Raw genomic sequence first — 139,656 nt, 5'->3', positions numbered from 1 at the left:
TCCAGAACATTATGACTACTATTGATATAATCCCGTCCAGGTAGTAGCAGCATCACTTGGTGAGGAATGACTCCTAGTCAGACACTCGCATGGTGCATGTGATATCAGTGTGTGTGCTGTCCATGAGTAGAATGGGGAAGGCACACAATTTGAATTTGACAGGGCAGAAATGTGATGGCCAGGTTGGCTCAGTACGAGCATTTAAGAAACTTTAGAACATCTTGGATTTTTGTGGCGTGCTGTGGTGAGTGTCTTCAACATGTGATGAAACCATCTCCAGAAATCGTAGGACTGGGCGGTCACCCCTCATTACAGATGTCAGATGTCATTGGCTGGGCAGACTGGTGAAACAGAACGTGCAGTGAACTGTGGTGGAACTAACATCAGACTTTAATGCTGGGCAGAGTACAAGTGTTTCTGAACACACAGTGAACCGAACACTCCTAACGATTGGTCTCCGCAGCCGATATCCCATTCATATCCAATGTTAACACTATGACATCAGCAACAACGGCTGAAATGGGCAAGTGACCATCAGCACTGGACAGTGGTGCTGTGGCAGTGTGTTGCATGGTCTGATAAATTCCGAAAATTTCTTTATCGTACTGATAGGAGGGAGCAAATCTGACGTCCTCCAGGGTAACAGCTCATTGACACCTGTACTGAGGAAAACGGTGGTGAGTTTCAACTGATGTGCTGCCCCTCTCCAACTCGCTAAATCTGAACCCAATTGAACACATCTGGGATGTGATATAATGAGGCATCAAGAGCTCATCGCACCCCTCCCGCAAATTTGTGGGGATTAGGTGACTTGTGTGTGCAGATGAGGCGCCAACTCCCACCAGCGACCTTCCAAGGCGTCATTGCTTCCATGCCATGGTGCATCACCACTATTATCCATGCCAAAGGTGGATGGCTGTTAGGAAGGTCGGCATAATGTTCTGGTTGATCAGTGTACTTTTCTGAATGTATTATTTTACTTCCATATAATATATGAAGGCTAATGGAACCAATGCACTTTGACTTCTGTTTATGAATAATATGCAGAAGAGCAAAAGCTTATGAGCACTACTCACTGTAAGATTGGGGATACCTGTTGGCATCACAGACACGTGACACAGAAAGGGAAGCATTCATTGAGGTGGAAAAAGTCATGGGACATCTTCTAATATCGTGTTCGACCTCCTTTCGCTCGGCATGGTGCAGCAATTCAACATGGCATCGACTCAACCAGTCGTCGGAATTCCCCTGCATAAATATTGAGCCATGTTGCCTCTGTAGCCGTCCACAATTGCAAAAGTGTTGTCGGTGCAGGATTTTGTGCACGAACTGATCTCTCGATTATGTCCCATGAATGTTTGATGGGATTTATGTTGGGCGATTTGTATGGCCAAATCATTTGCTCAGATTGTCCAGAATGTTCTTCAAACCATTCGTGAGCAGTTGTGGCCCCTTGATATTACACCGTTGTTCAGGAAAATGAAGTCGATGAATGGCTGCATATTGCCTGCAAGTAGCCGGACATAACCATTTCCAGTCAATGGCCAGTTGAGCTGGACCAGAGAACCCAGTCCGATCCATGAAAATAGAGTCAACACCACTATGGAGCCATCAACACCACTATGGAGCCACCATCAGCTTGCACAGTGCCTTGTTGACAACTTGGATCAATGATTTCGTGAAGTCCCGCACTCGAACTCTGCCATCAGTTCTTATCAACTGAAATCGAGACTCACCTGACCAGGCCACAGTTTCCCAGTCGTGTAGGCTCCAACCGATAGGGTCACGAGTGCAAGAGAGGTGCTTCAATCGATGCTGTGCTGTTAGAAAAGGCATTCGCGTCGGTCGTCTGCTGCCATAGTCCATTAACCTCAAATTTCGCCGCGCTGTCCTGGTGAATATGTTCACTGTACGCCCCATTTCTGTGTTTATTACACACAGTGTTGTTTGTTTATTACCACTGATAACTGTACGCAAATGCCACTGCTCTTGGTCACTGAATGAAGACCATAGGCCACTGCGTTGTCGTGTGGTGAGAGTTACTACCCAAAATTTGGTATTCTCTGCTCACGATTGCCATCGTGGATCTCGGAAAACTGCGCTCCTCAATTCCGAAATGGATTGTTGCATGTGTCTCGATCCAACTACCATTCTGCTTTCAAAGCCTGTTAATTCGCGTCTTAAGGTTATAATCACGTTGGAAATCTTTTCACACAAATCACCTGGGCACAAATGAATGCTCTGCTTTCTTTTTCTTTATTGTGATTTCATTCCCCTGCCCCATATGGGCAGGGGAGGGCTGTCAGTGGCACAATCCGCCGCTCTTCAGCCGAGTGACACGACAATTAAAACATGAATAAAATGATACATACATAAGGAGATAAAAAAGGGGAACATAAAACAATGTAAGGGAAGAAAATGGAAGTAAAAATACACTGACATGTAAACGTTCATGGGGCACAGTTAAAAAAGTCACCAGAAAGTTAAAAAACACAGTTGGCGATTCTTAAAACACAGAGAAGACACTGAATGCGCATGCACAGGTTAAAAGTTGGCCACAGTATTAAAAACACTCCGAAACAACACACTTAAAACCCCCTTGGAGCACACACGACGAAGAATAAAACTGCCAGGTGGGACCTGCCAAGGGAAAGGTCAGAGAGGATGGAAGAGAAGGGGAGAGCATGGGGCAGCTGGGGAAGCGGCGGGATGAAGAGAGGAGGGGCGACCGTGGGTTCACGAAGAGGCAGGAGACACATGGGGTGAGAGAGGAAAAGGGAAGACGGGGCAGGAGGGAGCGCAGAGACACTGAAAGGAGGCACAAGAGGTGGAGGGGGAGCAGGAGGGGAAAGCCGCTCAGAAGGAGGGAGGGGGAGGAGAGGGAGCCCTGAGGAGGAGGCAGGAAGAGGGGGTTAGAGTTGGTAGGAAGGGTAGATGTCAGGGCGAAGCTCATCATCCGGGAGAAATAGGCGGTGGAAGTTGTATTGGGAAAGGAGATGGAGGGTGTGGAGATGGAGAGAGGGAGGGACACAACGGTAAAGGCGCGGCAACTGGTTGGGGGTGGAGAGGAAGGGAGACACCAGGGGGGTGAGGGGGATCAAGGTGGCAGACAATATATACTGTGCGGATGTGTTCAAGGAAAAGGAGAAGGTGGGGGAAGGGGATGAGGTCATAGAGGATGCGCGTGGGGGACGGAAGGCGGATGCGGAAGACGAGGCAGAGTGCATGGCGTTCGAGGATTTGGAGGGTTTTATAGAACCAGGGAGGTGCGGAAATCCAAGTGACGCTGGCATAACAAAGGATGGGGCGGATCATGGATTTGTAGGTGTGAAGGATGTTGGAAGAATACAGACCCCACGTCCGGCCGGACAGGAGTTTCAGGAGGCGGAGGCGGAGGCGGTTGTGAGCTTTGTTTTGGATGGTAAGGAGATGGGGAGTCCAGGTGAGGTGGCGGTCGAGTGTGAGGCCAAGGTATTTGAGGGTAGGAGTGAGGTGGATAGGACAGCCATAAATGGTGAGATAGAAATCATGCAGGCGGAAGGAGCGGGTGGTGCAGCCTATGATGATCGTCTGGGTCTTGGAGGGATTAACACGGAGGAACCACTGGTTGCACCAAGCGGTGAATTGGTCAAGGTGGATTTGGAGGGTACGTTGGGACCGTTGAAGGGTAGGATAAAGGGCTAGGAAGACGGTGTCATCAGCGAACTGGAGAAGATGAACAGGAGGGGGAGGTTTGGGCATATCAGCAGTTTACAGAAGATAGAGGAGAGGGGAAAGAACAGAACCTTGGGGCACGCCGGCAGAGGGGTAGAAAGTACGGGAGCTGGAATTGTGGATAGTGACATAGGAGGGACGATGGGAGAGGAAGGAAGCAACGAGATGGACGAAGTTGATGGGGAGAGCATAGGTCTGGAGTTTGAAGAGGAGCCCGGGATGCCAGACATGATCATAGGCATTCTGGAGATCGAAGGAAACAAAGATAGCTGAGCGACGGGAGTTAAGTTGGAGGGAAAGAAGATTGGTAAGGTTAAGGAGTTGGTCATCAGCAGAGAAGGAAGGCCAGAAGCCACATTGGGTAAGAGGAAGGAGGCAGTGCTGGTTAAGGTGGCAGTGAATACAGCGAGAGTGGATGGCCTCAAAGACATTACTGAACACGGAGGTGAGGCAGATTGGACGATATGAAGAGGTAGCAAAGGGGGGTTTGTTAAGTTTAGGGAACAGCAGGATGCGGGAAGTCTTCCACAGGTCAGGGTAAAATCCAGTGGAGAGGAGGACATTGTACTGGGTAGCAAGGACAGACAGGAAGGATGGAGGGGATTCCTTGAGGTGATGGTAGGTGACGCCATCATGACCAAGGACGGTGTTGCGTTTGGAGCGGAGGACGAGTGTGATGTCTTGTGTGGTGATGGGAGTGTTGATGCCTGAGGGGGGTAACCGATCCAAGCACTGGAAGCTAGGGGGGACAGAAGTGTCAGCGCGGTCAAGGACGGTAGGGAAGAGGGAGTAATCAAAATGGGGATCGTCAGGAATGGAGAAGACCTCGGATAGGTGGGAAGCAAAATGGTTAGCCTTACTGAGGTTGTCAGGAAAGGGTCGATCGTCATGGAGGATGGGGTAATGCGGGGTGGGATGGCTACCAGTAAGGCGGTGGAAGGCTGACCAGTACTTGGAGGAGTTGACAGGGAGTGTGGAGTTGAGGTGTGTGCATGTCTGGCGCCAGTCCCGGCGTTTCTTTGCTGAATGCTCTGCCAGTGCACTGACCTTTTATACCGTGTGTATGCGATACTAGCGCCATCTGTGTGTGTGCATATCGCTATCCCATGACTTTGACACCTCAGTGCAGTTAACTCTTGTACTGTCAATTAGTTCCTTTACTGTTGCGAAGAGCATAAAGAAGCAATTTCTGGTCTATTCCGGGAACTACCAGTCATTCTGAAAACGCATTTTAATAAGCTATATATATATATATATATATATATAATGCAAAGAACAAAGAACGTAGTTGGCGGACTCTGTGAGAAAAATGTTCATAAATTCGTTTGACAAGGCATAACCTCTGGCACACTGTGTCCCACATTAACGCTAGTATTTTGAAATAAATTGTAATTATTGCTAACTAGTATTACAGTGTTATGAAAGAGTGATAATAGTAATGGTCTTACTTAGCTTCGCGACCAGAACGTAATTGCACCATTATGTTATTACTCTTCAGAAAATTTCATTTCATCCCTTGGGGTAATTACCCCCAATGTTGGGAACCACTGTCTTAGAGGCATCAAACTGCGGGAATGTTAATTGTTAAGTTTCATCCGCTGTTTCAAACACTCCCAGACATTTCCTATGGGATAGAAGAAATGTATTCATAACTGGGGATACTATTAGACTTCAACTGCACAATTTATTAGTGACACATGAAAATTGGTTCCAAACCGGAGGTCGAACCTAGATTTTCCATTTTACACGAGTGAGGACCTCAACAATTTCGGGTACCTGAGCGCTCCTCTCGGATCGATCCAAACATACATATGACACCGTGTGACCACGTCCTGCACTCAACACAGTTGCTGTGATTGACGCACGAGGAGAGACTTATTTATTATTGCCGTGTCATCTCTAGATATTTTATACTATACAATTCAAAAAAAAGTTTTGCGTCACCCCAGTTCCCAGAACTCCTGAAGACAGACGTTTACTGTGGATATTGTATCACAGACACTGTCCCTTTGACTGCTCGGAGATGTCACTAAACCCGCCCACAGATGTAAACAACCATGCATGAGCAGCGTCTATTAGGCGGAGGGGATCCGACAGCCGATTGGTTCCAGTCATTCCACCAGGAAGGAGGTAGATGGCTCGTGTTGTCTGTAGTTCAACCATGCCTAGCCATTCAATACCGCGTTTCGATCGCGTCCGCATTATTACTTTGTGCCAAACAGGGCTCTCTACAAGGGAAGTGTCCAGGCGTCTCGCAGTGAACTAAGATTGCTGGCAGCGGTGGTGACAATAACGTACGGTCGCAAGAAGACAAGGCTCCAGAGAGATAAGACCATAATGTCTGGCATGTGGCTGTGGGGCATCGTACTGCATCTGTAGCAGTAATTTGAGCATCAGTTGGCACACAGTGACACAACGAACTGTTACTAATCGGTTACTTCAAGCATAGTTTCGAGCCAGACGCCATGTAGCGTGAATTCTGCTGACCCCAAACCACCGCCGTTTGCGGCCTCAGTGGTGTCTTATGAGAGCTTATTGGAGAGTGGAGTGGAGGTCTGTAGTGTTCTCCGATGGCACCCGGTTCTGCCTCGGTACCAGTGATGGCCCTATGTTGGTTAGAAGGAGACTAAATGAGCGCAACCAACCATCCTGTCGGCATACTCGACTCACTGGGATGCGATTTGGTATGACAGCAGGAGCAATCTCGTGATTACCCCATCCACCTTAACTGCAAAATTGTGCGTCAATCTGGCGATTCGAGCTGTTGTGCTGCCATTCATGAACAGCATTTCATGCGGTGTTTTCCAACTGGATAAGCTCGCCCACATACTGCTGTTGTAATCCAGCATGCTCTACAGAGCATTGACATATTACCTTGACCTGCTCAATCACCAGATGTGTCTCCAATGGAGTACTTACGGGACATCATTAGATGACAACTCCAGCGTCATCCACAGCCATCATTAACGGTTTATATGTTGACCAACCAAATGCAACAGGTATGGAACTCCATCTCACAAACTAACATCCGGCACCTGTACAACACAATGCACGCATGTTTGCATGCTTGCATTCAACATTCTAGCGATTACACCAGTTATTACCAGGATTTCGCATTTGCAGGTGCTTAATGGTGCTTACATTAACCTGTGATCCTACAATATTAATCACTTAAATGTATTACCTAGAAAAATGTATTCCCGAAAATTCATTATTCTACATTATTATTCTTCTGTGTTTATTTTTTTTGCCGTCAGTGTGAGTTTGTATAGTCACCCCACTTACGATACCTACGACAGTTAGCCTTTGTTATTCCAGTGATTTATAGCCGTTATAGGCGCTGACGGTACAGACTGCTTTGATATTGGTTATAAATTATTAAAACTCATGTTGAAAAGTCAAATGCCTCGGGTTATTGACACATTTCGTATGACTGCGCTAACAGTAAAACGTCGTGAGATACAGCCTCGGAAAGCATGATCTGTATTGTGGCTTTCGGAGGAAAACCTGACGTTACAACATTGGTGCATTTGAATGGGTTAAACATCAAAGAACGTATGAAAATTTTCCAGAAATATGTTGAACTAGGTAGAGATGCTCATTGTGAAGTCGCATAGTAGTACAACTTAAAAGAGAGGAAGGGACGTAAAAGACGATTGTATAATACTCGCAATTAGAAGGGCGTGCTGAGAAGTAATGCTTCCGAATTTTTTTTTAATGAGAAATCTCTTAAAGGTCTGTAAGTAAGCGAAACGTTATTAACATTCTTCATCTTTAATCTTCATGTCCACATATTTATTTCTCAACACAGTCACCTTGCGACAAACACATTTCTCTCAACGAGAGACCAGTTTGTCAATATCGTCATTGTGGAATGATTGACTTTGTTGACGACGCCACAATATCACCTCTGCTTACACTGCTTTATCAATGTGAAGTACTTGTTCTTTACGTTTTGGAAACAGATGAATCTAGCATGGGTCAAGTTGGAACTGTATGGAGGACGATCGGTGACAACGAACCCAAGGCGTCGGATTGTTGCAGATGTCACAACGCTCGTGTATGGTATGGCTTTGTCACCCTGAAGGAGAAGGTTCTCACGCTGTTTCTCACGTACCGGTACAGGTACGTTACATATCGCCATGTTACAAACTACCATTAGGGACCATCTAGCGGCAGAGGACTGCAAATACGTCGAGATGAAGAATAACGATGTAGGATATTAATGGCGATTGTTGTATTTAAAATGCTTCAAGAATTTTCACATAAAAATTCGGAGGCATTACTTTTCAGCACGCTCTTGTGTCTGTTACTTACTGTGCTTATACAGTATCATTGTTTTCAATTCAAAAGCGTTAACAGTAAACGGTGCAGCGCTGCTGACAACGCGAGGCCCGTAGCATGTGCTATAGGAATAAACAGGGCCGGTTGGATAACATTTTCTACACAAGCGACATATTATTTGGGTCCCATCCCCCCTTTTCCTCAGACATTGTTTGCTTCTCCCAGGACTTTTACTCGTGCCATAAGTACAGGGTGTTTCAAAAAGGACTTAACAACTTTGAAAATTCATATGAATTAATTCACAGTACATACAGAGGTGACTGTAGTGTCAATTTGTAGGGAAATACATCAAGTTTTGTCTCGCGTAGTTCGCTAGCGCCGAAGTTGGCGACAATAGTTCAGCGTAACTTCCGTACCAAGTACGGTAAAGAACCCCCTAGTAGGTCTAGGATTTATGTATGGCATAAATGTTTTGTAGAAACAGGGTGCTCGGTAAGACATTGGAAATCATCAGGTCGTCGAAGCACATGTGGCGACGTCGCTGAGCGAGTGAGACAGCGTTTTGTCAACAGCCCTACGAAATCGACCCGTTGTGCATGTCGTGAACTGCAAATCCTGCAAACGACTGTCTGGCGTGTGTTGAGAAATCGATTGCATTTGAATCCGCATATACTGACGATCGTACACGCAATAAAAGAACTGATAAAATTCCTCGCAAGAGCTTCTGAGCGGATATATTATTAAATCGATTACATGAGGATGAACATTTCTTGGACAAAATCATCTTTCCTGACGAGTCGACTTTTCACTTAAATGACAAGGTTAACACACATAACTGTAGGATCTGGGGAAGTGAAAATGCACATCAAACATTGCAACATGTTCGTAATAGCCCTGAACTGAAAGTTTTTTGTGCACTGAGCAAGAATAAAGTGTACGGCCCATTTTTTTCCGTGAGAAAACCATCAACCGGACTGTGTACCTGAATAGGTTACAACAATTTTTGATATCACAGATCGACGAGGATGACCAAGAACGAAATGTTTGTTTCATGTAAGATGGTGCACCACCCCACCACCTGGCTGACGTCCGGGATTTTCCCAGTGACCGCTTTCCAAGTCAAGGGATTGGCCGTGATGCACCAATTTCATATCCCCCCCCCCCCCCCCCCCCACGTTCTCCAGACCTGACAGCACTCGATTTTTTTTATGGGGATTCATCAAGGATATCGTGTTTGTACCTCCTTTGCCGGATTATGTAGCAGAATTTAGAGCAAGAATTTACGCTGCCACTGAGCAAGTTACACTTGCAATGTTAGTGAATTTGGGAAGAAAATGACTTCCGATGGGATGTGCGCAGGATAACCAACTTAAACCAAATGCAACATCTTTAGTTTAAGGTAAAAAAGAACTTGATGTCTTTCCCTACAAAATAACACAAAACCCAGCTCTATATCTTCTTTCTATAAATTTATACGAATTTTTGAAGTTGTAAAGTCCTTTATGAAACAACCTGTATAGTAAACCCCTGCTTGGTTGAATGGTATACCGTTCACGCTTTTCACGCGGTGGACCTGGATGCGATTACTGATAGCACCAACTTAAACTGAGACGTGCGTCACTGACATGACGTCAGATGAAAGTACTTGCACTGACCTGTGGCTCTTACGAGATTTCTTACTTCTTAATCTATAATTGTTATTACAAAATAATGTTGTTATAAATAGTGCGTGAATCACAATTAATTGTGGAAAGTGACACCTATGAAAGCATAAGAAAGAGATACGTTCCAGAAAAGAGGGAAGACGAGCTGTTAGCAAGGTCATTGCGAATGTGTGGTCACCACCCGCCATTGACTTGAGTATGAAATATTGTACTATTTGTACAAGTGTGTTCGAAATGTAAGCTCTTTGATTAATTCCCTATCTAACTGAGCTCAAATTTAACTCACAGCCCACCTTACGTTGTCCAACGCTGGGAAATGTGGTATTTGCGTGACGTGGCACAGACGTGTTTTGCTGCTCCTGCTATCAGACGACAGCTGACGGTTCGGAAATGTCCAAGATGCATAGGTCGAAAACAGTCTGTGCCTTGGCCTCCAGGATCACCTGACCTCAATGCTCTGGATTATTCGTCTGTGGTCATCTCGAAAGTGTAGTCTGCAGTACTCCCGTTAATAGAGTTGAAGAATTGGAACAGCGAATCTTGTCAAGATTTACGAGACGATCCAGGGTCTTCTATTCCCTGGCCTTGTCCCGTGTCTTCATGAGGTCAGCGTGTTAATCTAGACTTGGTAGTGTTAGTGGTAGAGAACGCCCAGATGCCCTTCTTGTCCCCCCCACACTCTCGAGAGGAAAGGAATTTGTGTACACCGTCTGTCTATGCGTAGTGTCATCATGTGTGGGGGTATACATACGCTTTCTACTTGCGAACCGTGTAACTGAGGCGGGACGTGGGTACCAGTACCAGCCCGGTATTCACCTAGTCTGACGTGGAAAGCCCCATAAAAAGCACATCCAGGCTGGGCGGCACACTGGCCTTTGCTGTGAATTCGACTCAGGGCTGGCACGCCTCCACGAATCCCGGAAGCGGCGTAATAACGTGCGCTGCTATCCGTTCACATCATGAGATGATCTGGGAAAGTTTGAAAGAATTCGTAACCCACTGCAGAGTTGAATGCAGTATTGCATCCAAATGCGAGGACGACACGTGGACCACCTCGTTTAACAGGTATGAGTGTGCAATAAATTGTGATGTGATGCTGCAGTAATTTTATGTTTCTGATATTTTATTTCTTGTTAAAGTAGTCTTTGGGTGAATTTGATCCAGATTAAAGGGGGAAGGTGATCGAAAACTACACTTCAAATACATTTATATTGACTAAGACAGTATTTGATGCTGCAGTCAGTATTGGCTTGTAAGTACACACATTCCAATTATCTCACAGACGGTTCATTTGCAGACCCACATGTACTAGGTTTTTACTTCTACACTGACGGAAAAAAGTCGCAACACCAAAAAATAATTTATGTAGAGTAAAGAAAATTCGGGAAATGTGAAATGTTGGTACATTAACAACTGGTGTAACCGCCAGAATGTTGAATGCAACACAGGGATGGTTAATGTTCTCTGATGTCTCTAGAGTTATCATCCGATGATGTCCCATATGTGCTCGATTGAAGATGGAGTAGACCAAAGCAACGTTTCGACACTGTAGAGCATGTTGAGCTACAACAGCGGAATATGGGTGAGCGTTACCCTGTTGGAAAACACACCCTGGAATGCTGTTCATGAATGGTAGAACAACAGGTCGAATCGCCAGATTGATGTACAAATTTGCAGCCAGAGTGCGTGGGATAACCACGCGAGTGCTCCTGCTGTCATACGAAATCGTACCCCAGGCCGACTCCAGGTGTGGGTCCAGTGTGTCTAGCATGTAGGCAGCTTGGTTGCAAGCCCTCGACTGGTCTCCTTCTGGCCAACAAGCGGCCGTCAGTCGTACCGAGACAAAACCAGCTTTCATCAGAAAACGTGACAGACGTCCACCCTGCTCTCTAATGAGCTCTCACTTGCCGCCGCTGAAGTTGCTAATGGTGGTGGTTTTGGGTCAGTGGAATGCACGCTTGGAGCTGTCCTTGAAATAACCGATTTGGAACAGTTCGTTGTGTCACTGCGGTGCCAACTGCTGATCAAAGTGCTCCTGTGAATGCAGCACGGTGCATCAGAACCATATGCCGAACACGATGGTCTTCCATCTCGGGAGCACCCCATGGCCATCCAGTTAGTCTTGCGACAAGACATTCTCGTGACCACCACTGTCAGAAATGATGTATAATGGCTACATTTCTGCCAAATCTTTGTGCAATATCGCAGAAGGTACACCCAGATTCTCATATGCTATTAAGTGATCACATTCAAAGTCAGTGAGATGTTGATAGTAGCGTATTCGTCGCCATAAAGGCATTCTTGACTAATATCAGCTCTCCATGTCAGATGTCAAAGGTAACTAAATCTCACGACTGTTACAGTGTGTACTTAAGGAAAACCTGATCTCCATCCACATATTGGCGCTACTAGCGCCATTCTTATGCAACAGGCGCGAAAATTGAATAGACGCGACCTCTCAGACATAGAAACAGTCCTACCAACTTTCGTTTATATTGGACAATTCCTTCTTGGCGCTGGAATTGTTTTTCGGTCAGTGTTTTATGGTACACTTAGACCATGTCAGTTTTCGCTGCTAATTATGGTACACTCCATGTATAACCTTTGCTTTTGGCCCCCTGTGAAGCCCTTATCAGCATGGCGTCACATCCCCCTGTGGGCCTGGGGGTTAGAATAGGCCTGAGGTATCCTTGCCTGTCGTAAAAGGCGACTAAAAGGAGTCTCACACCTTTCGGCCGTTGTGTAGGGTTTGACGGCCATTTTTCAAAATTTTCCCGAAGAGCAAGCCACTTGGGGAAGGGCGCCTTACATGGTGCATCGTGTCCATTGTGCATTGAGATCTTTATACCACTTTCTCATCGTGACATTGCAGTACCGCTCATCCTCCATCTCTTGAGCGAGGACACCTTCCTGGGTGGGTTTTCCTCCACCCACTCTGCAATGTCGTTTTCTGCGCCGACGATGACCATGGAATTCTTTGCACCTCATATCCAGCATGGTAACCAGTCTATTGTGGTGGATCCATCAGTATCCTGTTGGTTGTAGCCCCCTACCTATACAGGGATCGCTCTGCTGATGCCTGCGCCGTTAACTCCCCAAATATGCCTGTCACCCTGGGCCATTGGGACTCCCAGCAATGACCATCCTGCCAGGTAGCCTTTGCTGCAGCTTGGTGGCGCCCATGAGAAGGGCCCCTGATCAGAGTAGGTGGCATCAGGGAGGTTGACACACGATGAAGCGTACCACGCCATCACTTACTGGTGATCAAATGAACGTTCCAAGTCTCAGAACAATGCAAGAAAGTATGATGTTAAATCGTTCCCCTCCCTGCTCACGCCATGGGAGGAATGCCAGGCTAAGGATGGCAGCAAACCTTATTTGTTGTGGTACATTGTATGAACGAGAGCTGATGTGGACTCCTCTGTCTCGATGAAGCCTCATTTTTTTGTAGAGCATTTAGAGGACAAGTTAGGGAGGTAGAGGTCTTGTGGTCAGGGTCAGTCTTGATAAAAACGGCATCCTCTGCCCAGTCACAGGAATTATTCGCTTGTGACGAGCTGGGGGATATTTCCGTTACCATCATACCTCATAAGAGCTTAAATATGGTACAGGGTATTATATTCCACAGGGACCTTCTTTTGCAGTCTGGTGACGAGCTGCACGCCAACTTAGAGCGACAAGGAGCTTATTTCGTCCAGTCCATTGGGGTCTGAGGAATAATCAGATTGCCACTGGTGCTTTCATCAGGCCTTCGAGGGTGACACATTACCCTGAAGATCAAGGTGATGGTCTACTGCTGTGATGTCAAGCCATATATCCCTCCCCCAATGTGGTGCTGGAAGTGCTCGAAGTTCGGCAATATGCCTTCCTGCTGTACTTCCAACATCACATGTCGAGTTTGTCGATGTCCTTCCCATCCCAATACTCCAGGTACCTCGCCCCCATTTGTGTCAGCTGTGGAGAGCATCATTCTCCATGCTCACCAGACTGCAGGATTTTACAGTGAGAAAGAAAAATCATACAAGACCCTGGACCAACTGACCTACACTAATTCGCTATGATCCTCTCTTATGCCACCACTATGGAAACAGTTGTAGCCCAATCAGTTCCACAAGTTCCAGTCAGCTCTCAGAGCTGGAAGACTACACCTGCCCCCTTGACCCCTTGATGGTGGGGAGGGCCACTTTCTTCCCCATTGCTCCCACACCACCAACTCAGGAGCAAAGTCCCCCTCTCCCCCCCCCCCCCATCCAGGAGTCCATCTCTGCCCTGGAATGGTCCAGTCGTTCAGTGATGTTTGTGTGGGTCTGAGGACACGTTGGAATCCCAGGCAATGAACTTGCTGACAGGCTGGCCAAACAGGCTATGCGGAAATCGCTCCTGGAGATGGGCATCCATGAAACTGACCTGCGTTCTGTCTTACGTCGCAAGGTTTTTCGGCTTTAGTTTGGGAGACAGAGTGGCGTAACAGTATGCACAACAAACTGCATGTCATTAAGGAGACTGCGAATGTGTGGAAGTCTTCCCTGTGGGCTTCTCACAGGGAATCAGTTGTCCTTTATTGGCTCCGCATTGGCCTCCGTCGCGAGGCCCACCTCCGTGTCGCTGTGGTTCCCAAATGACAGTCGTCCACTTCTTGCCAGTTTTAGCCTCTATGCGGCAGACTTTTAACTTTCCCAGCACCCTACCATCGGTGTTGGGCGACAATGCCTAAAAGCAGCTTCAGTTTTACGTTTTATTCTGAGGGTGGGTTTTATCATTTGATCTGAGTTTTAGTGCACGTCCTTTGTCCCTCTGTGTCCTCCACCCTAGGGCTTTTAGGGTGGGGGTTTTAATGTGTTGCAGAGTGGCTGGCTTCTTTTTTATTCTCATGGTCAGCTAGTCATGGTAATCTGCTTTCTTGATTTTAATCTCTTCTCCCTGTTTCTTGCGTCTCTCTGTGGTTTTCTTGTCCTATTTTGTCCATTGTAGTGTTTGTTGTCCTTCTGTCGTTCTTCTACTTCTTCCTTTCTCCTTTTATTGTGTCATACGTCTTCTTTGTTTTCTTCTTTCCTGTGGGTAATTGTTTTACTGGGAAAAGGGGACCGATGACAGTCATGGTAATCTGCTTTCTTGATTTTAATCTCTTCTCCCTGTTTCTTGCGTCTCTCTGTGGTTTTCTTGTCCTATTTTGTCCATTGTAGTGTTTGTTGTCCTTCTGTCATTCTTCTGGTTCTTCCTTTCTCCTTTTATTGTGTCGTACGTCTTCTTTGTTTTCCTGTGGGTTAACCGAGCGAAGTGGCGCAGTGGTTAGCACACTGGACTTGCATTCGGGAGGACGACGGTTCAATCCCGTCTCCGGCCATCCTGATTTAGGTTTTCCGTGATTTCCCTAAATCGCTTCAGGCAAATGCCGAGATGGTTCCTTTGAAAGGGCACGGCCGATTTCATTCCCCATCCTTCCCTCACCCGAGCTTGCGCTCCGTCTCTAATGACCTTGTTGTCGACGGGACGTTAAACAGTAATCTCCTCCTCCTCCTCCTGTGGGTAATTGTTTTACTGGGAACAAGGGACCGATGACCTCGCAGTTTGGTCCCTTCCCCCCCCCCCCCCCCCTTTTAAACCAACCAAGCAACCAACCATGGCGTCACAAGTGACCGCTTGCGTCTTTTGGCCCTTAAAACAAGGACCGAGCATAAACTGCCTCTGTCCTTGCTGCTTCCATTTGTCCCTTTCACAGAAGCTTACAGTGTGGAACGTAGCGGATTTGCACGTTTCGGATTTTGTCCTGCGCTGGTGCCTGTCATTCTTTTGGTGGTTTCTATACCTGCAGCGTCTCGACAACTCTCTGTAGGCCCTCTTCACTTATCTTTGCACCACACACACTCTCAATGTTCTTCCTGCAACACAAAAATTTAAGCATTTCTCTCCATCTCGTTTCACACACTTCAGTATGTACTGAGGTGACAAAAGCCATTGGATAGCTATATGCACATATAAAGACGGTGGCAGTATCGCATACAAAAGGTATAAAAGGGCAGTGCACTGGCGGGGCAGGGCTGTCATTTCCACTCTGGTGATTCACGTCAAAAGAATTTTGACGTAATTATGGTCACACGCCGGGAATTAACAGGCTTTGAACGCAGAATGGTAGCTGGACCTACTAGACGCACGGAAGTCGCTAGAGAATTCACTATTCCGGGATCTACAATGTCAAGAGTGAGCCGTGGCGCTCGTTACTGGCGCGCCAGTCTCTTGGATGTCCATTATCGATCCTTCGATGTTTCTTATCTTTGCTTGCCAAGTTGTTTTCGGCATTCGCAGAGCGAGTGGCAGTTGACGTTTGCTCGGGCTACCTGCTGAGACGCCGCGAGGTACGAGGTGGAAGCAACCACGTATATGTGGAGTTGGTTGCACGCGGTCTGCCGGTTCAGCATGGAGGATATGTGTTGGCTGCCTGCCTGTCTGCTCTCCTGATTTTGCTCGCCGTGCCTTGCGACCGCTTAGTGTGGGTTGCTGCCTGGTGTATCCTACACGAGTCATACCGGAAGTCCAGCAGAAGCCAGCAAAAGTTAAGCAGGCTTGTGTTTCTTTAAAGAAAAGGAGCAAATGTATAAGACCTTTTGTAACCAATTTTGGTGGCCTCTTAAGTGTGGCCTTCGCGTTTACACTGCCTTTGGGGAGAGCTAATTCTTTTAAATTTAAATAGTTGGGGTTCCCTGCCCTTTATAATCTGTTGGGGGTTTTATTTCAATTTTCTCTTTGGGGTTCCTTCCTTGTGCTTGGTTAAATGTTTACTTGTATAGCGGGAAGTGACTCCTGGTTCAAACTCGGAGATGGTGTTTGATGTTACTGCCGCTTCCGGCATTTGTCTTTTCAATTAAGCGTTGTCATCCCTTGAGTGACCTGGTGTCACTCCTCGTTAATTAATGCTGGTTTATGTGTACTTAATTTTGAATTGGTCATTTGAATTAATATTTCGGAGCGCAGTATAGCACTAAGGCAACCTCATTGTATGCCACCTTGTGCCCCGGTCTAGTACCTTAGTTTTCAGTGGCACGAGTTAGCTCCACTACCGGTTTTACTGATGTGCTCCCTTCAAAATCTTGTCTTGTGTAAAATTGCCCTATGTGTGTCTGGGAACACAGAGATGAGCTTTAGTGTGACTTAAGTGCTAGTCAGTTAATGGAATCTTCATTTTGGCTTGGCATCCACTGAAGAGTTTGAGTGGAGCGTAGTGTGTTTGATTTGTTATTCATTTAATTACTGTAAGTTTGTTTGTTTAATGGGGAGCAAGGCATTTGAAGACTGTTGGTATTAACTCCCCTAGTTGCGGGGTGTTGCTAATTCGTTCCAAATGGCCTACTACTTATTCAATGGCAAGGCTGTTGATTAGTTGTTTACTGTGAGTACAAATTCACGCTGTTTATTTCTTACCGAAATTGTTGAAGTATCTGTGTCGTGATTCAATCACTAGCTTCGTGTTTGAGCTAAATTAATATAAACCTTACATTGCCTCCTTAAAATTTGTTGCCAGCAGAAACCCTTAAGACAACTAAGTTTTGTCACTGCTTATGTTAACCTTTAGTGGGAGCAATATTTCATGTAGTTAAATTTTGTCTTAAAATGTGTATTTCTCCGATGTAATAAACGAGTGATAAAAGAAAAAAGCAAAGGGGCCTGGTCCTTCCCATTGTGTCCGGTTTGTAACACGTATCAAAGAGTGTACCGAAAATACCACATTTCAGTTATTACCTCTCACCACGGACAACGCAGTGGCCAATGGTCTTCACTTAATGACCGAGAGCAGCGGCATTTGCTTGTTGTCAGCGCGAAATAACTGCAGAAATCAGTGTGGGGCATACGACGAACGCATCCGTTAGGGCAGTGCGATGAAATTTGGCGTTAATGGACTATGGCAGCAGAGGACAGACGCAAGTGCCTTTCCAAACAGCACGACATCGCCTGCAGTGCTTCTCCTGGGCTCGTGACCATATCGGTTGGACCCTAGACGATTGGAAAACCGTGAGCTGATCAGATGAGCCCGGATTTCAGTTGGTAAGAGAAGATAGTAGGTTTAGAGTGTGGCGCAGACCCCACGAAGCCATGTACCCAAGTTGTCAACAAGGCACTATGCAAGCTGGTGATGGCTCCAGTAATGGTATGAAATGTGTTTACGTGGAATGGACTGGGCCCTCTGGTCCAACTGAACCGATCATTGACATGAAATGGTCATGTTTGGCTACTTGGAGACCATTTGCACCCATTTATGGACTTAATGTTCCTAAAAACGCTGTAATTTTTGTGGGTGACAATGCGCCATGTCACCAGGCTGCAATTGTTCGAGATTGATGTGAAGAACATTCTGAAGAAGTGGAGCAATAGGATTTCCCACCCATCGAACACTTATGGAACGTAATCGAGAGGTCAATTTGTGTACAAATTCAGCACCGGCAGCACTATCGCGATTATGGACGGCTGTAGAGACAGCGTTGATCAGTATTTCTGCAGGGGACTTCAAACGAGTAGTCGAGTTCATGCCACGTCGAACTGCTCTGCTACTCCGGGCACAAGGAGATTCGACACGGTATTAGGTGGTATCCCACAACTTCTCTCACCTCAATGAAAGTACCAGCAATTCCCTATTAAGAGTTTATGTAATACAGTATGCCCGCATCTCGTGGTCGTGCGGTAGCGTTCTCGCTTCCCACGCCCGGGTTCCCGGGTTCGATTCCCGGCGGGGTCAGGGATCTTCTCTGCCTCGTGATGGCTGGGTGTTGTGTGCTGTCCTTAGGTTAGTTAGGTTTAAGTCGTTCTAAGTTCTAGGGGACTGATGACCGTAGCAGTTAAGTCCCATAGTGCTCAGAGCCGTTAATACAGTATACTGTACAAAATACGAGATCAATGAAGAAACATACACTTTATTTTCAGATAAATAAATACAACAAATCACACAAATAACAATTGTTTCTATATACAAAATATTTGGCATACAAATGTTGGAAAACGTACACTATGATTTATGATTGCACGTCACTATTTATTAACAAATGTTTAAATGCGTAACTGTAAACGCGCGTATTATATCATGATCAGAAACGCCTAGTGTAAGACACCTCAGTTACGCGAAGTAATAATGAAAAAGTGTTAATATCAAGATTATCACAGAAGGGTCATGGATGGCGGGTTTGTAAAAAACGCGAGAAAGGTATATCTCGAGGTATGTTCTGTGTGTCGGATAACTATGATGCTTTATCAGCCTACAACTCTGGCAAGATTTTAGTCATTCTCCACTTTACATCCTCTACCTTTCCAGGAGGTTTTGTACCTTTATATTTACTTAGTTGCTTAAAGAGAACCTAGTCTTAAGTACTTTCTTTAAAACGCAGTCATTAATTTCAAGTTATCCTCTGACTCTGGGATGATGGAATAAATATGTACAAAATAGTCGTTAGTCTGTAACTTAGTACATTGAGACACTACCAAATAAAAAAGTATTATATTCTACCTACAGGCGCAAACTCGACGATACGAGGTGTACGCCTGGCTGTCTTTGCTGTCGACAAAAATGTATGAGGACGATTTTTATAAAATGGAGCAAGTAAAGCTTGCTGAACTGTCTTTTAAATGAAATACTTTGTCAATTGATGACCGCTGAAACCGCCCAAGACATTATATCAGCAATAACTAATGTCAATTGGTATCAACGATTGTTCACACACACGGCATTGTATAGATTTTCGGCAGAAATAAGAAGGAAACAATTCAACAGATGCTCTGTACTTCGGTATTGTGGGCATAGCACGCAGGTCCTCGACCGAACCGGATTTCCACGACGGGAGCAGAGGGGGTAAAACAGAGAGTGCAGTTATAGCGGTAAAGACTTTACGTGTCAGATAAGTAAGTTCCTGCTTAAGTTCAGCTGTGGACTATGTTAAAAGGCATTCGTCAGTGGGTCAAAAAATGTAGATTTGACTTTGAACATGTAGAGAGTCCCTATCTCTGGAGAAAATTGAGATAACTGTAGTAGTATCTTTGGTTATTTTAGTTGTATAGACATTACGCCTGTTTTTGTTTCTACCGGAGGCATTCTCAGAGGCTATAAAGAATTTATTAGTTGATTTTCACACTCAAACAACCCCGGTAAGCCGAACTGTTTATGCGTAGCCACGTAGTGATTGGACCTTGATGTCATCTGGCTTTGCCACAAATTGCGGAGTCTAGCGGATGTGTTTTAAGGAGCTTGTGCTGCGAAAAAGTTGGTGCAGTTTGCTGTATTTAGCACTCACGATCACAACTTGTGTAATTTAAGTCCTTGAGTTGTAGAATCAACTCTCAAAATCTTCATAGCCTCTGAGGATGTCTCCAGCATTAGGAGAGGAAAAATTAGGCACAGAAAAGTGTCTTAGACCACGGCCTAATGTTCATTCACCTATAATAAACAAGGATGTAAACACCGACCTACATTAAACTGTAGTAGTGTAACTGTTGCTGTCTTTAAGTGCACACAGGCCTCAGCGTCGACTGAACGCTTCGAGAGTAGTGGAAATTTCCGAGGAAATGACAAGTTAGTCATCCTCAGAAGCCAATTCAGGTTCAATTTTTTCGGAGCCAGAATTGTTTGATCAGATCCGCGCCTTTCTCGGCCACCATGATGACTGGTGCGTTGGTATTTCCATTGACCATGGACGGCATGATGGAAGCGTCAATGACCCGCAAGCCCTGAATGCCGTAGACTCGCAACTGGGGGTCCACGACAGCCCCGGGGTCCCACGCGGGGCCCATCTTGCAAGTGCCGATCGGGTGGTAGATGGTCACCGAGTAGTGGCGTATCAGGCACTCCCAGTAGGCGTCGGTGAATCGTGGCACGGACTCGCAGCCGGGCGTCGGGATCTCGTGCAGGCGGCTGTTGAAGCGGCGGAAGGCACGCGTCCTGGACAGCGCGACTCCGATCTTGACCCCCTCGACGAGCACCTTGATGTCTTGCGGGTCGGTGAAGTAGTTGGGGTAGATAAGCGGGTAGTCGAACGGGTTGCGGCTGCGCAGTTTGATGACGCCTCGGCTGCGTGGCCGCAGCAGCACGGGGATCACGCTCCACGCGTCCTTGTTGTCGATCGGCCGGAAGACGCGCTCGTAGAAGCGGTCCGTGATCCCGTGCGCCCGCCAGATCTGCCGGCCACCGTCCGAGTTGGTCGACCCCGACACGAAGTGGAACTCGATGTCGGGCCAGTCGATGGACGCGTTGGCGTACTTGCTGTTGACGAAGGCGAGGCCCTCGACGCCGCCCAGCACGGTGAGCGGGCCGTCACCGAAGATGGCGTACTGCAGCACCGACGGCAGGTTCTCGTAGCGGCTCTGCACCATCGAGACTGGCTTGTCTATGAGAAACGTCAGTCCGCCCAGGCCGATGTGGTCCTGCATGTTCTCGCCCACCTGTACAGAGAAACATCGTGAGTGTGTTAGGATAACTCCTATTGTATCTACATCTACACTATCTAATCAAAAGTGCCCGGACACCCAAATCTGATGTTGAATTGATCTCTAGATGTCACGAGAGGAGGACCCGCCAGATTAAAGAAGGCGGGGAATATTATGTTGTCAGTAGCGAAGCAATAACAGCTGAGTTGGTGGGTCAGGAGAGCTCAATAGCTTCGAATGTAAATTCTAGGAACTAGTCATTGGATGCCACCTGGGTAAGACACACCTCAAGGACAATTCAGTTCTTCTAAAGTTGGCCATGTCGCTACTGGTCATATGACTGTGAAGTGGAAATGCGAAGGAACAGCTACAGCTAAATCATGCTATCAGGCTTCATGCACTGATAGCCAGGGACCTTAGAGCATTGCAGAGGGTAGTAAAAAGTCACTTGAAATTGGCTGGAGGAGTCACTCGTGAGTTCCAAAGTGATAACAGCAGCCCAGCTAGCACAATAACTGTGAGTAGCAAGTTAAAAAGATTGGGATACAATGTTCAAGCAGCTCCTCATACAATTGGCGGTTGTGGTCTCGGTGTAAAGAGCGAGGCAGGTGCGTAGTGGAGAACTTGGAAGCGAGAGATCTGGAGTGATTAACCACGCTACATCCTATGGAAATCCCATTGAAGAGTTTTAATTTGGCGAATGCCTGGTGAACGTTACCTGCCGTAATGTGTAGAGCTGACAGTAAAGTACAGAGGAGGTGGTGTTACAGAACGTGGGTGTTTTTCGGTATTTTTTAGGGTGCGATCCACTTATTGCACTCAAGAAAACGCTAAATGCGGAAGGATATGAACACATTTTACATAACTGAGTACTGTGAACAGTTGAGTAACTGAATGGAGTCGGTGATGATGACGATGTTTGGATTATGGGGCGCTCAACTGCGCGGTTATCAGCGCTCGTACGAAGTCCCAATTTTTTTCACACCAATATTTTACACAGTCCAATCGAGCCACTGTCACAAAGGATGAATTTGATGATGAAATGATGAGGACAACACAAACACTCAGTCCCTAGGCAGAGAAAATCCCCAACCCGTCCGGGAATCGAACCCGGGACCATATGGAGTCGATGACAGTATCAGCACCACAATGCACCCTCTCATGAATCAGTTTCTGTGGGCGATGGTCTGTGGACAATAAGACTCCTGAAATGGACTGACCTGCCAAGAGTTGCGAACTGAACTCAGTGGAGCACCTTTGCGATGAGCATTAGATGTCCGGATACTTCTGAGCAGACGATGGATGGATGGATGGATGGATTTAAAATTTTAGAGCGCTAAACAGCCTGCTCATCAGCGTCCTTTCAGAAGATCCTGGCAATGGTGAAGGATGAATACTCATTTGAAAACGGATAACGAAGGAGTTTTACGATAGCAACAACAATAGAAAAATCATACACAAGTTCCGGTAGATGTAATCATATCGTTGTCAAATGTTAAAATAAGTGTGAAACGCAGTAAAAGGGCTGGTTGATCGCGGAACTATAAAGATGACAAGACCACTAGAAAACACGTTATAACCCCCGTCAAGTTAAACAATTGTGAGGCCATCATCTTGTCATCGCCTAGAATGGAGGGTAAATTCTGCTTAGAATACAAGGCACTGAACGTTAAAACACGGTGCATGGCTGCAAACGCTACATTCCAGTGGGTTGCTAATAATCCATTGCATTCAGTTCTCTTCGGAATGTTCGCTGAGATGAGATGCACCAGCATTCGCTGACAACAGCAATCCCTGACTAGTCATTGACAAGGCGTGACAATGGTCTCTGATCCCCCATAGGATCTTTTTACCGTCACCGTTCTTACGAAATGTTGCATGTCTTCCATCTTCCGCTGACTTGTGCTTTTTTTTTATCCTCGTAACCGTTCCACCTACTGTTGTTGTTGTTGTTGTTGTGGTCTTCAGTCCTGAGACTGGTTTGATGCAGCTCTCCATGCTACTCTATCCGGTGCAAGCTTCTTCATCTCCCAGTACGTACTGCAGCCTACATCCTTCTGAATCTGCGTAGTGTACTCATCATCTCTTGGTATCCCTCTACGATTTTTACCCTCCATGCTGCCCTCCAATACTAAATTGGTGATCCCTTGATGCCTCAGAACATGTCCTACCAGAAGGGAAAGCAGAAAGGTGGAAGGAGAATATAGAGGATCTATACAAGGGCGATGTAACTGAGAGCAATGTTATAGAAATGGAAGAGGATGTAGGTGAAGATGACATGGGAGATATGATACTGAGTGAAGAGTTTGATAGAGCACTGAAAGACCTAAGCCGAAACAAGGCCCCGGGAGTAGACAACATTCCATTAGAACTACTGACAGCCTTGGGATAGCCAGTCCTGACAAAACTCTACCATATGGTGAGCAAAATGTATGAGACAGGCGAAATACCCTCAGACTTCAAGAAGAATATAATAATTCAAATCCCAAAGAAAGCATGCGTTGACAGATGTGAAAATTACCGAACTATCAGTTTAATATGTCACGGCTGCAAAATACTAACGCGAATTCTTTACAGACGAATGGAACATTTCGAAAGCTAGAAACTATTTATCGTCCACGTTTCACTTCCATACATGGCTACACTCCATACAAATACTTTCAGAAACGACTTCCTGACACTTAAATCTATACTCGATGTTAACAAATTTCTCTTCTTGAGAAACGCTTTCCTTGCCATTGCCAGTCTACATTTTATATCCTCTCTACTTTGACCATCATCAGTTATTTTGCTCCCCAAATAGCAAAACTCATCTACTACTTTAAGTGTCTCATTTCCTACTGTAATCCCCTCAGCATCACCTTACTTCATTTGATTACATTCCATTATCCTCATTTCAAGACAACGTCCATTCCGTTCAACTGCTCTTCCAAGTCCTTTGCTGTCTCTGACAGAATTACAGTGTCAACGGCGAACCTCAAAGTTTTTATTTCTTCTCCATGGATTTTAATACCTACTCCGAATTTTTCTTTTGTTTCCTTTACTGCTTGCTCAATATACAGATTGAACAACATCGGGAATAGGCTACAACCCTGTTTCACCCCCTTCCCAACCACTTCTTCCCTTTCATGTCCCTCGACTCTTATAACTGCCATCTGGTTTCTGTACAAATTGTAAATAGCCTTTCGCTCCCTGTATTTTACCCCTGCCACCTTTACAATTTGAAAGAGAGTATTCCAGTCAACATTGTCAAAAGCTTTCTCTAAGTCTACAAATGCTAGAAACGTAGGTTTGCCTTTTCTTAATCTAGCTTCTAAAATAAGTCGTAGGATCAGTATTGCCTTACGTGTTCCCATATTTCTACGGAATCCGAACTGATCTTCCCCGAGGTCGGCTTCTACCAGTTTTTCCATATCTTGCATAATTTCAGTATACTATTCTTTGTCTTGGATATCGTGCCAGACGTTCCATTAACCAGGCCGTTCTTCTGATAAGGGTCTTCCATAGACCTATATTCTCTGCAGTACGTCATCTATCCATTTAATTTTTTTCTTCCGTAGAGCCGCGTTTCGCCGGCCGGTGTGGCCGAGCGGTTCTAGGCGCTTCAGTCTGGAACCGCGCGACCGCAAAGGTTTCCAGTTTCTTCTCCTCCGGAATTCCAGTGGGCCACGCCTCACTTCGATGCAGTGCTGTGCTCCAAATGTACACTTTCAGGAATTTGTTCCTCAGTTCCATATCAGTATCCGAAATCAGCAGAGCCCTTTTACTGAAAAATGCTTCCTTCGCCTTTTATTTATTCTTCATAACTACAGCCTACAATCTGAATATCTAAAATAGGCCATATAAATCAAATTTCCTTGGATAATAATAAATTTATATATTAACCATTTATTTCTGATTCTTAATTTTTTAAATGCTACAACTACTTCTATTGCTTCAAAACTACAATAAAACCCCGAAAAAGCTACCCAGCTACTAATACTCTTCTGTGATTGTTCATTTATTTTAGTGTATTTAACCTGTGAATGGTTTTCCTGCTACTGGATCCACCCTCATACTACCCCGGTCAACAATGATTGTCTGCTGGCTTCCTTGGGCGTCCGGCAGCCCGTCAGCAGTATTTCCACCATAACAAGCTATTCCAGCAATCACTGTCAAGTCTTAAAGCGCACACTTCCGTGACCACTTGCACTAACGCAATGTAGATTCTTGAGAGACTATTTCATTCGGTGGTCGCCGACCTCAGCGGTCTTTTTTACATCTGCAGAGTATGTTGTCTAGCCGGAATGGCAACATGCTGACGTGTCTTCCTGTATGCTGTGGCTGCAATATCGTCCAAGACGTGTCAGGTCGACTCGCTGTTTTGGGGTCCAGCATCCTTAATGCCTGACGGCCACAAACCGCTGCATCTTCGTAGATTCGTAGACCACGCAGTCCCACAAAGTGTGTTCTGGTGTGGCCACACTGCCGCAGGCGCATTTATCATTAACTGTCTTTTGATTTTGTATAGATACGTAGTATGTGGGCCATGGTCAGTTAGGTAACGTATCAATTCACTCGACGGGTTAAGAAATCTCATTTTTAGTCCCTCCTTGATTTTAGGGAGAAATTCGTATGCTTTCTACCTTTGCCTGAGGTGTCACATTCATTTTGCCACAGTTTTAATGTACATAACCTTCATTAACTTTTTCGAACTGGCCCCTTTTCCAAGCATCCTTTGCGCTTTCATCTGACTGCCTTTCTTTAACCAGTAAAATGTCCGCCCCGAAGCCGAATGGACAGCGTGACGGACTGCCGTCCTAAGGGGCCCGGGTTCGATTCCCGGCTGGGTCGGGGACTTTCTCCGCTCAGGAACTGGGTGTTGTGTTGTCCTCATCATCATTTCATCCCCATCCGGCGCGCTGGTCGCTCTGCGGCGTCGAATGTTATAAGACTTGCACCAAGGCGGCCGGACCTGCCCCGAAGGGGCTTCCCGGCCAATGACGCCAAACGCTCATTTCCATTTTACCAGTAAAATGCTTCCCTTTCCGTAATTTCCAAGTGCAGTGGGCATATTTGTAGAGTTACTAATAAATTCTCATTCGGGGTAGTGCAGTGGGCGCCCGTTAATCTTCTACATCTACAGAAGAACGACTGTCTGAAAGCCTCCGTGCGCGCTCTAATCTCTCTGATTTTACATTCGTGATCTCCTCGGGAGGTATAAGTAGGGGGAAGCAATATATTCGATACCTCATCCAGAAACGCACCCTCTCGAAACCTGGCGAGCAAGCTACACCGCGATGCAGAGCGCCTCTCTTGCAGAGTCTGCCACTTGAGTTTGTTAAACATCTCCGTAACGCTATCACGGTTACCAAATAATCCTGTGACGAAACGCGCCGCTCTTCTTTGGATCTTCTCTATCTCCTCCGTCAACCCGATCTGATACGGATCCCACACTGATGAGCAATACTCAAATATAGGTCGAACGAGTGTTTTATTTATTTATTTATTTATTGTTCCGTGGGACCACATTTAGGAGAAGTCTCCATGGTCATGGAACGAGTCAATACATGAAATTATAACACGATTGTAGAAACAGATAAAATGAAATATAAGAAACATATTCAGGCGACAAGTCGTTAGTTTAAATAAAGAAAATCAAGAATGTAACACTGGAATTTGCTTAATTTTTTAGCTCTTCCAGGAGCTCCTCGACAGAATAGAAGGAGTGAGCCATGAGGAAACTCTTCAGTTTAGATTTAAAAGTGTTTGGGCTACTGCTAAGATTTTTGAGTTCTTGTGGTAGCTTATTGAAAATGGATGCAGCAGAATACTGCACTCCTTTCTGCACAAGAGTCAAGGAAGTGCATTCCACATGCAGATTTGATTTCTGCCTAGTATTAACTGAGTGAAAGCTGCTAACTCTTGGGAATAAGCTAATATTGCTAACAAACGACATTAAAGAAAATACATACTGTGAGGGCAATGTTAAAATTCCCAGACTATTGAATAGGGGTCGACAAGAGGTTTTCGAACTTACACCATACATAGCTCGAACAGCCCGTTTTTGAGCCAAAAATACCCTTTTTGAATCAGAAGAATTACCCCAAAAAATAATACCATATGACATAAGCGTATGAAAATATGCGAAGTATACTACTTTTCGTGTTGAAATGTCAATTATTTCAGATACTGTTCTAATGGTAAATAAAGCGGCATTTAGTTTCTGAACAAGATCCTGAACATGAGCTTTCCACATCAGCTTACTATCTATCCATACGCCTAGGAACTTGAATTGTTCCGTCTCGCTTATAACATGCCCATTCTGTCTGATTAAAATGTCAGTTCTTGTTGAATTGTGGGTTAGAAACTGTAAAAACTGAGTCTTACTGTGATTTAGCATCAAATTATTTTCCACAAGCCACGAACTTATATCATGAACTACATTATTTGATAATGTTTCAATATTACACACAAGATCCTTCACTACCAAGGTGGTGTCATCAGCAAACAGAAATATTTTTGAATCACCTGTAATACTAGAAGGCATATCATTTACATAAATAAGAAACAGCAGTGGCCCCAGCACCGACCCTTGGGGAACGCCCCATTTAACAGTGCCCCATTGGGACTGAACATCATTACCACTCTCAATATTGCGGAGGATTACCTTCTGCTTTCTGTTCTTAAAGTAGGAGGCGAAGCAATTGTAAGCTACTCCCCTTACTCCATAATGTTCCAACTTCTGCAGTAATATTTTGTGGTCAACACAGTCAAAAGCCTTCGTTAAATCAAAGAAAACACCTAACGTTCGCAACCTTTTATTTAATCCGTCCAAAACCTCACAGAGAAAAGAGACTATAGCATTTTCAGTTGTTAAGCCATTTCTAAAACCAAACTGTACATTTGACAGCAAATTATGTGAATTTAAATGCTGCAGTAATCTTGTATATACAACCCTCTCGATAACTTTAGCAAACACCGATGGCATAGAAATAGGTCTATAATTGTCAACATTATCCCTGTCTCCCTTTTTATAAAGTGGCTTCACTACCGAGTACTTTAATCGGTCAGGAAACCGACCACTCCTAAAGGAAAAGTTACAGATATGGCTAAGTACTGAGCTAACATAAGTGGAACAATACTTCAGTATTCTGCTAGATACCCCGTCATATCCATGAGAGTTCTTGGTCTTTAGAGATTTAATTATTAACTCAATCTCCCTCTTGTCAGTATCATGGAGGAGCATTTCAGGTAACAGTCTCGGAACACTTTTTTCTAAGAGCGCTATATGATTTCCTGTTGGGACTAGGTTTCTATTTAGTTCACCTGCTATATTCAGAAAGTGATTATTAAGTACTGTACATATATGCGACTTATCAGTAACACGGACATCCCCACTACGCACTGATTCTATATTCTCGATCTGTCTCTGCAGACCAGCCACTTCCTTTACGACTGACCATATGGTTTTAATTTTATCCTGAGACTTAGCTATTCTATCTGCATACCACATACTTTTTGCCTTCCTAATAACTTTTTTAAGCACCTTACAATACTGTTTGCAATGGGCTGCTGCATTTAGATTTTGACTGTTTCTAACGTTTTGATATAATTGCCACTTTGTTCTACAAGATATTCTTATCCCTTTAGTCAGCCACCCAGGCTGCCTGTTCGTGCTAGTACCCTGTTTTGAACGTTCTAACGGAAAGCAACTTTCAAAGAGCACGAGAAAAGTCTTGAGGAAAGCATTATATTTATCGTCTACTGTATCAGCACTATAAACATCTTGCCACTCTTGTTCCTTGATAAGGTTTACAAAAGTCTGTACAGCAACTGGATCAGCTTTCCTAAAAAGTTGGTAACTATATTTAACATGTGTTGCAGCACAAAAATCTTTTAGACTTAAAATTTGTGCATCATGATCTGAAAGGCCATTCACCTTTTTGCTAACAGAATGCCCTTCTAATAATGACGAATGAACAAAAATATTGTCTATGGTTGTTCTACTGTTCCCTTGCACTCTCGTTGGAAAGAATACGGTTTGCATAAGATTATATGAATTAAGGAGGTCTACCAGCATCCTTTTCCTTGCACAATCACTTATACAATTAATATTGAAGTCACCACATATAACTAACTTTTTGTATTTCCTATAAAGCGAACCAAGAACCTCCTCTAGCTTTAGCAAAAATGTTGTGAAATCGGAGTCTGGGGATCTATAAATAACAACAGTAAGAAGTTTAGCTCCACTAAATTTAACCACACCTGCACAACATTCAAACACCTTTTCAGTGCAGTACTTTGTAAGCCACCTCCTTTGTTGATGGACTACATTTTCTAAGGACTCTCCCAATGAATCTCAACCTGGTACCCGCCTTACCAACAATTAATTTTATATGATCATTCCACTTCAAATCGTTCCGCACGCATACTCCCAGATATTTTACAGAAGTAACTGCTACCAGTGTTTGTTTCGCTATCATATAATCATACAATAAAGGATCCTTCTTTCTATGTATTCGCAATACATTACATTTGTCTATGTTAAGGGTCAGTTGCCACTCCCTGCACCAAGTGCCTATCCGCTGCAGATCTTCCTGCATTTCGCTACAATTTTCTGATGTTGCAACTTCTCTGTATACTACACCATCATCCGCGAAAAGCCGCATGGGACTTCCGACACTATCTGATAGGTCATTTATATATATTGTGAAAAGCAATGGTCCCATAACACTCCCCTGTGGCACACCAGAGGTTACTTTAACGTCTGTAGACGTCTCTCCATTGATAACAACATGCTGTGTTCTGTTTGCTAAAAACTCTTCAATCCAGCCACACAGCTGGTCTGATATTCCGTAGGCTCTTACTTTGTTTATCAGGCGACAGTGCGGAACTGTATCGAACGCCTTCCGGAAGTCAAGAAAAATAGCATCTACCTGTGAGCCTGTATCTAATATTTTCTGGGTCTCATGAACAAATAAAGCGAGTTGGGTCTCACACGATCGCTGTTTCCGGAATCCATGTTGATTCCTACATAGTAGATTCTGGGTTTCCAAAAACGACATGATACTCGAGCAAAAAAGATGTTCTAAAATTCTACAACAGATCGACGTCAGAGATATAGGTCTATAGTTTTGCGCATCTGCTCGACGACCCTTCTTGAAGACTGGGACTACATGTGCTCTTTTCCAAACATTTGGAACCTTCCGTTCCTCTAGAGACTTGCGGTACACGGCTGTTAGAAGGGGGGCAAGTTCTTTCGCGTACTCTGTGTAGAATCGATTTGGTATCCCGTCAGGTCCAGTGGACTTTCCTCTGTTGAGTGATTCCAGTTGCTTTTCTATTCCTTGGACACTTTTCTCACGCTAGTGTCATTATTTTATTGCCAGTTAGTTATATGTTCCACAGATCATTTGAACGGTTATTTTATCCAAATGATGTGGAATGAATCAGTTAACAGAATATGTATATGTATGGTAAGAGTTAATAGCACTCCTCGTTAAACTCTTTTCACTAATGAGGCTCGCTTCACCAGCTGTAATCTATGAACTCAAACATTCGCACCGTATGCTACGACTGATGCTAAAATGGACTGGTAGTATGATCTGATTCTTTTCAAGTGGTGCGTCCTTCGCCTGTACCAACCAACTTCTATCCAGCAATCCTGTATAATTTTCCTTCAGCAACGAATGGCAGAACTTGATAGAGCAAGGTGAGATTGTGCATGAACATCAGCTTGTTGTAAGAAGCAATGCCCCCTTGAACGTAAGTTTTTAGATTACGAAATCCACAACTACCATTGGAATACTCATCTTTTTGATGTCGTCGTTACTGTCCGGAGGTAAAACATTTACAATCACAACTCCCTCTACCTTTTGCACCCTTTTTCGATTAATAAAATTAATATCCCGCTTTTAACAATATTATCGACTTAAGTAATCATTCGACATCAAAAGGTAGCTGCCTCTCCATTTTTGTCTTACAACAACATATATTACTTCGTAGCAGGGTAAAGAGGTTGTTTCAAAAGGCACTCTAAACCACCCTACTGTAGAACTTCTGCTTCAGACTCATCAGCTTGTCCTCTTACTAAAAACTATGGTAATAATGACAGTGATGCCAATTACAGAAGCTACACCAGTTAATGCTTCTACAACTAATCAATACAGAGCAGTAGCAAAGAAACTTAGGTAGTGTGATGAATGTTGTATACGTTGTATCAAAAAGAATCATCCGAGTTGGCATGTCTATATACATATATAATGAATTTTGTTTTTCAATGAACGAGAAACTCAAAAAGTATTTTTTATACCTTTTTGTGGGTGTTCAGTATATGGTTCAAATGGCTCTGAGCACTATTGGACTTAACTTCTGAGGTCATCAATCCCCTAGAACTTAGAACTACTTAAACCTAACTAACCTAAGGACATCACACACATCCATGCACGAGGCAGGATTCGAACCTGCGACAGTATCGGTCGCGCGGTTCCAGACTGTAGCGCCTAGAACCGCTCGGCCACCCCGGCCGGCCGGTGTTGAGTATACTCCCCTCGATGTCAGCGGTATATGTCACCGCAGTATTCAGATTGTTCCAACACTGCAGCGAACATGTCTTGAGTTACAGCTTCCACCTGCTGTTATGCCATGTCTCAGTTCATTCATTGTTATTGGCAACGAAGGCACATAAACAGAGTCTTTTTTAAACCACCGCAGGAAATAATCATATACAGTCAGGTCCAGTGACATCGGAGGCCAGTAATGTAAGGCTGAATCATTTGGTTCAGTGCGACCGATACATCGTTCACTAATCCCTTGATTTAAGCATTTCCGCACTTCCAGATGCCAGTGTGGCGGTGCCCCATATAAAACTTGAGAGTTTGCTCTTTCCAACAGTACGCTGGCCACGCACATTTCTCAAATAACATAATAGTTATGATTCTTTTTGATACACCCTGTAACTCTTTAGGACTCATAAACTGTGGAGTTTGCGGAGCGGGTGAAAGGAAAAAACGGCAGAGATGATGAACAGGGTGACACTGCGTTGAATGATGGACTGCATATTTGCGGCTGTGTATAGCTACGGGATGAGAGTATGATGAAGAGTATAAAAGTCATTGATAGGTGTTTCTCAATATATCACTTTTCTCACGCTAGTGTCATTATTTTATTGCCAGTTAGTTATATGTTCCACAGATCATTTGAACGGTTATTTTATCCAAATGATGTGGAATGAATCAGTTAACAGAATATGTATATGTATGGTAAGAGTTAACATTAATGAACATATAATTTTTTAGTCCTATTCACGACTCTACATTTACAAAACCACATTTTTCCTTCCTTTTTACAGAATTCCAGTTTTAAATACAAATTCGTCTATAGAGTATAAGCAGTTGTGTAAGAGAAATGATTTTAGGTTAGATACAAAACTTGCATTTCTATCTGTCAGACATTGTATGTTATTGTACAAATGGTCAAACACTGTTGTTGCTGCATACTGAAATTCTTCCTGAACCACTGTCAGCCTTAATAATATGTACTAAAAGTCAGACGGCATGGACATCACTGTTCTTCTCAAATTGCGATTTATGATGAATTTCACTGGAGAATGTTTGATTGTGATGTATGATTGTGATGATGCGGTTAAAATGCCAAACTCACTGAAGAGGTACGTACAAGACGACTACTGCTGAACACCTCATATTATTCCTATGCATCAGTATTTTCTTTTTAAGTGACGAATCAACCCAGAAAATTATTCCATAAGAGAGCAAATACGGAAAGTTTGTCAGGAAGTTGATTCGTTTGAATTCCAAGGCTAGCAATTATATGAAGAGCAGAAGTAGCTGAACTTAAATGGTTTGAACAGCGCAATAATACGGTTCTTCCAGCTCATGTTAGCACCAGTATGTACACCAGAGAACTTCTATCATTCTACCCTATTTACTGAGTACTGTTGCTGTGCTACATCAATTGTTGTTATGAATATTCGTTGCATGAAACTGAATACAGTGTGTTTTCTCAAAATTTAGGGAGAGTTCATTTTCGGAGTACCGTTTAATTATTCTTTGAGAAGCACCAACAACAATCTCTTCTGTTGCTTTTTAATGAAATTTATTGTAACGCTAGTAACGGATGGATAAAGTACCAACGTACTTGATTAATGTTAAGTAAAAGTACATTCACATATATGCAGGTTGTCCCAATAGAAATCTTAAGTAGTCAGACATATGACAGGAACGATTATTGCAAGCAAAAAAGTCCCGCATACATGGGCTCTAAAACACAAAACTTGAGAGCTATGGGTACTTCCTCATCTTCAGTATTGTGAAAAAAATCTTTTCCACTGCACGCTATTTGCTTTCCATATTTTGAGAGGAGTAATATGGGACATAAGAAGGAAAAATTGTCTTTTAAACATGATCTCTAAAGTGCTTGCCTTAAGAGCCATGAACACTTGATCAATAGAATAGACGTTTCACAGTAGCGAAGATCAATAAGTTATCATAACTCGTAAGGTATTCACTTCAGAGCCAACGTTTACCGTACTTGTTTGCTTCGAATGGTCGTTCCTGTCATATCCCTGAATATTGACCATTCTTTCTGGGACTTGCTGTATATACGACGTAGAATCCAAAATTTTCGGGACTTGTGCTGCCATCTGTAAAGTAGGAGTAGTAGATCTTTGCACCGCTAAGTGGCGAGAGCTGCATATCTGATGAATCAGTGTGCGGAGTGGTATTCAGCTAGGAGCACGTGTTGCATGTCCACAGTGATTTCCGTAATACTTTGTGTTTGGTGTGTGGCGATTTTATGATGGATCTGTGAACAGAACAGCACGTGCGTATCGAATTCGTCAGACCGTATCTGATGACCCAACCTTTTTGTCACGGTTTATCACCGGCGACGAGAGCTGGATTTACGGTTATGACCCAGAGACAAAGCAACAGTTGTCCCAGTGGAAGAGCCCAGGCTCTCCAAGACCCAAAAAGGCGAGACAGGTGAAGAGAAAAGTGAAGAGCATGATCATCGTTTTCTTTGATACCAAGGGAATTGTGCACAAAGAATTCGTCCCACCCAACCAAACAGTGAATTCCGTGTACTACTGTGACGTTTTGCGACGGCTCTGTGAAAACGTGCGGCGACGACGGCCCGAACTTTGGCGTCAAGGGAACTGGCTGCTGCATCACGACAACGCGCCTTGTCACACGTCCTTGCTCACCGGGACCTTTTTGGCAAAAAAAAAAAAACAGCATGGCGACTGTACCCCACCCACCGTACTAGCCAGATTTGGCACCTTGCGACTTCACGCTATTCCCAAAACTGAAACTCAAGTTGAAAGGCCGTCGGTTCGACACTCTAGAGAGGATTCAAGAAGCATCACTGGTGGTGATAAACACCCTCAAAGAACAGGACTGCCAGAAAACGTTTGACCAGTGGCAGAAGCGCTGGGACTGGTGTGTTCGTGCGGACAGGAACTACTTCGAGGATGATGGTGACCATTAGCCCAAAGGTAAGGTTTTCAACAGATGGCAGTATCAGTCCCGAAAATTTTGGATAGCACCTCGTACAAAGTGTCTTTCATAAGAGTCCTCAGGCACATTTTCTCTGGTTTTTCTGGCAGATATTTGCCATTTCGATTTTTAAATGTGTAGATAGAGCGGGCCAAAACCAAACAAATGCTGGAGAAAACAAATGCTGCCTATCATATGTTTTTTGGAAAGCCCTGCGTGAACGGAAAGCGTCGGTTTGTTTCCAGTTACAATCAAAATTAGTTTCGATAGATCTGTCCCAAATTATTCTAGTGCAATGTTCGTTTAGCGGTATGTATTAACAGAAACAGTACTACACGAAGGATACCCAGTAACCCAGCAGCGACTAAACAGCGCTGCTGTATTTAGGTAGTAGTCAGCGTGGGCCTGGGCGGAGAGAGACGGGAAACCAAGATATGGCGAACAAAGGTTTTACTGTCCGTTAATACACATGTCTAAACCGAAAATCCCACTAGACTAATTTGAGACCGGTCTGTCGAATGGACACGTAAAACTCCGCTTTAAAAAATATTTCTTTTTTAGCGTAAAAAAGCCATCGCTTTCCGCTGCGCTGGACGTTGCATGAAACACGTGACGAGCAGTATTTGTTTGGACTGACACCAGCTACACATTCCAAGAACGAAAATCCAACTATCAGCTGAAACACCAGGTAAACTGCACCTGATGACTTTTTGGAGAGACCCAGTATCTGGAGTAGAAGTGGACCGAAAATTAAACCTTTTGGGACTCTGATCTCTTCTTACCAGTCACTAAAAAGTTCTCCCCTTGCAACTTTGAATTATGCAGCAAAACTTTTTGCCGTCGAAACTTCCTGGCAGATTGAAGCTGTGTGCCGCAGCGAGAATCGAACTCGGAACCTTTGCTTTTCGCCGGCAAGTGCTCTACCAACTGACCTACCCAATCACGACTTACGCCCCGTCCTCACAGCTTTACTTCTGCCAGTACCTCGCAGGAGAGCTTCTGTAGTGTGGAAGGTAGGAGACGAGATACTGGCAGAAGTACAGCTGTGAGGAGAGGCCGTGAGTCGTGCTTCGGTAGCTCAGATGGGGAGAGCACTTGCCCGCGAAAGGCAAAAGTCCCGAGTTCGAATCTCGCTGCGGCACACAGTTTTAATCCGCCAGGAAGTTTCATATCAGCGCACACTCCGCTGCAGAGTGAATATCTCATTCTTTTTGCCTTCTGTTTCCTAAGTATGATTCAAATCAGTTCTGTTGTAAATCCATCAACTCCAGAAACCAAAAGGTTTTTTTTTTTTTTTTTTTTTTTTTTTTTTTTTTTTTTTTTTTTTAACAGAGTAACATGATCTACGCAACCAAACTCCTCGCAAAGATCGCCAGAAGTATTAACTGCCGTTAATTTATTATTTAAAGTTTTTAATATTTGGCGAAGGAATATATAAATAGCATTCTCAGTTGAGTGAACCTTCTAGAACCAAACTGCGATGTGCTAAGTAAGTTGTTTCTACGAGAAGCGTTCAAAAAGTAATGCAAAACATTTCCTTTTCTCAGCAAAATTCGGCTGAAGAAGTGTGGAATTTGTTGTGGGAGATCGTGGAATATTCCTTCCTGATCTCCTACAGTTTCATGAAGTTCCGATAGGTGTCGGTGCTTTACGTAGCTTTCAAAATGGCCTCTGTAACGGACGTGCGTTCGAAACAGAGAGCTGTCATTTTCTTTTGGCAGAAAATCAGAAAAGGCAGGTATTCATAGGCGCTTGCAGGATGTCTACGGAGTCCTGGCAGTTAACAAACGTACGATGAGTCATTGGGCGAGACGCCTGTCGTCGTCGCAAAACGAGGTCGCGCAAACCTGTCTGATTTCCCGCGCACCGGCCGGACGAGCACAGCTGTGACACCTGGAATATTGAACCTGTGGACACTCTCATTCGAAATGGTCGGCACATCGCGATCTAATATCTCGCTGCACAACTGGACATCTCTGTTTGGTAGTGCTGACTCACTCGCCTACCAGTTGGGGTACTCAGAGGTATGTGTTCCTCGCCGTGTGACAAAAGACCATGAAGTGCAACGAAGGCCCGTCTCTGCGGAAATGCTTGCGTGTTGGGTGATCGTGACATTGTTTTGTCGAACATCGGCACAGGCGATAAAACATGGTTTCATCACTTCGAACCGGAAACAAAACGGCAGTCTATGGAGTGGTGCCAAATGACAGCTCCTCCGAAGAAAAAGCTGAAGGCCGGAATCTTAGCCGGTAAAAGTCATGGGGACTGAAGCAGTGCAACGATCAATTCTGAAGCGTATTGTGCTCTCCTCAGAAAACTGAAGAAATGACTTCAGCGTGTTAGTCGCCTCATAAATTCAAACGAATTCTGCTTCTCCATGACACCGCAAGGTCTGACACAGGTCGGCGCACCCGAGAGAAGCTCACAAAACTTCATTCCACTGTTTTTCCTCATCCAACCCTACAACCCGGATGCCGCGCCTTCCAACTTCCACCTGTTTGACCCAATGGAAGATGGACTCCTCGGTAAACTGTTCAAAATGATTCAAATGGCTCTGAGCACTATGGGACTTAACAACGGAGGTTATCAGTCCCCTAGACTTAGAACTAGTTAAACCTAACTAACCTAAGGACATCACACACATCCATGCCCGAGGCGGGATTAGTACCTGCGACCGTAGCAGCCGAACGGTTCCGCACTGAAGCGCCTAGAACCACTCGGTCACAGCGGCCGGCTTGGGAAACTGTACGTAGATCAAGGGGACGTTATTGATGCAGCAAGACGTTGGCTTCGACGTCGACCGGTAGTGTGGTACCATGCAATCATACAGGCCCTCGCAGCAAAGTCGTGAAGGCCGTCGCATTGAACGGAGGTTATGTTGAAAAATAGGGTTTTGTAGCCAAAAGAGAATAATATGGTATATTGGAACTTGACTAAAACCAGCCTGATTTCAGGAAGAAATGTCTCGCATTACTTAGAGAAGCCTCTCGTAATTTATACACTCAATCTCATAAACTAAGGATAATGCTGATACACGGTGAAAGAACGCTCTGGTGGGCGGTTTGCGGGTTTAAATCACCTCGGGCTATGACCATGCGGTGCATTTGACCTGCGGTCGTCGTACGGTGGCCCTGGCATCAGTCCACATAGGCAGAGGTGTGTTGGTGCATGTCTGAGTACGGTGCAGCGAGTAAGTGTACACACGTTTTCAGACGTGCTAATGGTGACTGTGTGTTGAAAATGGCTCAAAGAACACATATTGATGACGTTATGAGGGGCGACTGGAGGTTGGTCAAACACAGCAGGTCGTAGCACGGGCCCTCCGTGTGCCGCAAAGTGTGATCTCAAGATTATGGCAACGATTCCAGCAGACAGGAAACGTGTCCAGGCGCTACAATACGGGACATCCACAGTGTACAACACCACAAGAAGACCGATATCTCACCATCAGTGTCCGCAGAAGGCCACGGAGTACTGCAAGTAGCCTTGCTCGGGACCTTACTGCAACCACTGGAACAGTTGTCTCCAGACAAACAGTCTACGGACGACTGGACAAACATGGTTCATTCGCCTGGAGACCTGCAAGGTGCTTTCCACTGAGTCCTGGTCACAGGAGAGCCCGTAAAGCCTGGTGTCAAGAACACAGTGTTGTGGACTGGCAAGACAGCCAATTCACTAGGAGGAAGCCGAAAGGCACGCGTTTAAGCTCACGCAGGCTGGCGTGAGGTCTGGAACTCGACAAGGAAGCTATACTTTAGCAAAAAAGGTCGTAGCTTTTGGAATACTTAACTTTAATCCATAATTGGTGAACATCGCTCTTGACGGTACATGTTTTACAGCATCAATAGTAACTGGTAATGGCGCCTTGCTAGGTCGTAGCAAATGACGTAGCTGAAGGCTATGCTAACTATCGTCTCGGCAAATGAGAGCGTAATTTGTCAGTGAACCATTGCTAGCAAAGTCGGCTGTACAACTGGGGCGAGTGCTATGAAGACACTCTAGACCTGCCTTGTGGCGGCGCTCGGTCTGCAATCACTGATAGTGGTGACACGCGGGTCCGACGTATACTAACGGACTGTGGCCGATTTAAAGGCTACCACCTAGCAAGTGTGGTGTCTGGTGGTGACACCACACACAATACATGGTCATTGGAACAGTGATCCCTGGTTATGTTCACAGACGAGTCCAGGTATAGTCTGAACAGTGATTCTCGCTGGGGTTTCATCTGGCGTGAACCAGGAACCAGATACCAACCGCTTAATGTCCTTGAAAGGGACCTGTATGGAGGTCGTGGTTTGATGGTGTGGGGTGGGATTATGAATGGTGTACTTAAAACCCTGCATGTCTTGACAGAGGAACTGTAACAGGTCAGGTGTATCGGGACGTCATTTTGCACCAGTATGTCCGCCTTTCCAGGGGTGCAGTGGGTCCCACCTTCCATCTGATGGATGATAACGCACGGTCCCACCTAGCTCCCATCGGGGAGGAGTACCTTGAAACAGAAAATATCAGGCAAATGGAGTGGCCTGCCTGTTCACCAGACCTAAACTTCATCGAGCACGCCTGGGATGCTCTCGGTCGACGTATCGCTGCACATCTTCAAATCCCTACGACACTTTAGGAGCTTCCAAAAGGCACTGGTGCAAGAATCGCAGACTATACCCCAGCAGCTGGTCGACCACCTGATCCAGAGTATCCCAAGCCGTTGTGCGGCCTGTGTACGTGTGCATGGTGATCACATCCCATACTGATGTCGGGGTACATGCACAGGATACATGGTGTTTTGTAGCACATGTGTTTCGGGACGTTTTTCTCAACTTATCACCAATACCGTGTACTTACAGATCTGTGTCGTGTGTGTTCCCTATGTGCCTATGCTATTAGCGCCAGTTTTGCGTAGTGCCACGTTGTGTGCCACCACATTCTGCAATTATCCTTAATTTATGAGCGTGAGTTTATATGAGACTACGCTTGAGCAAGTTAATTTTTCCAGTATTCTGGAAAAGGGGGATAGTAAGGAAAGTGGGCGACAATAATGCTTAAGCCTTTCTTGTCATCCTTCTTATAAAGAGGTTTAACAACTGCATTTCTTCAACCGTCTGGAAAAATTCCATATGCTAGGGATGCTTTAGGAGTCACTAAGGACGTTAGAACAGCTTTACGGAATTACCGTTGCGCTGGCGACTGACCTGTAGGTCCTGCAGGACGGGGATGCCGTGCTCGCGGAGGTGCGCGGCCGGCCCCACGCCGGACAGCATCAGCAGCTGCGGAGAGCCGATGCTGCCCGCGGACAGCACCACCTCGCGCCGCGCCACCGCCGACCGCAGGCGCCGGCCCTCGCCGTCGCGCACGTACTGGATGCCCGTGGCGCGCTTCTTGCGCGGGTCGATCAGCACGCGCGTCACCTGCACACCAGGCCGTACACTCCACACGTGGTTCAGTCTCAGGCCCTCAACTCAAATGCGATTAGCTGGCGGCGCGAACCATTGCAATATCTGATCAAAAGTATCCAAACACCCACGAGGTGCATTCAAGTTCTAAGGCCTCCGATTTTTTTTCTAATTAACTACTCACCCGAAATCGATGAAAGTGGCGTTACTTCTCGACGTAATCGCCCTGCAGACGTACACATTTTTCACAACGCTGACGCCATGATTCCATGGCGGCGGCGAAGGCTTCTTTAGGAGTCTGTTTTGACCACTGGAAAATCGCTGAGGCAATAGCAGCACGGCTGGTGAATGTGCGGCCACAGAGAGTGTCTTTCATTGTTGGAAAAAGCCAAAAGTCACTAGGAGCCAGGTCAGGTGAGTAGGGAGCATGAGGGATCACTTCAAAGTTGTTATCACGAAGAAACTGTTGCGTAACGTTAGCTCGATGTGCGGGTGCGTTGTCTTGGTGAAACAGCACACGCGCAGCCCTTCCCGGACGTTTTTGTTGCAGTGCAGGAAGGAATTTGTTCTTCAAAACATTTTCGTAGAATGCACCTGTTACCGTAGTGCCCTTTGGAACGCAATGGGTAAGGATTACGCCCTCGCTGTCCCAGAACATGGACACCATCATTTTTTTAGCACTGGCGGTTACCCAAAATTTTTTTGGTGGCGGTGAGTCTGTGTGCTTCTATTGAGCTGACTGGAGCTTTGTTTCTGGATTGAAAAATGGCATCCACGTCTCATCCATTGTCACAACCGACGAAAAGAAAGTCCCATTCGTGCTGTCGTTGCGCATCAACATTGCTCGGCAACGTGCCACACGGGCAGCCCTGTGGTCGTCCGTCAGCATTCATGGCACCCACCTGGATGACACTTTTCGCATTTTCAGGTCGTCATGCAGGATTGTGTGCACAGAACCCACAGAAATGCCAACTCTGGAGGCGATCTGTTCAACAGTCATTCGGCGATCCCCCAAAACAATTCTCTCCACTTTCTCGATCATGTCGTCAAACCGGCTTGTGCGAGCCCGAGGTTGTTTCGGTTTGTTGTCACACGATGTTCTGCCTTCATTAAACTGTCGCACCCACGAACGCACTTTCGACACATCCATAACTCCATCACCACATGTCTCCTTCAACTATCGATGAATTTCAATTGGTTTCACACCACACAAATTCAGAAAACGAATGATTGCTTGCTGTTCAAGTAAGGAAAACGTTGCCATTTTAAGCATTTAAAACTGTTCTCATTCTCGCCGCTGGCGGTAAAATTCCATCTGCCGTATGGTGCTGTCATCTCTGGGACGTATTGACAATGAACGCGGCCTCATTTTAAAACAATGCGCATCTTTCTATCTCTTTCCAGTCCGGAGAAAATAAAATCGGAGGCCTTAGAACTTGAATGCACCTCGTATTAGTTGACATATGACCCTTCGCCTATATGTCGGCTTAAACTCTGCTGGGAATCTTTTCAATGAGTGTGGAAGAATAGCAGCCCAGGGGGTACCATTACGCCCCATTGTCAGCAACATCAGGGCAGCTACATATTTGTTGGCCAAATACCTGACGGGAATATTAAGTCCTTATGTGGGTAAATACCCTCATCACATCCGTAATTCCGTGGATTTTGTTAAACGCCTTGACAGCTTCAGGTTGGACGAGTCAGATATCATGGTGAGTTTCGACGTCGTTTCCTTGTTTACGAGGGTACCCCTGCGAGAGTCAATGGTTCAAATGGTTCAAATGGCTCTGAGCACTATGGGACTTAACTACTGAGGTCATCAGTCCCCTAGAACTTAGAACTACTTAAACCTAACTAACCTAAGGATATCACACACATCCATGCCCGAGGCAGGATTCGAACCTGCGACCGTAGCAGTCACGCGGTTCTAAACTGACGCGCTTAGAACTGCACGGCCACACCGGCCAGCTGCGAGAGTCACTGGAATTGATTAGTCAGAAGTTTGGCGAGAAGACCACTGAACTTTTAGGCATGTCTTGACTTCCACGTATTTTATTTTTAATGGAGAATACTACGAACAAACGGAGGGAGTCGCCATGTGTAGCCCACTCTCACCGGTGGTAGCGAATTTGTACATGGAGAACTTCGAGGAGGAAGCCCTGTCGTCATCCGAATGGAAACCTACTTGCTTTTTCCGTTACGTGGACGACACGTTCGTCATCTGGCCACATGGTATGGACAAACTCCTTGACTTCCTTACACATCTAAACTCCATACACCCCAACATCAAATTCACTATGGAGACTGAAACGGAGGGTAAATTACCTTTCCTTCACGTCTTGGCCAAGAGAAGGGCTGACGGCACCCTAGGTCATGGGGTGTATCGGAAGACAACGCACACTGATCTGTATTTGCACGCAGACAGCTGCCACCACCCTTCACAGAGGAGTGGGGTACTTAAAACTCTAGTACATAGGGCGCGCACCATCTCTGACGCAGAGAGTCTACCCCAGGAATTGGAACATCTGAGAACTGTATTTCGAAAAAATGGGTACTCAGAGTGGCAGATTCAACGTGCTCTCCGCCCAACCACTACAGCACAACCTGTAGAGATGGATGAAATCACGAGGGAGGAGGTAGGCACTGCGTTTATTCCATGTACAGGCGCACTCTCGGGGAAAATCGCCCGCATTTTGAAGAAACACCGGGTCGGAACTGTGTTTTGTCCTCCGAATAAAACACGTGCACTGGTGGGGAGCACCAAAGATGACCTCGGTTTGAGGAAGGCCGGCGTGTACCAGATTCCATGTCAATGTGGCAAGTCGTATATTGATCAGACGATGCGTACTGTCGAGGATCGATGCCGTGAACACCAGAGGCACACTCGACTGATGTATCTGAGCAAGTCGGCGGTTGTTGAACACTGTTTGTCGGAAAATCACGCTATGGAGTATGAACGCACGAGTATTCTGGTACAGACGTCGAGATACTGGGACAGCGTTGTTAGAGAGGCCATCGAAATTCGCACCAATTACGACCTCATAAACCGTGACTGTGGCTATAATCTTAGCAAGGGTTGGAAACCAGCGATCGGGTTAATCAAGAGTAAATCGAGGAAACGTATAGTTGTGACGACCACGGCGGACAGAGCCATCACACCGATGTCATCTCAGACGCCGTCGCAATCTGTTCCACCGCGCGACCGTGGCGCGGGGCGCGGACGGTGGAGGGAGAGCGCCGCGGGCGGAGGGTATTTAAATCCGCCGCCGCCGCGACCGAACCCAGTTCCCCCTGAGCAGCCATAGCGTACGGATCTCCGTGCCGGCACGTTCACAACAGCTCAGTCCGTCAGTTCACCTGATGATGGCTACATGTATGATCGCCGAAATATTGTGCCCGTTGGACCCTGTAGACCGACAGTACACCCGTGGATATTTTGCTTATCAAATACGCCGGGAGAAACTCAAGAATTACAGCAGCCCATTGTTCAAAATGTCTGTGTGTGTGAACTCCTAAGGAACCAAACTGCTGAGGTCATTGGTCCCTAGCTAACACACTACTTAAACTAACTTAACGCTAAGGACAACACTTCACGCGATGCTGAAGGCACTGGAGCAGATGAATCGTGTTTGGGGCAGTCGATTTCTCCTCTGCTCCGATTCTCTTAGTGCCTTACAATCATTGCAGAATCTGTGCCCAGCTGAGGATATGGTCCAGCTGATATATCACCAACTGTACTTGCTCCAACGGCGGGGTAAGGAGGTGTCCTTCTGCTGGGTGCCTGGTCATGTAGGTGTATGGGGCAATGAACAGGCCGATCGGGCTGCCAAGGAGGCCTGCAGAGAGCAGGATGTGGTCCAGTCTCCTATTCCCTTGCAGTCTGTCATTTCTGCGCTCCACAAGAAGTGCATGGAGTTGTGGGAGGTGACGGCCAATAAATTGCGGTTGCTGAAGTCAACAACTCGGCCACGGCGTTCCTCCTGCCGATTGCTCAGGTTGGAGGAAGTGACCCTCACGCGTCTTCGGACTGGGCACTGTCCTCTCACACATAGCTTTCTATTACGGCGGGAGGATCCCCCGTTTTGTGATGCTTGTGGTGTGCATATCTCTGTCTGGCACATTTTAACAGACTGCATTTTATACCGTGATGCAAGGGCAGAAGCACAAGTTGATGGGGATCTGCCCTGTGTTTTAGCTAATGATGAGACGTGATGTCTAGGGTTTTAAAGTTTTGTGATGTGTCTGGACCCTGGCCTAAACTTTTAGGCTGGAGGTTTTAGGGTATTGCAAAGTGGCTGGCTCCTCCCTTTTTTTCCTTGCGGTCAGCCAGCCACTTCCATCTGCTACATTGTTTTAGCTCCCTCTACCGCTTTCTTCTTGTGTTGTCCATGTTTTACTGCTGACGGCATGCTTCGTCCCACTTTCGGTGTGGGTAGGCACATATTTTTCCAACCTTGTTACCTGTGTTTTACGTTCTGTTTTATCTTACTGTTCTGAGTATTTTCTTGACACCCGTCTCAATCTGTTAATGAGCGGGCGCTGAAGACCGTCGTGCGCCCATACAGCCCTCTCCACCACCACCACCACCACTCACACCCATGCTCGAGCGAGCACTCGAATCTCCGGCAAGAGAGCCCATTGTTCCTCTTAGCCAAAAGCAGAGAAGGTTGGATGCTGGGATGTCGATTGAAGTCGACGTTCTAACTCATCCCAAAGAGTTCTCCTGGTGTCAGATAGGTACTCTGGAGAGGCCACTCTATTTCAAGACTGTTACTGTCCATGTCGTGTCTGTTCTTTTGGACATGACCGAAAGAACACATGCCACATATATAGAGGGTTCCAGAAAACTATAGACATTATTTGGAACACAATGACATATTGTTGCAGTTTTGTGCGGTAGCGTAGTCTATTGTTTTCTTAATAGCTCATGGTGCGCGTTTTCCACCAGCTGCACTGCAGCAATGAATGAAGTAAGATTGTCATTTGAGCAACGCAAGTGGTACTGGAAGTGGTAAAAGATGATGGAGATACAAAGTAGTGGCATAATGTGTACGGAAGTCAGCCAGCAACAAGTACAACAGTTAATGGTATTTGGAATAAACTTAAAACCGAAGATACACTTCAGGAGGTGCATAAGGAAAGGTCTGGCCGACCAAAAACATCAAGTCCAGCTTGCAGTGCAGCTTTGTTGCAATATTTTACTAAGTCACCTCAATTTATGAAGCAGAGTGCTCGTGAAAGTGGGGTAAGCCGATCAAAATGATTCTGAAGGCCGCAAAGTGGAAAGTGTACATTCCAAGATCGGTGCATGCTAAGATTGAGAACGACCAGGATCGAAGGATGGAGTACTGCGGGTGGTTTGAAGGCATACTTCAAGAGCATGAACAAGTTGCAGGGATGGTTATCTGGTCTGACGAGGTGCAATTCAAATTGAACGGTACTGCAAACTGCCAGAACTGCGTGGACAGGGCTCCTGAAAATCCTCACATTCACGTGGACAGACGCGTTAATCTGCCGGGTGTTAACGTGTTGTGTGGTCTGTCATCGCGCGGTTTGATTGGTCCATTCTTCTATCACAGTACAGTAACTGATGACGTGTATCTTCATACGCTGCAACTATCGATTTTACCTACCATCCCAGTAGTATTTGGAAATGAAAGATTTTACCGAGAACAAGATGGCGCTCCGCCTCAGTACCATAGAGATGTCAGAGCCTACTTGGGTGAAAATGTAGCTGGACGAAGGACAGGTCGAAGAGGTGCTGTTGAGTATCCCGCACGATCTCCGGGCCTTACACCTCTTGTCTTCTACCTATGGGGGACTTTGAAATTTATCAACAGAAGCCAGGTACACTGAACGAGTTATGACAAACCGTCGAGGCGTCCTGTGCAGCTATCACACTGGCAACAGCTCAGCGGTATCAACGTTGTTTGGCTGATAATGCGGTCACTTTGAACACATAAAATCAGAATTGAAACGGTGTTTCATTTTGTTCCATTAATACTTACTATCAAAGAGTGTCTACATTTTTATGGACCTCTCTGGGGTAACTACGGCCAGGACAGACAATGATCCCTTCAGTGCAGATGCACACCAAGCTCAACTCTTACGGGAACTTGTGAAATGGCCCGCGTAATGGGGATAATGGGCAAGAAGCACTACATCAGTAGTGTGTGTGTAGGTTGAGAGTTTGGGTCTGGCAGGAGACGTGCTAGGGTAGGCCGGCAGTTCTAGTGAGCACTGTATCCAGATGGCATAGTGGTCAGCGCATGTGCCTAGTACGTAGGAGGCCGAGGTTCGAATCTCGGTCCAGCACAAATTTCTAACTTTCCCCATTGATTTAAATCTGTGACCACTGGCAGCGAATGTCTTTAATTCTTTTGTGTCTTGAATGTTATCGTCCACAAACCATTAGCTCGTAGATACTGCTTTATGCTGGGCGCATTATAATTATGACGCAAACGGTCATCATATTCGAACTGTACCTCAGCTGTCCGCAGTGCACAACGCTTCGAAAGGTGTTTACGTTCTTCCGCATTTAGCGTTACCCTAAGGCACTCCCCTCTCCCCCCCCCCCCCCTTCCTCACCTCGAAAAACATACGCATGCTGTAACACCACCTCCTCTCTACCTCGCTGTTGGCACTACTGGTGGCGGACAATGTTCTACAGACATTCGCCAAACCCAGACCTTTCTATCGGATTGCCACAGGGTTCAGAGTGATTCATCACTGCAAATCAGTCACTTCAAGTGGCGTCGCTTATCATTGCGTGCAGAAATGAGAGGCTTATGAGGAGCTGCTCGACAACTGTACCGCGTTCTTTTTAAGTCGCTACGGACAGACATTGTGCTAGTGGGGCTGGTGGTAGCACTTTGGAACTCACGAGTGAAATGTTCCGCCGATTTTATGCGATTTTTCCCGCAAAATTCGACGGTCCCTGTCCGTCAGTACATAAGAACCGCCTGGTTTTGGTTCAGCGGTGTTGTTCCTTTGCGTTTCCATTTCACAATCACATTACCAGCAGCCAACTTGGGCAGTTTAGGAAGGTTTCGAATGTCACTGGGAAATTTAGACTGACAATAACGTGATTTAGTAACAAAAGTTCGTGAGTTCAGTATGAACATGACTATCCGTTTGAGCTTGGGATATGCAGTTGCGGCCGAACTTTAAATAGTAATTCTTGAACAGTACACCACGGATTTATAGCAGCAGTTACGGTACCGACTTGGCACTAGTTTCGTGACTGGGCTGTTTCTGAGAATATAGCCTACTAACATAGCCACACAGCCGAGAAACAAGGAGTGCTCAACACTATGTCTTCACGTGCCTTCAGTATAAGACATAATAACAAACGGTTGTGGATTTGTTAAATAAGACATAAAGCTCAATAGCTTCAATGATTTGTCCATAGACAGCAGTTTCGAACGAAATATTAATTGTGCTAATACGGAGGACGAAGAACCACCTTCACTCTCTGTAAGGATTGCATAGTTCCTGGAGATACTGACCGCACCAGTACAGTTCTACGGAAGAATTGCATACAGATCTCATTTTTCAGTCAGAACAAAATACAGGGTGCGGCAGAACCGACTAAGCAGTTTCTGTCTATTACTGCTGGGCTGTGGTGGGGGTAGGCAGTTGCTCGTGGTCTGCTTTCGGACGGTATTACACTATCAAATTTGTTTGTCAAAGATTTGATCAAAGATATGATCACATATTCGTCAAATTTATTTGACAAAGATCCTTGACGTGGCGCTAAAAAGGGGTATTACACTGTCATCATATTTTTCGTCAAAGTTCAAGATGGCTGACAACAACAACTTGTTATTAACTGCAGCAGTTGCATGTACCACAATTGCACTGTGTGCACATGAGGAAGAGAAGCGGAGAAAAAAAAGAAAACGTACCTGGATGAAGCCGTGTGTTTTACGACGATACGATAAAAGCATTCAACAAAACTTGTTACGTGAGCTTGAAGTGGAGGACGTCAAGTCGTACATAAATTACATAAGAATGGATAAGCATACATTTCAGTATTTGTTCAGTGGAGTGTATCCTCATATCACAAAGCACAATACTCACTTAAGAACTGCTATATCTGCAGAAGACAGGCTCACTGTAACACTCCAATTACTTGCTACAGGAGGTTTCCAATCTTCTTAATCTATTATTTTATCCAGGGTGCCTCACTTTGTAAAGTGCCTCATCAGCTACATACATCTCTATTGTTGTGATGTTTAAAGCTTTCCCGACGTACTGATTGTTGCATAAAAACACGGGAGAACTGCCGGATATCAGTAACGTCCTGCCACGATATTTCGGCGCAGAGTCTTCTGGCCATCTTCAGGGGAGTGCCACTATAGTAGTACTGGCGAGTGCGCTTTTTTTTTTTCTTTATTGTATTTCAATTCCCCATCGGGGCGGGCTGGCAGCAGCATATGCGCTGCTCTTCAGCCGAAAGACATAGAACAAAACAATAGAAGACATTTAAAAACAGCAAGGAGAGAAGAAGGCGAACATAGATATAAAAAAGGGAGAACATCATGGAAGGCAATATACAAAAAAAAAAACGGGGTGACTGTAAAACGGAGATAAAAAACTGTTTAAAAGTATCACACACAAAAAGCCACACACTGCGACGATTAAAAGGACACAAGGCACAGTATGACTGGAGCATAAAGGTGTTGACGGATGGCATAGCACACAACGTAACACTGACGGCGAACCTCAAGGCAGTACACAATTAAAATCACAGGCGAGTGCGCGCTGAGCTCCGCTATTTAAAGCCTTCTGAGGTGACATTGCGCATGCGCTGCTCAGCGTGCGCGTTCATAACGGCTCCGTGCGCTGCGCCTCGCGCCCTCCACTGCGAAAGCCTGGCGTATCGGTATCAGCTCGATTTTCATCTTTATGCAGATAACTACGTCGACTACGATGTTTATCTATAACAGGATTCCAAGCAGAGTTTAGCTGATAACGGTTATCTCGATTGATGAGAGTCTCGTTTGCAGACAGTCTTATTTCCACAGATTCATTGATAATCGAGCTCCAAAAGTTTGATGTATGGGCCAAAATTTTTATGTCGTTGTAATTCATGGAATGGTCCGTGGAAATACAATGTTCGGCGATTGCGGACTTGTTGGGTTGGAGAAGGCGAGTGTGCCGTTGGTGTTCCACAATGTGTTCGTGCACAGTTCGTGTTGTTTGTCCTATATATGATTTGCCGTATTCACACGGAATTTTGTAAACACCTGGTTTACGCAGGCCCAGGTCGTCTTCAACGGATCCCACCAGTGATGAAATTTTGGAAGGAGGGCTAAAGCTCACTCTCACTTGATACTTTCTCAATATTCTGCCTATCTGTGAAGAAATATTCCCAATAAATGGTAGATAAACAGTCGACCTGAAGGCCTCTTCCTCTTCCTTGTTCCGTCGTTTGTAGGTCTTCATCACCCTGTTCACTTACCTAGTTGAAAAGCCATTCTTCAGAAATACTTTTGGCAGGTGTTGCAGTTCCGCTTGAAGACTGTCAGAGATGGTATGGGCACGATGGATTAAGGTTTTGAGAACGCCCATTGTTTGTGCTGGATGGTGGCAACTAGTAGCTTGCAGATACAGGTCTGTATGAGTGGGCTTTCTGTACACCGAGTGACCAAGTGTGCCATCACTCTTCCGTCGCACCAAGACGTCTAAAAATGGCAGACAACCATCTTTCTCTATCTCCATGGTAAACTTTATGGTTTCATGTATGGAGTTCATGTGACGTAAAAATTCTTGGAGACGGTCAAGACCATGAGGCCTCAATATAAAAGTGTCGTCAACGCACCGCCAAAATACTGTCGGCTTAAAAGTGGCAAAGTCGAGTGCTCTCTCCTCAAAATCCTCCAAAAAATATTGGCCACCAGGGGAGACAAAGGACTCCCCATGGCGACACCGTCAGATTGTTCGTAAAATTCGGTGTTAAATATAAAATATGTAGAGGAGAGAGCGTGCTCAAACGACGCTATAATGTCTGCACCAAACATATTGCCAATGAGGTGTAGTGAGTCCACCAGAGGCACCTTTGTGAACAGTGAAACCACATCAAGACTGACCAATAAGCCATTACTTTGCAGTTGTAGTGACTGAAGTCGACTGATAAAATCACCAGAATTCTTTATGTGATGTGCACACTTGCCTATCATTGGTTTGAGCAAAGATGCCAAGAATTTTGCTAGGTCGTAGGTGGCTGCTCCAATGTTACTCACAATTGGACGTAATGGCACATTTTCCTTGTGGATCTTAGGCAGTCCATATAGCCTAGGTGGAACTGAACTGTTTGGTTTCAGTCTCTTGATGACCTCCTTATACATCTCTCCTTATACATCTCTATTAATTTTGTAGTTGTCGACACACACCAATTGTATTTACTGGCCATGTTTATAAACACGCTACAGATGACAGAACGCTGCAGCGATGCTAGCGCTCCACGTGGTAACATGTCACATTGTAGTGAACAGAAGAAAAGCGACTTTTATGATCAAATCTACAGCGAGGTCCTAGATTTGATCAAATTTACTTGACGACCGACGAGATTTGACAAAGTGCCCTATTATACCTTCAAACTTCTTTTACATAAATATTTGACGTATGAACTTTCATAATGAAATTTGATAGTGTAATACCAGCCTTTGTTCAGTCGTTGACCCCATTTCAGTAGCCAACATGGTCTGGATCGGTGCACATCGTGGTTTTGTCGTTCGCGCTTATTATGAAGACAACAGATCTGTAATCCCTACACAATGAGCTTTTCGGAGACAGTTCAACAGTCCACACAACAATACCGTTCCTAAAGCAAACACAATTCGGTCCTGGGTTCGGCAGTCGGAGGAAACTAGTAGCACACTAACAATAGATACACATGGCCGACGCAGATCCATCGGAACACCAAAAAATGTGCAGCGGATGAGAACAGCAGTTCAACAACCGCCGCAATGTTCTGCTCGACGACATGCCGTTGCATTGGGGATTGCAGACCGCAGTTTGAGAAGGATTCTGCAGTGCAATTTGAAGTTCCATCCTATCAAAATAGTGATTGCTCAAGAATTACGTCCAGCAGACTACAGCAATTTTTCAGTAGTGACGAGGCACATTTTCATCTTAGTGGGTGCGTGAATAAGCAAAACTTTTGGTATTGGGCTGAAAATAACCTCAGAATTATCCATGAAAGACCGCAACAGTCTCCTGAAGTGACAGTGTGGTGTGCCATATCACAGTTTGGCGTGGTAGGCCCCTTACTTTTTTGAGGAGGAAGGAGTGACCGTGACAGTGAATTCCACACGTTATGTTTCAATGTTGCAAAATTTTCTGCAACCCAGAATGGACGAGATTGTTGGAGAACATGGACTGGGAGAGTTGTGGTTCCAACAGGATGGAGCTACTGCTCACGCAGCACGAATTTCACTTGTTTTGAGAGAAATATTTCCTGGACGCCTCGTCTCTTTGAGTTGTGATGTCGGGTGGCCTGCGCGGTCACAAGATTTGAGCATCTGTGTCTACTTTCTCAGGGGATATCTCAAGGAAGAGGTTTCCAAAAGCCACTCTCACACCCTACCAAAGTTAAAAGAGGAGATGAGTGCCATACCCCGCGATATGTATGCAAGATCTGCTCGAAACTTCAGGAATCGTCTACAACAATGTATTGATGCTGACGGCCGCCATCTTGAGGGCATCATTTTCAAAACTAAATTAATGTAAAATGGTATATTGTACTAATTTAGAAAATAAAAACATTTATTCTCTATAAATCCAGATTTACTTTTTATTGCACCTTAAAACTGCTTAGTCGGTTCTGCCGCACCCTGTAAAAGACTTTCTCGACGCCAGACGGACGCACCGAATTACTTCCACGCTGTGGGAGTCTGTGAACAGATATGTGGCTACGGCAGGGTGTGTACAGGGGAAACAGGAAGTGCTTTGAATGCAGTGAGGAAAACGAACCCCACACGCACTGAAAATAAAGTGTGAAGCCTGCTGTACCGGAACAACAGGAGAACTACGGGCATGACATTGATTTCAACAGCGCACGTGTGCTGGCCAATGAAACAAATATTTTTAGAAGAAAAGTCCCTGAAGTAACTGAGATTTCCAAGAATGAATGAAATTTATACAGAAAGCTGTTATACGCTACCGGCTTCGTGGCTTTCCGCCATGAAGGAGTGAATACGCAGTCGCGTTGCGCGAGGAACACAAGTAGTTCAATGGTGTGGTCAGCCGCAGCTGAAGTAATCCGTATTTGAGAAATATAATCACTTCCAGCTGTATATTAACGTTTATTTGTTGGAACAGAACCAGTTTCGTGATATCAAATCACATCCTCAGGTGTACATAAGACGTTTGTACACCTGGAGATACGATCTGATATCACAAAACCGTTCGTGTCCCTATAAATAAAGGATCGTATACAGCTGGAAGATGTTTATTTGTCGTATGTGGCGAGGAATACAATCAACGTCGAGGAAACCAACTCTGCGGACAGTAATATTTTTGAGAAATATTCCTCTCTATTGCGCTGCCCGTTTCGCTTCCACCCAACGACCACGGCCCACCAATAGTAGCCGGAAGAATTTTAACCGGTAATTCTTCTTCAGAAAATCACGGGGTAACTATCTTTCTATGCGAGGTCGATGGTTTACCAGTGGTAGCCACAGGAATTTTACCCAGTAATCCCATTTCTTCAGCGTAAGCCTCGTCTTCGACACATTCCAAGTATGCAATTTTGTCATATGATGACATGGCTGGAAACCGCGGCTGTTCTCTAAAGACAAATGTTGATGGTGTTGAGGCAGCAACCAACTACAAATTTATTTTCAGTTCCTTTATTCAAAGGGTACCGTTACCGGGTTCGAATCGTTATGATTCATCTTCAGACGGTTCATGCTTTCATTACAACTTTTTTTCACAGATTAATTGTCCGAAAATATAAATAATACATAATTATAAGCACGCCACACAGCTGGTTGCATTATAAAAATGGTTCGAATGGTTCTGAGCACTATGGGACTTAACATCTGTGGTCATCAGTCCCATAGAACTTAGAACTACTTAAACCTAACTAACCTAATGACATCACACACATCCATGCCCGAGGCAGGATTCGAACCTGCGACCGTAGCAGGTTGCATTATAGATTTTCACAGTATTCTTATCATTGCACACGTAAATTTGCGTGAGAAATGATAAGAATGGATTGGATTGCTTGGGTGAAGAGACCAAACAGCGAGGTCATCAGTCTCATCGGATTAGGGAAGGACGGGGAAGGAAGTCGGCCGTGCCCTTTCAATGGAACCATCCCGGCATTTGCCTGGAGCGATTTAGGGAAATCACGGAAAACCTAAATCAAGATTGCCGGACGCGGGATTGAACCGTCGTCCTCCCGAATGCTGATAAGAATGGAGTGGAAATGTATTCACATCTGTATTGAAAACAAACACTCCAAACCGACATTTCACGTAAGTCACATCCAATGAAAATCTATAACGCAACAAACTGTGTGGCGTGCTTATAATTATGTACTATTTATACTTTAGGACAATTAATCTGTGAAAAAACGTTGTAATGACAGCATGAACCGTCTGAAGATGGATCACAACGATTCGAAACCGGTAACGATACCCTTTGAATAAAGGAACTGAAAATAAATTTGTGGCTGGTTGCTGTCTCAACACCATCAACATTCCAGTATGTCCCATATTTATGAGAGAAAGAGGTATGGCTGTATTTTCAGCGTTAAAAACTACACTCCTTGAAATTGAAATAAGAACACCGTGAATTCATTGTCCCAGGAAGGGGAAACTTTATTGACACATTCCTGGGGTCAGATACATCACATGATCACACTGACAGAACCACAGGCACATAGACACAGGCAACAGAGCATGCACAATGTCGGCACTAGTACAGTGTATATCCACCTTTCGCAGCAATGCAGGCTGCTATTCTCCCATGGAGACGATCGTAGAGATGCTGGATGTAGTCCTGTGGAACGGCTTGCCATGCCATTTCCACCTGGCGCCTCAGTTGGACCAGCGTTCGTGCTGGACGTGCAGACCGCGTGAGACGACGCTTCATCCACTCCCAAACATGCTCAATGGGGGACAGATCCGGAGATCTTGCTGGCCAGGGTAGTTGACTTACACCTTCTAGAGCACGTTGGGTGGCACGGGATACATGCGGACGTGCATTGTCCTGTTGGAACAGCAAGTTCCCTTGCCGGTCTAGGAATGGTAGAACGATGGGTTCGATGACGGTTTGGATGTACCGTGCACTATTCAGTGTCCCCTCGACGATCACCAGTGGTGTACGGCCAGTGTAGGAGATCGCTCCCCACACCATGATGCCGGGTGTTGGCCCTGTGTGCCTCGGTCGTATGCAGTCCTGATTGTGGCACTCACCTGCACGGCGCCAAACACGCACACGACCATCATTGGCACCAAGGCAGAAGCGACTCTCATCGCTGAAGACGACACGTCTCCATTCGTCCCTCCATTCACGCCTGTCGCGACACCACTGGAGGCAGGCTGCACGATGTTGGGGCGTGAGTGGAAGACGGCCTAACGGTGTGCGGGACCGTAGCCCAGCTTCATGGAGACGGTTGCGAATGGTCCTCGCCGATACCCCAGGAGCAACAGTGTCCCTAATTTGCTGGGAAGTGGCGGTGCGGTCCCCTACGGCACTGCGTAGGATCCTACGGTCTTGGCGTGCATCCGTGCGTCGCTGCGGTCCGGTCCCAGGTCGACGCGCACGTGCACCTTCCGCCGACCACTGGCGACAACATCGATGTACTGTGGAGACCTCACGCCCCACGTGTTGAGCAATTCGGCGGTACGTCCACCCGGCCTCCCGCATGCCCACTATATGCCCTCGCTCAAAGTCCGTCAACTGCACATACGGTTCACGTCCACGCTGTCGCGGCATGCTACCAGTGTTAAAGACTGCGATGGAGCTCCGTATGCCACGGCAAACTGGCTGACACTGACGGCGGCGGTGCACAAATGCTGCGCAGCTAGCGCCATTCGACGGCCAACACCGCGGTTCCTGGTGTGTCCGCTGTGGCGTGCGTGTGATCATTGCTTGTACAGCCCTCTCGCAGTGTCCGGAGCAAGTATGGTGGATCTGACACACCGGTGTCAATGTGTTCTTTTTTCCATTTCCAGGAGTGTATTTAGATACGTAAGCTACATTTTGTACACAGCATTATATGACTTAAAATGTACGAAACAGTAACTGGCCAGCGACTACACTTTCTTCTGCAAACTTTTCAAAACAAGTGGTGTGTTTTACTTAATCTCTAAAATAAAAAGAAAACCAGTTCATTATCAAGCAGTGATATCAGACTATAAGACGCAAAAACAACTCTCAATGGTCCCCTCAAATATGAATGAGAAAAATTGGGAAGACAGCATAGCGGAGAACATGAAATTACAGAGGCAGATGTAGCACATATTTTTTTTTCTTTTTTAGTCACACGAGATGACCCGAAATTCCCCTTCCCGTTTACCGTATGATACAGCTGTGTGGAGCAACCAGAACAACTCCGACAACAGAGAATGGTATCGACGTTTCGCTGTCGTTAAAGAATAACCAGTTCAGTCGCCTCAACTACATTTCCATGGGCTCCACCGGTGCGGTTTACTTCCTCATCGAGTCAAGAGTCACATCACATACCAAGTCGCATATTGTGTCGCCTCAGGGAGAACCACGCATTACACAGTTACAAACGCTGACGTCAAGTACAGTAAATTCTATAGCTACTATTTTAGAATCAGCGTAGTACACAATGTCTTTTTCTGGCAAACTGTGCTGCTGGAATTTAATGAGCGTGCCTTCAACACTTACCTAATGGCCAGATGTGTCAGTAACTGTGCAGCTCTTCTTCTGAATTTATTCGGGTGTAGACAAGGGTAGAGAAAGGGTTACCTGTGAGTAGGTGAGTACGTGCAGGTTGGGCCGCAGGCGCGCCGGTCTCAGGAAGGCCTTGGATGTGCTGCAGCGGGATCCTCTTCGTGTGGTTCCCTGCGCCACCATGAAGCCTGCAACACCAGCAACGACATCTCATCAGCAACAGACATACCCATATGCCCTATCCCAGGTCTCTCTGCACCTGGTGCCAGGGGCGGGCAGATGATCAAAGCACTTCCTGGCTGATACAGGAAATGACGACGATGATAGCGGTTCGCTGTTCCCCGCTTAGCCGGCCGGTGTGGCCGAGCGGTACTAGGTGCTACAGTCTGGAACCGCGAGACCGCTACGGTCGCAGGTTCGAATCCTGCCTCGGGCATGGATGTGTGTGATGTCCTTACGTTAGTTAGGTTTAAGTAGTTCTAAGTTCCAGGGGACTGATGACCTCAGAAGTTAAGTCCCATAGTGCTCAGGGCCATTTGAACCATTTTGTTCCCCGCTTGCCAATATGGCCTCGGCAGCAACAGCTGTGTAGTACAGTAATGAATTACTCTGTACATTTGCCTTTAACCGGAAGTACTGAATTCGCCTTGCAGGATATTAATGGCCTCATAGCTTTGTTGCGCACTTTCGCTAGTAGCTGCAAACATCCTTATCCATAGTGTTTAAAAGATCAGAAAAAAAGCACATGATCAAAACAAATTGCTATAATTATGTTAGCGGCTGTAACTGTCGTCCGCAGAGCGATATGACAACAGCGAACAAAAGTAACGGATACCGGATCGACGGATACGGAGATCTCGGCTGGCTGCACTCGAAAAGCCGTACAGACACAGGTCGCGAAAATAGATTGGTAATCTGTCATGGTATTTTGAGGATGTTCCTTGTATTTGATTAATTGTGTAGTAAATAAGGTATACAATGGAAACGTTGACAAAGGTTGTATCTTGGTCTTGTAATATTTCTTATTTTCTTTGTGATATTGATTGTTAATACTGAGAAATTATTGTATTCATTTTCCTGTACTTTGTAGCAACAGGCATGGCAAGGAGTTTATTTAGTAAGGAATTAAGTAAGACATAGTGTGTTAACGCAGCGATAGGATTTATATAGTCCATAATGTGTAGGTAGATGGATCACAAGCATTCGGTCTATTCAAAAGAGGGATGGAGACTGTGGCTTCCTTTCCTCTTTGGCGCTATCGCCAAGGACGATTATGATGCACCTCATAGTTCTGGCGGAACTAAACCTCGTCAATGGGAAAGGGGTAGGTGCATTGCAGAATCAACAACTGGAACTAGGGGTACTATTCCCTAGCCAGGAGGACATCGTTTTAACCAGGCGCCACTGGACGGTGAAATTTACATACACTGTGTGATAAAAAGTATCCGGATACCCCCAAAAACATACGTTTTTCATATTAGGTGCATTGTGCTGACACCTAATGCAAAGTACTCAATATCAGCGACCTCAGTAGTCATTAGATGTCGTGAGAGAGCAGAATGGGGCGCTTCGTGGAACTCACGGACTTCGAACGTGGCCAGGTGATTGGGTGTCACTTGTGTCATACGTTTGCACGCGAGATTTGCACACTCATAAATATCCCTAGGTCCACTGTTTCCAATGTCATAGTGAAGTGGGAACATGAAGGGACACGCACGGCACAAAAGCGTACAGGCCGACCTCGTATGTTGACTGACAGAGACCGCCGACAGTTGAAGACGCTGGCAATGTGTAATAGGCAGACATCTATCCAGACCACTACACAGGAATTCCAAACTGCATCAGGATCCATTGCAAATGCTATAACAGTTGGGCGGTAGGTGAGAAAACTTGGATTTCATGCTTTAGCGGCTGCTCATTAGCCACACATCACGCCGGTAAATGCCAAACGACGCCTTACTTGGTGTAAGGACCGTAAACATTGGACGACTGAACAGTGGAAAAACGTTGTGTGGAGTGCCGAATCACGGTACACAATGTGGCGATCCGATGGCAAGGTGTGGGTGTGACCAATACCCGGTAAACGTCATCTGCCAGCGTGTGTAGTGCCAACAGTAAAATTCGGAGGCGGTGGTGTTATGGTGTGGTCGCGTTTTTCATAAAGGGGGCTTGCACCTCTTGTTGTTTTGAGTGGCATAGGCCTACATTGCTGTTTTAAGCACCTTCTTGCTTCCCACTGTTGAAGAACAATTCGGGGATGGCGATTGCATCTTTCATCACGATCGAGCACCTGTTCATAATGCACGGCCTGTGGCGGAGTGATTGCACGACAATAACGTCCCTGTAATGGACTGTCCAGCACACACACCTGACCTGAATCCTATAGAACACATTTGGGATGTTTGGGAACGCCGATTTTGTGCCAGGCCTCACCGATTGACATGGATGTCTCTCCTCAGTGCAGCACTCCGTGAAGAATGGGCTGCCATTCCCCAAGAAACCTCCCAGCACCTGATTGAACGTATGCCTGCGAGAGTGGGAGCTGTCATCAAGGCTGTGGATGGGCCAACACCATATTGAATTCCAGCATTACCGATGGAGGGCGCCACAAACTTGTAAGTCGTTTTCAGCCAGGTCTCCGGATACTTTTGAATCACATAGTGTACAATGCTTGGGAAGTGAGGAACGAACCATTGAGGCTGGAAGAGACGTTTGCTGAGTCACTCCTTGAGGCCAAGAAAAAGGGAATGTAGGAGGAAACATGAGGGGAGTACCAGGGATTACATCTCACCCGTGAACGAGTGTGGGAGCAGTTACGCCAAGTTGTAGATTTGGTACCACACACGCTGGTGCGTCGTAAGAGAAAATGGTTGGATGCAGGTGGCAGGTTGCTAAAGACAGTCTTCAAGGCCGTGGGTACTGACAGTGTCCTCGAGTTAGACTATCCGCTGGGACAGGTAACAGAAGTAGCAAATAAGAATAAAGTTGCAAGTGAGTGGCACACCACAGGGCTGATAAAATTGGAACGTTGCAGGAGCTAACAGTAGAATTGATGGAATATGTGAAAATGACCATGGGCATGGTGAGTAAAGATCTGAATGTGATGCAGATCCAGCTGACGTGGTGTACTGGTTGCTATCTGCAGACGATGACAGTTACCTTATAGCTGGGGAGGGGGTGGGGGTGGACAGTATTCATGTTCGCTCCACCCTCCCTTACTGTGACAGGATATAATTATTGATCCACGTAGACTCCGGAAGCGGTGCAGCACCAGACCCATCAACGACGTAATCGGGGTCCCCATTGCACTCGTACTATTCTGCGTCAATACTATTCCAGCCCCTGCAGTCGGCAGCGGATGTAGATGCGTGGTAACCAAACATACTTTAGTGTCAGGACAGAGATTTCTGTCATGTGAGCTTGGCCCCTTTACAACTTCTGGAGAGGAATGCAACGACAGCCTTCTTCTTGCTTGGCCGCAGGTTACGAACGCCATCTGGGAAAGAAGTGGCGTAACAGAATAAACAAGAAATGTTTTTGCGACGTTTGTTGCGGTAACAAATAACTTTCTGTAAGAAAAGCATGTAATAGTTGCGGTCCTCGACATTTTGATTAGAAACTGTGACTGTAGTATGCACATGGATTTTGATGTCTCTCGCATAGCACTAACTTTCCATATCGTTGGATATATAAGTGTTTTCCTTACTTAACAAATAAATGAGGTGTCATTCCTTTTCTTACAATAGTAGCAACCCCCTGACCACATTTACTTTAACTGTTGGAAAAAAGGTATGTTGGAATCTGCGATCTGTGGAGAGAACCTCCATTGAGACATCGAGACATCTTAGAATGATATGAGATAAGCAAATCTTTCCTCCAGGAATCAACGAAACACCGAGTGCAGTGTTAGGATTTACTCTCGCAGCAGCTAATCATAGCGAACAACTTGTGCAGATGCAGAAACGTGCCGTAGCAGAAATCTTACACGAATTGTCCCAACTGTATTCGTCGGACAATTGTTCTCACGGGTGCCTCAACAAGATCACTGCCGATGTTCTCCTCTGAGCTTGTGTTCCAGCTGTTTCTGTTTTTGTGGTCTTCAGTCTTGAGACTGGTTTGATGTGGCTCTCCATGCTACTCTATCCTGTGGAAGCCTCTTCATCTCCGAGAAACTACTGCAATCTACATCCTTCAGCCTCTGCTTACTGTATCCATCTCTTGGTCTCCCTCTACGATTTTTACCCTCCACGCTGCCCTCCAATACTAAATTGGTGATCCCTTGATGCCTCAGAATATGCCCTGCGAACCGATCACTTCTTCTAGTCAATTTGTGCCGCAAATTCCCCTCCTCCCAAATTCTCTTCAGTACCTCCTCATTAATTATGTGATATACCCATCTAATCTTCAGAATTTTTCTGTAGCACCACATTTCGAAAGCTTCTGTTCTCCTCCTGTCTAAACCATTTATCGTCCACATACATACATAGTTACATTCCATACAAATACATTCGGAAAAGACTACCTGGCACCTAAATCTATACTCGAATGTTAATAAATTTCTCTTCTTCAGAAACGCTTTCCTTGCCATTACCAGTCTACATTTTATAGCCTCTCTATTTGGACCATCATTCAGTTATTTTGCTCCCCAGATAGCAGAACTCATCTACTACTTTAAGTGTCTTGTTTCCTAAAATAATTCCCTCAACATCACCTGATTTATTTCGACTACATTCCATTATCCTTGTTTTGCTTTTGTCAATGTCCATCTTTCAAGGCTCTGTCCATTCCGTTCAACTGATCTTTCAAGTCCTTTGCTGTTTCTGGGAGAATTACAATGTCATCGGCAAAACTTCAAAGTATTTATCCCTTCTCCCTGGACTTTAATTTGCATTCCAAATTTTATTTTTATTTTTTTTATTGCTTGCTCGATGTACATATTCAATAAGACAGAGGATAGGCTACAACCCTGTCTCATTCGTTTCTCAACCACTGCTTCCCTTACATGCCCATTGAGTCTTATAACTGTCGTCCTGTTTGTGTCAAGTTGTAAATAGCCTTTTGCGACCTGTATTTTGCCCCTTCTACCTTCAGAATTTGAAAGAGTTGTTCCAACAACATTGTCAAAAGCTTTCTCTAAGTCTGCAACTGCTATCAACGTAAGTTTGCTTTTTCCTTCATCTATTTTCTAAGAGAAGTTGATGGGTCAGTATTGTCTCGTGTGTTCCTACATTTCTACGGTATCCAAACTGAACTTTCACGAGATCGGCTTCTACCACTTTTTCCATTCTTCTGTAAATAATTCGTGTTAGTATTTTGCAACCGTGACTTACTAAACTGATAGTTTGATAATATTCACACCTGTCAGCGCATGCTTTCTTTGAAATTGGAATTACTAAATTCTTCTTGAAGCCAGAGGGTATTCTGCCTGTTTCATGTATCTTGCCCACCAGATGGAAGAGTTTTGTCATGGCTTGCTCTCCCAATGCTATTAGTAGTTCCAACGAAATTTTGTCTATTCCCGGGGCCTTGTCAGTAGTTTCAAAGGAATTTTGTCTACTACCGGAGCCTTGTTCGACTTAGGTCTTTCAGTGCTCAGTCAAATTCTACTCACAGTATCATACCTCCAATTTCAGCTTCATCTATGCCATCTTCCATTGCTATAATATACCTTTCAGTTTTCCACTCCTTGCTTAAGACTGGCTCTCAAACTGAGCTCTTCATATTCATACAGATACTTCTCTTTTCTCCAAAGGTCTCTTTAATTTTACTGTAGGCGGTATATATTTTATTCGTAGCGATATATGCTTCTAAAACCTTATATTTATCCTCTAGCCATTCCTGCTAAGCCACTTTGCAGTTCCTGTCAATCTCAGTTTTTAGAAGTATGTATTCCCTTTCACCTGCTTCATGCACTGATTTTTTATATTTTCTCCTTCATCAGTTAAATTCAATATCTCTTTGTGTTACCCAAGGATTCCTTCAGGCCTCGTATTTTTACCTATTTGATCCCCTGCTGCCTTCACTATTTCATCTCTAATAACTACACATTCTTCTTCTACTGTATTCCTTTCCCCTGTTCTTGGCAATTGTTCCCTAATGCTCCCTCTGAAACCCTCTACAATCTCTGGTTCTTTCAGTTTATCCAGCTCCCATCTCTTTAATTTCCTACGTTTTTTGCAATTTCTTTAGTGTTAATCTACAATTCATAACCAACAAATTGTGGTCAGAGTCCACAGCTGTCCCTGGAAACTTCTTACAATTTAAAATCTGTTCTGAAATTTCTGTCTTACCATTACGTAATTAATCTGAAACCTTCCAGTGTCTCCAGATGTCTTCCACGTACACATCCTTCTTTCATAGTTCTTAAACCAAGTATTAGCGAAAAGCAAATTATGCTCTGTGCAAAATTATAACATGCGGCTTCCTCTTTCATTCCTTTCCTCCAGTCCATATTCACATAATATATTTTCTTTTCTTCCTTTCCTACTATCGAATTCCAGTTCCCTTGACTGTTACATTTTCGTCTCCCTTAACTATATGAATAATTTCTTTTATCTCATCATACATTTCTTCAATCTCTTCATCATCTGCGGGGCTAGTTGGTTCATAAACTTTTACTACTGTGGTGGCTGTGGGCTTGGCTACAATAATGCGTTTACTATGTAGCTTACAAGCGTTCCTATTTTCTTATTAATTATTAGACCTACTCTCGCATTACCCCTATTTGATTTTGTATTTATAACCCCGTACTCACCTGATCAGAAGTCCTGTTTCTCCTGCCGCCGAAATTCGCTAATTCTCACTATACAGGGTGATTCAAAAAGAATACCACAACTTTAGGAATTTAAAACTCTGCAACGACAAAAGGCAGAGCTAAGCACTATCTGTCGGCGAATTAAGGGAGCTATAAAGTTTCATTTAGTTGTACATTTGTTCGCTTGAGGCGCTGTTGACTAGGCGTCAGCGTCAGTTGATGCTAAGATGGCGACCGCTCAACAGAAAGCTTTTTGTGTTATTGAGTACGGCAGAAGTGAATCGACGACAGTTGTTCAGCGTGCATTTCGAACGAAGTATGGTGTTAAACCTCCTGGTAGGTGGTGTATTAAACGTTGGTATAATCAGTTTACAGAGAATGGGTGTTTGTGCAAAGGGAAAAGTTCTGGACGGCCGAGAACGAGTGATGAAAATGTAGCACGCATCCAGCAAGCATTTGTTCGCAGCCCAGGAAAATCGACTCGCAGAGCTAGCAGAGAGCTGCAAATTCCACAATCAACTGTATGGAGAGTCCTACGAAAAAGGTTAGTTATGAAACCTTATCGTCTGAAATTGGTTCAAGCACTGTCTGCAGCTGATAAGATTAAAAGAATCGATTTCTGTGATTTTATCCTTGCTCAAATGGAAACAGATGAATCTTTCGTTTCAAAGATTGTGTTTAGTGATGAAGCAACTTTCCACACTAACGGGAAAGTCAACCGTCACAATGTCTGTATATGGGGCACTGAGAATCCGCGGGAAACAACTCAGTATGAACGTGACTCGCCTAAGGTGAACGTTTTCTGTGCCATTTCAGCCAATAAAGTTTTTGGTCCCTTTTTCTTCGATGGTGCTACTGTAACTGGACTACAGTATCTGGAGATGTTAGAGAATTGGCTGTTCCCTCAGCTCGAACAAGAAGCACAACAATTCATATTTCAGCAGGATGGAGCGCCACCACATTGGCACTTATCTGTCCGTAACTACCTGAACGTCAACTACCCGAGGCGATGGATCGGCCGCCAGCAGTCCGTGACAAAGCACTTCATCACTGGCCTCCAAGAAGCCCTGATCTTACCCCCTGCGATTTTTTCTTATGGGGGTATGTTAAGGATATGGTGTTTCGGCCACCTCTCCCAGCCACCATTGATGATTTGAAACGAGAAATAACAGCAGCTATCCAAACTGTTACACCTGATATGCTACAGAGAGTGTGGAACGAGTTGGAGTATCGGGTTGATATTGCTCGTGTGTCTGGAGGGGGCCATATTGAACATCTCTGAACTTGTTTTTGAGGGGAAAAAAACCTTTTTAAATACTCTTTGTAATGATGTATAACAGAAGGTTATATTATGTTTCTTTCATTAAATACACATTTTTAAAGTTGTTGTATTCTTTTTGAATCACCCTGTATTAACTTCAGCATAGCCATTTCTCATTTTAAATTTTCTAACCTACCTGCCGGATTAAGGGGTCTGATATTACAAGTATATGGGCAGTAGTTTATCTGATTGAACCTTACCTGGGAGGAAGTAACACAGCACTAGCTATGAAGTAAGTCACATGTAGCCTAGTGTTGCTACGCAACTCTGATGGATGAGTAATACAAAGTGCTACTTTGTTACTGGGACTCATCGTCTGCATGAGTACCATGCCCAGTAAAGCAGTGTGGCTTCCGTTCGTAATCTAGGCTGCGGCGTTAGGACTGCTTTCAGTTTAACTCCAAGCACTTTTTCTACCAGAATGAATAACTGTGAAATTTTCTAGCAAATAGAAGTGTGCGCTGAACTGGGAATTGAACCCGGAACCTTTTCCTGCGAGGGTAAATACACTACCGACTGAGCTACCCAGGCACGACTTACGACTCGCTATCACAGTTATACTTCTGCTACTTCCCAAATTTCACAGAACCTTTCCTGGATACAATGAGGACCCAACACGAAAGAATATTGCAGAGAAATGGGTAAGCCACAGCCTAGTGGGTGTTTTCTGAACGAATTTTCACTCTGCACCTGAGTGTACGCTCACTTTAAATTTTCTGGAAAATGAAAACTGTGCCGGACCGAGGCTCGAACCCAGCACATTTGTTTCTCGCGGGGTGCGAGTAATAGCTGTTCCGGGTTCTACTCCCGGTCTAGAACTCAGTCTAAATAAGCCAGAAAATTGAAATAAGTGCAAAAATGAAAATTCATTCTCGACGCTTGATGGGAAGTTTTAGTCTCACTGCATAATGGGTTGTTACTAATGTCGAGAAAGGCTCAACCAGACATTTGGAAGGAAATTGAATTTCTGCTATGAAACTGTGAAAGTTAGATAAGTTATATTCCTGATACGCGTATCTGAAATTAACGACAGAGGCCACTACAATGTCGCATCAAGATCGTGTATGCGCTTTACAAATCAGTAGAGAGTCATATCGAAGAGGAGCGGATATTCGTCGTGATTTGCTTGGTTACTGAAAAACTAAGACTGAAGCTTCAAGACAGTAATGAAATGTTGCTGTGTGTATTTTACATTTTTTCACATAAAATTTTAATTTAGACTAGTTTCTGTACAGCTCTATGCCGAAAGAAGACGCTGAATTTCAGTTCACGCCATTGTTGTTCCAATCCTTTATTTTCTTTTTGGTTCTGCTGTTCTTTTTTTTCTTGTAAGGAAATATTATTATTAGTTCACTGTTGCAGCGCTTATTTCACAATGGGGCATCTTCATATCACACTTCTACAGGGTGTTTCAAAAATGACCGGTATATTTGAAACGGCAATAAAAACTAAACGAGCAGCGATAGAAATACACCGTTTGTTGCAATATTATTGGGACAACAGTACATTTTCAGGCGGACAAACTTTCGAAATTACAGTAGTTACAATTTTCAACAACAGATGGCGCTGCAAGTGATGTGAAAGATATAGAAGACAACGCAGTCTGTGGGTGCGCCATTCTGTACGTCGTCTTTCTGCTGTAAGCGTGTGCTGTTCACAACGTGCAAGTGTGCTGTAGACAACATGGTTTATTCCTTAGAACAGAGGATTTTTCTGGTTTTCGAATTCCACCGCCTAGAACACAGTGTTGTCGCAACAAGACGAAGTTTTCAACGGAGGTTTAATGTAACCAAAGGACCGAAAAGCGATACAATAAAGGATCTGTTTGAAAAATTTCAACGGATTGGGAACGTGACAGATGAACGTGCTGAAAGGTAGGGCGACCGCATACGGCAACCACAGAGGGCAACGCGCAGCTAGTGCAGCAGGTGATCCAACAGCGGCCTCGGGTTTCCGTTCGCCGTGTTGCAGCTGCGGTCCAAATGACGCCAACGTCCACGTATCGTCTCATGCGCCAGAGTTTACACCTCTATCCATACAAAATTCAAACGCGGCAACCCCTCAGCGCCGCTACCATTGCTGCACGAGAGACATTCGCTAATGATATAGTGCACAGGATTGATGACGGCGATATGCATGTGGGCAGCATTTGGTTTACTGACGAAGCTTATTTTTACCTGGACGGAATCGTCAATAAACAGAACTGGCGCATATGGGGAACCGAAAAGCCCCATGTTGCAGTCCCATCGTCCCTGCATCCTCAAAAAGTACTGGTCTGGGCCGCCGTTTCTTCCAAAGGAATCATTGGCCCATTTTTCAGAACCGAAACGATTACTGCATCACGCTATCTGGACATTCTTCGTGAATTTGTGGCGGTACAAACTGCCTTAGACGACACTGCGAACACCTCGTGGTTTATGCAAGATGGTGCCCGGCCACATCGCACGGCCGACGTCTTTAATTTTCTGAATGAATATTTCGATGATCGTGTGATTGCTTTGGGCTATCCGAAACATACAGGAGGCGGCGTGGATTGGCCTCCCTATTCGCCAGACATGAACCCCTGTGACTTCTTTCTGTGGGGACACTTGAAAGACCAGGTGTACCGCCAGAATCCAGAAACAATTGAACAGCTGAAGCAGTACATCTCATCTGCATGTGAAGCCATTCCGCCAGACACGTTGTCAAAGGTTTCGGGTAATTTCATTCAGAGACTACGCCATATTATTGCTACGCATGGTGGATATGTGGAAAATATCGTACTATAGAGTTTCCCAGACCGCAGCGCCATCTGTTGTTGAAAATTGTAACTACTGTAATTTCGAAAGTTTGTCTGCCTGAAAATGTACTGTTGTCCCAAGCATATTGCAACAAACGGTGTATTTCTATCGCTGCTCGTTTAGTTTTTATTGCCGTTTCAAATATACCGGTCATTTTTGAAACACCCTGTAAAAACTATGCCGTTAAGCATTACGTAAAATAGTGAGTATCAGTGTCGTGTGAGTATGTTGGCTACTTGTTTTAATTTTACATTGTTTATCTATTTATTGTCTATTTGATGTATCATTCCTCTTAGCTTATGTAGAGGAAATGCAGTGTAACATATTACGCGACCATGACGTTCTTAAATTACTCTCTCGCAGTTCTTTATAATCCCTGTGTAAACAAATTTCTTGACGGTGACGTTAAGATTTCACATGAGTTGAGATTAAAATGTCCTGTCAGTGTATTTGTTAGAGGTATTTGAGCGTATATAAGTAATGTCATGCGATATTCTGGTTACTAACAAGTAAGACATTGATTTTAGTGCTATAGTTACACGCATTTGACATTCACTGGCTGCATCGATACTGTTGTACTGTGCTTCCGTACTGTAACACGGGCAGTGCACTTCTTTTAGGTTTGTTGTTCTGTGGTGTGAATACATGGTTTCTGACTGCTATGAGAAATTAATATGCGGAAGGTGTTGGCGAAGAGCAGAGGAACTGGCTTTTTTGTATATCATATTGCATGCTTTTCAATTTCCTATTCTTAAGTTTGTCATGTTTTTAGCCAAATCAGAGCGTGTAAAAAACACGAGCGAAAGAGAAAACATTGGGTTTAAAAAGCAATTGTTTCACCGTTTCGTTTTGATGAATTGAAGGGGCAGACGTATTTACGGAGCGACCGAGTTTCACAACTAAACAAAACCTTCGGTGAAATCTGTTGAAGGTGAATTCTTGTTATAATAAACTATAATGTGGGATCTTCAAAGTTCTATCAGCATTTTCTACATGCGAAGAAACTTCTAAGGTCGCTACATGGCACGAGGACATCACCAGGCTGTCTCAAACCTTCTGGGTCAAAGTGGAGCACTTGACTGGGTCGACAACCGATAAAATTGAGCAGGTATGTTATGGGCATGCACAACGTACACTGGATAACGACAGCATAGCTCATAGTAATTGCTCAAAGTGACGACAGTCAGTCTCAATGCGTGCATGGCAATGGGGCATGAAGTTGTGCTGCACTCTCTCAACGATCTCTGGTGTTTGTTGTATCTGGGATAACTCAGCTTTAAGAAAGAATGAGTTCACTGCTCCACAGCGTGCTGTAGGAATAATACTTGGTACTCACGTAGGCTCATCTAGTAGACATATGTTTGAGCGTTTTGATTGTTGCCTCACAATGAAGTTTTATGTAAATAATCCACTGCAGTTTACAAGGAACAATTGTGTACATAATTAGAATACCAGAACAAAAAATGACATTTATTACTCCATGCTACGATCGTCTGTAGCACAAAAAGGACTGCACAATGTTGTCACCAAAATTTTGACGTTTTTACCATGACATAAAATGTCCGACAGAGAGTAAAGCTTATTTTGAAATAAAACTGAAACAGTTTCTTCGTAACAACTCCTATTCCATAGAAGAACTCCTAATTTTGTAATGTATAAAAAGTGATGGGTAGGAATTATTAATACACAATTATACTAAAAACAAGATTGTAGGTGATCAGCATGTAGCCGTATGTTAATGGGAAATGTCTCATTCCATAGCATTACAATTAATCGTACAAATGATTCCGAGAGCGTGAAACCAACTATTTAACAGCTAACCGATGGAGATACAAGAAAATGGCAGCTCATTCAATATAAAGGTTAGAAATCACAACAGAACATCATCTGGAAGTCATAGAAATTGAAGAGATGCACCTAGATGAATATACGTAAGTATCACATAACTGCAGGACTAATATGAGGAAAGGGGACTAGCTATATACACAAAAAGTAGAATAAAATCCCAGATTCTAGACCTGAGGGAATACTGCGCTGACTCTATCAGCACCAAGTGCTAGCCTTACCCAGGTGACAAAGGACACACTTAATCTGTGCAAAGGTTTTGGCAAGAAGGATCAGATTCTTGTAGTTGGTGGAGCAGGGAACAGCCTAGCTAAGAACAGTAATTACTGCATTAGGAGTGACCTGGTTGAAATAGGAATAGCAACTACACACACAAATGTGAGTTTTGTGCAGGTCCTGCAGCACGATGACCAGTCCTGGCTAAATACTGCTCTGAGTCATGTGAACCCTGAGTTGAGCAGGCTGCTGCTGACCAAAACGAAATCTCATATAAGTGGAGTGCCTGTTGCTACAAGTGGGAGATGGGGATATACTAGACATGCCCTGCACCTGAAAACGAGAGGGAAAGATAGGTTGGATGAGCTTCCTGCAGGTAATACACAGGGGGCCACCATCACACATAGCAAGATCCCTGTGGTTACTGGTGTCAGACGGGCACCTTTTTTAGGTTATAATCAGGATTCAGACACCCTGTCATGAAAGAATTGAAAATAAGAGAAGAGCCCCACAAAATCTTAATAATGCACAGAAAAGTAAGGTTAGCTAATTTTATCAAAAGATTAGAGTTCAGAGTACTTAGGTAGAAGAGCTTCTTGCCTGTTTGGAAAATTTAGAGAGCTCTGAAAAGATAGACATCCTGTTCTGTCTGAGCACCACAGGTTTCGATACAAAAACATTGATACCAGTAAATTTTGTAGTATAGGCATATATGAGTGTGTGGTTATGAATTAACGTTGAAAAATAGCACACTTTTAATTGTAACTGTATATAGACCACCACTGGGTAATTTTGAACTATTTATGAGAAATCTGTCAGACAGCAGCAATCTCTGGCGACTTCAATGCATATTTTATGAAGGATTCTGATAGAAAAAATGATATGAAAGTCTTATTTGGATCCTACAACTTGATGTCAGTAATTAACTTTCCAACACAGGTGGATAAAGACAGCAGGATCCTGATAAATAGTGTTTTCTTTGATGAAGCTGAAAGTAAGAAAATAACTGTTTACCCATGGTCTCTCTGATAACGATGCATAGTTAGTTAGTATAAATACCATACCGCCTTACAGTACAGATATCCCTCTGTGGAAATCAGTTTGAATAATTAACGACACCAGAACAAATGTTTTTAAGAGTAGTTTACAGGAGATGGCTTGAGATGTGATTTATAATGAACCATAAAATTTAACCTATTCCATGATAAATTCATACCACTGTTTGAAAATAGCTTTCTGCATAACCTATTTTTAAGAATAGCTTACATGGGATGTAATTTATAGTGAACCAAATGCTAACATAAAATTTAATCTATTCTGTGATAAATTCAAATCATTATTTGAAAATAGCTTTCTGCATAAGCTCCATACTCTGTGCTCATTAGACCGTTCATTCCGCTCAACAGATCATGTGATTCTTCTTCACGTTCGCTCAGGATAGCAATGTCATGAGCAAATCATATCACTGATATCCTTTCATCCTGAAAATTAATCCTATTCCTGAAACTTTCTTTTATTTCCATCACTGCTTCTTCGATGTACAGATTCAACAGTAGGGGCGAAAGACTACATCCCTGTCTTACAATCTTCTTAATACGAGCACTTCGTTCTTGGTCGTCCACTCTCGTTATTCCCTTTTGGCTCTTGTACATGTTATATATTACCCGTCTCTGCCTATAGCTTACTCTTATTTTTTTCACAATTTCGAGCATCTTGCACCATATTACGCTGTCGAATACATTTTCCAGGTCGACAAATCCTATGAACTTGTCTTGATTTTTCTTTAGTCTTGCTTCCATTATCAACCACAATGTCAGAATTGCTTCTCTGGTGCCTTTACCATTCCTAAAGCCAAACTGATCGTGATCTTCCACATCCTCAATTTTCTTTTCCTTTATCCTGTACATTATTCTTGTGCGCAACTTGGATGTATGAGCTGTTAAGCTAATCATGCGATAATTCTGACACTTGTCAGCTCAAGAATGGGGTGCCGCAAGGTTCGGTCTTGGATCCTCCGCTGTTCTTAATGTATATTAATGACTTGCCATTCTATATTCACGAAGATGCAAAGCCGGTACTTTTTGCCGATGATACAAGTATAGCTATCACAGACAAGAGTTAACTGGTGAAATTGTAAACGATGTTATTCAGAAAATCATTAAGTGGTTCTCTGCAAATGGGCTCTCATTAAACTTTGACAAAACACAGTATATACAGTTCCACACAGTAAATGGAATGACCCCATTAATAAATCGATCAGAAATCGGTAACTAAGGTAGAATATTCAAAATTTCTAGGTGTATGCATTGATGAGGGGTTGAACTGGAAAAAACACAATGAGGATCTGCTGAAATGTTTGAGTTCAGCTACTTATGCTATTAGGGTCATTGCAAATTTTGGCGATATACATCTGACTAAATTAGCTTACCACGACTATTTTCATTCTCTGCTTTTGTGTGGCATCATATTCTGGGGTAACTCATCATTGAGTAAAAGAGTGTTCATTGCACAAAAGCGTGTAATCAGAATAATTGCTGGAGCTCATCCAAGATCATCCTACAGACACTCATTTAAAGAGCTAGAAATCTTCACTGTAGCCTCACAGTATATACATGCACTTATGAAATTTGTTATTAACAGTCTGAGAGAATTCAAAAGTAATAGCAGTGAACATGGCTACATCACTAGGAGAAAGGATGATCTTCACTACTCAAGGTTAAATCTAACTTTAGCTCAGAAGGGGGTAAATTATGCTGCCACAAAAGTCTTTGGTCACTTACCTAATAGCATCAAAAGTCTGACAGATAGCCATATAGCATTTAAAAGGAAATTAAAAGAATGTCTTAATGGCAACTCCTTCTACTCATTAGATGAATTTTTGGATATAGTAAGTGGGTAATTTCCCAACCCCCACAAAAATAAAATTAAAAATATTGAGTGTCATGTAATATTTTGTCTAATGTAATATCTTGTATAGACACCTTTTATTAACCTAACACGTTCCACATCATTACGAAGTGTCGTATTCATGGTCATGGAACAAGTACTGATCTAATCTCTTTCAGTCTTCGGAATTGTGCGGATGTTGGTTTTCCGAAAGTCAGATGGGATATCGCCAGACTCATACATTCTACACAACAACGTGAATAGTCGTTTCGTAGGCACTTCCCCAGTGATTTTAGAAATTCGGATGGAATGTTGTCTATTCCTTCCGTCTTATTTGATCTAAAGTTCTCCAAAGCTCCTTTACTTCTCATTCTAGTACTGGATCCCCTATCTCTTCTAAATCGACTCCTGTTCCTTCTATCACATCAGACAAATCTTCCCCCGTCATAGAGGCCTTCAGTGTACGCTGTCCTCTACATTTAACAGTGGAATTCCCGTTGCATTCTTGATGTTACCACCCTTACTTTTAATGTCACCGAAGGTTGTTTTGACGTTACTATATGCTGAGTCAGTCCTTCCGATAATCATTTCTTTATCGAATTTTTCACATTTTTCATGCAGCCATTTCGTCTTAGCTTCCCTGCACTTCGTGTTTATATCATTCCTCAGCGACTTGTATTTCTGCAGTCCATAATTTACCTGAACATTTTTGTACTTCCTTCTCTCATTGACCACTTGAAGTATTTCTTCTGTTACCCGTTATTTCTTCACAGTTACCTTCTGTGTACCTATGTTTTTCTTCCCAGCTTCTGTGATTGCCCTGTTTAGGGATGCCCATTCCTCTTCAACTGTACTGCCTACTGACATATTTCTTATTGCTGTATCTATAGCCTTAGAGAACTTCAGGCATATTTCGTCATTGCATAATACTTCTGTATCCCACTTCTTTGAGTATTGATTCGTCTTGAATAATGTCTTAAACTTCAGCCTACTCTTCATCACTACCAAATTGTGATCTGAGTCCATATGTGCTCCTGGGTACGTCTTGCAATCGAGCATCTGATTTCAGAATCTCTGTCTGACCACGCTGTAATCTAACTGAAATCTTCCCGTATCAGCCGGCCTTTACCAAGTATACCTCCTCCTCTTGTGATTCTTCAACAGAGTATTCGCTGTTACTAGCTGAAATTCATTACAGATCTCAATTAGTCTTTCTCCTCCTTTCTCATTGCCTCAAGCCCATATTCTCCTGTAACAATTTCTTTCACTCCTTCCCTTACAACTGCATTCGAGTCCCCCATGACTATTAGATTTTCATCTCTCTTTATGTATGATATTACCCTTTGACGTTCCTCATATACTTTATCTACCTTTCTACCTTCAGCGTGCAACGTTGGCATACATAGCTGATGACACGAAATAGAAATGATTGGCTACTAAATTCAATGATTTCTTGCTAACGATAGTAGAAAGCATAGGTACAAAAATAGTCCATCAAAAGCAGATTCACTAAACTTCCTCAGGTAACACATACTCCACCGCAGAAGTCAATGTTGCCAAATTATCTGTCAGAGTGATCACTAAAGTAATTAAGACAATAAAAAGCAATTACTCTCCTGGCTATGATATTATCACAGCCAAAGAACTGAAATTTTGTGCTGACTTGGTAGCACCACCCTCGATTTACCTCTGTTAGCCAACAAGTCAAAGAATATTTGCTTCAGTAGTGATATACAAAACAGTAGGTAAGCATCTGATATTTAGTTATAGAGCTAGCTCGCTCCATCCTGTATTCTGAAAAATTTTTGAGAAAGTATTTTACAACAGAATGCTGACCCACCTTTTTGAGAACAACCTTTTAACAACAGCTCAGTTTGACTTCCGTAAAAGCTTCACTACTGAGCAAGTAATATATGATTTCACAAAGTCATTCCAAGTAGAACTAAACAAAAAAATTAACATTTTGATGTTTTCTGTGATCTTGCTGAAGTCTTCGAATTTGTACATCATAAAACTCTGCTAAGGTTACAGAAGACTCGCAAGAGCAGCTGAACGGCATGTATAGTGTCCCGAAAAGAGGGTATAAGAGAACATCAACAAAAGTACACCCTAAGACAAAAAAAATTACACACCACGAAGAAATTATCCGAATGGGACGGAAATTGCAAATGTGACATGCATGTACCCGCTGGACATCGGGACTCATTTCGAAGCGAGGTTCATCACTGAAAACAATACTGCTCCAGTCAGATTCCAGGCTAAAGTATGTGGAGACGCCCCAGACAGTGGGGGGATACGAACCCGGCTGTTGCCCGCCATACAGTCCGACAACCAGGAGTGATGGTCTAGGGTGCAACTTCATTACATAGCAGGACCCCTTTGGTTGCCATCCGTGGCCACTTACAGCACAGCGGTAAGTCGACGATATTCTTGCCCGTCATGGAAAGTCAATCTGAATTACATTTCAGCAATATAATGCCCACCCGCACACGACGAGAGCTTCTACTGCTCGTCTTCGTGCTTGCCAAATCCTTTCTTGACCAGAAATGTCACCAGATCTCTCCCCAGTTGAGAAAGTTTGGAGCTTTATGTGCAGAACCCTCCAAACAGCTCGGGATCCTGACGATATGACGCGCCATTTGGACAGAATTTGGCACGATATCCCTTAAGAGGTCATCCAGCAACTCTATCAGTCAACGCCAAACCGAATAACTACTAGCATAAGGACTGTATGTGGACCAATGCGTTAATGAGTTGTTCAGTTTGTTAAGCTCTCTCTCTTGAACAAATCATGCAGTTTTTCTGAAATTGTAATAATTTGTTTGTCTGTACATGTAAATTACATCTACCGACTTCCATGTCATCTGCGTAGTTCCTTCGTGGTGCGAGGTTTTTTTATCATAGGGTAAGAAAGGGTAATGGAACGTAGGCGAATTAAATCAGGTGATTTGGAGGGAATTAGATAAAATTTTCTATACGGCAAAATAACTGATGGTGGCAGAAGTACAGAGGAACTAAAATGCAGACTAACTGTACCAAAACCAGCCATTCAAAGAAAGAGAAATAGAATACGAACTGAAGTGTGAGGAAATGGTTTCTATAGGTACTTGTCAGGAGTGCTACCTCGTATGGAAGCAATGCGTTGATAACAAGTGTTCAGACGAGAAGAAAAGCTTTTGAAATGTTGTCTTACAGATGAATGCTGAAGATTAGATGGGTAGATCGACTACTGTATCAAACTAGCGAGGAAAAAAAATGTATGGGTTATCTTGACTGAAAGAATGGAACGGTTGGTATGACACACCCTGAAGCATGAAGGATGCATACGTTCGATAAAGGAGGGATGGTGAGGAGGTCGCGGCGAAGGGGGGGGGGGGGGGGCGTGGGGTGTAAAAATGAAATACAGTAAGCATGCATATAGGCATGGAGACTGAAGCAATTATGCAGAGATGCAGAAGCTTTTTCAGGACAGATAGGTTGTAGACATGCATCAAATGATTCATCGGACTCAAGACCACAACAACAAGAGCCACAGCTATGTTATCAAACAGTTGTGGCTGGATCGCTAACTTCTGTGTCTAGCGTTTTCCTAGAGTGTAAAGAGATTGGCAGTGAGCATGAGGAACTTCTTATTCATACGGAAGTAAAATGACTTTCTCGAGGTAGGATCTTGTCAAGAATTTTTGAACTCTGAGACGAGGTTCTTGTCTTCCTTCTTGACACAAAGTATGCTGATTTTCTCACTAACTTCTCTTGGCTTTGCTCAGCTGCGTGCTTAACTGATGTGTTTGAACACTTGGATGTGTTCAACTTGAGTTTACAAGGAAAAAATGTAGACATGTTCAAAGTTGAGGATAAGTTTAGTGCTATTGTCAAAAAGTGTCAGATCTGGGTGTCAAGGATAGAAAATGAGTCACTAACTAACTTTTCTACTTTCAAACAATTCTTGGAGTCATCAAAGGAGAGTCTGCCTGACCAGATCAAGATCAATGTAGCCGAGCATCTACGCAGCCTAACCACCACTTTTAGAGAGTGTTTCCCTGAACCTGACCCTGACGACAGATGGATTCGAAATCCCTTCAGCAGTGGAGAAATAGACAAAATCCAAGGCCTCACTCAAAAAGAGCAAGATCAACTTGTGGATTTGTCCAGCTGTGGTACGATGATAAACATTTTCATCGGTGACAAAATTACAGACTTCTGGGCATCAGCACGCAAAGACTACAAGAAACTTGGAGATAAGGCAGTGAAAAAGATCCTTCCATTTACAACCACATATCGGTGTGAGCAAGCATTTTCTTCCACGTGTTTCATGAAAAACAAACATAGGAATAGCCTCGACATGCAGTCGGATTTCAGAGTGAGCGCTCGGATTTCAGAGTGAAAGTTTCAGGTTTGGAACCTAATATTTCAGAAATAATGGACTCAAAGGTCAGATTGAACTCGTCTAATTAAGAACTGAAAATTAAAAGTAACTGTATACTGATGGAGTACACTGCTCTAACTGTATTTTTTGAAATAAATAATACCGTGTATGAAATGAGAGTTTTCTTACACTCCTGGAAATGGAAAAAAGAACACATTGACACTGGTGTGTCAGACCCACCATACTTGCTCCGGACACTGCGAGAGGGCTGTACAAGCAATGATCACACGCATGGCACAGCGGACACACCAGGAACCGCGGTGTTGGCCGTCGAATGGCGCTAGCTGCTCAGCATTTGTGCACCGCCGCCGTCAGTGTCAGACAGTTTGCCGTGGCATACGGAGCTCCATCGCAGTCTTTAACACTGGTAGCATGCCGCGACAGCGTGGACGTGAACCGTATGTGCAGTTGACGGACTTTGAGCGAGGGCTTATAGTGGGCATGCGGGAGGCCGGGTGGACGTACCGCCGAATTGCTCAACACGTGGGGCGTGAGGTCTCCACAGTACATCGATGTTGTTGCCAGTGGTCGGCGGAAGGTGCACGTGCCCGTCGACCTGGGACCGGACCGCAGCGACGCACGGATGCACGCCAAGACCGTAGGATCCTGCGCAGTGCCGTAGGGGACCGCACCGCCACTTCCCAGCAAATTAGGGACACTGTTGCTCCTGGGGTATCGGCGAGGACCATTCGCAACCGTCTCCATGAAGCTGGGCTACGGTCCCACACACCGTTAGGCCGTCTTCCGCTCACGCCCCAACATCGTGCAGCCCGCCTCCAGTGGTGTCGCGACAGGCGTGAATGGAGGGACGAATGGAGACGTGTCGTCTTCAGCGATGAGAGTCGCTTCTGCCTTGGTGCCAATGATGGTCGTATGCGTGTTTTGCGCCGTGCAGGTGAGCGCCACAATCAGGACTGCATACGACCGAGGCACACAGGGCCAACACCCGGCATCATGGTGTGGGGAGCGATCTCCTACACTGGCCGTACACCACTGGTGATCGTCGAGGGCTCACTGAATAGTGCACGGTACATCCAAACCGTCATTGAACCCATCGTTCTACCATTCCTAGACCGGCAAGGGAACTTGCTGTTCCAACAGGACAATGCACGTCCGCATGTATCCCGTGCCACCCAACGTGCTCTAGAAGGTGTAAGTCAACTACCCTGGCCAGCAAGATCTCCGGATCTGTCCCCCATTGAGCATGTTTGGGACTGGATGAAGCGTCGTCTCACGCGGTCTGCACATCCAGCACGAACGCTGGTCCAACTGAGGCGCCAGGTGGAAATGGCATGGCAAGCCGTTCCACAGGACTACATCCAGCATCTCTACGATCGTCTCCATGGGAGAATAGCAGCCTGCATTGCTGCGAAAGGTGGATATACACTGTACTAGTGCCGACATTGTGCATGCTCTGTTGCCTGTGTCTATGTGCCTGTGGTTCTGTCAATGTGATCATGTGATGTATCTGACCCCAGGAATGTGTCAATAAAGTTTCCCCTTCCTGGGACAATGAATTCACGGTGTTCTTATTTCAATTTCCAGGAGTGTATTTTTCATACACGTCTACTCAATGCAATCTCAAGTGTAGTACACCTCAAAGACCAATGCTCTCAGTTTTAATTTTTTCCTGTCATTTTGAGTTCATACTCAATTTTTATTTTTATTTTTTTATTTATTTTTTATTTTTAATTTTTTTTGAGTTTGGTATACTAAACACCCAGATTTGAAGACAAAGATTTTGAGCAATAATCAAAAATTTAACAACAACAATGATGGCTGAATCGAAAAAGTTTTAAGCTCAATATTTTTTTCAATAATGAATGTCAATGTTTTTTCTAAGTACCAAAAATAGAAAACGTATAAAAGGACTCTTAATGTGGCTTTTTTAGGTACTTGATACCTTGTCAGGTACCAATCATGCTCGATGAGGGAGTACTCGTCTATGATCCAACCCATATGGTCACGAGCCCAGGAGAGGCACTACAGGCGATTTCGTGCTGTCAATAAAGGCACTCAGCTCGGTCGTCTGCTGCCATAGCCTATTAAAGCAAAATTTTGCCACTGTGTCGTAACGGATACGTTCGTCGTACGTATCACATTGATTTCAGTGGTTATTTCAGGCAGTATTACTTGTTTGTTAGCACTGACAACTCTACACGAATGCCGCTGCTCTCAGTCGTTAAGTGAAGGCCATCGGCCTTTGCATTATCGGTGGTGAGAGTTAATGCCCGAAATTTGGTATTCTTGGCACAGTCTTCTTTACTGTGGATCTCGGAATGCTGAATTCCCCGACGATTTCCCAAACTAAATGTCCCATGCATCTAGCTCAAACTACAATTTTGCGTTCACAGTCTGTTAATTCCCATTGTGCAGTCACAATCACGTCGCTGACCTCGTCACATGAATCACCAGAGTACAAACGAGAGAGAGCAGGGAGTGTTTGAGCGAAAATATCTCAGAGGTTGCTTATCTGATTTCTTCCAGGGCCAACAAAAATTTGGTATTCAATATTTTGCGTTATTATTGACCGAAATTTAAAGTTTAAAATGTTGTGAAACGCTATTCATTAAGAGGTAATCTTATTTTAAAAGTTTAACACAACAAGACAGGTATTACAGCTGAAAACCGTGTGTTTGTCTTGAGACAGCGGAACCGCTAGCGCATATATACCTGGAATTTATTCATACAGTACTTGAGAATGAGAGCTCTTAGTGACTTACAACAAACTTTACACAGGATTTAGAACCCTTCGAGAAACTTTTTGTTGCTGGCACCCCTGCAAAATGATGGAAGTAGATTGCTTACTACATTTTGTCTGTTCATGCAGACAATTTAATTATTTACTTTTAATTTATTACTTTTTACTACTCATTCTGTTCACAACACAGTTTGCAGACAATGTCCTCATATGCTACTGAATGTAACTGCAAAATTATAGCTCTGTGTGACCCATAATTCACGAGGTATGACGCCATAAACATTGAGATTCTTGAGAAACTTGCTTCTGTTGAAAATGAAGCGCAAATTGCCCGGACTATATTCATCCAGTGACCAGCCAGGTTAGCCGAGAGCACTAATGTGCTGCTTCCTGGACTCAGGCAGACGTGCGGTCCCGGATCGAATCCGAACGGCAGATTAACGATGAGGGCCGGTGTGCCAGCCAGCCTGGTTGTGGTTTTTAGGCGGTTTTCCACATCCCACTAGGTGAATACCGAGCTGATCCCCACGTCCCGCCTCAGTTACACAACTAGCAGACATCTGTAACACGTTCGCACTATTTCATGATTTTCACTAGACGCAGACAGCTGTGGTACACTGATTCCGTCCTGGGGGTTACGGGGTGGCGGCAGGAATGGAATCCGGGCACCCCTTCAATTAACCTTGCCAAATCCGAATGTAACAATGCCGAACCTGCCAAAACTGCGGCACAAGCAAAAGAAGAAGATACATCCAGTGTTTCATGCTTAACGACTTCCAAACGGCTTTAAGCATAATTTCAAACCATTTCTAAGCTTTTTCTTTCTTGCACGCTTAAAGTCAAATATTTAACAGATTAACTCATTGGTGAAGTAATCAGACGTCTGAAACTGTTTTGTACACGCGAGTTCGATTCTTTAAAGAATCGCGCTTTACTGGTAAACAATAACGTGAAGATCTTAAAAAAAATGGTTCAAATGGCTCTGAGCACTATGGGACTCAACTGCTGAGGTCATTAGTCCCCTAGAACTTAGAACTAGTTAAACCTAACTAACCTAAGGACATCACAAACATCCATGCCCGAGGCAGGATTCGAACCTGCGACCGTAGCGGTCTTGCGGTTCCAGACTGCAGCGCCTTTAACCGCACGGCCACTTCGGCCGGCGTGAAGATTTTACTCAAAGAAAATGAAGACACGTTCATAGGATTTGCCGACCTGGAAAATGCGTTCGTCAACGTAATATGGTGCAAGATATTCGAAATTGTGAAAAAATAGGGGTAAGCTATAGGGAGAGACGGGTAAAATACAGTATGTACAAGAGCCAAGATGGATCAATAAGAATGGGCGACCGAGAACGATGTGCTCGGATTAAAATGAGTGTAAGATAGGGACGTAGTGTTTCGCCCCTTCTGTTCAATCCGTACATCGAAGAAGCAATGATGTAAATAAAAGAAAAGTTCGAGAGTGGAATTAGAATTCAAGGTGAAAGGATATCAATGATACGATTCGCTGATGATATTGCTATCTTGAGTGAAAGTGAATAAAGTAAAAGCGATAAGAGTTGCATGATCTGCTGAATGGAATGAACAGTCTAATGAGTAGAGAATATGGATTTAGAGTAAATCAAATGAGGACGAAAGGAATGAGAAGTAGCAGAAATGAAAACGGCGAGAAAATTAATATCAGGATTGATGGGCACGAAGTAGATGAAGTTAAGGAGTTCTGCTATCTGGTAAGGAAAATAAGCAATGACGGACGGAGCAAGGAAGGCGTCAAACGTAGACTAGCACTGGCAAAAAGGGCATTCCTGGCCAAGAGAAATCTATTAGTATCAAACATAGGCCTTAATTTTGGGAAGAAATTCCTGCGAGTGTATGTTTGGAGCACAGAATTGTATCGTAGTGAAACATGGACTGTGAGAAAACCGGAACAGAAGATTATCAAAGCATTTGAGATGTAGTGCTACAGACGAATGTTGAAAATTAGGTGGACTGGTAAAGTAAGGAATGAGGAGTTTCTGCGCAGAATCGGAGAGTAAAGGAATATGTGGAAAACAGTGACAAGGAGAAGGGATAGGATGATGGGACATCTGTTAAGACATGACAGAATGACTTTCATGGTACTAGAGGGTACTGTGAATGAATAGAAATCGAACAAAAATGAATCAGTATCGACTACTGAGTTTCAGAATGGTCTCCCAGTCAATGCACACAGCATTGCCAACAATGGGAAACGCCTCGAATGCCTTCGGCATTACCATTAACGTCTTCCACATGTCGCCGAAAAGCCGTAAGGACAGGTGCCCTGTTTGCAAAGCGCCTCCCACGCAATGTTCTCAGTTGTTGTATGAGGTCGAAGTTGCATGGGCTAAGGACTGGTGAGTAGGGTAGGTGATGGAGGATGCATCTTGTAGAACGGCCTGATTGTTTCAGGGGCTGGCACCGACCCATCCTCGCATGCGGTCGCAGTCTGTCGGTTGATTTAGGTAATGTTTGCCGCGGGCTTTCGAATGTATTTACTGTGATTACGGTGATACCACACGTTCGATCGAAATACAATAGTTGCCGCGACTTATGGAATGATCCTCAGAGTTGATCACGCAGCTTCCGCGAATTTATGTAACCATAGCAATTACTTATTATGCAAGTACAGTTTACATCCAAAACCATGCAAAATCTATATAATTATTGTTTTTATTTTGTACTCCGTAGAACGTATTCCATCCTGATCGAAGACAAGAGGTTCCTGTTATTACTGATAAATGAGAAAGTTGTTTATGAATAACAAAGACATGCTTTACGTTACCTCGATGAAGTGTTGAAGCAATGTATGATACATTTTTGTTTTGTGTTTTTTTTTTTACTTTTCCATTCTTTTTTAGGAAACTACTGTTTCTAGCGCTATACGACATATCTGCGTTGTTTACATTTTTGTACAGCATCACTCTGTTCCACATTGCAGATCAATAATATTGAAACAAAACCTAAATTAAACATTGACTGTTTCAATTTTGCTATAAATAATGTTTATTTTTAAGTAACAAACAGGAGGATAACTAAGCAGAACCAAAATGTTCCGTAGGTTGTGCAGCCTTTTATGTATCCTCAATCAGTTTCTAGGCGGTTCGCCGCTTGCTGTTTCTTAGGGAATCTAATTAGACTCTGATGGTGTAACGCCCGAAAGGTATGCAACACGCCTGACGTGCAGGTAATGTGGGTACCATCTTAACTGACGAAGGCTACTAGGAGAACTACCGTAGTCTGCACTTACTTACGACGCTCTACAGTAGACTACAGCTGTTTTACAGCTCCAGCAGTGAGCGTGTACGCACCGGTCTGGAACTCGCCGTTGATGTCGCGGTTGTGGTAGCCCATCTCGACGCCCGCCTCGACGAAGGCGGCGGCGAGCGGCGTGTGCCAGGGCGCCTCCTGCACGGTGAGGTAGCCGCCCGTGCCGTGGTAGGGCGAGCGCGCCAGGTACGGGTTGCGCTGGTCCTCCGACTTCTTGAAGTAGTGCAGCACGTCGCGGCTGCCCCAGCCCGGGTTGCCCGCCGCCTCCCACGCGTCGTAGTCGTGGTGGTTGCCGCGCACGTACAGCATGTAGTTGAGCACGCTCGAGCCGCCCAGCACCTTGCCGCGCGGCCAGTTGCAGCGCCCGTTTCGCATCCCTGCGCAACGGCAAATACCGTGGAGGTAAAAATAAGAGTGAAGATCCGCCATGTTCGCTACCCCAAAACATTCGCTTCTGGTGTATTGATTCCGTGTGGTCGTGAAGTGTTTTGTTAAAAAAAAATGCCGGCTTGCGTCGCTTACAGGTGTACTAATCGTTCTGATTGTAGTCTAAAGTTTAAACAAATCTCATTTCATTCGTAAGTTGACTTATTTAAGCACTATTTTCTGATATACAGGGTGTTACAAAAAGGTACTGCCAAACTTTCAGGAAACATTCCTCACACACAAATAAAGAAAAGATGTTATGTTGACATGTGTCCGGAAATGTTTAATTTCCATGTTAGAGCTCATTTTAGTTTCGTCAGTATGTACTGTACATCCTCGATTCACCGCCAGTTGGCCAAATTGAAGGAAGGTAATGTTGACTTCGCCGGCCAGTGTAGCCGAGCAGTTCTAGGCGCTTCAGTCTGGAACCGCGCGACCGCTACGGTCGCAGGTTCGAATCCTGCCTCGGGCATGGATGTGTGTGATGTCCTTAGGTTAGTTAGGTTTAAGTTGTTCTAAGTTCTAGGGGACTGACGACCTCAGATGTTAAGTCCCATAGTGCTCAGAGCCATTTGAACCATTTTTGAACCAATGTTGACTTCGGTGCTTGTGTTGACATGCGACTCATTGCTCTACAGTACTAGCATCAAGCACATGAGTACGTAGCATCAACATGTTAGTGTTCATCACGAACGTGGTTTTGCAGTCAGTGCAATGTTTACAAATGCGGAGTTGGCAGATGCCCATTTGATGTGTGGATTGGCACGGGGCAATAGCCGTGGCGCGGTGCGCTTGTATCGAGACAGACTTCCAGAACGAAGCTGTCCCGACAGGAAGACGTTCGAAGCAATTGATCGACGTCTTAGGGAGCACGGAACATTCCAGCCTATGACTCGCGACTGGGGAAGACCTAGAACGACGAGGACACCTGCAATGGACGAGGCAATTCTTTGTGCAGTTGACGGTAACCCTAATGTCAGCGTCAGAGAAGTTGCTGCTGTAGGCCTACAAGGTAACGTTGACCACGTCACTGTATGCAGAGTGCTACGGGAGGACCAGTTGTTTCCGTACCATGTACAGCGTGTGCAGGCACTATCAGCAGCTGATTGGCCTCCACGGGTACACTTCTGCGAATGGTTCATCCAACAATGTGTCAATCCTCATTTCAGTGCAAATGTTCTCTTTACGGATGAGGCTTTATTCCAACGAGATCAAATTGTAAATTTTCACAATCAACATGTGTGAGCTGACGAGAATCCGCATGCAATTGTGCAATCACGTCATTAACACAGATTTCCTGTGAACGTTTGGGCAGGCATTGTTGGTGATGTCTTGATTGGGCCCCACGTTCTTCCACCTACGCTCAATGGAGCACGTTATCATGATTTCATACGGGATACTCTACCTGTGCTGCTAGAACATGTGCCTTTACAAGTACGACACAACATGTGGTTCATGCACTATGGAGCTCCTGCACATTTCAGTCGAAGTGTTCGTACGCTTCTCAAGAACAGATTCAGTGACCGATGGATTGGTAGAGGCGGACCAATTCCATGGCCTCCATGCTCTCCTGACCTCAACCCTCTTGACTTTCATTTATGGGAGCATTTGAAAGCTCTTGTCTACGCAACCCCGGTACCAAATGTAGAGACTCTTCGTGCTCGTATTGTGGACGGCTGAGATACAATACGCCATTCTGCAGGGCTGCATCAGCGCATCAGGGATTCCATGCGACGGAGGGTGGATGCATGTATCCTCGCTAACGGAGGACATTTTGAACATTTCCTGTAACAAAGTGTTTGAAGTCACGCTGGTAAGTTCTGTTGCTGTGTGTTTCCATTCCATGATTAATGTGATTTGAAGAGAAGTAATAAAATGAGTTCTAACATGGAAAGTAAGCGTTTCCGGACACATGTCCACATAACATATTTTTTTCCTTTGTGTGTGAGGAATGTTTCCTGTAAGTTTGGCCGTCCCTTTTTGTAACACCCTGTATACTTGAAATTTCGATGCACTGTAAAGTTTTACAGTATGGTTTTATTTCTGTGATTTGACTTTAGATTTCATATCAGTCCAACATGAAGACCTCTCTGGAGGTGAGCAATACACTTAGTTTTCATTGTTTGGTTATTCCCAAGTATCTGAAAAGTCCTGGCAAGAAATATCCTTGAAATGAGGATTAATGTTTTAAAATGCAATAATTTAACATAAAAGTAATAGAACTACATGTAGTTAATTAAATCTTCGTAAAATGTGTGGAACACCTGTTACAGTGGTTAAATTATAAGTACTTAAAGGGTTACATATTTGCTAAAGCAAAGTTCCATATCTAAGTCCAGGCTATTTAGATCATTACATTATTCACTGTGTTGTCGTGTTACCATGTAAATTGCTGTTATTTGCCACACTGAATGTCACTTCGTAGGTATAATTTAAAAACAAAGCAGATGTGTAAACTACAATGGGCCTCACAATCTTAAATTCAGTTCTTTTCCTTCGTAATTTAACGAATCTTTCACTTTGTTGACATTACAGCTGGCTTGTTTATATCATCTGTGCATACATATATGGGACACCAAAGGAAATAAGGTAAGTTTCTTGCAAACTTGAACGTTGAGAATTTGAATTTGACTTGAAAATGCAACGAATACAAATCGGTGCCTCTAAACTATCAATCATTGCTTTTGGAGTTCTGGCTTTGTCAATTATCGACACAAACACAATGAAAGTGAATAGAAATTGATTACGAAAGCACGTTTTTCATAGCACATACTTCTCTTCTCGGTTATTCGAAGTGTATAAACAAAAAGGAATTACAGTACTGAGGTCAGAAGCGTCATATTTTCGTTTCGTATTACTGTATCGAATACGCATTTAAGACCATAAAAACGTTTGACGCTGCGTTCCTTATACTGTGTTGTTCACTAAAACAGTGTAACATTTACTATATAAATCAAATATCGTGTGCACGCGACAGAAATAACGAACAAGAAGCAACTGTAAACACTCGTCTGCGGATCCAAGATGGCGGCTCTGGCTTCAAAACAACGTACAGCGTAAGTCTATAGCGCCATCTCCCCTTATTCTACCTCCATGGCAAATACACACCGCACGTCGTAAACTGGAGAGATGCCCCTTCACATCTGTACTGCTCTGCAAAATTTTTGGACGACCTAGATAAACTAACAAGTTAAAAGTTTGGTGTAAATAAATGAAATAAATAAATAAAGGCTATTTACAATTTGTACAGAAACCAGATGGCAGTTATAAGAGTCGAGGGGCATGAAAGGGAAGCAGTGGTTGGGAAGGGAGTGAGACAGGGTTGTAGCCTCTCCCCGATGTTATTCAATCTGTATATTGAGCAAGCAGTAAAGGAAACAAAAGAAAAATTCGGAGTAGGTATTAAAATCCATGGAGAAGAAACAAGAACTTTGAGGTTCGCCAATGACATTGTAATTCTGTCAGAGACAGCAAAGGACTTGGAAGAGCAGTTGAATGGAATGGACACTGTCTTGAAAGGAGGATATAAGATGAACATCAACAAAAGCAAAACGAGGATAATGGAATGTAGTCAAATTAAATCGGGTGATGCTGAGGGGATTAGATTAGGAAATGAGACACTTAAAGTAGTAAAGGAGTTTTGCTATTTAGGGAGTAAAATAACTGATGATGGTCGAAGTAGAGAGGATATAAAATGTAGACTGGCAATGGCAAGGAAATCGTTTCTGAAGAAGAGAAATTTGTTAACATCGAGTATAGATTTAAGTGTCAGGAAGTCGTTTCTGGAAGTATTTGTATGGAGTGTAGCCATGTGTGGAAGTGAAACATGGACGATAACCAGTTTGGACAAGAAGAGAATAGAAGCTTTCGAAATGTGGTGCTACAGAAGAATGCTGAAGATAAGGTGGGTAGATCACGTAACTAATGAGGAGGTATTGAATAGGATTGGGGAGAAGAGAAATTTGTGGCACAACTTGACTAGAAGAAGGGATCGGTTGGTAGGACATGTTTTGAGGCATCAAGGGATCACAAATTTAGCATTGGAGGGCAGCGTGGAGGGTAAAAATCGTAGAGGGAGACCAAGAGATCAATACACTAAGCAGATTCAGAAGGATGTAGGTTGCAGTAGGTACTGGGAGATGAAGATGCTTGCACAGGATAGAGTAGCATGGAGAGCTGCATCAAACCAGTCTCAGGACTGAAGACCACAACAACAACAACAAATAAATGAAAGCGCGGGAGAGTGTTGCGAAGGATCTTCGAGTCATGCTGAGAAAGCTGCACGTCACATGGCTTCAGCTCAGCGCGACTAGAGTGCCAGATGGTGCTGGTCCTGCAACATGAGGCAACTGAAGCAATGGCAAAATACAGTGTGTGATCAGGGAGCAGTTACCGTCAACTGTGGTGGTGCTCTGCATTACAACATGGCCTCGAGAAACGTCTGGATGACTTCACATGGGAAAGAACCAGCGCGAATGTGGACAAATTGTGACGAGTGCAGCGCAAGGGTTTGGTATTTACATACATGGGGAGCGTTCTGAGCCACAAACACTGCAACCTGAAGGCAGAGAGTGGTCGACCACAGTCAGCTACAGCAACAGATGACTGCTACATTGTGCGACAGGCAAGAAGGGATCCACTTCAAACAACGAGTGCAATTGTAGCCATATTTAAGAGGACTGCAAGGTGTGCAGTCTCATGCTCCACAGTGGCACGGCGAATGTAGTAGTGTTCTCTTTGCTCAACACCCACATATTGCCAGCACCATTTGCGATAAAGGACTGGACCTGTGAGGTCCAGTTGACTACTCAGTTGAGAGCAGATTCATTCTCACTAGTGATTCTAGTTATGCACTCATACGGCGAAGATGGGAACACCTAATACATCCAGGAACGTTCTCGGACATGTTCGTTTTGATGATCCAGGTATTGTGGTGTGGGGGGCATAATGTAGCATGGGCTTACCGGCGTCTGAATCTTTAAATATGGTGCACTCGCCAGACAACGTTACTGTGCCGCTGTACTCTCTCCACATATGGGTATTTTCAGAAATGCATTGGGTCCCACTTCACTTTTATGGGTTACAGTGAGCAAACACACCGAACATGCACCAACTACACCAACTACCACCCAACAGTTATCAACCACATTGGTGGAGGAATGGGAAGCTCTCCCACAAAAACGCCGTACCAACCTTGTGGGCACCATGTGAGAACGCTGCAGGATATGCATTGTCATCTGTGGTGATCACACACACAGTTTAGAACCATGTCCCGCTTTTTGTAATGTCACGGAGGCCATCATAAATTGCAGTGAATTCACTGTAATTATTGTCATTGAAAGAAGTGTCATTTCTGTCCATCTCATTGTGTATTTCTCTCAGTTATCTTTTGTACTATTCTGTAGTAGTTCTTTTTATATTTGGTCCCACTTTCATCGACTTCTGTTACTTAGCAGTGACACATCATGTGAACGTTTCTTTTGTCCTTAAATTTTGCCCACCCATGTACATCTATTCTGTGGGCAAACTAAAACCGGCCCAGTAAATACTTCATGCACCTATAGATAGGTAACCCATCTTACATCATTTGTTCCAAGGTGTGGATGGTGTAAGCTGGTTTGCCTATTTTGACAAGCATGAAATATAAGGTTTGAAAAATGTGCCATGTATTCCTACAGGAGGTAGTATTGGATGAAACTAGAAAAAAGTTTCCATAACAGTGTATTCAGAAACAAGTGCCTGTAGAGGTACGGGCCTGTGAAGATACGCAGCTCACTACCTGCAGTTTATTTCTGAATGAGGCGGGATTCAAAAGTGACAGCATAGTCACTTACCACAATATGCAGCTGTGCGCAGATGTAAATCCTCAGTCATGAATGTGACTCTTTAGGTTGGTATCAGCATCAGTCTACGGGCAGAAATTGTCGGTGGCAGACTCATAGCGCCATATAGTTTACCAAAAAGATTAAAACATGCTTTGAATCACTGATTTCTGCCCGACGAACTGCCAGCGCTATTGAAGAACGCTGCCTTCGCAGGAAGTAGACGATTGTGGTTTATGCACGACGGGACGCCATCCCATTTTCTACGGATCTTGCGTGGGTACCACACAGCAAAGTTTCATGGATTGATCTCGGAGGCATGGCAGAATAGCCTCCTATTTCACCAGACCTGAATCCATTGGATTTCTGGATATGGGGACATTTAACGTCATTGGTTTGTGCCCAACAAATCAAGAACATCCAGACGTTACAGGAGAGTGTGATGATTGTACGTGACGTAATTCTAATGGAGCCAGGTATATCTGAAAGAAAACGCAGTGCTCCTGAAAGAGGGTCAAAGGATGTGTCAGAACGTTTGGTAACCGCACGCAGAAGTGCCTATGATGTATGCTTCTACATAACAGACAGGTGGGGATGAGTGGACAGATAGCCTCTTATTTCAACACACATTAATGTGTGTGTGAAATCTTATAGGACTTAACTGCTAAGGTCATCAGTCCCTAAGCTTACACACTACTTAACCTAGATTATCCTAAGGAAAACACACACACCCATGCCCGATGGAGGACTCGAACCTTCGCCGGGACCAGCCGCACAGTCCATGTCTGCAGCGCCCAGACCGCTCGGCTAATCCCGCGCGGCCAACACACATTGGTTTCCGGACTTGTCGTTGGGGCCTCTTGTATTTTATAAATACTGTACATCTACATCCACGCTCTGTAAACTTCTGCAAAGTGCATGTTCGAGGATACTTCCCACTGAACCAGTTGTTAGAACATCCTCTCGTTCCATTCACATATTGATTGCGGAAAAAATGATTGCTTAAATGCCTCTGAACGTGCTGTAATTAAGACAATCATCTCTTCACTGTCCTTCTAACAGCAATACGTAAAAGTTTATAAGAAACTCAACTGTAAACGTTGGCGGCCGTTGTATGAATGCGTGGCAATTTTACCACGCAAGGAAAGTGAACAGGGGACATGCCGATACCACGGCATAAAGTGTTTGCGAATTTCATCCCGGGTACTTGGACAGTAACTATGCCTCACAGTCAGGCGTGCGAACAGTACAGGCAGATATCAGCATTTGAGAGACCAAGTATAATTTGGCTCAAAGAAGCCTGTTGTAGTAATCGTCGAATCGTTCGACATGATAGGAGCGATGCCACAATTCGATGATGTTGGCAGGAATAAGTGAACCATGGCCGAACATAGTGTCAATAAAGCAGCGGAAGACCTAGAGAGACAATAGAACGCGAGGACCGAGCAATTGTCAGACGCTCAGAGCCCCGGATTCATCGTCATCATCGATCCAACGTGCAACTGGTGCTTCAGTGACCACAAGAACCATTAGTAGGCGGCTCACAGAAAGGGAGCTGAGCGGAAGGCGCCCCGTCCGCCGGCTACTATCGACCTTTGATCACCAACAGTTGTGTCGCGCGCATTAGGCCTGGAGGCTCATTGGTTGGAGTAGAATTGCCTCCAGTGGTGAGTCGCTCTTCGAATTGAGCCCCGATGGCTAGCGAATACATTGTAAGACGACGATCTTTTGATGATGTTGTTGGATTTGTTAATATTTTTAAAGGAAAATGATGTATTTGAAGAACTGTGGACAGAGACACAGTTGTTAGACAACAGCATCTGTGTCTGAGATGCCAGAGTCGTAGATGCGGAGTCGTAGAAACTTTGACTGTCAGTAGTGGACAGCTGCGGTGTGCAGGGGGAGGGGGGGAGGGGGGGGGAAGAATTCGTTGAGTGTTCAGTGTGATGCATGAACGCACTTTTGGAACTATATGAGATGCAGATTCATTACGAGGAGGAATGACGACTCAGAACAATGGTCGGATAGCGTACGGACATAAAAAAGGTTTTGAAATGAAGAACAAGGTATTATTTGATGAGGTAAAAAGTTTATTTTTATTTTTGTAGACTTGTACTGTTGGTCCACTTCACTCTCGTCACAGTCGAGCTTTTGATAATTTTCTGTTGATTGATCTTTTGAGTTAATTTACTGTACCATGGAAGCTATTAGATTAAATGAATTTTTATATTACAGTCTATAATTTTTTTTTATAAATTTCTTCCTAAATGAAATTTGAATACTTAAAGATTGAGACAAGTGTTTCATTGGCATTCTGTGTCAAGATTATGAACCCAATTTCGCTGGACCTACTGCAGTTTGTTTTTAGTAGTACTTTTTTAGCCGTTGCCAAGTCTTGCTGTGTTGCTGTTTCTGTCAGTACTTCATTTCGCACATGAAATTCATAATACGTGATTGTTTCGTTTCCTTTGCGGAATGTAGGTGCTGTCACTTTCTTTATTTTACAAGGGCCATCTGTCAGTGCAGAAATTTTCGTGTGTTTCAGGTTACATTCTTATGTAGGTCGACATTACAGTTTTTTTTATGGGGATACGTTTCTTTCAAACCGTTCGCACTGGCCATGTCTACTGAGTGTGAAATTATTGGTTTGATTATTTATTTGCTTATGAATGAGATCAGTTTTCACACACAAAGGATTCTTTTCAGGTTCGTGTAAGTTATACGGCTTTGAGTTCAGTGGCACAGTTAGATTTCAGTTCACGTTCCCAGGTTTGTATTTACGATAACACATACACAAGCAAAGGATATTCACTTACACTTGGTGACAGCCTGCTTAGGATACGTCCATTTGGTTTTCTTTGAAGCGGCTAGAATATTAAATTATTGTTTTGGCAGCCGCAAACGGCAACAGCTAGTAGTTAGTACAGTGTTTAACCATTTATGTAATTCCTTTTCAGCTTGTGATTTACTTTATGCGTATTCTGTTTTTATAATACGTGTGTCTATTACGTAGGAAAAGTTATTTTTGTTGGTCAAGGTAGGCAGGTTGTGCTCTCTTAGATACGCTTTCATGTTTGCGTCTGGTTAATTTATTTTCAGTTTTTGTATCGTAATTAAAAGCCAATTCATTATTGAAATTCAGCTTCATTTTCCGATATGTACAGTAACGGTCAAATTTGTTTAGCGCAGCAAAACTTCACCGAACGTGCTTATGCTACAAAGTGACGCTATGACCGCGGAAACAGTTAATATCATTCAGCAAACTACCGTTTCTGATATGACTTGTGAATCAGATAATAACAGTAGAATGGATTCACGTGAATGTACAACCACACGTAATGTGAATCAGTTTTCTGACGTAACAAACTGTGATCGAATCGGTCAAGAATTAAGTAACATTCAACTGCCGGTATCCAATGCAAATACCGTTAGCAACATGGATTCGGAATATGTAACGGAAACTATTACGGGTACAAATCCTGACACACATACAGGAAATGCGGATGGTACTCCAGATATGATGTCGATGTTTCAGAGGATTTTCTCACAGCTCGAGCGAAAATTTGATAAAGTAGACGAAATTAGGGAAGAAACTAACACCGGTTTGACACATTAGATGAACGGTTGAAACAATCCCAAGAGAAATTATAAACAATATCGGAAGAAATAAAAAACGAGCTCAGAATTGAATCATAGCCTATAATCGATCGCGTGCAAATATTAGAGACAGAAGCCGAGCAAATTAAAAACATACAACACAGCGAGTTTTTGATAATTATTCTACTGACTGATCTTTTGAGTTAATGTACTGTACCATCGAAGCTATTAGATTAAATCGTGTTAGAGTCTATAATTGGTTTTTTTATAAGTTCCTTCCTAACTGAAATTTCAGTACTTCAAAGGCTGAGTCAGGTGTTTCATTGGCATCCTGTGTCAAGATCGTGAAACCAGTTCCCCTGGACCAGCTGTTGTTAGTTTTTAGCGGTATTTTTTTAGCTGTTGTGGAGTCTTGCTGCGTTGCTCTTTCTGCCAGTACTTCATTTTGCAGGTGAGATTCATAACACGTGATTGTTTCGTTTCCATTGTGCAATGTAGGTTCTGCCACTTTCTTTATTTTACCAGGGTCATATTAATGGTTTGCTTCTTTATTAATGAGCTCGGTTTTCATACACACAGGATTCTTTTCGATTTCATGTAAGTATGTGGCTTTGAGCTCAGTGACACATTTAAGTTGCTAGTTCACATTTCCTGTATTGTATTTACGGTAACACATACACAAGTAAAGGCTGCTCACTTGCAAAATGCCTGAAGACGCCCTGGACAGTGGCGGGATACCAACCTGAATGTGCTCGCCATACGTCGTGACAGCCAGGAGTGATGTTCTGGTGTGTTTTTTCTTTTCGTAGCAGGACCCCTTTAGTTGCCTTCTACGGCATTCTTCTACTACAACGGTACGTCGACGATATTCTATGCCCCGTTTTGTTGCCCTTCATGCGAAACCATCCTTGTCTTACAAATCAGCAAAGTAATTCCTGCCTGCAGGCAGCGAGAGTTTCTACTGTCTCCATGCTTGCCAAACCATACGTTTGCCAGCAAGGTCGCCGGATCTCTCGCCAATCGAGAACATGTGGAGCATTATGAGCAAGGCCCTCCAACCAGCTCGGGATTTTGACCACCTAACTCGTCAATTGAACAGATTTCGGCACGCCATCTCTCAGGAGAACATCCAACAACTTTGTCAATCAGTGCCAAGCCGAATAACTGGACTAACGTGTTGTTGACTTGCTCAATTTGTGAAGATCTTTCTCTTGAATAACTCATCCATTTTTCTGAAACTGTTGTGATTTGAATGACTGTACATGTACATCACATCTAACGATTTCCGTCCTGTTCAGGTAACTCCTTTGTGGTGCGTCGGTTGTTTTTCGCCTTGGAGTATACATTCGTCCTTGTTGCACCTAAAGTCGGTTCTAGAAACTTTGCAAACAGCCTTTTAAAAGAAATTTTCCGTCTATCTTCAATCCTCTGCCAGTTCAGCTCATTCTGCATCTTCGTGACGCTCTCACGTGTACCATAGAAAGCTGTGATCATTTGTGGTGTCCTTCTCTCTACACATTCAATATCCACTGTTAGTCCTATTCGGTACAGGTCCCACACACTTGAGCAGTGATGGGTTGCACAAGTGTTTCGTTAATAATCACCTTTGTAAACCGCATTTTCTTTGATTTTTACCTCTGAATCGAAGTCTGTCACCTGCTTTACGAACGACTGAGCCTGTATGATCATTCTTCTACATATCCCTTCCAACAGTTACATCCAGGTATATTTATGAGTTGGCCAATTCCAACTGTGACGCATTGATAGTATAGCCATAAGATACTACGTTCTTTGTCTTTTGAAGTGCAAAATTTTACATTTCTAAAACTTTAAAGCAAGTTACCAGTCTTTGTACCAACTGGAAACCCTATCGAGATGTAATTGAATATTTTGCAGCTTTTTTCAGACAGATAACTGCATCATCTCCGAGTCATTTGACATGCGAACATATCTATGCTCTTTAACATGCAACTTACTTCTCATCCCCACAAACTCCCCAAACTGCATTTCGCTCACACCCACTAGTCCATCACTGTAAGTCATTCGTATCTATCCACTCCCATTTCCCTTCTTATTCTCTCATTCACCCCCATTGCCATTATCTCTTTGTGTCCCTGTATCACTGTCCTCTGACTCACAGCTACAATCTGTCCTACTACTATTGTCTCCCCTCACTTTCACTGTCTCCCTCTTGCTCTCTCTTGCTGCTACTATCTCATTCATTCCATCCAACCGCTGCATTCTTTTCTCGTTGTCACTAGCTCTCTCTTCCTGGTCGTTATCGTAGACTCTGTCTCTCATTACCACTGGCTCTCACACACTTCAACTTTCTCCATCTCTATTCCTCTCCTACTGGCACTGTTTCGTTCGCTCTTTTCCTAGCACTGTTCTGTCATTGTCAACTATGTTCCACTGGCACTGTGTCCCTCTCTTTTTCTCACTCTGGTATTCTCTCCCTCGCTCTTTCTATACGGCTGCCACTGTCTGCTATCTTCCAGTATTTCTTACTTTTCCGTCTCTTTCACACTGCCTCTGTCTGCTTCTCTCTCGGGAGAAAAAAGCGCGGATACGTTTCCATGCCAAAATTTTTTGGATGATTTTTAATGATGCTGAAGAAAGTGGAACGAGGTAGCTGGTACCCACTTCTCAGTCAGTCCTTTAATAAACAGGAGCATATTCGCCCATAGGATCGTCTTTCCGCTGATATCCTTCTTTTCCCTGCTACAGCAGGGCATGATAGTCATATGAAAAGAACTTAATGGCTCAGTAAAATTTTGATAGTTTACTTATGTCAAATCGAAGTAACATAACATTATATAATATTGCACCTGCTACGGATTTTATGTGCACAAACATTTTGCATTTACTTCAGTATTACAACAACACAGGGTTCCCAGAATCCTTCTTATGGTAACGGTTATACTTTACAGCATATTTCTCCATGCTGCGTCACTTTATTAATTATGTTTTCGCTTCACGCCGGATTTTACGTGCATATTTTAGTTGTGCAAGTAGGGTAACTTTGACCTCTGGATTTCAGAAACGGAAAGAGGTATTAATAAAGTTTTCACGGTTATTCTAGATGTGGAACTTAGGAATGTATTGCAAAAAAATCAACCATTTGCTGTGCATACCCGTCCTGGAATCCGCGGCTTGGTTTTGGTACCCAAAAACAATGTTTTTCGGGTTTCTCACAAACTGCCTATGAGCTAAATGGTGCATCCATAAGCCACTTAAGGCACACTGTAGGCTACATCTAATGAAAAAAGAACCAAGCGATTTGCTCCATTTGTCTAAGCTTGAGAAAGTGAGTAATATTCAAATTCTGATCCTTTACTGTATAATGATTACAGTAAGATGATCTCTCTGTTGGACGCTAACTAAATCACGTAACCCTGCTTTTTACCACTACCAGAATACGATGTATGATCCCCGGAAAAATCCCGTTATTATGGGCGGTGTTTTGGAAGATATTATGTAGCTCATGCTGTCACTTGCATACCGATAATAACAGTAATTTGTTTACATTAGTGCTTAATATTAACCGACAAGAAGCTCCGTAGACGCGGCTGCAGTGGGAACCTAGTTCACTCAGCTCACACTAGAGACTACTTTTTTCCTGGCGTTCTTGCTACATTCATCGTAAAAAGCACATTCGGAAATTAGCCTTCTATTACAGAAGTCGTCAGTATGCAGCGAACCACATAAGTGAATGGGACGTTATTTAGAAAAACAGTTTAATAAAAGTCATCTGAGTAGTGCACACGGTCCAGAAAATACGAGTATGTTCAACACTGAAGCCAATCATATATATGGCTGTACCTGTGGCAGACACTAGCAAATGATTAAAGTCTGAGCTAACTCAAGTGTGAGTCTGGTCCATCACTGGTGTACTCTTGCATGTGCCGAAATTTCGTACCAAACCAATCTTCGGACTCGAGAACACAAAAACAACAACAACAACAACCATTTATCTGAATAACATTATTATTCATTTCAAGCACATCTTTCCTAATCTAATTGTACATAATATCAAGACATTTCTACGCTTCAGAGTCGTAAGTTATTCCATGTGAAGTTAGAGACTACGTGAAATTCAGCCAACCACTCAGCCAGTAACATCAGGAGATTTTTGTTTTTTAAGTATCCAGTGCTGTGATACCACCAAACGGAAAAAGTGAAGGGTAGGGCAAGAGGACCGTACAACACCTGATCTCGGTCCTTTGGCGTAACAAAGTAACAGAAAGACCAAACAAGTTGTTGAAAATATCGCTACGTAAGGAGCAAAAACGTGGGTAGGAAACAAGACTAGGGAAACAAGTTGCTTGGAATAGATATGGACTTTGAAGTTGAGGCATCTCCAAGTTGGACCGTGTACCACATACCAACAAGAAGACAGGCTATGGGAATCGATAAATGATTAGTAGATACCATGGAGACGAAAGATTTAAAAAGTTGTGTCCATCTCGAAAGGATGGACGATAGCCAAGAGCCAAAGAAAGAGTGGAGCCCAGAGGACAGAAGAAAGCGATGTCGACCTAGAGGGAGCCCGGGCCGAGATGTCCCGGATGCAACGGATACCAGAGGACTATAAGAAGGAGATTGGCACTATCAGAGCAGGTGGAATGCGGGAAAGGAGCCATAGAGTACTCGCAATATGATGATGATCGTCATTAGAATGAGTCCTCAATCATGGCTGGTCCGATTATATACCTTTCGTGCCGCGTCATGTAACTGCAACGTTAGCACGCAGCGTGAAGTGTCGTGGTGGTCAGTGTTCACAATGATTTGTACATGCCGACGTATCAGATGCAGCAGCCAGTCTACGTGGCTGTAGTAAAGTGTTTAATCTTTGCGAGAGTCTCAGTTGGGGTATTTCTCAGTACTCTGCTATTTGCACTAATATACGTAATGACATCACAACGACAGCTTAAAAACCAGTTTGTCGTGTACCCGTTTCTGTCAATATGCACATAAAACAGAGAGTTTCTCGTTTTTCTCAATCCATCGCTGCTGTCCTCCTTTGAAAACGACTACGACGAAATTTAGGGATGTGCTTCATTTATGGCTGAGCGGTTCTAGGCGCTACAGCCTGGAACCGCGTGACCGCTACGGTCGCAGGTTCGAATCCTGCCTCGGGCATGGATGTGTGTAATGTCCTTAAGTTAGTTAGGTATAAGTAGTTCAAGTTCTAGGGGACTGATGACCTCAGAAGTTAAGTTCCATAGTGCTCAGAGCCATTTGAACCATTTTGCTTCATTTAAGAAAACGTAAGAAAGGCGTTTTGGAGTTAAAAATGTCGTCGAAGCTGAAGTCATTAGCGTTCGAACACCAATCCGTACGGCTGGAACAGGGAAACGGCCACGGTCATTTTGATGGAATGACCGCGGCATTCACCTGAGGTTCTTTGATGAAACTGCGAACAATGTACTTTTGAACACGTTTTCCGAAAACTGTCGTGAACAGCTAGTTCGACAGCTCACAAGCAACGGAAATACACTCCTGGAAATGGAAAAAAGAACACATTGACACCGGTGTGTCAGACCCACCATACTTGCTCCGGACACTGCGAGAGGGCTGTACAAGCAATGATCACACGCACGGCACAGCGGACACACCAGGAACCGCGGTGTTGGCCGTCGAATGGCGCTAGCTGCGCAGCATTTGTGCACCGCCGCCGTCAGTGTCAGCCAGTTTGCCGTGGCATACGGAGCTCCATCGCAGTCTTTAACACTGGTAGCATGCCGCGACAGCGTGGACGTGAACCGTATGTGCAGTTGACGGACTTTGAGCGAGGGCGTATAGTGGGCATGCGGGAGGCCGGGTGGACGTACCGCCGAATTGCTCAACACGTGGGGCGTGAGGTCTCCACAGTACATCGATGTTGTTGCCAGTGGTCGGCGGAAGGTGCACGTGCCCGTCGACCTGGGACCGGACCGCAGCGACGCACGGATGCACGCCAAGACCGTAGGATCCTACGCAGTGCCGTAGGGGACCGCACCGCCACTTCCCAGCAAATTAGGGACACTGTTGCTCCTGGGGTATCGGCGAGGACCATTCGCAACCGTCTCCATGAAGCTGGGCTACGGTCCCGCACACCGCTAGGCCGTCTTCCGCTCACGCCCCAACAACGTGCAGCCCGCCTCCAGTGGTGTCGCGACAGGCGTGAATGGAGGGACGAATGGAGACGTGTCGTCTTCAGCGATGAGAGTCGCTTCTGCCTTGGTGCCAATGATGGTCGTATGCGTGTTTGGCGCCGTGCAGGTGAGCGCCACAATCAGGACTGCATACGGCCGAGGCACACAGGGCCAACACCCGGCATCATGGTGTGGGAAGCGATCTCCTACACTGGCCGTACACCACTGGTGATCGTCGAGGGGACACTGAATAGTGCACGGTACATCCAAACCGTCATCGAACCCATCGTTCTACCATTCCTAGACCGGCAAGGGAACTTGCTGTTCCAACAGGACAATGCACGTCCGCATGTATCCCGTGCCACCCAACGTGCTCTAGAAGGTGTAAGTCAACTACCCTGGCCAGCAAGATCTCCGGATCTGTCCCCCATTGAGCATGTTTGGGACTGGATGAAGCGTCGTCTCACGTCGTCTGCACGTCCAGCACGAACGCTGGTCCAACTGAGGCGCCAGGTGGAAATGGCATGGCAAGCCGTTCCACAGGACTACATCCAGCATCTCTACGATCGTCTCCATGGGAGAATAGCAGCCTGCATTGCTGCGAAAGGTGGATATACACTGTACTAGTGCCGACATTGTGCATGCTCTGTTGCCTGTGTCTATGTGCCCGTGGTTCTGTCAGTGTGATCATGTGATGTATCTGACCCCAGGAATGTGTCAATAAAGTTTCCCCTTCCTGGGACAATGAATTCACGGTGTTCTTATTTCAATTTCCAGGAGTGTATTTTAGACCCTGTAGATACAAACAGTGCTGACCTTATCCGCGGTGTCGATGTAGAGACAGTGTAAGTAGGCTGTTTAGGTTTTTTTATTGGTAACGCCACCTCTGTATGAAAATCACTGGCTATGCTGTGTGCAGTCTGTGGCTGCTTTGCATTGTTGTAATACTCGCCATTGTAGTGTTAGGCAGCTGGCTGTGAACAGCGCGTAGCGTTGCGCAGTTGGAGGTGAGCCGCCAGCAGTGGTGGATGTGGGGAGAGAGATGGCGGAGGTTTGCAATTTGTCATGAACTGATATATATATTATGACTTGTGATGATATTAAGGTAAATACATTGTTTGTTCTCTATTAATATCTTTCATTTGCTAACTATCCCTATCAGTAGTTAGTGCCTTTAGTAGTTTGAATCTTTTATTTAGCTGGCAGTAGTGGCGCTTGCTGTATTGCAGTAGCTTGAGCAGCGAAGATTTTTGTGAGGTAAGTGATTTGTGAAAGGTATAGTTTAATGTTAGTCAGGGCCATTCTTTTGTAGGGAATTTTGAAAGTCAGATTGCGTTGCGCTAACAAAGTATTGTGTGTCAGGTTAAGCACAGTCCTATATAAATTGTTCAAAGGGGATGTTTCATGCTTTGGTTTGCGTAATTGCTTATTTCATTTGATATCTGGTTTCCAGCTGTGTTGCAGCATTGCTTTTATAAAATGAAATGCATTTGCTAATGTGAACACTTTCTGTCAACAGATCTATTAAATAATTATTTTATGATCCACGTTCTTTAAAAAAGGAGCACTTGGAAAGGAAAGTACAATAAGAAGGAACTAGTAACAGTAACACATAATTTTCTTTTCAAGTACATGGTAATATTTCTTTTTACAATCAGTTGTTGTGGTGCACCACTTTAATTAGTTAGACATTAAGATGTGATTATACATTTCCCTTATCTGCATTGTTATCTTTAGTGTACTATTTTTTCTGCTTGAGCTATGTCATGTTTAGGTATAAGTTGCTGCTGTTTGCCAGGCATAGTGTTATTGAATTTGACTTTTGCTAATTTATGCTGCTAGCTTTGCCAATTTGCATTTTTTTTGCATTGCTGTTTGTGTTGATTTGTTATGTGATGCTGCATTGCCTCGTCCCTTAGTTTAGCATCTGAGCTCAGTAGATTTAAGTTAGCTTAAGAGGGGGTAGACTATATGAGAAACTGACTATGGAGAATAGGTAAAGGATGCATTGCGAAGTTATATAAAAAGGATTTGGGCCCAAATGAGTATTGTACAATCAGAAATAATTATTTTGAAAGAAATATGAACAGAATACAGAAAGCAGGCTTAGATAGGACTTTTTGGAAATAAATAATGAGGTAAGACATATGTGAAATAAATACAGAAAGCATGCTTGGATAAGATTTTTTTGGTGGAAGCAAAGGTTGAAATAAGACGAAAGATCTATGGAATGAAGTTTTGGGATGGACTGCAGTACCAAATGTTACACTGAAAACGAACCCTGTCCTTTCCTTTTGTGTTATCCCACTATGTGTTTGTGTACCCTTGTGTATTTGTTTTCTTCCTGTCTCTGTGTAGTTTCATAGAATTTTTTTCTCTTTTAATATTAAGCTACATTCACTATGATGAGGAATACTGTTATCCTCAAATATAATTGGCATTAATGATATGTTATTTACTTTGTAAAGATGTTAGACATTATTAATTCTGTTCTGTTCAATGCTCATGTGTGAAGTTGATGTTTCAAAAGTTATTGTGATCCTTTATGTATGTACTCATGTCATAATTCCTGGAACACTGACGTATATGTTATTTCGATTCTTTTGTAAAGCCTGTACTACAAATGTTATCTGTATTATTATGTTCTTTAATGATGTATTTTGTACCTTTGTTATTGTATTTTTATGTTACAAAATTGTAATTGTCACCAGTTCATGATATTATTAGCTTGTTAGTTACATTTCACTGCACACGTTTCTGTTGGTCATAGTATATGCACAATATGTGAGAAGTAGGGACTGTTAGTGTTTGCACGTGTGTTAATGATTCAGCAAGGGACTGGATAACAGCATTGCTGGTTCTAAGGACAATTCCAAAAACTTTGTGAGCGCACAAGTGGTGGTTATGGACTTGCTACATTATCCGCAAGACTCTTCAGTGGTGATTGTGCACCTGCACAGTCACAACAGATGGCTGCTGGCTATCTCTACAAGGACTACAGTGGGTCTACATCTTTGATGATCCATCAATATCCTTATTTCTACAAGGACTGCAGTGGGTCTGCACCTCTGATGGCCCACCAATACCGTAATCTCTACCAGGACTACAGTGGGTTTGCTCTGTGATGACCTACCTACCAATATTCTTCAAAACGTCGACTGACTCTGCTGTGGGTTTACTCTGTTGTGGCCCATTACCTGTCTGCATGTCGAATCAGCACTGTATTTCCTTTGGAAGGACAACACTACTTCTTCAAGACTGCATGGAAATCCGCTACTTCTGTGTGCATTTTCTTTTACTGCTCAAACTTTGAGAAAAACTCTGCATTTTTACTGAACAATCTGGACTGTCTTTATGGACTGTGAGAAATTTTAGCTTTTCATCAACATTGTATCAATAAGTGTGTGCATTTTATATCTTTGTTACTGTAATTGTGATAAATTTTTGTCAAATCTGTATTGGCCAGTGCCCAACACCATTTGTAAAAATTTTTGTGGGGAGCATGGGGGCTATGTAAGTAGGCTGTTTAGGTTTTTTTATTGGTAACGCCACCTCTGTATGAAAATCACTGGCTATGCTGTGTGCAGTCTGTGGCTGCTTTGCATTGTTGTAATACTCGCCATTGTAGTGTTAGGCAGCTGGCTGTGAACAGCGCGTAGCGTTGCGCAGTTGGAGGTGAGCCGCCAGCAGTGGTGGATGTGGGGAGAGAGATGGCGGAGGTTTGCAATTTGTCATGAACTGATATATATATTATGACTTGTGATGATATTAAGGTAAATACATTGTTTGTTCTCTATTAATATCTTTCATTTGCTAATTATCCCTATCAGTAGTTAGTGCCTTTAGTAGTTTGAATCTTTTATTTAGCTGGCAGTAGTGGCGCTTGCTGTATTGCAGTAGCTTGAGCAGCGAAGATTTTTGTGAGGTAAGTGATTTGTGAAAGGTATAGTTTAATGTTAGTCAGGGCCATTCTTTTGTAGGGAATTTTGAAAGTCAGATTGCGTTGCGCTAACAAAGTATTGTGTGTCAGGTTAAGCACAGTCCTATATAAATTGTTCAAAGGGGATGTTTCAACAGGTATTAGTAATCATGATGTCATCATTTCAACTGTGTTTACTTAAGTTAATAAATCCGTCGAGAAGGGTAGGGGAGTATTTTTTCTACAAAAAGTTGAGAAGTAGTCGTTAGCAACCCACTTAAACAATGAGTGCACATCATTTAACTCCAATATGATGGACGTAGAGGTTTTGTAATCAAAGTCTGAATTGATTGTAAATCGCGCTCCGGAGACATACGCGCAAAGTAACTGGATTATGGAAGGAAAGTACCCCCCGGGCATTAATATTCAAATTTGGAAAAACGTAAGGAAACAGTGACTGTTGCACTCTCGGTTCAAAAGAGAATGGGCAAAATGACGATAGGCAAAAGCTACTAGAGATCTGTGCAGTTGTAAAAAGATCGATGCGCGAAGCATGTAACAATTACCACCGTCATACCTTAGCAAAGGATCTAGCCGAGAACCCGAGAAAATACCCTCCACCACACACCAGATACGAAATCGAGTTAATATTGAAATCTCATCCAGTTGCAGGCTAAGTCGAAAGGGTCAGGTCTATACCTCATTGGGAAGTAAGTTTAAAACGCATTCCGAAATTTGCACCAAAACAAGCAAAATAACGACTTAATAAAAACTTGTCAAAAGCGCTAGTGAATCCTGTGTGTAGAAGGGTAAAAGAACTGACTCGTAGAATTACAGGCCAATATTCTTAACATTGGTTGGCTCAAATGGCTCTGAGTACTATGGGACTTAACTGCTGAGGTCATTAGTCACCTAGAACTTAGAACTACTTAAACCTAACTAACCTAAGGACATCACACACATCCATGCCCGAGGCAGGATTCGAACCTGCGACCGTAGCGGTCGCGCGGTTCCAGAATGTAGCGCCTAGAACCGCTCGGCCACTCCGGCCGGCTTAACATTGGTTCACTGCAGGATTCTTGAACAAATTCTCAGTTCATACATAACGAAACAGAACAGCTTTTTTCTGCAAATCAGCGCGGTTTTAGAAACCATCGCTCTTTTGAAGTTCAGCTTTCCCTTTTCTCACATTATACCCTGCGAACTATGGATGGAGAACAACAGGCAGATTCCATATTCCTGCCCCACTGCAGACTATTAACGAAGGTACTAGCATACAAAATAGGTTTCCAGATACGTGAGTGGCTCGAAGACTTCATACGAAATACAACACAGCACGTTGTCCCCGTCGGCGAGTGTTCATCAGAGACAAGGGTATTGTCCATAGTTTCCCAGGGAGGAATGATAGGACCGCTGTTATTCTATATACGCATAAATGATCTAAGGGCAGGGTGAGCAGCAATTTGCGTCTGTTTGCCGATGACGCTAGGGTTACGGGAAGGTGTCGTCGTTGAATCACTGTGTGAGAACACAAGACGACTTAGACAAAATTTCTAATTGATGTAATGAATCGTAGCCAGCTCTAAATGTAGAGGAATGTATGAGCATGAAAAACAATCCCGTAACACTCGAATACAGCATTATTAGTCTGCTACTTGACAAAGTCACGTCGATTACACATCTAGTCTTACCATTGCAAAGTGAAATGGAACGAGAATGCAAGGATTATAATGGAGAAAGCGAATGGTCGACTTCGGCTTATTGAGAGAGTTTTAAGAAAATGTGGTTCATCTGTAATGGAAACTGCATATAGAACACTAGTGGGACCCATTGCTGAGCACTGCTCGAGTATTTGAGACTCCCACCAGGTCGGATTGAAGGAAGACATCGAAGCAATTGAGAGATGGGCTGCTATATTTGTCGTCAGCAGGTTCGATCAACACGCAAGTATTACGGAGATGCTTCAGGAATTCAAATGGCAACTCCCGGTGGGAAAGTGACGTTCTTTTCGAGAAATGCCATTGAGAAAATTTAGAGAATAGCATCTGAAGTTGGCTGCAGAAAGATCCTACTGCCGCCAACGTTCATTTCGCGTAAGGACCACGAGCATAAGATAAGAGAAATTAGGGCTCGTGGAGGCATATAGAAAGTCGCTTTACCCTCGCTCTGTTTGCAAGGACGGGAAGTGAAACAATTAGCAGCAGTACAACGTACACTCCGCCACGCACAGTGCGGTGGCTCGTGAAGTATGTATGTAGATATACAGTACATGTAGATGTAAATAGGGTTATACCTACACATTTTGAACATCGCTGCTCCTACGCTAGGATTCAGTGCCTTAATCACTGTGCCATCCCGTAGAGATACTGAAACACTTTCTGCTAAACTTTTACTTAATGCCACGGTGATAAAAATATTTCTTTTCTACCTCTCCGTCAGAAAATCCACATAGTTTCTTCGCTCTTTACTTTTCTCCGCCTTTTCCTCTCTTGATCTTCATTCTAGTTCACCTCATCTTAGCCGCCATGTTCTTCCTCGACATTTTTGTTATATCCGTTTTCTTCGATTTTACTATACTTTGTATTAGTCGTATCCGTGGATCCACTGTAGAGTGCTTTCTAGCGCATTTAAAAATGTCAGAGATGTACATTTAATTTAATTTAGGCGCAAAGCAGTGAAATGTCATCAGATTATTGTTTTACAGTGCTCATTCTAATTATGCATTAACTTAAAACATTAAATTTCGTTGGTTCTGTGAAGATACTCTTCAGTGAGTTGGGAGCAGTTGCCCAACAAAAAATTCTTATATTTGTCTTAATGTCCAATACATTACCTAAAAGACATTTAATGTGCTGTGGTAGGTTGTTGAATGTGCGTGTACAAATTTTAATCCTTTGATGGTTTTGTAGAGGTTATTTTTGGTCCTTGTGTGATACTCATGCTTTTCAATACCTTCTATGAAAAGAGAAATATTGTTAGTGACAAAGGACATTAATGAAGATCTGTATTGTGATAAAGTTGACAAAGTACCCAGTTTCTTGAAGAGGTCTCTGCAGAATATTCTTGAATTAACACCAGATGTAATACTTATAAAGCGCTTCTGTATTGTGAAAATACTATCACTGTAACTTGAATTTCGCCAGAGAATGATTTCATAACCCATTTGTGAATGGAAATTTGGAAAATAAACTAGTTCCTTAATTTTTTTGGTAATCGCCTACAGCAGTATCCAGGCGTACTGCAAACGCAGCGCTTCATTAATTCTATACTGTGAGTTCTGTCTCTCCTTCACCCTTGTTTATTTCTACAGTGGTGGGCAGCTCATAGCTACTGTTATTATTATTATTGTTATTGTAGTTTTAATATTACTCATGCTAAATTTAACTGTTTCATTAATGGATAAAATGCTACTGATACTCGTCGGATTAAAAAAGGACATATGTACTGGACGCCTTCTTTCTCTTCCAATGTTCAACATGTATGTCGAGAACCAATGAAGGGAGTAAAATAAAAATACAAAAACGGAACTAAAATTGAAAGTGAATGGGAATCAATTTTGTCATTCACTGATGATCTAGGCACTCTTTGCAAGCGAGGAAGAATTGCTGGCGTGCTGAACGCAATTAACAGTCCACTATGCAAAGAATATAGATCTGGAGTAAACAAAGGAAGTAAAAGACAAAGTGAAGGAATTCTGCTGCCTTGGAACCACAATGCTTGTCGGATGAAGCAAGGATGATGTAACAAGTAGACTAGCTCAGGCAGAGAGAGTTTCTCGCCAAAACAATTCTATTACAACGAAACATAGGCGTCTAACTCGAGCAAGAAATGTTCGAGCTCGTACGACTGGAGCAGCAGACTGTATGGAAGTGACTCTTGTACTGTAGATAAAGTGGAAAGAGAAAAATCGACGCAGCTGATATATAATGTCACAGAAGGGGACTGAAAACACAGTGAACTGACAAGTTAAGAAATGAAATACTCCTCTGAATCGGCGAGGAAAGAAATGTATGGAAAACGTTGACAAGGGAAGTGCGTGTACTCGAACGCGCAGAAACTCACGAAATTATTATTACAACATAAATCGCTCATACCAATAACTGTGGTTTGAGCCATTCGCGAGCAAAACTACGCAGCTTACTACGAGAGACCTGTGAATGATCCCCTATTCAAGGTCTCCAAGCGGAACTTTGGAAGCGAGAAGAAACAAGATATTGATATAAATACTATCAAAAATACACCAAATAGGACAGCAAAATATTGGCTGTTTCTTGATATGTACTTTTTACGTAATATAAACGCTATGTGAGAAGGATCGTTGATTTTGTAAGACTTCCATGTAAAAAACCACAAGTAAAGTTGTCAGACTTCACTCTGTCCTATACAGTCAACTTTCTGCACAGAAATACACGCTTATGTTATAGTACGGTTGCGATATTGACATACCGATATCCTCGTTTGAATATGTAATTAGTGTGGCGATTGCTAGTGGACTGCTTGAATGCAAAAGTGAATTTGAAAAAGTGGGTTTAGTCAGATGTATACTGTTCCACTTTGCTTTAACCGCTTCATTGAAATCCCATTCTTGCAGATTGAATGGTTGTGCAACACTATCAGGTCAGTAGAAATAGTTTTTTGTTCAGATAGGGTAAATATTTTAATCGGGGTGGGGGCGGGAATAAGATTCGACTTTGAAATATGTCTTTCTTGTCTTGTTATACCGATATTTTGTTTCTTTCCTCTCCTAGATCTTGAATAGGTTATTATTCAAATGGTAAGATGCTCAGTTTTGCACGCGAATGGCTCATACCATTGTTTTTGGGATAAACGATTTATATTCTAAGGATACTTGCGTGTGGTTCTTAGTGCTCTAGGCCATGCACTTCCCTTGGGAGGATGAGACAGGGTAACTGGTCATGTATTAAAACCTCAGGGAATAACTAGCGTGGTAATAGAAGAAGTCATAGACGGCAAACCTTGCTGGAGATGTAGAATATACACAACAAACAACTGCAGATGCTGGACGAAGGTGCTGCACTGGTGCGAAGAGACTGGCACAGAAGAAGAAGTCGCATGAGAAAAAGTCTTGTCACACCGCAACAAACCAGTCAGAAGACTGGTGAGCCAAAGTAATGGAGTTGAAGAGTAACGAAGTAATTCCTTCCTAGAATAGGAGTATCCCATCTATTAGGTCTACGACTTTGCTTCCGCCGTTTTGTGATAGACGGCAGTAGCGGCAAGTGGGGTTCAGGTGGTTGGTAATAGGTGTAATACAATCAGCTTAGGCATCTGTAAACATACCATAAAAATATTAGTCGATTTGTGATTGCATCATAAGGTTATTCTCGATTAAGTACGTCAACTTACGTACCCATTTCTCGCCATTTTCGGGAAGTTTTAATTTTCTGCTTTAATATGAAGAAATCTGCGGCTGTGGCTCTTAAAATGCTGGGTAAGACCAATGGTTAGAGATCTATTAGTGGAAGAACGTACAGAGAATGTTTTCAACGCCTTAAGAACGGTGATTTTGATGTCGAAGACCGGCATGGCGGGGAAGACAGAACGTCTTCGTAGCTATTGAAAAGGACGAAGACAGTCACAGGACATCATTATCGAAAGGAACTGATGTGTCCGAGCCCAGCACTGAAACACAAATGGCCACAATACAGCGATAGACACGTAGAGGTCATTTTGCAGCAGGTCAGTGCTCGACCCCATGCCGCAAAACCCGTCAAAATATACATGGAAACGTTGAAATAAGAAGTCCTATCCCTCCTGCGGTATTCTCCATACGTTGCTCTCTCTAACTTCCAAATTTTTCGATCATTGGCATACAGTCTGGCTGATCAGCACTTCCGATCATATGAATCGATTCATGGATCCCCACAAAAGACGCCCAGTCTTCCGCCACGGGATTCGCGTGCAAGATGGGAGAATGTAGTGGCCAGCGATGGTGTAATACCTCGGTTCAGTTTACAGTGATAAAAGCTATAGAAAGAATAATTTAAAATTAAGAACACACCTCGCTTCAGTTTACAGGATAAAAGCTATGGAAAGAATAATTTAAAATTGAGAACAGAATTTTTAGACGGGAAAATAGTGTAGAATCAGAGATCGGTAATTGCAGATCAAAATTATAGTATATCAGCAAAACGTACAGCAAAACCACGGAAGCTCCGTCATGGAGAAAGCAGTGACGTTAAACTCCTGTGATGAAAAACCTATAAAAAAGCCTGATCGTCATTATTGCCGCCCTTTTTTCCTTGATTGTTTCGTTAAAGGGCGGGGAACCCGTGTCAGTCAACGAGACAATAATTAGATTGGACTTTATCGTGTTAAGATTCACTATAAACTGTTAGATTATTACGGAGATTAAAAGTGATGTAGTGTACGATCTCTGACTGTTGGTAGCAACGGAGTATTAAGGGGATTTTAGGACTTTAGTGCTAGATTGGAACTTTACGGACATATTGACGACAGAAACTCAAATTATCTGCTGATACGGGTGAATTCAGAGGTACCGGTATTCAGATATTAACGTGTGGACTTTTGAAAGTGTCGTGTGCCGTTATTTGCGAATCTGGACGTAGAGCGCGTGCATATCGGCATTTGCAGATATATAGATTCCTCCAGACTAGGAGCATATTAAATAGACCATCATCCATCACCATCTTAATCCTTGAATATAGAGTGAAATAAAATAGTGTTGTACTTATTTCACTTACCCAGTACTAATCAGTGAAGGTTTTACGGAACCAAAGCTATTCAGCAGAAAGTCAGCACCTTCTAGCGGAAAGCGAAGGCATTAAGTAACACGCTAACTGAAGTGAACGTTTACGTGTTTTACAGACTGCTTAATATGTGACTCTTTGACGTCCCCACTCCCTCCGAAAGGTGGCGCAGGCTGTCTTAATCATAAAAGTGGAGAGTTTTAGCCAAGCAAATTACTAAATAAAAACGATACTTACAAGACTCGTAGTAATAGTAAAACACAAGGCCTGCACCTCATCGGAGAGTCGTCGCTGTCACGTCGGGAAGTAAAGCCGGAAAACCTACCGACGACACGTATCTACGAGCAGACGTCGACGTGGAGTACCTAAAAGCGGAACCACAAGAGAGTTGGGGTCCTCTCCCACCCCCGCCCGCTGCCGCACCTGTATTCCCACGTCCCACCTGCTCTCCATCTCTCCCCTCTCCACACCCTCTCCGTAGATGGCTTCCTCCAGGTCCCCCTCCCTGATGATGCCCTCCTCCCCTCCATCTACCCCTCCTACCAACTTTGATCCTCCCTCCCTCTTCCTGTGTTTGTTCCTTTGGGCACCCTCCCTCCCTTCTCTCCCCCTTCCCTCCCTCCTCCCTTTCTCCCCACTCCTCCCCCAGACTTCCCCTCCAGCCCTTCCTCCATCTCCTACTTCCGTCTCCTCCGCCATTGGCATCCTTGCTCACCCCCCTCCCTCTCACTCCCCCTTCTTCCCCTCTTGGCAGGTCCCCGGACTTGTACATGCTCTGTGGACATTCGCGCGCCGGAGATCATCGCCATCAGTTTCGCGTGTGTGTGCCGTCGTTTTGTGTTTTTAGTGTCCGCCGTCACGCTCATACGTTCACTTGTGCCATCGGATTCATCAGTGTTATGTGCGCTGTGTCAACATGTTTTCGGTGTCGTTATCGTCGAGTGTGAACGGTTCCGTGTTTTATTGTATTTCTGTGTCCGTTATTTTTGACCGTCACTGCATTTATTCTGAATCTCCATTCTGTGTTATATCATTGTCAACTCTGTGGCTGAAGAGCGGCGTAGCATGCCGCTGACAGCCTACCTGATTGTAAAGGTATGAAAATAACAATAAAGGAAAAAAACAAAGAGTTGGGGATGCTTCAATGGGCAATACTATGCATTTTTTTTTGTAAGTTTTTCACAATAAAGCCCCGAACCTCGAGAAAAAATGGCGGAAGCTAAGTTGTAGATCTAGTAGCAACGGACAGTCGAGTTAGGGCAGACGTTCACTGGGACATCTTGGCTCAGTAGAGCAGTCAGCAGGAGACTTACCGAGGCAGGCGGTGCCCTGGGGCTCTGTCTTGTACTGCCAGTCCAGCTTGCTGAGCTGCAGGTAGGCGGCCAGCACCGGCACGTCGGAGATCTCCGTCTCGTCGCCGCCCGCCTCCACCAGCAGCACCGTCCAGTCGTCCACCTCGCTTAGCCGGTTCGCCAGGACCGCTCCTGGGGCACACAGAATCTCATTGCAGTTCCTTTGTATGATTAGCACTGTTACGAAACGATCCGCTACATCTAATTTCCGGATTACTCTGTTGCGCCACGCTTCCACTTGGCAAAGTGGACGACGTCGTAAGGACGGTGTTCTACAAACGTACCATCGACTATCTATCGCTCAGACTCATGCATGGAGCCATACCAATAGGCATCCCTGGCGGGAAGAAACAACTGAAAGAGAGGGAAACAAATAAATCACCAGGTCCGGCTAGAATTCCATTTCAGTTGCGAATCCCTCAACAGCGCAAAATCCCAAAAGAATGGAAAGAAGAACGGGTGACGCATGTATAAAAGAATGGTAAAAGAATTGACCCCCAAATTCACAGGCCAATATTCTTAACAGCGGTTTGCTACAGTATTCTTGAACACATAGCCAGGTTTTAGAATGCTTCACTCGTGAGAAACTCAACTTTCTCTTTTCTCACATTACATCCTGCGGAGCCGGCCGCTGTGGCCGCGCGGTTCTAGGCGCTTCCGTCCGGTACCGCGCTGCGGCTACAGTCGCAGGTTCAAATCATGCCTCGGGGATGACTGTGTGTGATGTCCTTCGGTTAGTTAGGTTTAAGTAGTTCTAAGTCTAGGGGACTGATGACTTCAAATGTTAAGTCCCATAGTGCTTAGAGCCATTTGAACCACCCTTCGGACTACGGATGGAGGAAAACAGGCAGATTTCATTTTCCCAGATTTCCGAAAAGCTTTTGACACATTGCCACACGGCAGACTGTTAACAAAGGTACGACCGTACAGAATAGGTTCCCAATAGGTGAGTGGCTAGAACCCAATACGTTGTCCTCGACGGCGAATGTTCGTCAGGGACAAGGGTATCGTCACGAGTGTTCCAGGGAAGTGTGATAGGACGTTACTATTCTCTATACACGTAAATGATTTGACGGTCAGGGGAGCAGCAATCTGTGATTGTTTCCTGATGACGCTGTGGTGTACAGGAAGGTTCAAATGGTTCAAATGACTCTGAGCTCTGTGGGACTTAACATCTGAGGTCATCAGTACCCTAGAACTTAGAACTACTTAAACCTAATTAAGCTAAGGACATCACACACATCCATGGCCGAGGCAGGATTCGAACATGCGACCGTAGTAGTCCCGCGGTTCCGGACTGAAGCGCCAGAACCGCTCGGTCAGCGCGGCCGGCGCTACAGGAAGGTGTCATCGTTAAGTGACTGTAGGACGACGCAAGATAGCTAACTCTAAATGTAGAAAAATGGAAGTTAATGCAGATGAGTAGGAAAAACAAACAATCAATGTCCGAATACAGCGTTAGTAGTGTCCCGCTTGACACAGTCACATTGTTTAAATATATGGACGTAATGTTGGAAAGCAATATGAAATGTAACCAGCATGTTAGGATTGTGTTGGGGAAGGTGAATGGTCGACATTGGTTAACTGGGGAAAATTTAGGAAAGTGTGGTTGATCTACAAAGGAGACCTTATGTAGGACACTAGTACGACCCATTCTTGAGTTCTGCTCTAGTGTTTGGCATCCGAACCAGATCGGATTAAAGGAAAACATCGAATGAATTCAGGGGCAGGCTGTTAGATTTGCTACCGGTCGGTCCAAACAACATGCAAGTCTGAGGGATGCTTTGGGAACTCAGATAGGAATCCCTGATGAGAAGGGTCGTTCTTTCTGAGAAATGCAGCATCTGAAGATGACTGCAGAATGATTCTTCTGCCTCCATAATGCATTTCACATAAGGACCACAAAAATGAGATGTGAGAAATTAGGAGTCGTATGGAGGCCTATCAACCGTCGATTTTTCCTCACCCAATTTGTGAATGCAACAGTAAAGTAAATGACTAGTAGTCGTACAGGGTAACCTCAGCCACGCATGGTATGGTGGCTTGCGGAGTATGTATATAGGTGCAGGCGTGTTGCGGGACAGGAACTACGTAGGTGCAGTGGCGCAGGAATTTGTATTCAGAACAATGACATCGCGTAGTCGCCACCTGAAGCTTCTGAAAGGAGAAATAGCGACCCCATTACAGTACTACCGGGGCTGTAGAGCTGCTGTTACGACAAGAAAACTGGAGCACTGGTGTCGTGGTTGCTCAACTGTCTGTCCTCACCCCCTGAATTGACGAGCAAAACTGCTATTGCCTCAGAAATGTTAGTGGACCAGGCTAGAGGTATACATCGCCAAATCCGGACACTCTGTCCTGCCCAGCTGATTGTCACTAGGCAAGATCCGTGCCAGTATTCGAGCCAAAATGAACCAGCAAGATGCCACCAACAGACCTTGTCTTCAGTAACAGACTTCGCTGTCTGCTTGCTCCTGGCTGCCTTCTTGGTGGACTGGGATTCGAGCCTGAGCCATCTAGTTGGGCATGCATTTCTGTTGTTCAGTATCGTCCTGCCGGCCACAAGCCACCACCGTCATCAACGCTGGGGACTGCGTTTTGATCCCGTCTGGCCCAGTACATTTCGTGCTGAGCTACAGGGGCAGGCCAGATGCCAAGGGCATAACGCATTGCCCTTTGCACAGTGCCAAACAGTGTGAGTGTGCTTATTTGTACAAGGTGATTTTCCAATAGTAAATGGGAAGTGTAAATGGGACGTGTGGGCTTGTATGGTAATGTGAATTAAAAATTTACTCAGTGCGACTTCTATATTTGAACTAGAAAAACAACTGTGTCATTAAAGGGCTCCAATTACATTTGAAGCTTAAAGTGTGTTTCTCTTCAGACAAATTTGTCAGTTACGACCACATGGAGGCAAGCTTGGGGTGCTTAAACAATATACCTATTTCCCAAAAGATTTGTACAGTGGGGGCCGCTAATGAGTGGATTTATTAGTATAAAAATTTGATTTTTATTTTTCACTTGATGTCCGTCAGCGCCTTCTGCCTGGCGGCTAGTTGCAGCGTCTCAGTCACATTGTCCAGAACCGGACATAACCACTTTGAAACTCACGTGTTGAACCATCAGCAGCTAAATTCACGTATTGCTGGCGAGGTAACACTACCGAACTGCGCGTCTTCGATTTGGCTGACCAATAGGGAGGCCTGGAGGTGGTCAAGTGGGTGTGGGAACGCGGCCAGCCTCTGGGAGCGGACACGCCGTTCGCTCTCTTCTGCTGGCAGCTTCCGACCTGACCAGACGTTCTGATATCCTGCTCCCTTGGGCAGCAGCCCATTCAGACTCAGTGGCTTCACTAGGCCTGCCTTTCCTTTTTATGGCATTAAACATTCATGCAGTTAAAAATATGTTTGATATTTCACCTCAACGGGTGCCCACTGCTTTCCATTTCTGGCCAACCCTGACGCATTAACAGATTTCTGCATGAAATACGTACACATTCTCATTACACGTTCAGCAGTGAGAGGGTGAAACAGCATCATTGTGAGCAAATGCATGAAGAGAACTCAAAATGGCTTTGAGCACTATGTGACTTAACATCTGAGATCATCAGTCCCTTAGAACTCAGAACTACACTACTGGCCATTACAATTGCTACACCAAGAAGAAATGCAGATCATAAACGGGTATGCATTGGACAAGTAAATTATACTAGAACTGACATGTGATTGCATTTTCACGCAATTTGGGTGCATAGATCCTGAGAAATCAGTACCCAGAACAACCACCTCTGGACGTAATAACGGCCTTGATACGCCTGGGCATTGAGTCAAACAGAGCTTGGATGGCGTGTACAGGTACAGCCGCCCATGCAGCTTTAACACGATGCCACGGTTTATCAAGAGTAGTGACTGGCATATTGTGACGAGCCAGTTGCGCGGTCACCATTGACCAGACGTTTTCAATTGGTGAGAGATCTGGAGAATGTGCTGGCCAGGGCAGCAGTCGAACATTTTCTGTATCCAGAAAGGCCCGTACAGGACCTGCAACATGCGGTCGTGCATAATCCTGCTGAAATGTAGGGTTTCGCAGGGATCGAATGAAGGGTTGAGCCACGGGTCGTAACACATCTGAAATGTACCGTCCACCGTTCGAAGTGCCGTCAATGCGAACAAGAGGTGACCGAGACGTGTGACAATGGCACCCCATACCATCACGCCGGCTGATACGCCAGTATGGCGATGACGAATACACGCATCCAATGTGCGTTCACAGCGATGTCGCCAAACACGGATGCGACCATCATGATGCTGTACACAGAACCGGGATTCATCCGAAAAAATGACGTTTTGCCATTCGTGCACCCAGGTTCGTCATTGAGTACACCATCGCAGGCGCTCCTGTCTGTGATGTAGCGTCAAGGGTAACAGCAGCCATGTCTCCGAGTTGACAGTTCATGCTGCTGCAAACGTCGTCGAACTGTTCGTGCAGATCGTTGTTGTCTTGCAAACATCCCCATCTATTGACTCAGGGATCGAGACGTGGCTGAACGATCCGTTACAGCCATGCAGGTAAGATGCCTGTCATCTCGACTGCTAGTGATTCGAGGCCTCCTGAACCCACCGATTCCATATTCCGCTAACAGTCATTGGATCTCGACCAAAGCGAGCAGCAATGTCGCAATAAGATAAACCGCAATCGCGATCGACTACAATCTGACCTTTATCAAAGTCGGAAACGTGATGGTACGCATTTCTCCTCCTTACACGAGGCATCACAACAACGTTTCACCAGGCAACGCCGGTCAACTGCTATTTGTGTATGAGAAATCGGTTGGAAACTTTCCTCATGTCAGCACGTTGTAGGTGTCGCCACCGGCGCCAACCTTGTTTGAATGCTCTGAAAAGCTAATCATTTGCATATCACAGCAACTCCTTCCTGTCGGTTAAATTTAGCGCCTGTAGCACGTCTCTTCGTGGTGTAGCAATTTTAATGGCCAGTAGTGTACTTAAACCTAACTAACCTAAGGACATCACACACATCCACGCCCGAGGCAGGATTCGAACCTGCGACTGTAGCAACAGCACGGTTCCAGACTGAAGTGCCTAGAACCGCTCGGCCACAACGGCTGACCATGAAGAGAACTCAGTGGCCGTGTGTTAACTTATACAAAAATCACTTCAAAAGAACTGTACAATGCTTGTTTTTTACATTCAGTTTATTTCATATACCTTTGGTACGTTTACAGTATGTTGATACATTCTTGAAAGACAGAATGTCTCTTTCAGCTGCTTTACTCCACCGCTATACTAAGACCAATATACCTGAATGGTATAAGTCAGAACTACTATAACTCTGCATGTTGCTTGAAGCGGGCATTAAATGCAACAGCCACCTTGATGGAGTACTACGACAATGTAATTTGGGAAACAGCTTAATTCAAATTTGAGCACAAGCGAGAAGGATGTTTCTATGACTTCCACGAGTAACGAAGATGCAGAATAAATTTGGGATTTTTGAAAGAAAGTGTTGTGCGTGTCTTTTTGAGTGACCCTCGTATTATGTTAAATCCGTAGCACGTAGTCACCATTTGAATATACCAAATCACTTCAGTGGGTGCTTAGAATGTAAGTCTGACTCCAAGAAATACTTATGTGGTAAGCTTTCGTTTGAGATCAGGCTACTGACCCAAACAGACTTATCCAACTTAATGCTAAGTTTCACGTACCTATCGTGAAGCGGCTACCAAACCAGTGATTTTTTCACCGTGAATCTGATACCAAAAGCATGGCACGCAAGATTATTACTACACTCATGCTCATAAATTAAGGATAATGCTGATACATGGTGAAACAACGCTTTGGTGGGCGGTTTGCGGGTTTTAATCACCTCGGAGTATGACCATGCGGTGCATTTGACCTGCGGTGGTCTCACGGTGGCCCTGGCAGCAGTCCACATACGCAGAGGTGTGTTGGTGCATGTCAGAGTACGGTGCAGCGAGTAAGTTTGCAGACTTTTTCAGACGTGCTAATGGTGACTGTGTGTTGAAAATGGCTCAAAGAACACATATTGATGACGTTATGTGAGGTAGAATACTAGGGCGACTGGAGGCCGTTCCTAGCAAGGGCCCTCTGTGTGGCACAAAGTGTGATCTCAAGATTATGGCAACGATTTCAGCAGACAGGAAGCGTGTCCAGGTGCTACAGTACGGGACGTCCACAATGTAAAACACCACAAGAAGGCCGATAGCTCACCATCACTGCCCACAGACGGCCACGGAGTACTGCAGGTAGCCTTGCTCGGGACCTTACCGCAGCCACTGGAACAGTTGTCTCCAGACACACAGTGTACAGACGGCTGAACAGGCATGGTTCATTCGCCTGGAGACCTGCAAGGTGCATTCCACTTACCACTGGTCACAGGAGAACCTGTAAAGCCTGGTGTCAACAACACAGTACATGCTCATTGGAACAGTGGTCCCAGGTTACCTTCTCGGACGAGTCCAGGTGTAGTCTGAACAGTGATTCTCGCCGGGTTTTCATTTGGCGTGAACCAGGAACCAGATACCAACCCCTTAATGTCCTTGAAAGGGACCTGTATGGAGGTCGTGGTTTGATGGGTGGGATTATGACTGGTGCATGTACACTCCTGCATGTCTTTGACAGAGGAGCTGTAACAGGTCAGGTGTATCGGGACGTCATTTTCCACCAGTATGTGCGCCTTTTCAGGGATGCAGCGGGTCCCACATTCCTCCTGATGGATGATAACGCACGGCCCCACCGAGCTACCGTAGTGGAGGAGTACATGGAAACAGAAGATATCAGGCGCATGGAGTGGCTTGCCTGTTCTCCAGACCTAAACCCCATCGAGCACGACTGGGATGCTCTCGGTCGACGTATTGCTGCACGCCTTCAAACCCCTACGACACTTCAGGAGCTCCGACAGGCACTGGTGCAAGAATGGGAGGCTATACCCCAGCAGCTGCTCGACCATCTGATCCAGAGTATGCCACCCCATTGTGCGGCCTGTGCACGTGTACATGGTGATCATATCCCATATTGATGTCGGGGTAGATGCGCAGGGAACAGTGGCGTTTTGTAGCACATGTGTTTCGTGACGGTTTTCTCGACTTATCACCAATACCGTGGACTTACAGATCTGTGTCGTGTGTGTTCCCTATCCTCCTATGCTATTAGCGCCTGCTTTGTGTAGTGCCAAGTTGTGTGGCACCACATTCTGCAATTATCCTTAATTTATGAGCATGAGTGTATTTTCTAATCATACAATCTAAGACAAAAGAAAATACGTCGCACAAGGAAGGAATTACCTGAATCAGGATGGTATCGGTAGATGTAACATACATGTGCACACAAACAAATGATTACAATTTCAGACAGATTGGATGCTTTATTCAAGAGAAAGAGCTTCACAAATTGAGCAAGTCAGTAACACGATGATCTATCTTCGGCCCTTATGTAAGCAGTCACCCGGCTTGAAATTGACATCTTGAAGGATATCGTGCCAAATTCTGTCCAACTGGTGCATTAGTTATCAGAATCCCGAGTCAGTTGGAAGGCCCTTCCCATAATACGAGGGTAATCCCAAAAGTAAGGTCTCCTATTTTTTTATAAGTACATGGACCTGTTTATTCGTACAATGGTTTACGTCAGTTTAGAGCTTGAACATTTAGCTATTTTTCGACATAATCACCATTTCTGTCGATACGTTTTTGTAGACGCTGTGGCAGTTTTTGTATGCCATGTCATACCAGCTCGCCGCCATGCTGTTCAGAAAGTTATGAACCTCTTCTTTCACCTCGTCGTCGGAGCTAAATCGCTTCCCGGCAAATGTTCTTTTAACTTAGAGAACAGGTGATAGTCACTGGGCGCCAAGTCAGGACCATATGGTGGGTGGGTGATTATGTTCCACTGAAACTGTTGCAGGAGACAACGGTTTACCGAGCGACGTGTGGGCGAGCGTTGTCATGGAGAATGTGTACTCCTTTGCTCAACATTCCTCTTCTCCGGTTCTGAACTGCCCGTTTGAGTTTTTTCAGAGCCTCACAGTACCTGTCAGCGTTAATTGTGGTCCCAGTGGGCATAACGTCGACCAACAATGCCCCTTACCGATCCCAAAAAACGGTTGTCATGACTTTACCGGCAGACTGTGTTTGTTTGAATTTCCGCGGCTTTGGCGAAGAAGGGTGCCACCACTGGCGTGATTGTTGCTTGGTCTCAGGTGTAATGTTGTATGCCCAAGTTTCGTCACCCGTGATAGTTGAGTCCAGAAAGTTGTCCTGTTCGGCGGTGAAGAAATGCGCGGGAAGCATCAACTCGTTGCCGCATGTGGTCCTCAGTCAGCATGCGTGGCACCCATCTTGCTCACACCTTCCGGTAGTTCAATGTTTCCGTTAAAATTCTATGAGCGGTGCTTCGGGAAACCTCAGGAACCAACGTGCAGAGATCATCCAGGGTGATCCGCCGATCTTCACGCATACTTTGCTCAACCTTCAACACTGTCTCCTCAGAAATTGACGGTTTACCGTTCCTTTGTTCGTCGTGAATTTCAGTCCGACCAGCTGCAAACTCTCTACACCACTTAGGAACATTTTTGACATCCATGCACGACTCACCATACAGTTCCGTCAATTGGCGATGGATTTCAATCGGCGCAGTGCCCTTTGCGTTCAAAAACCGAATAATTGCGCGCAACTCTTACCTGGTGGTAACATCCAACGGGAGCTCCATTCTTAACGGCTGCCAAGCCAAGACTGATCGCCTCAGCGTGGCGTGCACATGTTTACGCACAGTGCGTGAAGGATTCTTCATAACAGTGTCACCAACTGCCACACAAACAGAGTTCTGTACTTATAAAAAATAGGAGACCTTACTTTTAGGATTACCCTACCATGCCGGCCAAGGTAGGCTTTGGTAAGCACGAAGACAAGCAGCAGAAACTCTCGCCAGTTTAGGAAGGCATCATCTTGCTGAAACGTTAGCCAGGATGGCATTGCATGAAGAGCAACAAAACAGGGCGTGGAATATTGTCGAGTACCGCTGCGCTGTAAGGGTTCCGCGGATGGCAACCAAAGGGGTCCTATAGAAATAAATGGCATTCCAGACCATCACTCACGGTTGTCGCGCTGCACGGCGCGCAGCAGCCAGGTTGGTATCCCAGCGCTGTCGTTTGCATCTCCAGACATGTCCTCGCTGGTCGCTGGGACTCAGTTCGAAGCGGGAATTGTATTCCAGTCTATGAGGTTCCAGACCATGACGACCAGCAGAGACGTGTCTGGAGACGCCCCAACGGTGATTAGCTACCAAGATGACCGTCACCCGTCATACGGACCGACAACCAGGACCGATGATCTCGGGTGCAATTTTTTTTAATAGCAAGCCCCCTTTGGTTTTCATCCGTGGCATTTGTCAACCGTGGCACCCTTAGAGCACAGTGGTACGTCGAGGAAATTCTACGCCCCATTTTGATGCTCTTCATGCAAGCCATCCTCGAGTTACATTTCAGCAAGATAATGCACTTCCGCACACGGCGAGGGCTTTCACTGTTATTGCTTGTGCTTGCCAAACCATACCTTGGCCAGCAAGGTCGCCAGATCTCCACCAAATGAGAACGTTTGGAGCATTATTGGCAGGGCCCTCTAACAAAAAATGGTTCAAATGGCTCTGAGGACTATGGGACTCAACTGCTGTGGTCATCAGTCCCCTAGAACTTAGAACTACTTAAACCTAACTAACCTAAGGACATCACACACACCCATGCCCGAGGCAGGATTCGAACCTGCGACCGTAGGAGCAGCGCAGCTCCGGACTGGAGCGCCTAGAACCGCACAACCACCGCGGCCGGCGGCCCTCTAACATAACCGAGCGATGTGGCGTAGTGGTGTGCTAATCACACACTGGACTCGCATTCGGGAGGACGACGGTTCAATCCCGTCTCCAGCCATCCTGATTTAGGTTTTCCGTGATTTCCCTAAATCGTTTCAGGCAAGTGCCGGGATGGTTCCTTTGAAAGGGCACGGCCGATTTCCTTCCCCATCCTTCCCTAACCCGAGCTTGCGCTCCGTCTCTAATGACCTCGTTGTCGACGGGACGTTAAACACTAACCACCACCACCGCCCTCCAACATGCTCGAGATTTTTTTAATCTGACGCAGCAATTGGACAGAATTTGGCACGAGAAGACATCCAATAACTATACCAATCAATGTCTAGGTGAATAACTGCTTGCATGAGGGCCAGGAGTGGACCAACATGTACTGACTTGCTCACTTTTTCTGAAGTTCTAATCATTTGCTTGTCTGTACATGTTACGTCACATCTACCGATTTCCGTGTCATTCGGATAATTCCTTCGTGGTGCATAGTACTTTTTTGTCATAGAGTGTATTACAAAATATAAGAGATATCGACACGCGCAAAGGTGTCCACACATTTTACCGCATTCAGCACGCAGAGGGTAGCCACAACAGTGGTAGCAGCCAGTCCACTACAATCAAATGTCGAGAGGTGTGCCAGAAATCACGTATTTGTTACAAATCACAATGAGTGAGAAGTCGTAGTTTTCACAGTAACAACTTTAAGGTATCTGGCTGTGATTTCAACCACAATTAGATGTTGCAAGTAGCAACTAAAAGTAGCATTGAACGTTCAGCGCCGTTTAATGGCCGAAGTTCCTACTTCGTTCTAGGGACCTTACGTCTCTTACTTTGATGTATAAATTATTTACGTCGAAGAAATGAACCAAGAAGCTAATTTGTTCTGAGGAAAGTTTCACACATGTTTACCAGGCAACAGCACTTGTATGTTACGCCCCCCCCTCCCCCCCCCCCCCCACCCAATATTTTGGCTGTGTAGCGTAGCCCGAAGTCTAGGTTATGTTGAAAGAAGGCAATTTGGTTGAGAGTTCTTTAAGCCAACGTATGTGAATGACCCATAGCATAACCTAATGTTAACGTTCATGCCTTATTTAAGTACACTGAAAGCACCTTTAATCATAAAATGTATAACTGCACGGTAAATTCATAAAATGTTTATTATATAACGGACGAGGCTCTGACTAATACCTTTGATGCGTATTGTACACATTATATACATATATCGCACGGAAAATACGGGGGAAGAGGGGGGGGGGGGGGGCGGAGGTCCACTAGTATAGTTTTAACAAATATTGAACAGTAGTGTATTCAAAAGATGAATTTTTGCAACATTGCACAGTTAAACTATTATATGTATCTTCAAGTACCGCACTTAAACTATTCCTGGTGTCAGCTTTTAATTAGAAGACCCGTACTTGCCACTCTTCTCACTTACATACAATTAAACTTGGGGTGATATTTCTATCGAACATGCATGGGATAGACTGAAAAGGGCTGTTTATGAACGACATGACCCGCCAACCACTCTGAGGGAATGGGACAATCTGGATCAACAGTGCCTTGATGAAATGGTTCAAATGTCTCTAAGCTCTACGGGACTTAACATTTGAGGTCATCAGTCCCCTAGAACTTAGAACTACTTAAACTTAACTAACCTAAGGATATCACACACATCCATGCCCGAGGCAGGATTCGAACCTACGACCGTAGCAGCAGCGCGGTTCCTGGCTGAAGCGCCTAGAACCGCTCGGCCACGTGCCTTGATGAACTTGTGGATAGTATGCCACGACGAATACAGGCTTGCATCAATGCAAGACCTGCTACCGGGTATTAGAGGTACCAGTGTGTATAGCAATCTGGACTACCACCTCTGAAGTTCTCGCTCTATGGTGATACAATATGCAATGTGTAGTTTTCATGAACAATAAAAAGGGCGGAAATGATGTTTATCTTGATCTCTATTCCAATTTTGGTACAGGTTGAAAAGCGTCAAAGCTTTTCATGTTTTTAATTAAAGGAGATAATTGCTTTTAAAATCAGTCATTAGTTTATTGCAATATATGAAGTGTGATGGGGGTGAATTATTGTGTCATTAAGCATCGGTAAAGGGCTATGGTTCTTCTCTTTGCAAACTTGGTACACTTTGTGCATGGAAGGAATTCTTCTGATGCGTTCGTAGCTAGGAAGCCCGGCGACCAGGTGGACACAGGTAGTGCGCCCACGGGCGAGCGGCGGTCGAGCTCCTATGTCGGCACACTTCACAGAGGGCAGGCCCCCAGAGGATTAGCGACAGGCGAAGACGCTGCATACATCAACACGCTGCCAATAGAAGCCGTAGACATTCGCACGTGTGCCCGAGCCAGCGGAAACTATAAACAGAGCGAAAAACAACTTTGCCACGATTCTAGGTAACACGGACAGACCGGCGAGTTGAATAGCAACAGCACGACTTGGGTGCCCAAGAATCTCAAGTGGCCCGGGGAATTTTGGCCGTTTCCCGCGAGCAGAGTCATCTGTTCAGCTATGCCGGCCGGAGTGGCCGTGCGGTTTTAGGCGCTACAGTCTGGAACCGAGCGACCGCTACGGTCGCAGGTTCGAATCCTGCCTCGGGCATGGATGTGTGTGATGTCCTTAGGTTAGTTAGGTTTAATTAGTTCTAAGTTCTAGGCGACTGACGACCTCAGAAGTTAAGTCGCATAGTGCTCAAAGCCATTTGAATCATTTTTTGTTCAGCTGTTTTTTTTTATTCCTTCTCATTTATTACACCAGGTCAACCCGTCTCGTGCAATTTATTTATATGTTAAATTAGAATGAAGACATACAATGCTCATGTTAAACATGTTAAAAGGCAAATACCAGGGCAGACACCTTATATAATTCACTTGTTGTGACCTGTTGGTGCCATTTCAATTATATTTGTTGTTTTTTATGATACTTTCTACAGTATCTGGCGACGGAAATATTGTACTTTCGTTTATCATTATTTGAATAATTTGTGTGTGATTGTTAAATGAACTGGATAAAATTTCAATTATTATTGCATATGTAGTTTTATGAAGCCTCACTGAATAAACCACTTATATGTTGAACAGCCCTCCTTGCATTTCATTTATAGAGTTTAAATACAAATTCACACCTCTTTCTCCCTCCCACACGAGGTATCATGCAAGCTTCTGGAGCTCTCGGAACCGAGGTGATAAAAAACTTTCCCTGATGTGTGAATTATATCTGTTAGACGATGCTAGCTGATTTTGTTCATGTCTACTGACGATGCGACTTCGGTTTAATCACATTAGGATAGTGTCCGTTATAATTAGATCTGAAGATGATCGTTGTGGAACGAAATTTATAGCCTGATGACAATTTTGTTTGGGACCATAGACTGCAATTAAAAAGACAAATTCTGTGCTTCTTGTTTTTATCTGGCAGTAAGTCGCAATTTGTACGGCAGAAAAGAAATTTCACTGCTAAAGATGCAAAGTCAAGAGTTTTTCCCCTTGGTCTCGTAAATCCTGAAATCGTGTAACTTCACGCTTGATGCTTTTTTTCTGTTTAACGTAAAACTAAAAGTAAAAAAGCTTCGTCATCGTCAAAAACCCCTTAGCTCGCGAAGGTGTCGTCTGTCACCCCGAGCGATAATTTTCGAACTCACTCTCCAAGGGTCAGTTCTGGCGGAATGCTTCTATATCCCTACCGTCCTTTCTTTTCCTCGGTAAGTCGCCAACCCTACAATGTTTTACTGTCGGTTGCATTATGGCCTTGTTTGTTTGTTGAAATGTGCATGTTGCGAGTTAGTACAAGTTGTGTCGCAGAAACGCGTAAATTTTAACGGTCCCAAGTCTGACAGAATTATTAGTCAGCCTGTGGAAGAAGACGTCAGTGAAAAACAAAGAAAGACGACGATTTTGCAGTAGCCTGCGACCACAAATCTGCAAACGCACAAGAGACTCATTCAGAGGAAGAATTTCAGTACAACCGCAATGGGCACCTTTCTGTTTCTCCAGTAAAATACTTAAAATGTTCTGAGTGGTGGTAAAGAAAAATGTAGGTCCCAACAGTAACGTCAGTTTTGCAAACTTTCTTTTTGAACCTACCAAGTGCCATTTTTACGCAAAAGCTTAAGCCTGCAAAGTTTGACATAAAAATTTACTTGCTACAGGGTACTGTAGTTTTTCAGAACGTAAATTTCAGTTCTCTCACATTACGTTTACACCCATCAATAAAGAAGTCGCAGTGTGATTCTGTGAAATAAAAAGTAAAATACCGGAATAAAATCAACAATAGATATTTAAACAATTCTTATGTAATTGTGAAAATAAATCCATATATATTAGAGAGTGTGTATATATATATATATATATATATATATATATATATATATATATATATATATATATATATATATATGTGTGTGTGTGTGTGTGTGTGGTGTGTGTGTGTGTGTGTGTGTGTGTGTGTGTGTGTGTGTGTGTGTTCCATAACTCCTCCTAAATCATTAGTCCGATTGCAATCGAACTTTTCACACAAATACCTTACCGTCAGACAACAATCACTATGGGGGTAAGAACCACTTACCTATCATAGTTCAGAGGGTATGACATCATAAACACTGAGATGGGTGAAACACTGCCGCATTCTACATGACGTTTAAATTTGTTACGCTGTTTCTTTTCCACTAACTATTTGAAACACATTTTCAAACAGTATCCACATATGCCGCTGAATGTACGTACAAAATTATATCATTGCATGTCACATAGATCAGGAAATATGACGTTTTAAACACTATGATGCGTGAAAAGGCAGAGCGGTTCTAGGCGCTTCAGTCCGGAACCGCCCGACCGCTACGGTCGCAGGTTCTAATCCTGCCTCGGGCATGGATGTGTGTGATGTCCATAGGTTAGTTAGGTTTAAGTAGTTCTATGTCTAGGGGACTGATAACCTCAGATGTTAGGCCCCATAGCGCTTCGACCAATTTGACCCTTTTGAAGCACAAACCACCGCCATTTGGGACTTCAAAAGAGACAAGCGAGAGCTCATTGGAGGGCAGGGTGAACGTTTGTTGTGTTTTCTGATGAAAACTGGTTCTGCCACGGTGCCAGTGATAGCCGTGTGTTGGTTAGAAGGGAGCCAGTTGAGGGTCTGCAACTAGCCTGTCTGTTTGGTAGACCCACTGGAATTAGGGCTGCAGCTATGGTCGTTGATGATATTTGGTATGGCATCGGAAGCACTCTCGCGGTTATTCTAAGCAACCTGACTGTTAATTTGTACGTTAATCTGGTGATACAAATTATTGTGCTGCCATTAATGAACAGCGTTCTATGGGGTGTTTTCCAACGGGATAACGCTCGCCTACGTACGGCTCTTAACCCAACATGCTCTACAGAGCGTCGACATGTTGCCTTGGTCTGCTCGATCACCAGAACTCTCTCCCATCAAGCGCACATGGGACACTATCGAGCGTCAACTCCAGCGTCGTCCATAACAACCATTACCTGTCCCCGTATCGACCTTCCAGGTGCGACAGATATGGAACTCCATACCACAAACTGACATCCGGCACCTGTACAACACAATGCATGCACAGTCGCGGTTATTAACGTACCAGTGTTTCATACATTGAAGAGCCAAAGAAACTGTCATACCAGCCTAATATTGTGTAGGGCCCCGCGAGCATGTAGAAGTGCCGCAACACGACGTGGCATGAACTCGACTAATGTCTGATGTAGTGCTGGAGGGAATTGACAACATGAATCCTGCAGGGCTGTTCATAAATTCGTAAGAGTACGAGCATTTAGAGATGTCTCCTCAATAGTACGTTACAAGGCATCCCAGATGTGCTGAATAATGTTAGTGTCTAGGGAGTTTGGCGGCCAGCGGAACTCAGAAAATTTTCCTGGAGCCACTGTGTAGCGATTCGGGATGTGTAGGATGTCGCACTGTCCTGCTAGAATTGGTCAAGTCCGTCGGAATGCACAATGGACATGAATGGATGCAGATGACCAGACAGGATGCTTAAGTACGTGTCACCTGTCAGAGTAGTATAGACGTATCAGGAGTCCCACACCATTACAGAGCCTCCACCACCCTTAACAGTCGCCTGCTGACATGCAGGGTCCATGGATTCATGAGTTTGTCTCCGTACCATTACACGTCCGTCCACTCGATACAATTTGAGACTCGTCCGACCAGGCAGTATGTTTCCAGTCATCAACAATCCAAGTCGGTGTAGACGGGCCTAGGGAGGCGTAAAGCTTTGAGTCGTGCAGTCATCAAGGGTACATGGGTGGACCTTTCGGCTCCGAAAGCCCGTATCGATGATGTTTCGTTGAATGGTTAGCATGCTGATACTTGTAGATGGCCCAGCATTGAAATCTGCAGCAGTCTGCGGAAAGGTTACACTTCCGGCACGTTGAACGATTCACTTGAGTCGTCGTTGCAGGATCTTTTACCGGCCGCAGTGAGGTCGGATATTTGATGTTGTACCAGATTCCTGATATTCACGGTAACTCGCGAAATGGTCGTATGGGAAAATCCCTGTTTCGTCGCTTCCTCGGAGATGCTGTGTCCCAGCGCTCGTATGCCGGTATAACAGCACGTTCAAACTCACTTAGATCTTGATAACCTCCCATAACAGCAGCAGTAATCGATATAACAGCTGTGCCAGACACTTGTTGTCTTATATAGGGGTTGCCGACCACAGCGTCGTATTGTGCCTTTTTACATATCTCCGTATTTGAATACGTGTCCCTGTACACGTTTCTTTGGCGCTTCAGTGTATTTACAGTGGGTCATCTCGCGCTTACCTTAACCTGTGATCTTGCAATGTTCATCACTTAAATATGTCATTACTCTACTTCAATTATTTTTTGGTGCTGCGATTTTTTCCGTCAGTGTAAAAATACAGTTCTCATTCTGCATGTGTGAAAGGTTTACAGTGTGTAGATACATCCTTCCCGCTTGTTTTCAAACTTAGTTCAACCTGTTCCCGTGAGTGGTGCCGTCACAGGATGTCTTCAAGATGGCTGCTACAATTGACGTTCGTCAGAAGCAACGTGCTGTGAAAACGAGACAGTGGGAAACATCCACAAGAGGTTGCAAAATGTGTATGCAGATGCTGCTGTCGATCGCAGTACATTTAGTCGGTGGGCAAGTAGGTTACCTGATGAAAGCGGGCATGACAAAATTGAGGACTGTCCTCACAGCGGCAGGCCTCGTACTGCACACACTCCAGGCAATGTGCAGAGAGTTAACGAATTGGCGACTGTTGACAGACGCATCACAGTGAACGAATTGTCACGCTATGTTGGGATAGGGGAAGGAAGTGTTTGCAGAATACTGAATGTGTTTGCGTTAAAAAAGTTTTGTGCCAGGTGGTTCCCAGGATGTTGACAGTGGCTCAGAAAGAAAAAAAAAAAAACAGTAAGCAGCGAACTTTTGGAACAGTACAAGAATGGTGGAGATGAATTTCTTGGAAGAATTGTGACAGGTGATACACGGCTCCATCATTTTTCACCAGACGAATAGGCAATCGATGGAGTGGCATCACGCAAATTCACCCAAGAAAAAAAATTCAAAAACCACACCTTCTGCTGTAAAAGTTATGGTGTTTTTCGATTCCGAAGGACTCGTGCTTGTGGACATCATGCCAAGTGGAACCACCATAAATTCTGATGCATATGTGACGACATTGAAGAAACTTCAAGCTCGACTGAGTCGTGTTCGACCACATCGGCAAAAGCAGGATGTTTTGCTGTTGCACGACAATGCACGCCACATTTCAGTCAAAAAACCACGGATGCGATCACAAAATTCGGATGGACAACACTGAAACACCTGCCTTACAGTCATGACCTGGCTCCATGTGACTATCATCTCATTGAGAAACTGAAAGAGTCTCTTCGTGAACAAGGTTTGAAGATGATGACTCCCTTGTGCACGCTGCCAAACAGTGGCTCCAACAGGTTGGTCCAGAATTTTACCGTGCGGGTGTACAGGCGCTGGTTCCAAGATGGCGTAAGGCAGTTGAGAGGGATGGAAATTATCTTGAGAAATGAAAATATTGTCCCTAAAGGATGTATCTACACACTGTAAAACTTTCAAACATGTAGAATAAAAGATGGATTTAAAAAAAAATAGTGTGCATTCCTTTTGGAGTGACCTTCATATTTACGGTTTAAATCTCTGAACACAGGGGTCCCAGCCCAGAGACCGCACCTTGTAGTAAACGTCGCAGAAAATTCACCTCGAGAGTTAAGGTTTAAATGACATATGCCAGAGGTATTGACTCACCCGCGGACCCGGCGCCGACTATGATGAAGTCGTAGGAGTCGAGCAGCATGTCTGGCTGCATCTCGATGGGCCGCGACTCGGGGTCCAGCAGGTCGTAGTTGAAGTAGGCGATGGCGGCCACCAGCGCCGGGAAGAACCATGAAACGGTGGATGCCGCCGACGAAAGCAGCGTCGGCAGGGACGCCGTCACCGAACTCATCCTGCGGGCAGACCAGAGCTTGTTACTCACTACCTGCCTCCTCTGAGTGCTTACAGGCAGTACACGTATCGAGAAAACTGCTCGCTTTTCTATGGAGCTACTCGTTCTAGGACTCTACCACTTGCCGGCTTTCAACTATCTGCTTACGCTACGACAAACATGCGCGGGTCCAAGGTTTGTTGGGAAGAAAGCGGTCTCATTGCTATTTTCCCGCCGCGCGGGGTAGCCGAGCGGTCTTATGCGCTTTGTCACGGTCCGCGTGGCTTCCCCCGTCGGAGGTTCGTGTCCTCTCTCGGGCATGGGTCTGTGTGTCGTCCTTAGCGTAAGTTAGTTTAAGTTAGATTAAGTAGTGTGTAAGATTAGCAACAGATGACCTCAGCAGTGTGGTCCCAGAAGTCCTTACCACAAATTTCGAATTTCATGCTATTTTCCCCCCTACACCTCCTGCAAACCCCCCACCTCACCCTACCACCATGCTCGCCATCTATAACAATAATAGAAGATAAGAGGAAAGCAATCAACCCTAAGGTCGGTTTGAACACCACAGTGCTTTTCTAGGCATGGTCCAATTGAAGGTGTCTCTCTTCCTCCGACCTTTATACTGACTTACAGAGGCAGTTATGGTGGGTCCTACAATTTAACGTCGAATAAGAACCTCGAACCCCGATGCAGCCCAGCTTCACTTTCATACACTACTGGCCATTAAAATTGCTACACCAAGAAGAAATGCAGATGATAAACGGGTATTCATTGGACAAATATATTACACTAGAACTGACATTTGATTACATTTTCACGCAATTTGGGTGCATAGATCCTGAGAGAGTAGTGATCGACGTATTGTGACGAGCCAGTTACTCGGCCACCATTGACCTGACGTTTTCAGTTGGTGAGAGATCTGGAGAATGTGCTGGTCAGGGCAGCAGTCAAACATTTTCTGTATCCAGAAAGGCCCGTACAGGACCTGCGACATGGGGTCGTGCATTATTCTGCTGAAATGTACGGTTTCACAGGGATCGAATGAAGGGTAGAGCCACGGGTCGTAACATATCTGAAATGTAACATCCACTGTTCAAAGCGCCGCCAATGCGAACAAGATGTGACCGAGACGTGTAACCAGTTGCACCCCATACCATCACGCCGGGTGATACGCCAGTATGGCGATGACGAATACACGCTTCCAATGTGCGTTCACCGCGATGTCGCCAAGCACGGATGCGACCATCATGATGGCCGGCCGGAGTGGCCGAGCGGTTAAAGGCGCTACAGTCTGGAACCGCACGACCGCTACGTCGCAGGTTCGAATTCTGCCTCGGGCATGGATGTGTGTGATGTCCTTAGGTTAGTTGGGTTTAAGTAGTTCTAAGTTCTATGGGACTTATGACCACAGCAGTTGAGTCCCATAGTGCTCAGAGCCATTTTTTGAACCATCATGATGCTGTAAACAGAACCTGGGTTCGTGCACCCAGGTTCGTCGTTGAGTACTTCATCGCAGGCGCTCCTGTCTGTGATGCAGCGTCAAGGGTAACCGCAGCCATGGTCTCCGAGCTGATAGTTCATGCTGCGGCAAACGTCGTCGAACTGTTCGTGCAGATGGTTGTTGTCTTGAAACGTCCCCATCTGTTGACTCAGGGATCGAGACGTGGCTGCACGATCCGTTACAGCCATGCGGATAAGATGCCTGTCATCTCAGCTGCTAGTGATACGAGGCCGTTGGGATCGAGCACGACGTTCCGTATTACCCTCCTGAGCCCATCGATTCCATATTCTCCTAACAGTCATTGGATCTCGACCAACGCGAGCAGCAATGTCGCGATACGATAAACCGCAATTGCGATAGGCTACAACCCGACCTTTATCAAAGTCTGAAACGTGATGGTACGCATTTTTCCTCCTTACACGAGGCATCACAACAACGTTTCACCAGGCAACGCCGGTCAACTGCTGTTTGTGTATGAGAAATCGATTGGAAACTTTCCTCATGTCAGCACGTTGTAGGTGTCGCCACCGGCGCCAACCTTGTGTGAATGCTCTGAAAAGCTAATCATTTGCATATCACAGCATCTTCTTCTTGTCGGTTACATTTCGCGTCTGTAGCACGTCTCCTTCGTGGTGTAGCAATTGTAATGGCCAGTAGTGTATTTGTCCACTGTCTTGCAATACATTGCACCATCCAAAATGCAGCCCCATCGTGGATGCTGTTCACGAACATTGGATGAGTTGGTTGACGGTGGTAAGCATCTGGAAATCTCCCTGTCTACTGTCAAACGATTGCCAGCTGCTGGAAATCGATGCACTGGAAAGGCCTACAAGAGTCATATACCTGTGCTACCTGTGCCAGAAGTACCTTAAGTACTATCCTCTCCTGTAGGCCCTTTCTTCTCTACAGGAAGTACAGGATCCGTCATTACTCATCGACTTCACCGCGAGAGGCATGTCAGTGGTAGACCTAGGCGTCCTGTACAGGACGGACGAGGACCAGGGAGGACTCTGGATGTTGTAACGATCCCTTTAACTATCAGGTTTAAGGTGCTGTCTTTCACTTAAGCTGAGCCACTGGGACTCACTTCACCTGTTTTGTCCGGTGTCAGGAAGAAGCAAGCGCAAAAGAGTAAGGACCTAATAATCATCGGCAGTTCAAACATACGGCGAATGATGGAACCCCTTAGGGAAATGGTAGCTAGGGACAGAAAAGGACACTAGGTGCGTTAATTGTGTATGCCTGGGAGGCTCATTCAACATGTTGAAGAAGGTATTCCAGCAGCCATTGAGGGAACAGGGTGCAATCAACTGCAGATTGTGTCACACGTTGGAGCAAATGATGCTTTCAACCAAGCTCACAATTAGAGCATTGTCCCCCAGAACTGATCGTGGCCCTTTAGTTTCGAGTCGACTGGAAGGACTGAACCAGGTTCTGTGATAAGCTAGGATCCGACTTCGTGGACTTGCGCCATGAGAACTATAAGATCCCTCTAAATGGTCAGGTGTGCACTACACATCAGAGGCTGCTACTCAGGTAGCTGACTGTGTGTGGGCTGCACACAAGTTTTTTTTTAGATTAGACGACTCTCCAGGCAACCTAGATATCGACAGATGTAGGAAACCCAGAAGTATCAATATAAAATCGAAACAAGTGCCTCCCACAGGCGAGAGTTTTAAAATCCTAATGGTAAACTGTCGAAGCACTCGCAACAACGTGCCAGAGTTCGAAGCACTCGTGAAAAGCAGTGCAGCTCACATAATACCAGCTACAAAAAGCAGGTTGAATCTTGAAATAGGCAGTAGTGAGATTTTTGGGGAAAAGTTAAGTGTATATCGAAAGGATAGACAAATGGGAAACGAAGGTGGTATTTGTCACAGTAGACAAACTCAAATCCACCGAGCTAGAAATTGAAGCTAAAAGTGAGATTGTTTGGGCAAGACTCAAAATCAGGGGTGGGCACAAAAAATGATAATTGGATCCTTCTGTCACCCACAAGATTCATCTCCTAATGTAACCTAAAACTTTAGAGAAAACCTCAGTTTACTTGCACGTAAATTCCCCAGTCATGCTGTAATCGTCAGTGGAGACTTAAATCATCCAACAGTTAATTGGGAAAATTACAATTTTGCTAGTGGTGGACGTGATAAGACATTCTGTAAAAATTTACTAAATGCCTTATCTGAAACTACCTAGAACGGATAGTTAAGAATCCCGCTCATGATGGAAATACGTTGTATCTAATGGCACAATAGCCCTGACCTATTTGAGGATGTCCACGTAGAAACTGGTATTAGTTACCATGACGTGGTTATGGTAGCAATGATTAAAAATTACAAAGAGCAACTAAAACAAGAAGATCGATCTATATGATCATTAAATTGGACAAAAAAGTAGTAGTATCCTATTTCAATGAGGAATTTGAAACTTTTAGCACCGTGCAGAGGAACTATAGCTCATGTTTAAAAGAACAGTTGACCATTGGAAGAATAGTTGCAGTGGGCAGGTATGTACCCAGTAGAACAGTTCATAACGGAAGAGAACGTCCTTATATACACTCACTTCTAAAGAAACAGAGATTACTACATAATAGGTGTTAAACGAAGCATAGGGCTACAGATATATGCTGAATAAAACGCGTTAGGCTGTCAAGAGAGCAATGCGTGTAGTCTGCAGTGCCTACCATTGCAGAATAGGCCCCCTACTGTCAAGTGGTCTTCCACAGAACACACAGAAATTCTGGTCGTATGTAAAGGCTGTTAATGGCACCCAAGTTAGTGTCCAGTCTCTAGCGAATGAGACAGGAACTGAAATTGAGAATTGCAAAGCAAAAGCTGAAATGGTTAACGCTGTTTTCAAATGTTCCTTTACAGAGGAAAACCCAGCAGACTTGCTCCAATTCCATCACAGTATTACTGAGAAGATGAATGAAATAAGTATTAGTGTCAGTGGTTCAAATGGTTCAAACGGCTCTGAGCACGATGGGACTTAACATCTGAGGTCATCAGCCCCCTAGACTTAGAACTACTTAAACCTAACTAACCTCAGGACATCACACACATCCATGCCCAAGGCAGGATTCGAACCTGCGACCGTAGCAGCAGCGCGGTTCCGGACTATAATCGCTCGGCCACAGCGGCCGGCATTGTCAGTGGTGTTGAGAAACAGCTGAAATCGTTGAAACTGAACAAAGCTCCAGGGTCCGGTGGAATCCCTGGCATTCTATTCTGAATTTGCGGATGAGTTAGCCCATCTTCTAACTGTAGTCTATTGTAGATCCCTCGAACAAAAAACTGTGCACAGTTCTTGGAAAAAAGCGCACGTCACACCCGTGTGCAAGAAGACTAGTAGAAGTGGTCCTCAAAACTGCCGTACAATCTTTGCACGTACTCGGAGCTCAAACTTAATGAGATATCTTGAACAGAATTACTTCTTCATTGCCGACCATCATGGATTTCAAAAATATCATAATGTGAAACCCAACTTGCACTTTTCTCACATAACACTCTGAAAGCTTTGGATCAAGACAGTCAGGTACACTGAAGAGCCAAAGAAACTGTTACACCTGGCTAATATTTTTAGGGCCTCCGTGAGCACGAAGAAGTCCCACAGTACCACGTGGCATGGACTCGACTAATGTCTCAAGTAGTGCTGGAGTGAACTGACACCATGAATCCTGCAGGGCTGTCCATAAATCCGTAAGAGTACGAGGGGGAGGGGGGGGAGATCTCTTCTGAACAGCACGTTGCAAGACATCCCAGATATGCTCAATAATTTTCATGTCTGGCCAGCGGAAGTGTTTAAACTCAGAAGAGTGTTCCTAGAGCCACTCCGTAGCATTTCTGTGCGAGTGGTGTGTCGCGTTGTCCTGATCGAATTGCCCAAGTGCGTCGGAATGCACAATAGATTTGAATGGATGCAGGTGATCAGACAGATGCTTATGTACGTGTCACCTGTCAGAGTCGTATCTACACGTGTCAGGGGTCCCATATCACTCCAACTGCACATTCCCCACACCATTACAGAGCCTCCACCAACTTGAACAGTCCCCTGCTGATATGCAGGGTCCATGGATTCATGAGCTTATCTCCATAACCGTACACGTCCATCCACTCGACACAATTTGAAGCGAGACTCGTGCGACCAGGCAATATGTTTCCAGTCATCAACAATCTAATGTCGGTGTTGACGGACCCAGGCGAGATGTAAAGCTTTGTGTAGTGCAGTCATCAAGGGTACACGAGTGGACCTTCGGCTCCGAAAGCCCATATCGATTATGTTTTGTTGAATGTTTCGCGTGCTGACACTTGTTGATGGCCCAGCATTGAAATCTGAGCAATTAGCGGAAGGGTTGCACTTCTGTCACGTTGAACGATTCTCTTCAGTCGTCATTTGTCTTGTTCTTGCAGGCTCTTTTTCCGGCCGCAGCGATGTCGGAGGTTTGATGTTTTACCGGATACCTGATATTCACGGCACACTCGTGAAATGGTCGTACGGGAAAATCCCAACTTCATCGCTACCTCGGAGATGCTGTGTCCCATCGCTCGTGCACCAACTCTAACACCACGTCCAAACTCACTTAAATCTTGATAACTTGACATTGTAACAGCTATAGGCATTTCCGACCTCAGCGCCGTATTCTGCCTGTTTACATATCTCTGTATTTGAATACGCATGCGTATACCAGGTTTTTTGGCGCTTCAGTGCGGATGTAGTATTTCTTGATTTTCTAAAAGTATTTGACTCAGTACCACACCTGCGCTTATTGGCAAAAGTACGATCATATGTGTGATGAAGTGAAATTTGTGACTGAATTGAGGACTTTTTGGTAGAGAGAACGCAGCATATTATCTTGGATGGAGAGTCACCGTCAGAAGTAGAAGTAACCTCGGGTGTGCCCCGGGGACGTGTGTTGGGACCCTTGCTGTTTATGTTGTATATTAATGACCTTGCAGACAACATTAACAGTAAAATCAGGGTTTTTGAACATGGTGCAGTTATCTATAATGAAATACTATCTGAAAGAAGCTGTGTAAACACTGAGTCATATCCTGATAAGATTTCAAAGTGGTGCGGAGATTAGCAACTTGTTCTAAATGTTCAGAAATGTAATATTCTACATTTTATAAAACACACACAGAAGCTCTCCTGCGTACCTTCCAGAACTGGCACTCCTGGAAGAGAGGATATTGCGGGGACATGGCTTAGCGACAGGCTGGGGAATGTTCCCAGAATGAGATTTTCACTCTGCAGCGGAGTGTGCGCTGATATGAAACTTCCTGGCAGATTAAAACTGTGTGCCAGATCGAGACTCGAACTCGGACCATTGCCTTTTTCGGGCAAGTGCTCTACCATTTGAACTACCCAAGCACGACTCACGACCCGTCCTCGCAGCTTTACTTCTGCCAGTACCTCGTCTCCTACTTTCCAAACTTCACAGTAGCTCTCCTGCGAACCTTGCAGAACTAACACTCCTGGAAGAAAGGAAGTTTGGAAAGTAGGAGACGAGGTACTGGCGGAAGTAAAGCTGTGAGGACGGGGCGTGAGTCGTGCTTGGGTAGCTCAGATGATGGTAGAGCACTTGCCCGTGAAAGGCAGTTTTAATCTGTCAGTTTCAAGGCTCATAGTTTTGTTTAGTCTGCGGGACAGTATCACAGAAATACTGAAGGAATTGAACTGGATGACTCTTGAAGATAGACGTAAACTATCCGGAGACAGGTTATTAACATGGTTTCAAGAACCGGCTTTAAATGATGACTCTAGGAGTATACTGGAATCCCCTACTTTCCACTTATCGCTCACATGGGAATTGCGAGGAGAGGATTAGAATAATTACTGCACGCACAAAGGAGTTCAAACACACTTCCCGCTCTGCCTACATGAAGGAAACGGGAAAAATCCCTAATAACTAGTACCATGGGATGTACCCTCTGCCATGCGCCTCCCGGTAGTCTGCAGAGTATAAATGTAGATAATAAATAAACACGTCGGATTTTCCGAGGTACCGCCCATTAAATAAAGGTGCCTACGTAAGTCTCATCAAACACACCGTTGACCACATCAAATGCAAAAAGAACCAACCAGTTTGTTTGAGTTGCCTACGCGTGATGTTCATACTTTAGCCTCGTACTCCAGGATAGTAACACGAAGACGATCCTTCTGTTGGGTATACAAATGGTCCCTAGCCCAAGGGCTACACAAAACACTTGACCCTAGCTAGTTACCACCAATCGAACCCGAGATATGAGCACCGGAAAATCCTGTTTTTATGCGCGGCGTTTTGGAACGTATTAGGTAGGCATGTTGTCACTTGCAGGGGAGAGCAAGATACCATCGCGCACAGCATATCCCACTTCCCTCAAATAACGCCACGAAGCTGCAGAACTTGGACGCGTCCCCATCGACAGCGCCAAATGCCCTCATTCCACGGTACGCTGCCGTGAGATTCGGCATTTAAGTGAGAATAGAGAGGCGTTCTGTGGCTAGCTGGAACTGTACGATATTATTTCTTTCGCTGCGGTTTTTCGACGGGATCTCTTTATGCTGAAACTTGCTGCACTGACGCGCATCAGAGATTGCGGCTGTAGAAGTAGGGATTAAAGTAGACTTTAGACGCACTGTGGTACAGTGTGCTGCAAAGACAACTAAGATGCCCTCCCCATGCCCCTAAAATACATCCAGAACAAGTAAGTACACTACTGGCCATTAAAATTGATACATCAAGAAGAAATGCAGTCGATAAGCGGGTATTCATTGAACAAATATATTATATTATAACTGACATGTGATTAAATTTTCAAGCAGTTTGAGTGCATAGACCCTGAGAAATCAGTGCCCAGAACAACCACCTCTGGCCATAATAACGGCTTTTATACACCTGGGAATTGAGTCAAACAGAGCTCGGATGGCGTGTACGGGTACAGCTGCCCATGCAGCTTCCACACGATACCACAGTTCATCAAGAGTAGTGACTGGCGTATTGTGACGAGCCAGTTGCTCGGCCACCATTGATCAGACGTTTGCAATTGGTGAGAGATCTGGAGAATGTGCTGGCCAGGGCAGCAGTCGAACATTTTCTGCATCCAGAAACGCCCGTACAGGACCTGCAACATGCGGTCGTGCATTATCCTGCTGAAGTGTAGGGTTTCACAGGGATCGAACGAAGGGTAGAGCCACGGGTCGTAACACATCTGAAATGTAACGTCCACTGTTCAAAGTGCCGTCAATGCGAACAAGAGTAGAGCGAGACGTGTAACCAATGGCACCCCATACCATCACGCCGGGTGATACGTCAGTATGGCGATGACGAATACACGCTTCCAATGTGAGTTCACCGCGATGTCGCCAAACACCGATGCGACCATCGTGATGCTGTAAACAGAACCTGGATTCACCCGAGAAAATGACGTTTTGCCATTCGTGCACCCAGCTTCGTCGTTGAGTACACCATCGCAGGCGCTCCCGTCTGTGATGCAGCGTCAAGGGTAACCGCAGCCATGGTCTCCGTGCTGATAGTCCATGCTGCTGCAAACGTCGTCGAACTGTTGGTGCAGATGGTTGTTGTCTTGCAAACGTCCCCATCTGTCGTCTCAGGGATCGAGACGTGGCTCCACGATCCGTTACAGCCATGATTCCATATTCTGCTACAGTCATTGGATCTCGACCAACGCTAGCGCAATGTCGCGATACGATCAACCTCAAACGCGATAGGCTACAATCTGACCTTTATCAAAGTCGGAAACGTGATGGTACGCATTTCTTCTCCTTACACGAGGCATCACAATAACGTTTCACCAGGCAACGCCGGTCAACTGCTGTTTGTGTATGAGAAATCGGTTGGAAACTTTCCTCGTGTCAGCACGTTGTAGGTGTCGCCACCGGCGTCAACCTTGTGTGAATGCTTTGAAATGCTAATCATCTGCATATCACAGCATCTTCTTCCTGTGGGTTAAGTTTCGCGTCTGTAGCACGTCATCTTCGTGGTGTAGCAGTTTTAATGGTCACTAGTGTATACTGAGGTGTGGGCTGTGCTACGAGAGAGCGCAGCGTGGGACTCACGTATTTAGCTCAAACTGAGTAGAAGCAGGTAGCTGCTCCTTTCAAGTTTCTAGAATATCTCGCCTGAGTGGGCCGTAGAAAAAGGTAAACCATTCTCCAAGGATTTTGGGGGAAAGTTTGAGGGGCTTTTTTCAATAACTTTCAAGTATGTGGCGTGACGCAGTGGTCAAACACAGCGACAACTCGCCGGCTCGGGATCGATTCTTGGTGCTTTTCTTTTTTCTTCATTTTATTTTATTGCTCGTAAAGTTAAAGTAATAAACATAAAACTTAAATATACTTAAACAGTTAAATTATGTATGTAAAATTAATATATTCGATTCAGTTAAGTTTCCATCGAAACAGGAATTGTTTTAATTGATACGTTGCTGAATTGTTTTTACTGCACAGCGTGATTTGTGCTTTTATCAGTCCTTCAACAGCAACTTTTTGTCGTCGTCACATTACTACACTACACTTTTTCTGTGTTCTTTTTCGTGCGCTCAGGGCACATGGCTCCTGCAACAGTTACATTTCTGATTGCATGTAGTCGGACGTTACTGTATCTTTTTATCGACAGTTTGTAACGGTCTCTACGAGTGTGAAGAGCATCTCGCTAACAGTTTGCGGTGATTTTCCATAAAAAACTTATTATTTGATTGGAAAATAGAAATCCAACAATAATTTTATAGTGACATTATTGTTGAGATAAAAATCGAAATTACAACTTTTGATGAAGATTTACAAGAAAACTGTGGAGCAAAACAGTAACTGTGGAAACACAATACATAAGAAAAACCACACCATTTGGTAAAAAGCCATAAAATAAAGGCCCACTGAAGATACTGCAACTGCAGTGAAACATGTTTGGGTTAAAAGACAAAATTGTGTTTTGCTAAAGGCGAACCTATCCAAAAATATACGTATTGTTGAAGCAAACGCGGAAAAAAAAGCTTCAATCCCAAGATGATTATTTACAAGAAAGTTCACCAGAGTTTTTCGTTACTCTCTTTCAGTTTATAAAGAAAAAGGCTTGATCATCGACAATTCCGCTGCCATTTCTGGGTACTGTGGTAATAGTTATGGGTCAAACTATAGCAGAGCAGGTTATTTAAATAACGAATGATAATTTCACAGATTTGGTATCATTCACCGAACCTGACGAACAAAATCGGCGCCCCCACCTCCTCCCCCTCCCTTCCTCCATGCCATGGTGGCTTCGTGAAGTTTGCATGCAATTTCCCGCAGTAGGTTTACTAGGAGCAGGGGTCTTCTCTTTTGGTTTCTAAAGACATTATCCTGCATAAAGTGTTCGTCAATTTTCTTAAGAGTGCAGGAAAAAGTCTCTAGGATTCATATTTTCATCTGCCCATATCAGTTAGTAACACATTTAAGAAGTAATATAAATTGTTTGGATAAATATGTCTAGTTTACATTATTTGTTAAATATTTGTTTCGGTAAAAGCTTGAGATTTCCATTCTGTAGATATGCACTTCTGTATTTTCTTCGTGCAATTATATGCTCTATGTAAACATGTGTTCTCGATGGCTAAACAGAGTACAAACAGAGGCCAAAAAAACAAAAACAAAAAGGTGTAACATTTCCGTGTGGCAGTATAACGTCACCGACTGTCGACGAATTAATGCTTAGTCTCGCCTCAGTCTGTTTCTCCTCTTAGCGCCTGGTGGTCGTAAGTGCAACGTAGCAACCGGTATCACTCATCATCGGTG

General features: G+C 44.4%; 1 protein-coding gene across 1 annotated transcript; it reads right to left on the bottom strand.

The window, feature by feature from the left end:
* Positions 1 to 20,237: 20,237 nt before the first annotated feature.
* LOC124711355 (glucose dehydrogenase [FAD, quinone]-like) lies at positions 20,238 to 128,408 on the bottom strand. Its single transcript, XM_047241391.1, has 6 exons — positions 128,210 to 128,408; positions 109,992 to 110,162; positions 82,088 to 82,423; positions 55,903 to 56,015; positions 39,745 to 39,960; positions 20,238 to 21,074 (listed from the first exon to the last, which is right to left on the bottom strand). Exons 1-6 carry the CDS (start codon positions 128,406 to 128,408, stop codon positions 20,238 to 20,240), a joined length of 1,872 nt encoding a protein of 623 aa, XP_047097347.1.
* Positions 128,409 to 139,656: the final 11,248 nt, after the last annotated feature.

Source organism: Schistocerca piceifrons, chromosome 8, assembly GCF_021461385.2.
Source record: "Schistocerca piceifrons isolate TAMUIC-IGC-003096 chromosome 8, iqSchPice1.1, whole genome shotgun sequence".
NCBI lineage: Eukaryota > Metazoa > Arthropoda > Insecta > Orthoptera > Acrididae > Schistocerca > Schistocerca piceifrons.
This window is presented reverse-complemented; position numbering and strand designations above follow the sequence as displayed.

Coding starts and splice junctions, on each gene's coding strand:
- LOC124711355 (XM_047241391.1), bottom strand. CDS start 128,408: ATGAGTTCGGTGACGGCGTCCCTGCCGACGCTGCTTTCGTCGGCGGCA. Junction 39,961..55,902: donor ACGTACTCACCTACTCACAG/GTAACCCTTTCT, acceptor CCTGGTGTGCAG/GTGACGCGCGTGCTGATCGA. Junction 21,075..39,744: donor CCGTCCTGCAGGACCTACAG/GTCAGTCGCCAG, acceptor TTCTCTGTACAG/GTGGGCGAGAACATGCAGGA.